Source organism: Hibiscus syriacus, unplaced genomic scaffold (assembly GCF_006381635.1).
Source record: "Hibiscus syriacus cultivar Baekdansim isolate YM2019G1 unplaced genomic scaffold, ASM638163v2 tig00010271_pilon, whole genome shotgun sequence".
In the NCBI taxonomy this organism is placed as follows: Eukaryota; Viridiplantae; Streptophyta; class Magnoliopsida; order Malvales; family Malvaceae; genus Hibiscus; species Hibiscus syriacus.
The window spans coordinates 1-144179 of NW_024062211.1; the positions used below are offsets into that span (position 1 = coordinate 1).

The following is a 144179-nucleotide window of genomic DNA, read 5'->3' on the forward strand; positions in this document are numbered from 1 at the left end:
AACAAAATTGTTGAATATTTTCCTTGAAACAATTTCTTCTCCCTTGAGACAATTTCTTTTGGAACTAAGTTTGTCCCTCTTGATATAGTTTCTCTTGAACAAATTTTGTCTTTGTCTCTCTTGATACAGTTTCTTGAAATAAATTTTGTCTCTCTTGAGACAGTTTCCCTTGAAACAAATTTTGTCTCTCTGAGACAATTTCCCTTGAAACAAAATCTTGAATATTTTTTCCTTGAAACAAATTCGTCTCCCTTGAGACAATTTCTTTTGGAACTAGGTTTTGTCTCTCTTGAGACAGTTTCTCTTGAAACAAATTTTGTCTCTCTTGAGACAGTTTCCCTTAGAACAAATTTTGTTTCTCTTGAGACAGTTTCCCTTGAAACAAATCTTTGAATATGTTTTCCTTGAAACAAATTTCGTCTCCCTGAGACAGTTTCTTTGGAACTAGTTTTGTCTCTCTTGAGACAGTTTCTCTTGAAACAATTTTGTCTCTTGAGACAGTTTCCCTCCAAACAAAATTTTGCCTCCCTCGTGACAGTTTCTCTGGAAACACAAAAAACCTTTGAAATCGTCTCTTGAAACACAAAAAAACCCTTTGAAAATGTTTCTCTTGAACAAAGACCTTCGAGTTTGACTACACTCAGCTCGAGGGCACATCATTTACAGCATAACTCAAGGCTAGAAGGGTTATCTGTCAAAGACCTTAGAGTTCGATTCCATCAGCTCAAAGGCGCATAATTTGTAGCATAACTTAAGGCAAGAAGGGCTATCTACCAAAGACCTCGAGTTCGATACACTCAGCTTCGAGGCACATCATTTACAGCATAACTCAATGCTAGAAGGGTTATTTGTCACCAAAGACCTTCGAGTTCGACTACGCCAACTCAAAGGCACATCATTCGCAGCATAGCCTAAATCGAGAAGGGCTATCTGTCATCAAAGACCTTCGAGTTCGATTCCATTCAGCTCAAGGCACATCATTCACAGCATAGCTCAAGGCAAGAAGGGCTATTTGTCAACAGTATTATCGAGTTCGTTCCATTCAGCTCAAGGCAAGAAGGACTATCTGTCAACAAAATTGTCGAGTTTGATTTCATTCAGCTCGATGACAGCGAGGAACTACTTTCTAGAAGAATTTTCAAGTCGAAATTTTTAAAACCGAGAAGAAAACAAAGGCCCAATTCTAGGAGGCCCAATCACATTTGAGAGGACCGGCAAAAATTGATTGTCTTTTTTCGTCTTTGCCCTATTCTTGTTAACACAAGAATGTGCAAAGAGGGCAGCTATAGACACTCGTTTTGTCTGAGTTTTAAAAAAAATATTTATTTATGATTATTATTTTATTTTATTAATTTTTTATTAATTTTTTTCTTTTTTCGGGTCCCATGTTCAACCCCACTATCTCATTTATTCTATCAAACTACCCACTCAACATAACTTCCCTTTCCATCATGCAGCTACTACCCCCACTAACTCAAAACAAATCCCAAAATTTCATTCTTTAAATTACATTTTCTTTCTACTTTTTGGGAGGAGTTCCAGCAAAAGCACTTGAATCTTATCTGGACCTTAGGAGATTGGAAGAGAAAAAGAGGGAGAGATGGAACCTACTGCCGCTCGCCATTAATGCCTCGAGGGTTTACATCACGATTATTGGTTCCTTTCTCCTTCAAAGCCACTCCCACCTCCTTCATATCTACACACTCAAACCTAATCCAAATCCTCAGAAAAGGAACAAAAACAATCGAAAGGCAATGGTGGTCAAAGGCGAAGAATCTGGAAAAATCATGGATCTCTTCTTGAAGATCGATTTAGATGAACGAACTGCTCGTAACACCATCGCTAATAACAAGGTCACTTCCAATCTCACTTCCGCCAATACGAGGTCAACCTTGCTCGCTCCACCGTTCCGGAAGCAAACTATGTTTGGCGTATTATTTTGATGGTTGGTGCGCTCCCAGCAGCTCTTACCTACTACTGGAGGTTGAAGATGCCCAAAACCGCTCGCTACACAGCCCTTGTCGCTAAGGTTACAAAGCAGGCCGCATATGATATGTCAAAGGAGTTGCGGATGGAGCGAGATAATGCACTCAAAGAGGCTCTTGAGTTGTTGATTGAGTTGGCTGGGACGGAGCCTCGTTTTCTTAAAGGTCAACAGTCGATATTGTGTGATTAACAGGGTCTGGGGATGGCTTGCACTCGCTTTCCAACTATGTCAGCTCCATGCTTCCATCGTTGTCTCGGCTTTTGGGTGACGACAATGAAGTTTCAGACCAGCTGCTGAAGCTCTCGTAAGTCTGTCCTAAAATGCAGGATTGGCCACCAAGATGGTTGAAATAGGGATGATTAAAATAGCCTGGATTTGTCTTATAAACCAGATTAGAGATGACAAGATGCAAGGGCTTTATGTAATGAAGCTTGTAAGATCACTCTGCAAATCTAGTTAAACCAGTGATGACCATTTTGATCATGTTGGTTCCATATTTATAAACATCTCAACGAAAGAAAAAGGGGCCGACGTGAGCGAATCCGAGAGCTCTTGTGGGTTTTCCTGTCGTCGTCTTGACCGAGTTTATCAACGCTGAGCTTGGAGATGACAAGAGAACCGGTTATGGTGGTGGTTCCAGTGGATACAGACACGGTGGTAAACGTGGACGATTCGAACACGGGAGTTTGTCATTAATACTCCTTGTGAATCAGCTCAGAAGTATTGGATTGGTGGGGCAGCCAATCATGCGACGCATACAGTTGTGTTTTCACAGCTACGTCAATGGAAGCAATCAAGGGATTCATGCATTTATAGTTCTAATAACTATGATAGCAATAGTAACTTTAAGCTTTTAGAGAATTCCAACTAATCATTATTACATTTTTTATTTTTTATTTTTATTTAATATTTATTTATTATTTCTTATCTAACAATTTTAACTTTTTAGGGGATTTTTTTAATCGATCAAGGTAATTAATTAGAATTGAATTCTAAATTTTAATTTTAATTTTCGCAATTAAGAGAACCGACAAATTAATTGGTACCGAAAAGGCGGTTCAAGGGTGTTAATCATTCTCTGACCGTAACCGACTCTCGAACTCGACACGTTTCTGGTAAAACGTAGATCAGATAAGATGGTGTCCGACCCACCTAAATTCGTTTTAAAATGGTTGGTGGTGACTCTAACCCATTAATCCAAGTCAAAGCCCAATTCCGAGCCCAACGAAAAATGATCGCGACAATAATATAAATGAATTCTTAAACATTAAAATTTTAAAAAATAAATTGAATCATATTGGGTGACCAAAACGTAACAAAAACTTAAGTTTAGTGATGATTTTGAAGGAAAAAAGTTGGGTAACTCAAACAGAACCGCATAAATAGTTGAGTGACTAAATATGTAATTTATCAACATGTTTTTTGAGGTAGTTAACGGTTTGAGGCAAATGAGGTAATAATTTAAATTTCATGAGACAAATTATCTTGAAAATAGTTTAAGGGATAACTCGATAAATACGATATAATTTAGGGGTAATGGTGCATTTAAGCCTAATATTTATAAATTCTTTTAGTTTTAAACTCTAAACGGTAGTTTCACCATTTGATTTTTAATATTTTAATGGTTTATAAATTCAATATATTGTTCTATTAAACCCTAAGGTGCGATTCGTTCTCGGAATGTAAGATTACCACTGGGAATGTAAATTACTAAGGAATAGGATTACTGGGAATGTTGCATTTTGTGTTTGGTTGGTTTAGCAGAAATATAAGATTACCGTGTTTGGTTAAAGGAATAAAAGATTATTGGAATGATATTTTACCAAATTTTCCTTATTATATATTGTTTATTAACAAGTTGGAAAATATTTATATATTTTTTTTAAAAATTTAAATTCATAAAATTTATAATTTTTTTATAAAATTGAAAATATAAAAGGTTTAATGAAAGAGTAAAATTTTATTTTAACCCCTGAACTTCATATAAAATTTTAATTATATATATTTTTTTGTAAATCTAAAATAGTTTAAGGATAAATTTGTAATTTAACCTTCGTAGAATTTTTATTATTTAATGACAGAAGAAGTATATTTTTAAGAGAAAAAAATTTAAGGGTATTTTAGTCCAAAATGCCGGTAATCTAACAATACCTAAGGAAAGGGAGGTAATGATATTCCCGGTAATATACTCAAAAAAATCACTATTGGTAATCTTACATTACTGGGAATGAGATTCGTTTAACCAACGGGAGAATGTGGATTTCATTCCCATGAGAATCCCACATTCCCCCATCCAAACGCCCTCTAAGTAGGAATCTATGTGTATATATTTATAGATATGGCTTAATACAAAAATAATTATCTAAACAATGTATTGAAAAATATTTTGGTGTTTAAAGGAATTTTTGTTAAAAATAGGTGCTTAACATTTTCTCAGTTACACTTTTAGATGCATATTGTTATAATTTTTAATTTTTTTAATAATAAAAATATTATTTTAAAAATTAAAAAAATAATTTATTTATTTAAAACTCCAAACTTTTAATAAAATTATAAAAAAACTCTAAAAACTAAAATATCTCATTTCAACCCTTGTTACCAACTGTTGCTGGCCATTTTCGACCACTATCGTCATGGAACACTTGGACTTCGATCGGAATTGCACGGTGGTTTGAATGGTGGTGACGATGTGACTTATGGATGTTGGGATCGGTTGAAATCGATGAAAAATAATAAAAATCCGACGAATCTTTGAACGTTTCTCTACGGCAAAGGGTGACACTTTACGACGAAAGATCAACGGGAGTTTGATCGAAGGTCGACGCTGGTGCCGATAAAGATAGCGATGACGGTCATAGATAGCCGACCGACGATCATAAAAAGAAAAAAGGGGAAGAGGAGAAAGAAAGGGAGGGAGAGGATTATGGACGCGAATGGCTGTTGAATTTTTTAATAAAAATATTTTTTTAATTTTAAAATTACAAGAACTAACACATGTCATTTAACAGTCAAATTTAACGGTAAACGATCCAACACCTAAAATCTTCGATGAAAACATTATATATCTATTTTTTTAAAAAACTATTTAGACACTAAAATATTTTTCGAGACAAAACACTTATTTATGTATTAAAACTATATATATATATATATACACACAAATTAATATTATTTCTTTAGGTTTAAAAATCTCCCGGAAAACCATCCTACAACCTCCTCTCAATCTCTATTATTTTGTTTTTCTTGATTTCAAAGAAACTTTCTTTTTTCTTATTCTGCCTCCAATTCTTTTTTCGATTCTCTTTTTCTATTTATTCCGCGTTTTCGATTTGCTTTTATCGGAGAAATTCTTTAGTTGGGGTTTTCCATTGTTCGTCCAACGCTAAAGTTTTCTAATTGAGTGGTTCGACTTTCCATCGGAATTTCTAGGGTTTTCCTTTTTGACGCTAAACAGGTATAGAGATGGTGAGTTCAGAGGGTTATGTGGTTCGCTGCCGCCGATTGCAGCGCCAGTTACGCAGTATGGCGTCACAAAGCCGATTTCCGTTGCGGGTCCCACCAAAGCCGACATACTAAGAAGTCGTGATTTGGGAAGGGTATATATCTTGGAATATGAATTTGTTTTTGGGGTTATTTTAATACTAATTCTCTTATGTTTGTTTCGTGTGAAAAAAAATTGTTGACAGTTCTTGGTGGAAGCTGGTCTCTATGAGAGTGAAGAGGAAGCTTCAAAGAGAGAAGAAGTTCTTGCTCGAATTCAAGAGGTAATTGCCTGTATTTTTTTTCTTGGGGAAAGTTGTGTTCTGTGAAACTTTTGAAGTTTTATCATGCATATTTTTACGAACAATTCTATGTTACCAACGGTTAGATTTTTCAAGTAGTGAAAAGCTATTTTTCTATTTTGGTTTAGTACATGCTGATTTTTGTTCAATGTAGCATATTTTCTTAACTGAGAGAAACAAAGTTTATGATGAAGATATCTTGTTTTACATTAACATCTCTCCCATTGTATTTATAGATTGCAACTAATTGGGTGAAACAACTTACTCGTGTGAGGGGGTACACAGATCAGATGGTTGAAGATGCGAATGCTCTCATTTTTACTTTTGGTTCTTATCGCCTTGGGGTGAGTGTTCTGTTTTTTGTTCTTTCTTGTTTTATGGTGCTTATTGCATTCACACTTGAATAAAATGCTTTAGTGGAATGTTGGCTATAAAATAACATCGGTGTTGTCTAAATGAGTTGATAGGGTGCTTATGTTACTATTGACATTTTTGTTGCACATTATTGGTTATGTTTTGATAGGTTCATGGACCTGGCTCTGACATAGACACTTTATGCGTGGGACCATCCTATGTAAACCGAGAGGTAAATACTGAATTTGTTTGACTGATTTGCGTACCCTGAAATATTTGATTCTCTTATCCAGATTCTTGCTGTCTTAACCAGGAAGATTTCTTCTTTGTACTACACAACATCCTGGAAGAAAGGGAAGAAGTTACAGAGTTACAACCAGTTCCGGATGCTCATGTCCCTGTAATGAAATTTAAGTTTAATGGAATTCCAATTGATCTTCTTTATGCAAGCATCTCTCATTTGGTTGTGCCTCATGTAAGTCCAAACTACCTTTTATTTCCATAATTAAAATTTCTATTTTAAATAAGCACATGTTTATCTGCAATTGTATATTTATTTCTAGCGTCTTGTTGGATATTTCTGCTCAGCGTTTAATTTAAGAATTGTATTAAAAGTGCTCTCCATGTCCCATCTTAACATGAATGTTTTCTATGTTTTTGTTATGCATTTTGTTGGGTTCATTTAGCTATAAATTGTATATGTTTCATTTGTAGAGATAAAATATTGCATTTTTGTTTTCAAGCTTGTTGGTTTTATTTGTTTTTTCTCTCTAAGAACTCTGTCGTCAAAATAAGTCCTAGGTAGTTTTGTTGCTTCCCACTTGTCTAGTTGTGTGAGCTTTGCTTTGGGATGAACAGTTGGTGAAGACCATTATTATTCTTTTGGCGGTTTGCATATATTTGATAAATGCTTTGCTCGTGGACAGGATCTGGACATCTCTGACATGTCATTATTGTACAATGTTGATGAACCTACTGTTCGAAGTCTTAATGGCTGCAGGGTTGCAGATCAAATTCTGAAACTGGTGCCAAATGTTGAGGTAAAGTTCTGCTGATCACATACCTGATCTTCAAAACTTAGTGTTCCTTTTGGTGTCTTATGTATATATAATTGTTGATTGTTTGTATCCTTTACTAAGTTGCATACTCTTTTTTATGTTGCAGCATTTTCGCACTACGCTTCGTTGTCTGAAGTTTTGGGCTAAAAGGCGCAATGTTTATTCCAATGTCAGTTCTCTTCTCTTTATACTTTTCTAATTTTGTTCTATATTATTTATTTATTATAGCACAAATCTTCATTTTCAGGTGATTGGATTTCTAGGGGTGTTAACTGGGCACTTCTTGTTGCTCAAATTTGCCAACTTTACCCGAATGCAGTTCCAAGTATGCTTGTTTCACGATTTTTTAGGGTCTTTACTCAGTGGCGTTGGCCAAACCCAGTTATGCTTTGCGCAATTGAAGAAGATGGACTTGGATTTTCTGTATGGGATCCTCGAAAAAATCCTCGTGATAGGAGTCATCTTATGCCAATTATTACACCTGCCTATCCATGCATGAATTCTAGCTATAATGTGTCTTCAAGCACACTTCGTGTCATGATGGAGCAGTTCCATTATGGTAACAGCATTTGTGAGGTAAGATAATGGAGAAACGACTTCTCAATACTTGATCCTTTTGGCCAAAAAATTATACTGATCCTTATCCTTTCTCCTCCAACTCTAGAAAATTGAGCTGAACAGATCAACGTGGAGTGCTCTGTTTGAGCCTTATTTGTTCTTCCAGAGCTACACAAACTATTTGCAGGTTGACATTCTTGCAGCTGATGCTGATGACTTGCGTGCTTGGAAAGGCTGGGTAGAATCCCGGCTGAGGCAGCTGACGTTGATGGTAATATTTGTGCCTTTATAGAATGGTTTTTTTATATATAGCATGGCTTTTAAATTTTAAGTTTTGATCAATTGTGATCCTTCATGAAATAAAGACAAGTTAGATGTTTTCCTATTTCAATCTCATTTACATTTTACGAATATTGTTTACAGATTGAACGTGACACTTATGGAACGCTGCAGTGCCATCCTTATCCTCAGGAGTATGAAGATGCATCTAAAACAAGATTTCATTTTGCATTTTTCATGGGCTTACAAAGGAAACGGGGGGGAATAATTCAAGGTGGTCGGCAGTTTGATATACGTGGGTCAATTGATGAGTTCCGACATTCATAAACATGTACATGTTTTGGAAACCTGGGATGGAAATCTATGTATCCCATGTTCGTAGAAAGCAGCTTCCAGCTTATGTACTCTCAGATGGCTTTAAAATTCTCCGAATCTGTGGCTTACTCCTCACCAGCAGTCTTATAAACTGCCTCGCAACAATTGTGTTGCATATCAAACTGAATCTGGTGAGAAATGCCTTAAAAGGAAAAAGGATGCTGATGGAGAAAATAGTGAGCAACATAGGTTATTGAAATGTAGGACTTCTGATAGGAATCGACAAGGTTCACCGAGATTGTAAGTAGTAAGCTTAACGGCACTTCTACAGGTTCTACAACCGATCTGGATGAAATGAATGGACTTGATGGAGCAAATGCATCATCAAATTCCAGTAGTATTACCTCTTGTTCACATGAGGATATTGGGAATGAATCTAGTGCAGGTAGCAGTGAAGGGAGCAATGGAGGAGTAGAACCGAGATGCTCCGAGTGATTTGTGTGATCTGAAATCCTCTGTGGAGGATGAACATGGAAAAAAGTATCTCAAGACGGGTTGGTGGAGTTAAGAGGTTTTGGTTTTGAGTTCCTTATTTTTATTTATTATGTTTGGTTATGATTTCATTTTCTTCTCAATTTCCCTTCGAGATTGTTTCATTTTTTTCTGCTCCATATTTATATATAGGTTGCCATAGTTTATACATGAAGAGATCATTGAAATATTCTGACTGGATGTCATTCTCGAAGATGAATGGCTCTCTCTCTTCAAATAACATTTTTCCTTCAATATTTTGATCTATTGAGTCCAACTCCTTTACCTGATCTGTTTGCTCTTGTTTTATGTTTCTGATGTGAAGCCAAGCCCATGAATGGAATTGTCAATGCTGAGTCTGCGCCAAATCCAGTGATAAGGCATGTCTTCCTAATTTGAAATAACTTTTTCTCTTGTGTGTTCCATGTGCAATGTTTTTATTCATATTACTTTCTTTAGGTGTTACTTTTTTGGTATAATAGGTTGAGTTTGGCATCAAGTGACGCAAGAGATGATAATTTGGACTGGTGTATCGTATTTGCAACTGTTGTTGCCAGGATGCAAAAAGGGGGAGAAAGACATAAGCCAGCAGTTTGTTAAGTATAATCTTAGTTGCTGACGCTCGTCTTCTGTTTATTATTTACAGGCACGTCCATCGGCGGAATCAAAGATATTTTGGGTGTGGGTTCTTTTTCTTCCGTAGATGCACTGCTTCATTTCAGTCTCCAGACAAAAACAGGGGTGGGGGGACATTTATATCATTAAAAGGGAGTTCTTGATTTAGTTATTTTAGCTTAGTTTGTGTCAAGTTTTAGTTACATGTTAGGTGATTTTTAGGGGCAATTGTTTTAGAGATTTGTATTTTGTATAGGTCAGGTTGAAGGTCTAGGATAGTTTGGGTAGGTAGCGTACTCTTGCAGCATTGTAATAAACATTATTATATAATATGAAAACATTCTTAGATCCAATTTTGATCGTCTCTGCTACATCAATGTGTTTAGCATAAATATATGAAATGTTTTTATATGTAATTTGAGTTTGAATAATATTATCGATAAAATAAAATAGATATTACTATGGGATAACAAAAATAATATTCAAAAATTATAGCCATGAGATTGGAGGTGGATGGTTTTTGTGGCGTTTGAGATTAGGGGTGTGAAGAAAATCTGATTCGATTGATTCGTTATGTTGATTTGATTTAAATTTTTAGATATTTTATCTATCTTTTAATTTTAGTATAGTTTAGATCGGATATTCAAAGAAAAAATTGGATAATCGAATTGGATACATATCGATTAAAATTTAATTTTAGATTATTCGAAAAGCATAGGCGAAACAACCCTCATCTCAGAGCCTCCAGTTACCGCTGCAATGGCTTCCTTACTATCCCTTTCGATGATAATCTGTCTGTCTCAGACTCATATCCCAAGCCAACTGATACCGATTCTTAATTATTTTGAAATTCTTATGTGATATTTTATATCTTAATTATTATTGTTTTATTTAGTTTGCATTTTGGTATTAGCTCTTACCGATTCTCTAATGTTTTGTGCATAGGTAAGCCAGCTCGTTTTATATATTGGGTGTACTGTTAACATGAGAAAATTACGAGGTAATATTTACTTAAAGATAATTTTTAATATTCGATATTGAACGCTCATACCTCTGGTATCTATGGTGCTTGAACTCAGAACCTTAAAGAATAACAATAATTCTTTTACCATCGAGATCATTTAGTTCGTGTTATGTACTGTTAAATGCATCTACCATAATATCACATATAGTTTATAAAACATTATTAATAGTATAACAAATAAAAACATTAATATTATTACAATTGTAATTTTATCTTTATTAAATTTATGTAATTTTTAAATAAAAGAATTAAAATATATTATTTTAATATTTTAAATATCAAACACAAAAATTAGATATTTATATGTTTTTTTGTTGGCAATCTGTGACATCCCACATTATTATTCATGAGAGTTAATGTTGCAATTTCATTTTGTAACCCTACATTCTAATTGTGGTTAATGGACGTGTGGGATATGATAGTTTTATTTAAGAGAGTTTAAAATTAATACACCATCTAATTTAATTGAGGTTTTAATTTTGAGTGTTTAGAAGATTTTTTTGGTGTTTAATTTTTTATGCAATTAAAGTTGAATTTTTCGACATGGTTTGACGTTTTTGACGATGATATAAACATATTTAATGGTGGTGTAACTATATTTAAGATGTCGACACAAAATGTAAACAATGATTAAAAGTATTTATAACTAGTTATTTCTGTTTATGTTTTCATTCAATATTATGAGTATCGTTTAAGGGTAAGTCTACTGTAAACGTTATTTACCGATGTATACCACTAACGATAGATATTGATATGTATTAATATTTTTATATGCTTTAAAAAGTTGAGGGATTTAAGTTGCAGTTAACCCTTTTCAAGACAGAATTTCAATAATAGTGGATTTTAACTTCCGTTCTGTTTTTCATCTTATTTAAATAAAAAATATTGTTATGATAAAATTTTAATTATTCATTTAATTTAATAATAATATAAATTACAGTGGCTGAAGGTTTTGTCATATTCCCAAAATATTACTGCGATTCTTTTTGTTTTTCAATTGATTTTGCCTCCGACGATCAACTGTTGACGTCGTTCGTCTTCTAGCCAACTCCGACGTCGTTTGTCTTCTCGTCAACCCTGACGCCGTTCGCCTTTTCTCAAGCCAAACATCAAACACGTGAGCCACTTGTTTCCATCTTGATCTGATTTTGATTGTGAAGCCAAACATCTATTAATTTATATTATTATTAAATTAAATTAATAATTAAAGTTTTATCCAAACAATATTTTTTATTTAAATAATATTTAAAATTCAAAATAGATGGAAAACCGTACGGTAGTTAAAATCCCACCATTATTGAAATTCTGTCTTGAAAAGGGTTAAATGCAACTTAAATCCCTTTAATTTTTAAAACATATGAAAAATTAGTAGTACACGTCGGCATCTAACGTTAGTGGTACACAGAAGTAAATGACATTTATCGTAGAAATTTCCATCTTAAATCTCTATCTTGTTTGATTTTATAAGAAAATGTATGTTTTTCAAAAAAAAATTATACCATGATGGTATAAAATTTTATAAATCAATTTCTTTTTTAAAAAAAAAAAAAAAAGTTTCCTTTCACCCCTGTGATAAAACCTAACAGATTTCAACCCAAAAAAAAAAAAAAAAATTGGTAGATGTAACTAAAGGCGCATGGTTGTGGAATGGCCAAGTCGATCTATGTTTTGACAATGTAGAACATAGGACGTGTTGTTTGCGGGGTAGGAGAAATATCAGCCGTTCAAGCTTTCATCAGTTATCTCTGGTACGCGCGTCACCTATACACTTGTTCTCTTTCCTCTCTTCTTTAATTCTGCAACCAAAACTGTCTGTCCACTGACCTCTCACTTTGTAGTTTCTACAACAATGGATACTGTTCTTAATCTTTTCTTTTCCTTTCTCTGTTAGAACTTAGAATACAAATGCTTGGGTTTCTTTGTTAATTTTGTCTTCTTTTATGTTTACAGGTTTAGGCCATAAAATCAGGAGCGGTATCCATGTTTAATGCATTCATCTTCTTTTTGGTTTCAAATTTTCAATTATTGAAAACTTGTTGATTTTGGATGCAGGATATGCTAAGCTCAGCTTTCTTTCAATGATGGCTCGTCAATCTCACCATGCCAAGGTATGATTCCATCATCGTCTTCATCGTCATCATGGTTTTACCTTTCATTATTATTATTTGAAGCTCTTGTTGTAAAGTTTGATTATCCATATGCTAGTATAGTTTTCTTTTTTTCTTTTTCTTTTTTTGGGGGGGGGGAATTTATTACGTATGATTTTGTCATTTATTAACGTTTCATTTAATCAAACGGAGAATTTAGTAGAATTGCTTCAGAACTAAAATGTTTAACTAGCTTGGAAAGCAAACTTCTCAAAGAGAATAGTGCTTTATGAAAATTGGAGAAAAGACTGGGAAAATGATATTATATTGATTGATGAGACTAAACAAGAGGTTAGCACCAAATTATATATTAGGGGATAAACAGTAAACGCTCAGGGTTTATGGAGTGTATATTTATTAAAAAAAAAAAGGAATAATGATTGAGGTGTTATCACATTTGATGTTTAAATGATGCCGAAAGCAAGAGCTTCAAGTACCAAGAGGGATAATTGAGAAAGACAGGGAGATTGATGGAGAGATTTAAGTAGAGGATCAAGGTTGCGTGGCTAGAGTGGAAGCGATGCTTTGCTAAATGATACAGAATGTTGGTTTAACAAGAAGTGATATATGCAAAATATGCAATGTTAAGACTTAAGATAGATTCATGGTAAAAATAGGAATGACAAGGTTAGATATAAGAGTATTCGTCTATGAATCGGGATTAGCTTCTATGGAGGATAAATTGAGAGAAGATTGTTTATGATGGTTTTGCGTGAGAATGATTGGAGGAGGATTATACATATGCCCTACATAAATGTTTCTATGCATTGGTTCTTGTAGGCGGCCCAAAATGTATTGGGATTATGATTTGTTGGTTTGGTTTGTTAAGATTTGTATTTATTTATTAATGCTTTGTTAAGTTTTAGAATTTCCATAGTCCATCTTGACGGTTTTCATTAAACAAGTCTGTTTTTTTGTTTAGCAATTTTGGTTTTGCAGACTTGAATATGTATGAATGAGCAAGAAGTTTTTGGAATTGATTTTAACACTTAGTATAGTCATGTGGAAAATTAGTTTATGCAAATATGAAATTTTATGAGTTTTTCATGCTTTGAGATGAAAGTTTTTATTGACTTACATGGTTGTAAAACTCTTTTTGCAGAGTCTTCCAGCAAAGGGTAGAGATAGATTAGGATCTGCATACACTAATTCTTTGAGATGCCTTGCACTCTTTGGGGCAGGGATATCAGGACTTTGGGGTTGTTCCACTGTAGCTTGTTCAGATGAGGCTGAGCATGTTTGGCGGTTCCTAACTATCCTTGGGCTCATGAAGGCATACTAAGCTTATATGACCATGCATCGTAAGTTTATTTTTCATTTCCTTGCACCATATGTTTTCAGCAAAAGATGATTGTTCTTCTAAGAAAATATTCTAGTGCTTTGGTTTTCCTTGAAGATTTTAAAAATGTTTTGCCATGTTTGAGTGCCTTTATCTAATGTTGTATGTGAATATATTACAATTATGGATGCTCCCTATATTCTGTATGGTTGGATTAATATGGATCAATTGTACATGAACAGGATTCGCAGGGGTCACCAGGTCTACCAACAAGTCTGTGCATCTTGTCATTCAATGTCTCTAATCTCATTTAGAGATCTTGTTGGTGTGGCATATACTGAAGAAGAAACCAAGGCCATTGCAGCTGAGATTGAAGTAGTTGATGGGCCAAATGATGAGGGTGAGATGTTTACCCGGCCTGGTAAGCTAAGTGATCGTTTTCCACAACCATATGCAAATGAGCAAGCAGCTAGGTTTTCCAATGGAGGTGCATATCCCCCGGACTTGAGCCTTATTACCAAGGTGTCTCTAATATGTTGATTTCATGATAATAGGCATCAGTTCCTTGTTGTTTCAATGTCTAACTCTTTGTGCTTTCAGGCCCGTCATAATGGCCAGAATTATGTATTTGGTCTTCTAACTGGCTATCGTGATCCTCCTGCTGGTGTCTCAGTAGTTCCTTCTTCCACTTGTATATAACAGGCTATGTATTTGGTGTCTCACTTTTAAACTACTCTATAACGTGTGTTGTATGATACTCTTCGATCCTAGATTCGAGAAGGGCTGCATTATAACCCTTACTTTCCTGGCGGTGCAATTGCCATGCCGAAAATGCTGATCGACGGTGCTGATGAATATGAAGATGGCACTCCAGCTACAGAGGCCCAAGTAATCTTGTTAACTGTTCTGTTTTAGATCATTGTGCAATCTTCACTTACTCAAGCAAGTGTTGTAATCTTTATATTCTGTTGGTAATATTTGTGCAGATGGGGAAAGATGTGGTGACAGTTTTAGCATGGGCTGCAGAACCAGAAATGGAAGAGAGAAAACTTGGTCTTATAAAATTGTTTTCCCTTGCATAGAGCTTTATTTTTAATGGAATTATCGTCAATAAAGACATAGTTTGGTACATTTAAATTAGATACCTGATGGATATTTGGTTTACAGATGGGGTTTAAGCGGATATTTGTGTTGTCGCTCGCACTTCTCCAAGCAGGTTATTATCGGCGTTTGAAATGGTCTATTTTCAAATCTCGAAAACTAGTGCTTGATGTTGTCAATTGAGTAATGTTTACTACTAACACATTGAGGTAAGAATAAGGTGCATTGATTGTATTAGCATCATCAACCTAAATTACTCGGATTTGGATGTAAATATCATATTAGGGTATGAGTGTGTTCAATTCTTAAAAGATTTTTTCTTATGTTTGGAGGATTCTTATCTGAAATATGATGCATGAGGCATAAGTGTTGAACGCAGAAGTAAATAAACAATTGGAGTAACATAATTAAATGCTCATTATTTTCACTTTTGTAGGCAGGGAACTGTGATATTCATGTATGCAAGTATGCACTTTGTATATTTTAGATTATAAACTGGTCTTTTTTTAAATATATATATATATATATATTATTTAATTAAAATATTATTATAAATTGGTCAATAGTCGATAAATAATAGTTGATAAATATTAGATGGGATGGTGACATTTAAATGTCCTAGAACTTATATATTTTATCAAATTGATCTTAGTTCGAAACACCTCAATAAAGTTATTCTATCGTATTTAAAAAATCTATTAATTTAATCTTTGTGCTTCTTCTAAATTTCTTACTATTTTTCCAGATATGTTATATTACTCTTGTGGTACTTTTATGATATAATAATAGTTTAACAATAATGTGGTAGAATGTAGTTATCAAATTGCTATTTCGTTCCGATGTATTTGCTTGATTTGATAGTATTGTAAAAACACTAAATTGATGTAATTTTTAAATATGAAAAATTAAAATTATTGAGTTGTTTTGAATTAAGATCAAATTGATAGAATATATAATTTTTCAATATTAAAATTACCAAGATATTTATTTTAATTTAACCGTCAATGATATTTGTAATCATATCTTAATTAAATTATAAATTTTAAAAGAAAAATGACTCTTTTATCACTTAACTCATAATTAAGTGAGAGTATCTTATATTGATGGAAACACGTTTTTCACGTCAGTCGTCGGTAGTTCAATCTTTTTACCAAGAAAGGATTTTTTTATGGCCATATGCCTATTTAAATGGGAACTTCTGTTGTGCGGCGTCTAAAAAGCGGCTAAAAAATAGCGTGATCGGTTAAACAAGTGACTGGTTAAAATTTAGACCGGTTATGTTATATCATTTAACCGAAAATATTATTAAGTACAATAACATATTAGGTAGCGCTTATATAATGTAATAGGTAGCGTTTATATAATAAAATAGGCATTTAACCGGAAATATTATCAAGTACAATAACATATTAGGTAGCGCTTATATAATGTAATAGGTAGCGCTTATATTGACCTATTTTATAAGTAAACCGATATATTTATACGGGTAACATTGCAAATTTACCTATTACATTATAATTATCGGTTTCGATGTTTTTTTGGATCGATACAATTTTAAATGTATTGACACTTTATGCGTGCACCTCGTTGGGCATTCATTCTGGAAAAAAGTATCGACACAAACTTAAAGAGTGTTGATACATTATTTAGACTTATTTTTTCATAAAACTGATATATTTCTATCGGGTACATTGTAAATTTACCTATCATATTGTAATTATCGGTTTCGATGTTTTTGAGATCAATACTTTTAATAAATGTATCGACTCTTTATGCGTGCACCCGTTTGGCATTCATTATGGACAAAATGTATCGACACAAATTTAACAAGTGTCGATACTTTATGATGACCTATTTTCTCATAAAACCGGTATATTTATACCAGTTACATTGTAAATTTACATATTACATTATAATTATCGATTTCGATTTTATTGGGATCGATATTTTTAATAATTGTATCGACACTTTATGCGTGCACCTGGTTTGGGCATTCATTATGGACAATAAGTATCGACACAAATTACACAAGTGTCGATACATTATGTTGACATGTTTTCTAATTAACCGATATATTTATACCGGTTACATTGTTAATTTACCTATTACATTATAATTATTGGTTTCGATGTTTTTTGGGTCGATACTTTTAGAAAATGTATCGACACATATTTAGGTAGTTATTGTACATACCTAAATATGTCATGCGAATTTAATGTTGTACCCACCCTTCAACTACCACTACCAATACCACATCCTATTGAAAGCACGACTGAAACATGTTGAATGAACCTTTACTTACATCTCCATCAACTCCGGAACCACTGAACTTGCATAGCAAAATTTTTGCCATGATCATACTGATGCAGACAATCTTAAGCCAACCGAGGAATGCCATTAAATACATAATGTTGATGAATCTGACAGATTGGTTGGTCAGCTCTTCTCTTCACGTGATCAAGCTTGGTACTTTTACAAGGGATTCGTACGGGAACATGGGTTTAGTGCACGTAAGGGAACAACACAACTTGACGTGGAAGGGAATGTGAAGACACAATAATTTTGTTATTCCAAAAAAGGGTTTTGAGTATCAAAAGGCAATGTTGTTAATCGTCAACGTGCTCATACGCCAGTCACAAGAACAGGATGCAAGGCTAGAGTCGTAGTTACAACAACAAAAACAAATGATCATTGGGTTATAAGTAAGTCTTATCAGAAACATAATCATGCATTGTGCACACTTGCTATGACACCATTTATGCATTCTAATAGAGTTGTAAGTAAGGTTGATATCGACGAGGCAACAATATTGAAAGAGGTCGGTGTTGGAAGGTCACAAGTAATAAACTATTTAACGCAGCAGGCAGGAGGCTATCATAATGTTGGATTTACACATAAAGACCTCTACAATGTACTTCAAAGAGGTAAAGCAAAGGAAATCGTCAATGGGGATGTGAATGCGCTTATTGCTTACTTTGTTTATAAGAATTATGATGATCCCGAGTTTTTTATGACATACTCGGTAGACGAATCAGGGGCATTGCATAATCTTATTTGGTCGGATTCTACATCGAGATCATATTACACATGCTTCGGTGATGTAATTGCGTTCGACACAACCTACAAAGATAATTTGTATGGTCAACCAATTATGTCTATTGTTGGTGTCAATTATCACCATAACACAATTGTGTTTGCCACTACCATAATCGCTGACGAGACGTCCCAATCTTTCAAATGGGTGCTACAGAATTTTTTAGAAGCCATGATGAATAAATCGCCTATTTCAGTTGTCACCGATGGGGATATGCCAATGCAGAGGGCTATCAAATATGATATCCCTTATGCTAAGCACAGATTATGTTCTTGGCATCTTTCTCGCAATGCACAAGCTAACATTGGTGACCCAAAATTTACAGCAGCATTCTCAAAATGCATGACTTCCTGGTGGACAACCGAGGAATTCGATATTCAATGACGTTCGACTGTTTCAGAATTCAACGTCAAAAAGAATCCATGGGTGATTGAGAACGGAAATACTCGGCACTTATGGGCACAAGCATATCTAACCGATCATTTCTTTGCCAATATTCGCTCAACACAAAGGTGTGAGTCTATGAATGCTTCACTAGCGATTGTACTGAAACACAATAAGACATATTTAGATGTTGTTCGTGCAATTGAAGATGGAATTAGTAGAATGCGTATGAACGAGTTGAAAGCGGATTACTTAAGTTCCCAGACGAATCCCTTCCAGATCACAAAACTGGTCGAACTTGAAAGCCATGCAGCTGAGATTTTTACCCGCGAATCTTTTCGTGCGTTCCAAGATGAACTTCAACGGGAGACATTGTACCGGATTGAGAAAGAAATTCAGTCCTTATCAGATGAATGTCAACATTATATTTTGACAAAGTATAAAGAAAAAAATAGGACATTTGAAATTAGTTTTTATTCTCGTATGAAAACCCTAATTTGCCCATACAAAAAATTCAAGACTGTTGGACTTCCATGTCGCCATCAACTTCACATTTTGAAGCACTTGGATTACACATATTTGCCCGTGACTTTGATTCAAAGTAGGTGGACTAAGGATACGAAGGCTTCTGCACCCAATTATTTTGACTTGAATATGCCTCCAGAAGTTATGCAAATGGCAAGGTTTGATGCTCTATGTTAAACGTCAAGTAGGTTATGCTGCAGTGCATCAAAGACAGACGCGTCTTTCAAAATTGTAAGAGATGAGATAAAAAGACTAATAGAAGAAGTTAAAAACTCGTTTGGTTTGAATGATTCAGTCAACCAGAGTAGTGTAGTAAACAACGTTCGCGACCCTCAACGAAAATAACGCAAGAGAAAAGAAGTACCAAAGAACAAGGTCGAGAAGAAAATTAGGCGATGTGGGTACTGCAACGGTGAGGGACATAACAAACTAACATGTCCTCAAGTCAAACTCAGTTTGAATACAAGCACATAGCCTACATCAACTGATTTTTTCGAAGACTGAATGGAATGGTCATTCAGTCTCGCACGTCATGACAACGATCTCCATATATCGTAAGTATCAACATGACTCCTATTGTGTATAAGAAATATGTACAACCTATTGCTAACTTTTCTCATCTCATACATAATTACATTCACATACAAAATTATAAATCGTATGTAACTTATACAAAATTAACCCTACATTAACAAAATTTCCTCTCTTAGTCTATTTTGATTGTGGCTTACGAGATCGTTTAATATTTCATCCGCATCATCACATAAATGCCAAACAATTTGTAGAGTATAGTCTCCCGCAATCATGGCCGGAATCAGTTCTGTAACTGGGATTATCCAGGTTAATCATGTTGACTGCATAGCCAATAAAACCTGGGGGTCCAAATGGTAAGCTAGGAATTGGTAAGGCAAGCTTCTTTTAAGGGTTTAGTGTTTAGAGCCCTCCAACGTAAGGAGTGCATGATTGAACATTACATATAATAGTTGTATTCAGTTGTTGAAGAATTGTTCTTAATTTTATATAAGGATAGTTGTTATGATATACGTTCACATTTCTGGACCAATTAGTTAGATGCGTGCAGTAGCTTAAATCCTCAAGGCAGAGCACAAGAAATCTGGCACTTAAAGATTTACCAAGAGCGATAGCTTTTTCTCTGAATGAAGACCGAATCTAGAATCAACTTTGCAATTATGCCTATCATGCTGAAGAGAACCTGCTGAAAAATAGGATTGGCACACAACTACAAGCATTTTAAACGATAAACCCAACTCCTCACATGGAAAATTATACAACAAAGATGCCAGGATTTCTCATAAAATGATTGACATCTCTGTTTCATAATTTTCCATGTGAGTAGTTAGGTTTAGGGTTTAAAATGCTTGTAGTTATGTGCAAATCCTATTATTCAGCAGGTTCTCTTCAGCATGATAGGCATAATTCCAAAGTTGATTCTAGGTTTGGTCTTCATTCAGAGCAAAAGCTACCGCTCTTGGTAAATCTTTAAGTGCCAGATTTCTTGTGCTATGCCTTGAGGATTTAGGCTACTGCATGCATCTAACTAATTGGTCCCGAAACGTGAACGTATATCATAACAACTATCCTTATATAAAATTAAGAACAATGCTTCAACAACTGAATACAACTATTATACGTAATGTTCAATCATGCACTCATTACGTTCGAGGGCTCTAAACCCTAAACCCTAAAAGGAAGCTTGCCTTACCAATTCCTAGCTTACCATTTGGACCCTGCAAGGGGTTTTATTGGCTATGTTGTAAACATGATTATGAGATTTCTTTATCCTTTCGCATTCAATCAGACTGTAGAGATTTGGATCAATTAAATTGGATTAAATACTTTAATCCAATTACCATTTCAAGAACAATTACATGAATACATTGATACTTACTGGTCGCTTTCGATTTTCTTCAATATTGATACGCTAGGGCTCCATTTGAAGGTCATCATCTTCGCGAACAAAGATTGAACTTTCAACCTATAACCATTCACAAATAGCAAACTTTAAAACGTAACCCCCTCTTTCCAAATACTTTCTAAAAAATTAAGGGTTCGACAACATACCTATCGAACACAAGAAGGGAAAAAAAGTGTCCAATCTAGAAATCAATACCATAATATCGATAAATTTACATGAATAACTGATCATAACTGTTATGAACGCTGGTATTCGTTAGAGAGGAAGAGAAGAGAACTGCCTTTAAGGTTTATCGATTTGGGGTTTTTAGCGTTACATATAAATAATGAAAGAAGAAAAAATGCGTTATTTAAAAGTATCGACACAAAATCCAAAAGTGTCGACACATTATGTACACATATTCTCTTATAAAACTGGTATATTTATACCGGTTACATTGTAAATTTACCTATTATATTATAATTATCGGTTTCGATGTTTTTGGGATCAATTCTTTTTAAAAATATATCGACACTTTATGCGTGCAACCCTTTTGGCATTCATTTTGGACAAAAAGTATCGACATAAATCTAAAACGTGTCGATATGTTATGTTCACCTATTTTCTCATAAAATCAGTATATTTATACCGGTTATATTGCAAATTTACCTATTACATTATAATTATCGGTTTCGATGTTTTTGGGATCGATACTTTTTATAAATGTATCGACACTTTATGCGTTCACCATTTTGGGCATTCATTCTGGACAAAAAATATCGACACAAATTTAAAAAGTGTCGACACATTATGTTCCCCTATTTTCTCATAAAACCGGTATATTTATACTGCTTATGTAACACCCCTAACTCATATACGACCCGAATACAAGTCCGAGATGTCACATTGACTTTTCAAATTTTGATTCTTAAAGAAAAATCCCTGGAATTTAAAACTTTCATTAAAACAAAATACTTTAATTTACATAAAAGAGACCACTTAATACAAAATCGATCATAGCATTCATAATTAACCAATTATTACATACCAACACTTTATACACAACAAAATACCTACTTTGTCAATTACTTCTGATCTGATTTCTTAGTAATGTTGTTGTATGTGCCACTGCTATTCTGAATCTTCTTATTTCTGGGTACCTACGTGTAAATCACTTACACGTTAAGTCGTAGACTTAGTGAGGCAATAAATGAATATGCAACAATATCTTCATGAATATGCATTCTTACCATTTCCTTCATGACATTTCAATATGCATGTATCTATTACACAATAACATATATAATCATATTGTGCATGTACAAGACTTACCTTCTTGTACCACTTTCACTTTACTTTGTATTTCAATTGCCCATGTATATTATTGAGAATATAGGTATGTGAGTACATAGAGGTTGTGCACTAATGATGTCACCACAACTCGTATCAATTCCCTCATGGGGCACCGAACCTTAATTCAGTATTCGTCCCGAATGACTGTCATATATGTCCCGTAGGACCCCTATGTCCCGTAGGACCACTACATCCTGAAGGACTACGTCCCGAAGGACTATTATACCCTCGACTCTTGGCATGCCAATTACACCTATAGCTCTCATATCGTATACTATGGACATTATTCTTATATTTCATATGTTCATGTACCCATGTCATTTCTCTTGTGATCATGTAGTTCATGTCATTTCTCTTGTGATCATGTAGCTCATGTCATTTCTCTTGTGATCATGTAGCTCATGTCATGTTCTCATATCACATATCATATCACATGTGTATTTGAATCTATTCATATATATACATCATTTATCCAATCACATGAACATATATATGCCTTATGCATGTATTACAATAATTATCATGTATGCATGTTCACAACTATTGTACTATGAAAATCAATATAGGAATTAGACTTATCACAAGTCTTATTCCATTATACTATACATATAGTATGCACTCACCTTAGCTTTGGTTTGATTCGATTCTAATCCTTTGATCGTTCCGGAATAAGCTTACTTTTAGTATCTAAATAATCACACATGGATCTATATAAGTATTATAGCTAATATACTCTAATGGTTCACTCTTTAGATTAAGATAAATGCCAATTTCCTCTTTTAATGAAGGTATGCATCGATGCACTACTTGTGCATCGGTGCATAAAATGCATTCGATGTTTTATTATTAATGGGATGAATCGATGCATGCCTTATGCATCAATACACCTTCAAACACTTTCTGGGTTTTAACCTTGATGCATCGATGCACTATGAATATACATCGATGCACTCTGCCCAGAATCCTCTTTTTGAACCCGAAAATTCATTCATTTTGGATTAAATCCTTCATGTTTAATCCTCTTTTTCATTCTTAACTATAGTACACATCCTTAAACCAATTTATGCTCATTTATTTCATCTTAAACCTCCAATTCTATCATTCATATGAAATTCAAGAATTACATCAATAGTTCAACATGTTTGAATTCCACTTTTAACACTTCGTATATCTTAACTAGATTGATGACAAGTCAAATTTAACTTTCAATTCTAGTTATGAACTCTATTCCAAGATTTCATTTAAGAACTTCCAATCTTAAATCTCTACTAACTCCATCATCCTTTGATGTTAAGATAACTTAAGCTTTCTTTAAGCTTAGTTATCATATAATAATCAAAACCCAATATTAAATTTAACAAGAAACTCAATAATCAGAAATCTTACCTTTGCTTTGGTTCACACGCACAAGGAAGAAAGAAGAAGAAGAGAACTCTGGAAGTCTTGGGGTGTTTTCTCCCCTTCCACCCACGTGTATCCTTATATACATACTTATCCCTTCTTTAATTATTTTTCCTTGCAATTACTCTATTGTCCTTCCATTCCTTCTTCCTTTCAATTCCATCATACACAATAATTTACATATAAATCTTTATACTATTCATTTTATTCTAACCACCAAATTCTGAGACTTTACAATTTAGTCACTAACCCGATATTGAGGATGTTACAACTCTCCCCCTTAAGAAAATTCATCCTCGAATTTTCATTATGCAAAGAGGTAGGGGTACTTAATCCTCATGTCCTCTTCACGTTCCCATGTTGCTTCCTCTATTTTGTGATTCCTCCACAAGACTTTAACCAATGGAATAGTCTTGTTCCTTAGTTGCTTGACTTCGTGAGCTAATATTTGAACAGGTTCTTCCTCATAGGTTAAATCTGATCGAACTTCAATTTCTTCAGGAGTCACAATGTGGGATGGATCAGATCGATATTTCCTAAGCATTGAGACATGAAAGACATTGTGTATCTTTTCCATTTCAGGTGGTAAAATTAGCTGATATGCTACTGGTCCTACTCTCTTAGTAATCTCGTAAGGTCCAATGAATCGAGGACTTAACTTTCCTTTCCGTCCAAACCTCAACACTTTCTTCAACGGAGACACTTTCAAGAACACTTTATCTCCGACTTAAAATTCATTCTCTTTCCTTTTTAAATCAGCATACGATTTATGTCTATCAGATGCAGCTTTCAGATTATTCTGAATTACTTGAACTTTTTCTTCCGTATTCTAAATCAACTCAGGACCAATAACTTCTCGATCTTTAAGTTCATACCAGTTCAACGGCGTACGACATCTTCTTCCGTATAGAGCTTCATAGGGAGCCATTTTGATGCTTGACTGATAACTATTGTTGTACGTAAATTCAGCAAGTGATAAATACCTTTCCCACGATCGTTTGAATTCAATGACACAAGCTCTTAGCATATCCTCCAGAATTTGAATAGTTCACTCAGATTGACCATCGGTTTGAGGATGAAACGCTGTACTAAAATTCAACCGAGTTCCCAGTGCTCCATGTAATGACTTCCAAAACCGTGATGTGAATCTAGGATCTCGATCAGAAACTATGGAAATAGGTACACCATGTAAACGTATAATCTCTCTAATATACAGTTCTGTATACTTATCCATGGAGAAATTAGTTCGTACCGAAATAAAATGGGCTGATTTAGTCAATCTATCTACGATCACCCAGATTGAATCCTTTTTGTTCGGAGTTAAAGGCAGCCCCGTGACAAAATCCATCGTTATGTTTTCCCATTTCCATTGAGGAATTGAAATTGGTTGTAACAATCCTGACGGAACCTGATGCTCAGCTTTGACTTGTTGACAAGTCAAACACTTTGATACAAATTTCGTAATGTCTTTCTTCATTCCCGACCACCAATATCGACTCTTGAGATCCATATACATTTTATTCCCTCCCGGATGCATTGTCAATGGACTACAATGAACTTCCGTTAACAAATCATTCTTTAATTCATCATCATCCGGAATTACCAATCTTTCTCGATAACACAAATTCTCATCAGACTTAATCTCATAATCTGTACCCTCTCCATTTCTTATATGTTGGATATTCTTTAAACACTTTTCATCTTTAGCTTGTAATTCTTTAATTCGATCTAGCCATGCTGGCTTGACAGTCAATTATGCACAAATTGCACCATCTTCTCTTAACGATAATCTAGCATCAAGAGTTCCAACACTGCAAACGTCTTTCTACTCAAGGCATCAGCTACTACATTTGCCTTTCTGGGATGGAAATCAATCACAACATCATAATCCTTGAGAAATTCCACCTATCTTCTTTGTCTTAAATTCAACTCTTTCTGAGTCATCAAGTATTTTAAGCTCTTGTGATCCGTATACAAGTAGCACTTTTCACCATACAAGTAGTGACGCCAAATCTTTAAAGCAAACACTATTGCCGTCATCTCTAGGTCGTGTGTTGGATAATTCTTCTCGTGCGGTTTTAGTTGTCTCGAAGCATAGGCCACCATCTTGCCTTCTTGCATTAATACGCATCCCAAACCACTATGAGACGCATCACTATACACTATAAAGTTCTTACCAGACTCAGGTTGAACTAACACTGGAGCTTCTGTAAGAATCTTCTTTAACTTTTCAAAACTCTCTTGACATTCTTGAGTCCAAACAAATTTTACTTCATTTTTTCAACAGTTTAGTTAGGGGTAATGCTATGATCGAAAAGTTTTTAACGAACCTTCGATAATAACCAGCTAACTCCAGAAAACTTTTAACTTCTAATACATTCTTTGGAATTTCCCACTCCATAATAGCTTTAATCTTTTGGGGATCCACTCAAACTCCTTCTGCAGAAATTACATGTCCAAGGAATGTCACTTCATTCAACCAAAATTCACACTTAGAAAATTTAGCATAAAGCTTCTTGTCTCCTAAAATCTGTAAAACAATATTTAAGTGTGAACTATGCTCTTCTTTTGACTTTGAATATATTAAAATATCGCCAATAAACACCACAGCAAATTAATCCAAATAAGGTTGGAATATCCTGTTCATTAGATCCATAAAAGCAGCTGGTGCATTCGTAACTCCAAACGGCATCACGATAAACTCATAGTGAGCATATCTCGTTCTAAACGCCATTTTTGAAATATCTTTCTCTTGAATATTTAATTGATGATAACCCGAACGTATATCAACTTTTGAGAACACTAGAGCTTCCTTTAATTGATCAAATAAATCGTCAATTCGGGGAAGTGGATACTTGTTCTTGATAGTCACTTTATTGAGCTGTCTGTAATCGATACAAAGACGCATTGATCCATCTTTCTTTTTAACAAATAGAACAGGAGCTCCCCAAGATGATACACTTGGTCTAATAAACCCTTTGTCTAGTAACTCCTATAATTGAATCTTTAATTCTTGCAACTCTTTTGGAGCCATCCTGTATGGTGCCATTACAATGGGCGCTGTTCCCGGTATTATCTCAATCTGGAATTCTACCTCTCTGTCCGGAGGTAAACCTGGCAACTCTGCAGGAAATACATCGAGAAGTTCTCTGACTATAGGAATTCCTTCAATCCCTTTTTCCTTGGTTCTAATATCCAGCACATTAGCAATGCCCTTGACATCTTTGTAGCAATAACTTCTTCGCCGACATTACTGAAATTACATTTGCCAATGGATTCCATCATTCACTAAATACCACCATATCTACCCCTTCTGGACTTCTCAGCGTTACTCTTTTCAATCTATAATCGACATTAGCGTAATAACGATATAACCAATCCATTCCCAGTATCACTTCAAATTCGTCGAAAGGTAATTTCATCAAATTAGCAGGAAATTCAATTCCCTGAATTTGTATGGGACACCCTCGGCTCACCAAATTTATCCGAGCACTGTGCCCTAATGGGTTTGTCATTATCACCTCATTGCTAGTAGTTTCTAACGGAATGTTCAATTCTTTCACTAACTTACTAGTAATGTATGAATATATAGACCCCGTATCAATTAATACAATTACACCTTTGTAAAACAATAGAAAGGTACATGTTATAATATATGGGTCATCACAATCCTCATTGGTCTTGAGGTTATACACTCGAGCAGTGGAGTGTATCTCCTGTTGAGCAGAGAATTCCGATTAGTTTCTTCCTCTACCTCTACATCTTCCTCTCTGGCCTACAGAAATAGATCTCTCTGGCTGTTTAGCTTCACTGGTTAACATTGGACAATCCCGAACAAAATACCCAGTGTCTCCACATCTAAAGTAAACTCCAGAAATCATCCGGCATATCCCTGAATGATGCTTTCCACAATGTGAGCATTTTCTGGCTTGACTCTGATTAGATCTCCCAGCTCCAGATCCCACTGACTGAGTTTGTCTACCTCTTATCTGATTTGATCCTCTAACGGAGGATGCCACTGACTCTGATCTAACTTGGGGTCGAAAACCAGCATCTCTGCCCCATTTTGATGGTGCGGAACTCGAAGAAGCACCCGTTCTTTTGACTATCTGAGCTCTCGAATTTTCAAACCTCTCGTTCTGAGCTCTTTCCAGAGCCTTGACACGGTTGACTACCTCTTGAAACGAGGATAAATTCAAGACAATTAACATTTTCTTCAATCGAGGACGTAACCCCTCTACAAACCACTCACAAGTATTCTTCTCTGTAGGAATTAACTCAGCAGCAAAGCAGCTCAACTTATTGAATTCACACTCGTACTCATATACAGTGTGATTCCATTGCTTCAAATTCTTGAACTCTTGCTTTATTTGACGAACAAATTGATCTCCAATGTACTTATGCTTGAATTCTTCTAAAAATAATGACCAAGTTACTTGGGCATTAGATATCCTCAATGTAACATTGGTCCACCAGATCCTTGCTTGTCCTCTCAACAAGGAAATTACTCCATCCAGCTTCTCAGCATCGGAACAATGAAGTCCCGTAAGAATGACCTTCACGTCATTAAGCCAAAGGTCCGCAATAACAGGACCTTCATTAGCTTCCCCTCTAAACTCTAGAGCTCCTAATCCCTTCAACTCTTTCACAACATTCATTTTTGGAGTTGAAGTAATAGGAGGTTGGAAACGCTTCAATACCGCGTCTAACGTTCTAAAGAATATGTCTTGATTATTTACAGGCATTCCAGAGGATGTCTATTCTTTACTCTGCCTGGCCAGGGCAGGTGAATTACTACTTTTAGCGGGTCTATCATCTCCCGCTTCATTCCTAGAACTACCTCGTCCGGACATCTATAAAAATACAACCATATAATTCTATTAGCAAAACAGCATACTTACTATTCCATCAGATCAGAAGTTTCCACTATTTTGTTGGTATGTATACATTATCAGACACTCTAGACTCCAGTTTATACCAAGAATCGACTAAATCGTAGCTCTGATACCATTAAATGTAACACTCCTAACTCATATACGACCCGAATACAAGTTCGAGATGTCACATTGACTTTTCAAACTTTGATTCTTAAAGAAAAATCCCGGGAATTTAAAACTTTCATTAAAACAAAATACTTTAATTTACATAAAAGAGACCACTTAATACAAAATCGATCAGAGCATTCGTAATTAACCAATTATTACATACCAACACTTTATACACAACAAAATACCTACTTTGTCAATTACTTCTGATCTGATTTCTTAGTAATGTTGCTGTCCGTGCCACTGCTATTCTGAATCTTCTTATTTTTGGGTACCTACGTGTAAATCACTTACACGCTAAGTCGTAGACTTAGTGAGGCAATAAATGAATATGCAACAATATCTTCATGAATATGCATTCTTACCATTTCCTTCATGACATTTCAATATGCATGTATCTATTACACAATAACATATATAATCATATCGTGCATGTACAAGACTTACCTTCTTGTACCACTTTCACTTTACTTTGTATTTCAATTGCCTATGTATATTATTGAGAATAGAGGTATGTGAGTACATAGAGGTTGTGCACTAATGGTGTCACCACAGCTCGTATCAATTCCCTCATGGGGCACCGAACCTTAGTTCAGTATTCGTCCCGAAGGACTGTCATATTTATCCCGTAGGACCCCTATGTCCCGTAGGACCACTATATCCTGAAGGATTACGTCCCGAAGTACTATTATACCCTCGACTCTTGGCATGCCAATTACACCTATAGCTCTCATATCGTATACTATGGACATTATTCTTATATTTCATATGTTCATGTACTCATGTCATTTCTCTTGTGATTATGTAGTTCATGTCATTTCTCTTGTGATCATGTAGCTCATGTCATTTCTCTTGTGATCATGCAGATCATGTCATGTTCTCGTATCACATATCATATCACATGTGTATTTGAATATATTCATATATATACATCATTTATCCAATCACATGAACATATATATGCCTTATGCATGTATTACAATAATTATCATGTATGCATGTTCACAACTATTGTACTATGAAAATCAATATAGGAATTAGACTTATCACAAGTCTTATTCCATTATACTATACATATAGTATGCACTCACCTTAGCTTTGCTTTTATTCGATTCTAATCCTTTGATCGTTCCGAAATAAGCTTACTTTTAGTATCTACATAATCACACATGGATCTATATCAGTATTATAGCTAATATACTCTAATGTTTCACCCTTTAGATTAAGATAAATGACAATTTCCTCTTTTAATGAAGGTATGCATCGATGCACTACTTGTGCATCGGTACATAAAATGCATTCGATGTTTTATTATTAATGGGATGCATCGATGCATGCCTTATGCATCGATGCACTAATTGCATTCGATCTTTTTATTTTGAAAGAGTGCATCGATGCACTACCTGTGCATCGATACACCTTCAAACACTTTCTGGGTTTTAACCTTGATGCATCGATGCACTCTGCCCAGAATCCTCTTTTTGAACCCGAAAATTCATTCATTTTGGATTAAATCCTTCATGTTTAATCCTCTTTTTCATTCTTAACTATAGTACACATCCTTAAACCAATTTATACTCATTTATTTCATCTTAAACCTCCAATTCTATCCTTCATATGAAATTCAAGAATTACATCAATAATTCAACATGTTTGAATTCCACTTTTAACACTTCGTATATCTTAACTAGATTGATGACAAGTCAAATTTAACTTTCAATTCTAGTTATGAACTCTATTCCAAGATTTCATTTAAGAACTTCCAATCTTAAATCTCTCCTAACTCCATCATCCTTTGATGTTAAGATAACTTAAGCTTTCTTTAAGCTTAATTATCATCTAATAATCAAAACCCAATATTAAATTTAACAAGAAACTCAATAATCAGAAATCTTACCTTTGCTTTGGTTCACACGCACAAGGAAGAAAGAAGAAGAAGAGAACTCTGGAAGTCTTGGGTGTTTTCTCCCCTTCCACCCACGTGTATCCTTATATGCATACTTATCCCTTCTTTAATTATTTTTCCTTGCAATTACTCTATTGTCCTTCCATTCCTTCTTCCTTTCGATTCCATCCTAAACAATAAATTACATATAAATCTTTATACTATTCATTCATTTTATTCTAACCACCAAATTCTGAGACTTTACAATTTAGTCATTAACCCGGTATTGAGGATGTTACAGGTTACATTGTAAATTTACCTATTACATTATAATTATTGGTTTTGATGTTTTTGGGATCGATACTTTTTATAAATGTATGGACACTTTATGCGTTCACCATTTTGGGCATTCATTATGGACAAAAAGTATCGACACAAATTTAAAAAATGTCGACACATTATGTTCCCCTATTTTCTCATAAAACCGATATATTTATACTGGTTACATTGTAAATTTATCTATTACATTATAATTATTGGTTTTGATGTTTTTGGGATCGATACTATTTATAAATATATCGACAATTTATGCGTTCACCATTTTGGGCATTCATTCTTGACAAAAAGTATCAATACAAAATTCAAAAGCGTCGACACATTATGTACACCTATTCTCACATAAAACCAATATATTTATACTGGTTACATTGTAAATTTACCTATTACATTATAATTATTGGTTTTGATATTTTTGGGATCGATACTTTTTATAAATGTATCGATACTTTATACATTCACCATTTTGGGCATTCATTCTGGACAAAATGTATCAACACATTATGTTCCCCTATTTTCTCATAAAACTGGTATATTTTTACTGATTACATTGTAAATTTACCTATTACATTATAATTATTGGTTTCGATGTTTTTGGGATCGATACTTTTTATAAATGTATCGACACTTTATGCGTTCACATTTTGGGCATTCATTTTGGACAAAAAGTATCGACAGAAAATTAAAAAGTGTCGACACATTATGTACACCTATTCTCACATAAAACCGGTATATTTATACTGGTTACATTGTAAAATTACCTATTACATTATAATTATTTGTTTTGATGTTTTTGGGATCAATACTTTTTAAAAATTTATCGACACTTTATGGGTGCACCCTTTTTGGGCATGCCTTGTGGACCAAAAGTATCGACACAAATTCCACAAGTTTCGATACATTATGTATATCTATTTTCTCAAAAAACCGATATATTTATACTTGTTACATTGTAAATTTACCTATTACATTATAATTTTCAGTTTCGATGTTTTTGGGATCGATACTTTTTAAAAATGTATCAACACTTTATGGGAAACTTTAAGTTTGGAAACTTTATGCGTCGATACATGTTTGTGAGTTACCGATATTTCTAAGTATGAAAACTTTGTTGTGGAAATTATAGAAAACGATTCTTTAATAATGTGTTTCGATACATTTGCACGCAGATGTAAAATACATTAATAACTAGTATTGATATTTCAACAATCCTCAAATGTATCTGTCTACAGAGAAGCAAATATGGAATAATCAATGATAACGTGCATATTAGCTATGTTAATAAGTTTTGAAAAAGGTAAATTGTTACCTTATAAATGAAATTTGAAACACTCCCGATGCTTCCATTGAGTAAATTGTTGTTTGGATGGAACAAAGGCTCAGGCTAATATTTATAGTGGAGACGAAATTTATATTGAAACTCAAACTCAAACTCAAATTGAAATTTAAATTCAAACTCCAATTACATATGAAATGAATTTGAAATGCAGTGTTAAATTGAACATGAAAATTGCATAATTGATTCATACTGTTCAAGTAACATACGTTATGAATCATCAAGCGGGTAAAAGACAATATTGATTGAGTTTAAAGCTGAGTTGTGAGTTGATGGGGTTGTCACACTTGTCACGTTGTGGGAATAAAGTATTCATATGGAAGAGATAGATAGATTGTTTTGTTATGCACATCCCATCCCATCCGAATGAAGATATACACACAATATAATCAAACCAAAACATACATACATAAGAAATTTATACATAACAATGTTCAAATAATGTACCCACAACGAAATTAATCGGATGAAAAATGGTTATTTATAACGAAGTCCGGAACATTATGCGCCTTTAACAAAGTTTCCAAATAATCTTGTATGTTACCTCCTTTTTCTGAGGACATATATAAATAATTTCAATTATCAAACAAATAAGGTGCAATTTTACTAACAATAAACTAAATTCGCATAAGCAGGAATAAATTTGTGTCATACTTAGAGCATTGTCGCCCGAATGGGAAGCAACGTCAAATGAATGTGGACATATGTAATTGTATTTCTATATAAACACATAAATTGTTAATCAATCAATGTATGAACACCTGTTTAACTGGAAAAACATATTGCATAAATGTAACTTACCAGATTATAAATCATTTTTTTCAGTGAATCATCGATAAACAGTGTATTTAGGTCGTTGAAATAAGGAAACGTGTTCCAAACATCATTGAGATCTTTACAGTAGGTAACATTATCGTATGTTTTGCAATTTGCTTGATCCTGTTCACAAACGGTCGAACATAAATATGTAGGAATCATAGACAAATAAAAGTCAGCAAACTATAATGAGATTCATCTTACCCAAGTGAATAGAAAATGGTCAGACAACAAAGGTAGTTTTTCAAGTACAGGGTCGATATTATGCCTGAGATTGTAATCAAGTTTGAATGTTAACATTTAATTGTATATTAACGATTTTGGCTACAGTAATGCAATTGGTCAACAGTTTTAACCTCATCTTGGAAGACCAAATGGCAACAACAAAATTGTCTACACAAAAATGCATAAATTCATATAATCATGTTCTGAGGACAACATCTACAACATGAAGAAAATGAGATTAAAGTTCTAAGCTTATATGTTAAAATAATGGATACAAAAGAACAGAATTAAAACCTTTTGGATGTCTTGGGAAGTAGGCAATGACACCATTGACATAAAAAATTACAAGTTTTCTTACAGGCGGCGTTGCAGACATGATATACTTGTTTGGATCATCATAATCATCATAATCATCATCATCATCATCATCTTCACCATCATCATCTTCATCGTCATCTTCATTGACCTCTTGGTTGTCCACATCTGTTAAAAGAAAATAAAATACATTTCAGAACGTGTAAATGTTTAGAAACATAAATAATTAATTACCTAACTCGTTTGATGTCGTTGACGTAATTCGTCACGCAACATGGAGACTTCATCGCGCAATGATGAAATATCGGCTCGCATTCCACTCACAAGGGAATCAATATACTCCCGAAAATTGACCATGTATTCCATCACCGTCTTAATTGTGACATCCTCTCCAACTGGAGCTTCTTCCATCATTGCGTCTCTAATTGGTTGGTCGTCTTCATGGTCAATGGGGTCCATTTCCCCCATCTTGATCTAATCCGACCTCCTTAACACGCTTCCAACCGACCTTTTCAACAAAAATCATATCCTGCTTTTTTAATAAATAACATGTCAATCTTGCGGGTTAATCGAATAGGGGCGTCATGCAAAAAATCAACTTCTTTCTTATTCAACATATGGGTGATGACACATCCATATGATAGTGGAGTTGAAATTGTTGCTCCTTTTGTGACCATATATATACAATTGTATTAAATATCAGTTTAGCAATTTTTGGAGTCGTTTTGGATTTATACTTTGCTATCCACCAATAATCGCTGTCTCGAATCGTTGAATGTTTCCCCCCCACTAGGCCGGATATACCAAGTGAGCATTTTGTGAAACACTCTCGACTCTACATCTAGGTGAATTGGATTATTTCTAAAAACACGTTGTATTGTAGTATCTATATTATTTTCATCTGAATCCCCTTTATTCTTGACACCTAGACCCTCCACAATAGTTTCCTGAGATATATATATCCTTCCCCATGATATTGGTATTAATTCTTATTATATTACTCTTATTAGGCTCGTGCTATAAGGAAGCATTGTTTTAGAAGACTCTAACTAGGTTGGGATAATATTTTGGTTCTACACCAAAGAATTTAAGCCAACCCTAAAATATAAATGTGGATTTAAAACTAAATGCATATTTATCATCAAACAAGACTCTCAGGTCAATGACACGTTCGGGACGAATCTTCCTTACTTTAAAACTCGTCTTCCATATTTCTTTCTCCGTATCGAATCTAAAGTTTAGAGTTTCGAACGACCTGATTTCATCAGAAGAAGCGATTGTTTGAGAATGAGGTTGTGGTTGAGAATACCTGGGTTGAGAAGAGCTTTGAGAAAGACCGCGCTTTTGACGCTGACGTTTTGGAGCCATTTTGGGTGTGGATGCTATTACATTGGAACACAAACACATTCAGGAAAAAAACTCTAATCTGGAAATCAATCAAACCCATAAAATATCGATAAATTTACCTGAATATCTGAACGTCACTGTTATGATAACGCTAGTATTCGTCAGAGAGGAAGATTTCTCTTCTGCCTTTAGGTTTAGGATTTTTCGATTTGGAGTTTGTATCGATTATAATCTATAAATAATGAAGGGAAAAAAGACGCGATATTTAAAATTGTATCGACACAAATCTAAAACGTGTCGATACATTATGTTCACCTATTTTCTCATAAAACCGGTAAATTTATACCGGTTACATTGTAAATTTACCTATTATATTATAATTATCGGTTTCGATGTTTTTGGGATCGAAACTTTTTATTAAATGTATCGACACTTTATGGGTGCACCCTTTTGGGCATTCCTTCTGGACAAACAATATCGACACAAATTTCATATGTGTCGATACATTATGTAGACCTATTTTCTCATAAAATTGGTATAGTTATACCGGTTACATTGTAAATTTACCTATTACATTATATTTATGGGTTTTGATGTTTCTGGGATCGATATTTTTTATAAATGTATCGACACAAATGCGTACATCATTTTGGGCATTCATTCTGGACAAAAAGTATCGACACAAAATGAGAAAGTGTCGATACATTATGTAGACCTATTCACACATAAATCCGGTATATTTATACCGCTTATTACATTATAATTATGGAAACTTTACGTTTGGGCATTCATTTTGGAAACTTTACGTTTGGGAACCATAATGGACAAAATGTTAGAAACAAATATTTGTGTTTATTAATTTTTTTTATTAAAAAAATCTATTTTTACTAACTACATTGTAAATTTACCTTTTACTTTAAAGTTATTGAATTTTGTAGTTATTGTATATACCCTCAATATGGAATGGCCTTTCAGTCCCGCACATGATGACAATTATGATGACATTTGGAATAATGAAGACAACGATCTCCATATATCGTAAGTATCAACATGAATCTTACTGTGTATACGAAACATGTACAACAACCTACTGCTAACTTTTCTCATCTCATACATAATTACATTCACATACAAAATTATAAATCGTATACAAAATTATAAATCTTATACAAAATTAACCCTATATTTATATCATCGCTTCCTTTTGTTATTCTTGTGTCTCATGGCTGCTTTTGTTATCTCTTGTCTTAGTTGATTTTGATTGTGGCTTACGAGATCGTTTAATATTCGCGATCGATCCCACTCTCCAATATCCTATATTCAAATTGTCAGTACAATAAGTATTGTAAACCACAACATTCAATCTACGACTTTTAACAATTTAACTGCAAACGAATTTTTAATTCCACTTACAAAATCACCAGTTGCCCCTGTAGAACCGATCGATTCCATCTACATCATCACATACATGCCGCAATCATATATGTTACAAAATTTGAAAACCACAAATGTCAATTATGAAACCTGCATAAATTAAGCTTTCTATTTATGATAACATCTCATACCCATTCAAATTGCTCATTCATCTTATGCTCAACAAATTTGAAGTTTTTCAAGGGGAACTTTCCTAGAGATCCACATTATTCTACCCAATTGCGTTTCTTATTATAACTATCTAATATTTTCATCTGCATTAAAAAATATGAAGTTATGATCCAAACAAATTATGCATTATAATTTACATAATGTCCTTTCATACATACCAATCTCTTAGCATCATTCACTCTCTGTTTATCTGCTTCAGATATAAACAGACTATCATATATTGTTGCAACATGATCTACCATATCCAACACCAACATATACCAATGTGAATTAAGGTAGTTTATTGTGATCATGATCTGCAACAAGTTTCCCACCTAATTTGACAAAATTCAACATTCTATATCCGAAAACATCATTTGCAATTCGTATGGTGTTTTACCTTCTCACAGTCGATAAATTTCACATAGTTACCCAATATGGGACCCCATAATGTAGCAATACTCTCAACACTCACTTTTTTGTTGGCATCCAACGCCTGTTGCTGCAATTACGCGACAATCATTATTAATTTACCGTCTATAACACTACTTTTCAATATTTTATTAATTTAACTCGCCGCTAAGTGGTATAGAAGGTAGCCAATCCTCCGGAGTGATTTTTTCGAATCGTAGCATACTATCCAGGCAAGCAAATCAATAACCTAACAAAATTAATTACACAATCAGAACATATTCAATAGGTTTTAACATTTTGTACTTTCTACTTACCACATCACCAACCTATTCCGTAGGCTTCAACGTTGCAACGTTAGATACATTAGCGAATTGATTTCCCATTGAGATTACAGAATATCTATATGAATCATTAGGATTAATATCTTGTCATGAAATATTTAAATATCACTCACAAAACAATATATTTCACTTACCCCGATTCTAACCCACTATTCCATAAATAATCACAAATTGCAACTTCGATGTCATCAATTCCGCTTGGAATATCCGCTTTTTCAACCTACAATTTTGCATAAAATTTTTTGTCACAACAACATGATAAAGATCAAATTAAGTTTTCTTTTATTCAACTTACCTTATGCTTCTTCTTCTGGGGTACAGGACATTCCGAATCCAAATCTGCATCTATAACACTCTTCGGTGTATAGATCACATCGATATTCCTCCTCCTCATTTCCTCCATCTTTTCTTCTTCCTCCCCTCTTTTCTTCTTCATATTTTTTCAGCTCATCGTAATTTTGCTCTACATAGCTCTTCATCTCTTTTATTTCACCCTTAAATTTTCCCACTTCATCCAAGTATTCATCAACCACCCCTTTCACCCCCGTAAGTTCACTCCTCAATTCCATAACCTCCTTCACCACTCTATCAATTTTTTCACCTGTCACCATCTTAAGTTCACCCCTCAACACCTCAACTTCTTTCACCACTTCACCCCTCAACACCTCAACTCATTTCACCATTTTACTCCTCAACACCTCAACTCCTTTCACCACTCTATCTATTTTTCCTTCCACTCCCCCTTATGCCTCTCAAGTGTCTCTTCGACTCTCTCAAGTTTCTCTTCGACTCTTGATTGTCTTTGCATGATATCAAATTAGATTTTTTTTATATCAGCCAATTCAGACATTAAAATGTCGAATTTACTTTGTTTTCCCTCACCGTCATCCCCCAATACAACCATATCTTCTTCCTTCTCCTCTGCCTCCTCTACCTCCTTGCCAATAACCTTCAAAATTAAATTACAATATTAAGACATTGATTATATTCTTAATATTATTTAATTACATTTATTACCCTTTCTTGCTTCCTCGGTCTATCCAACTTCAACTACGACATCACTCTAACTACCTCTTCCTTCCCCCATGAACGGATGCGTGCCACTCCGGTTCTTTCATAAGCTGGCACTGTCTCGCAGTCCGACCAAAAATCAAACAGTGCAACCTGCATTTATAATAAAATTTATTATTTTATATAATAATAATTATACTATCATTTTATATAAAAAACAAAAACGTTCATCAACTCATTTACCTCTAAGATTGCTATGCACCCTTTGAGATATCTCTGGCTGTCCTTTTTAAAGGTGATTATTGATTCAATCAATCTCGAATGGACATATTCAGCCCAATTGAATTCACCCTTCAAGCCTTCATCGCAAATGAGTTTCATATAGTTCTTGTTCGTTGACGTATCACCCGTTGGACAAAGAAAGATCCCTACAAGGTACAATAGAACTCGGGCCTTCAGTTCATCCCCCCCGTAAGATCCACTTTTGATTTCCTCTTCAAGTTCAACATATGTCACCTTCTGCTTCAAACTATATTTGGAGGCAAGTGCTTTCCTGTTCTTACTCTTAAAGACTTCTACAACACTTTTGCCTTCATTTCCTACCCCCAAGACGGCTGCAGCACATGGGATCCCAAGAGGAAATGAAAAATCACCATATTTAGCAATACATTGTTTAACATCAAATTGCGCCATCAAGGATCGACATAATTCCCTCCGAATAGGTCGATCCCTTACTTCTACCAACGATCCAAATCCCATTTCTCCTAGCACATTCAACTGACCCTTCTCCTTAAGGTGTTTAATTAATGAATTTACCCTTTTAATACTGCATCTTGTTGACACTTCCTACATTTTTTAACAATATATAATGTTATAGTGCTTATATATATTTTATATCAACGTATTTACAAGTTTAATGAATACCTTCTTTTCATATGCTTTCTTCCATTCTTTGTATTCTTCACTATCCATCTTTGACTGTACGATGTAAGGTTCCTTATCAGCATCACTCCTCAAATTCCATTTCTCCAACATATCATTTCTCACCTAATATTAAACATAAACGTTTCTTAATCAATACATTAACGCTAAATAATACTCAATGTCAATTTCAATTTATATACCGAACTGATGTGTTCGCCACCTTCCTTCATCCTTTTACATTTGGTCATACTGTCAACATTTAAAATTTGTCATCAATTTAAAGTTCTTAAATACTTTAATCCAATTACCATTTCAACAATAATAACAAAAAGATATTGATACTTACTAGAAGTACATATATCCAACCTTTGGTTGCTTTCGAGTCTCGGCCTCAATTTCAAAGTCATCCGTGCCACCAACAATTTTTCCACCCATTGACTCCATTTTTCCTTAATATATCAGTTTATGCAAATCAAATCAAATACTTGTTACATACACTTTATTCAATATACAAATATAGATAATTACTCTTGTGGTAAAACGATTTTCTTCACAAGAATTTGAATGGCCACTACAAAATGTGTCGGCACATTTATACGACCTAAAATATAATTTTCTACCTATAATATTATATACAGGTATCCATATTTATTTTTTACCTATAATATTATATAATCGGTCTCAAATCCTTCTTGGCTTCAATTCGAAATCCCCAAACCAAACAAAAAACCCTAATCCCTATTTCCTTCAAACGAATAGGAACACTCAATACTCCAAGTATCGACACATTTATACAACCTATAATATCATTTTCTACCTATAATATTTAATAAAAGTATCGATATTTATATTTTACCTAGAATATCAATTTCTACATGTAATCGGTCCCAAATGCTTCTTTACTCCAAAACCCCAAACAATACATAAAAACCCTATTTTCGATTACTGTAATAATAAAAAACTAGGGCTTTGATATGTACTTTTCGATTCGACTGCAACAACAAACAAACAAACTTCGCTTTAGAAACACCTTTTGAAATACATCAACAATTACGCTTCGATTTCAAAAACTCGTCTGTTCTATCTATTTTTCAGAGGTTATTTAACTATGCCCTTCATATTTTCACCGGATATATTATTTATATTTAATCGATACAACTACAAAAGTGTCGATACTTTTATGTCAAGTGTCGATACTTTCGATAGTATAATTACCTATTTCTTTGAAAGTATCGATAATTTATTACACGTACTTATTAAAATATCGACACTTTCAATATATCCGGTAGCTCATTACCAGTTTTTTTATTTCGAGACCGGTTTTGTCATATTTTTACCTGTTATATCGTTATGGATTGATACATTTTTATAAAATACCGACACTTTTTAGGCGCTAAAACTGCTTCTCTTTTAAATTCAATAAGTGTCGATACTTATATTAAAGTATCGACACTTTCAATATATCCGGTCACTCTATATCGATTTTGTCCTTTAGAGACCGGTTTTGTCATATTTTTACCTGTTAAATCGTTGTGGATCGATACATTATTATAAAATATCGACACTTTATAGGCGCTAAAATTACTTCTCTTTTAAATTCACAAAGTGTGATACTTATATTAAAGTATCAACACTTTCAATATATCCGATCGCTCTATATCGATTTTGTCCTCTAGAGACCGGTTTTGTCATATTTTTACCTGTTATATCGTTGTGGATCGATAAATTGTTATAAAGTATCAACACTTTATATGCGCTAAAATTGCTTCTATTTTAAATTCACAAAGTGTCGATACTTATATTAAAGTATCGAGACTTTCAATATATCCTGTAGCGCTTTACCGGTTTTGTCCTTTAGAGACTGATTTTGTCATATATTTTCATGTTATATCGTTATGGATCGATACATTTTTATAAAGTATCGACACTTTATAGGCGTTAAAACTGCTTCTCTTTTAAATTCACAAAGTGTCGATACTTATATTAAAGTATCGACACTTTCAATATATCTAGTAGCGCTTTACCGATTTTGTCTTTTCATGACCGGTTTTGTCATATTTTTTCCTGTTATAATGATGTGGATCGATATATTTTTATAACGTATTGACATAAACCGACAAGTTAAGTTTGCCGGTTGCCAAATTTTTTAATATTTCTTCATGATTTAGACCTAATACATTATTATTACTCAACATTTTCGATAACACTAAACCAAATTTATTAAATATCTTTTAATGTATTTAATAACGACATATATTAAGCTACCTTTCATATGAGACAATCCCTATTTAGATGGAATCCCAACAACCACAAAATCAGAACCAATTTAGTGATAGCATGAACTAAAAGTAAAGTCTTGAGAGTTCACACTTAGTCAAACGATCAGATCATACCCTGAAACCAGCACATAAAATATCCTTAATCCAATTTGCCTTTATTAGTATTATTTAATTTCATTTTTTAAATTTTAAGTTTAAACTCTATCCCGCTCACAGCTCACTTCACTGGCTCTCTCTTCCTTCTTCTCCATAACGAGGGGAAAAAAACATCAAACATTTCTTCTTTCTGTTTTCTAAGCTTGAAGGGATGTTTCTTTGAGCTTAGAAAAACAAAAAACAAGGTCAAATTTGCAATCTTTATACACATTCATTTGATTCTTTTCAATGCCCATTTGCAGAAGCTTCTTTTCTTGTTGTTGTTTGAATTTCAATGTATGATGCTTAAAAATATCACCAGATCGATCTTGGTTTACATAAATTTTCAATCTTTCAAGGAAAACGGTGCTTCGAAAATATATCTTTTCTGGGTTTAAGGATCTTGACTTCTATGGATGATTTTATTTTACAAGTTCTTCATATTTGGAAACATTATTTAGATATACTTTTTTTTCCTTTTTTTTTGTTTAATTCTTGTTGAAAAATCTCCATCTGCATTAATGTTGATTTATTGATTGTTTCAAATGGTTTTTGAATTTTGCACGTGTTAGTTACCCTTGATTTCTCTCCTTGTTTTAGGTTGTTATTTCCAGTCCTCGTATCAAAAGCTAGAGCCAAAATTTGGAAAGATTTCAGATCCATGTTATGTTTTTCTAGGTCTTTGCTTCTTAAATAATTCAGGTTTATAGTTGGATTTGTTACCTTTTATCAAATTTTCAAGTTCTTAAAGTTTTAATCTGTTCTGTCTTTTCTTTGGACAAATCTTTTAATGTATTCATTTTTCTTGTTTTTAAATTTCTGTTTTATAAATTATAGGTGAAATGGGGTTTCTCATAAAACAAAGCATTGCCACATTACAGATTTGTATTTAAAATAACATGAAAGGAGAACAAAGTATGTGGTTTGGTAAAGCTATGGTAATTTCAAGTTAAAACCTGACACAACAAATTAAGTATGTGCGTTCTTCTTGTTTCAAATTTGATGTGCCAAAGGTTCTTTCTCATGCCATTATCATCTCCCATAATTTGTTACAATGTCGCATTACATGCCTGTTAGATCTATGTTCAGATATTTCCATATGTTCGGGATATATGTTTCAATGGAACCTTGTTGTTTCATCATGGATGCAGGTTGGGATTTTCTAGCTTCATTTTATTGCTGTGGCTTCTGGTTCTCAGAAACTTGTAAATATGAGGAAAGAAAATGTAGTTTCTGCTAATTTTGATGAACTTAATGGTCGAATCACGCGCAGTCGAGCTGCTGCGTTGCGTGCTTCCGAACAGTTGCCTCGTCTAAATGCACCTAAGCAAGCAAATATGAAAAGAAAAGCCTCGGATGAAAACAATATCGATGCACCTGAAAATGCAGGTCTTAAGCATAAGAAGAGAGCAGTTCTTCAGGATGTCACAAATGTTCTCTGTAATAATTCATATAGGAACTGCATTAATGCAACCAAAATCCAGGTTAACTTCCCATACTTGATTATAATATCAATTCGATTGTGGTCTTAAATATGTATAGTTTTTTTTAAAAATATTACTGTATGCATCGTCGACCTGTTCATGAAAGCTGTATCAGCTAGATATTGTTTATAGTTTCACATGTTGATAGATATTTTTGTTGCCTTAGGATTTACGATTTCAATACTGCCAGGCTAGGAGCAGCAAGCAGGCTAGAAAAGGGTCAGCCAATTCGTCTAAAGTGGCTCCATATGTAGCAGCACAATTCCAGCCAACTCAAGCCAACTTACAAAACGAAGACATTAAACAGAATGCAAAAGTACAACACAAATTAGAAGTTACATGCTCAGTTAATGTGAAAGAAGATGCTACTCTTCTGTTAAATAGCGTAAATGATGGTGTACATTACCGTTGGCTTTCAAATCAAAATTCATCAATGCCTCCACGATCGCAAATCCATCGTCAAAGAAATGGTTAGCTTTCTTCTTCTCCCTTACCTCCGAAGTTGATACTTGACAGTGAAGTTCATATGAAAGAATGCATACATATTAAGTTTGGTTAGCACGGGGGAAAGTACATCTTGGAGGTAGAATTTTGTATGCTTCAATTTTTGACATTTGAATGCAATTGTTGAACCCACGTTGATAGATAACACAACTGTATTAAGTAAATTGTCATATGAAGTATGAAATTCATATTAATAGTAAAGATCTAAGACATGAAAAATTGTCATATGAGGTGCTTTTAAAACCAAATTTTTTGCTTCCATTGTACAAAACAGGACTTCTCATCAATGGAATAATGGACAATGTTTTGAAGGAAATAAACAACAAAGCCAAAATGACCTTTATTTCCAAACTCTATAAAACCCAAGCAATCCCGGAAAGCCAGATTTATAAAGTGTTTTAGGCTTTTAGCTCTTTGTATTTATCTATAACTTTATAAGATTAGGAAGGAAAAAATTAGAAATGTGGCGTATGCACTACTTAGAAGGATTGAACAAACTGATATTGCATAGGGTAAAGTAAATGTTTCTGGTCGATGTGGCATATTGCATAGGAGAGACCAAAGAAGATAAGTTTGCTGGTGATTAACAACGATAAGAAACTATTAGAACTTGAAGAGAGGTTTCTGGTCGATAGGAATGATTGGACGATTCATGTACCTGAAGTAAATATTTCTGTCTTTGTTCAGTTAGCCATCCCAATGGCTTTTCGGTTTAACACTATCTATGTTGTAGTAAAATATGAAATCTCTTGGAGACTTCTCATAGTATTACTTCCATAAGACTAATTGTTTTTGGAAACTTATTTGTTAAGCAATATGTAGTGCATAGGATTACTTGCTTTCTTTGTTTGGTTAATGGTTATAAGCTGGAGATGTAGCCATATAGGTTGATATATGCTTTTTTGTTTTTGTTTTATATTTCTTTCTACTACAAGTACTGGCTTTTTTGAAATGATTACTTCAGAGAAAATTAGATTTTCTGGGACCTCGATAACAACTAGTGACCCGGATTTTGTCGACATTGATTTGGATAAGAAGGATCCTCAACTGTGCAGCCTCTATGCCCCAGAAATCTATAACAAATTGCATGTTGCGGAGGTATGTTCTATTTATGTCATTCTTATCTGTTATACTTCGAAGTCCCCATTTCCATTAATGTTCCTCTAAAAAGAAAGAACAAAAGAATTTCATTCCCTAAAACAGAAAAATTGGTAAAATGAGTTTCTGCCTCAATCTATATCTAAAATGTGAGACTTGGGGTACTATGTTGCTCTAATTCTATTTTTCTCTTACAAATCGATGTCCAAACTTGCGTAGAGACATGGATATAGGGATATTACCTCCACATATACGGACACATACCCATATCTGACATTCACACTTGAATGCAAGAAGCTTAGTTCAGTTAAATATAATGTGTGCATCCTGTCTCATGGTGCACTTTGCAGCTCTTCGTCTCACTGTGACTTTATTAGTACCCAAACCCTTAACTAGAACTTTTGATGTTTGCATTTGGCTAAATCACTTTCTTCAGCTTGTTCGCAGTCCATATCCTAATTTTATGGAGACAATACAGCACGATATCACTCAAAGCATGCGAGGGATTTTGGTTGATTGGCTTGTGGAGGTTAGTTTAATACTGTTTAATCACATTGATTCAACTGGTTGATGTTTGTGGTTCAACATCGAGTTCACTTGTTGATAACCATTGGTGTATTTTTATCTGTTTATAATGGCTATTTAATGAAAGATGCAAATGGTAAGTGGAAGTACTGGCTTGATATTCAGGTATCTGAAGAATACAAGTTGGTGCCTGACACACTTTACCTCACGGTGCATTTAATTGATTGGTTTCTCTCTAGAAACTACATTGAAAGACAACGACTTCAACTTCTTGGGATTACTTGCATGCTAATAGCGTCGTAAGTGCTTCCGCATACATTGCAGAGTTTGTTGCAGTCAAGTATTCAAAATTTTCAACACATATTCAGATATGAAAATCTTAGAAAAATTTGCATTTGCTTTCCTATTGTAATTCTTTCTTACCTCAATTTTTCTCTTTAAACTTGAAGCAAGTATGAGGAAATATGTGCCCCTCGTGTCGAAGAATTTTGCTTCATCACAGACAACACTTACACCAAAGAGGAAGTATGTCATTGCTACTATTTGTCTTTTGTTCATCATCAAATATCTCACTCCGAGTCTTTCATTTTTCATGAAGTATTCGTGTCCGACACCCATCCACCCTATAACCAGCTTACGATAAGGTGTTTGCAGATGCTAAAAATGGAGACTCATGTATTGAAGTATTTTGGTTTTCAAATATATGCACCCTACTGCAAAAACTTTCCTCAGGTATTTTAGGCTAATCTAGAAATCTTTAAGCAAATAATTAGTCTGGAAATATTTATTATTTTTCTTGGTTCTTTCCAGGAGATTCTTAAGAGCAGCACAAGCTTCTTACAAGGTACATATTTAGTTTAAATTCGAAATCGGATTTTCAAATATTTAAGCTGGAGTTGTTTTACAACATGCAGAGTCCAAGCATGGAAATGGAGTACTTGGCAAATTATCTAGCAGAGCTGTCACTAACTGAGTATGATTTCTTGAATTTGGCTCCTTCCATGGTGGCAGCCTCAGCTGTATTTCTTGCCAGATGGACATTGGATCACTCATCTCACCCATGGGTCAATCCTCTTATTCTTCCTGATTTCTGGGTTCATTTGGTTGGATTTGCATGCTCATTTCCCCCCCCCCCCATTTTTGTTCTGCAGAATTCAACTATTGAACACTACACGGCTTATAATGCATCACATATTAGAACCACAGTTGTTGCATTGCAAGATTTACAGTGGAACACCAAAGGTTGCCCTCTAACTGCAATTCGCACCAAATACAAGCAACCAAAGGTAATAACTTCTTCATACTAACATGGAATCATTCTCAAATGCTCACTAATGAGGTTGTTGTTGTTGTAGTTTAAATCGGTGGCAACCTTAAATTCTCCTAAACTGCCTGAAACATTATTTTGAGACAAAAATGGAGACTTTCATGGTGGAAGATTTATGCAATTTTGTCTTAATCTAACATCTTCACGTTCATGTTCCCATTAGAGGTCCTCAATTTCCAAAACTCTAATAATTTTTCTTCTTATTCCACTTTTGCTATCACTCAGATTAACGTTGTTTAATTGTAATGTTTGTAAGAGGATGAGAAAATTGTAAAACGGCTACGTGAACACAACGGGTGATAGCCTCAATTGAAATAGTTTTTTTTTTCTAAAAAAGAAAATTTATAGTTTTCATCCTTTTATTTTTATATATCTTATTTTTCTGTGATATAATTCAAAATATATATATATAAATTATTAAAATAAAAATAAAAAATAAGATAATTGGCCCGTGGTTATACCCAAAAAGATAAAATAATAGATAAATGATTAAATTGATAATTTATCCTAAATTTTATTTGGTCAAATGAAATCCATTGATTTATCTTTGAAATAATTGGTTTCTGAAAGTGTATCCGTAATTATCTTTAATTTCATTTGAAATTATACCATCTCTGATGAGTGTTCGACGCGCCTCATAAAAAGTAAAAAAGGAGAAATTATTTAGTCGACTTCCTCAATCTTGGGGCCAGCACTGCTTCCAGCAGCAGGAGGAGCCTCCTCGTCCATGCCAGCTCCTGCACCTTGGTACATCTTTGCAATGATTGGGTTAGAAATGCTCTCCAACTGCTTCATCTTATCCTCAAATTCATCAGCCTCAGCCAACTGGTTGCCATCCAGCCATTGAATGGCCTCGATTGCATCTTCAATCTTTTCTTATCACCCGGACTAAGTTTTTCCCCAATTTTTTCATCCTTCACTGTGTTTCTCATGTTGTAAGCATAGTTCTCCAAGGCGTTCTTTACTTCCATTTTCTTCTATGTTTTTCATCCTCCGATTTGTATTTCTCTGCTTCTTGCACCATCTTCTCGATCTCCTCCTTCAAAAGTCTTCCCTTGTCGTTCGTAATGGTGATTTTGTTCTTTTGCCCGGTTGTTTTGTCTTCCGCAGAGACGTTTAAGATGCCATTGGCATCGATATCGAAGCAGATTGTGATCTGTGGAACACCCCTTGGAGCTGGTGGGATGCCAGAGAGCTCGAATCTTCTTAGCAAGTTATTGTCTTTGGTTCTTGTTCTTTCACCCTCGTAGACTTGGATCAATACACCAGGCTGGTTGTCGGAGTAAGTGGAGAATACCTGCTTTTTCTTGGTGGGAATGGTGGTGTTCCTTGGGATCAAAACGGTCATCACACCACCGGCAATATCCAAACCGAGGGACAATGGGGTGACATCCAAGAGTAAGAGATCTTGAACCTTTTCATTACCCTCACCGCTCAAGATAACAGCTTGGATTGTAGCACCATAGGCAACGGCCTCATCAGGGTTGATGCTCTTGCAGAGATATTTACCGTTGAAGAAATCCTGCAACAGTTGGACTTTGGGAATCCTAGTGGAACCACCAACAAGGACAACATCATGGACCCTGCTCTTATCCATCTTGGCATCCCCCGAACATTTCTCAACTGGTTCCATACACTTTCTGAATAGATCCATATTGAGTTCCTTGAATCTTGCTCGGGTTATGGTAGAGTAAAAGTCGATACCTTGATACAACGAGTCGACTTCGATGGTTGTTTGAGCAGTGGAAGAGAGTTCTTTTCGCCCTCTCGCAAGCAGTCCTCAGCCTCCTAAGGGCTATGGGGTTACCACTAATGTCCTTGTTCTTTCTCTTGAACTCTTGCACAAAATGGTTTACCATTCTGTTATAAAAATCCTCACCCCCAAAGTATCTCCTACAGTGACCTTCACTTCAAAGATACCCTCTTCAATGGTGAGAAGGGAGACATCGAAAGCACCACCACCGAGATCAAAGATCAAGACATTATTTTCAATGACACTGGTAGCCTTTTTGTTGAGACCATAAGCAATGGCTGCAGCTGTTGGTTCGTTGATAATTCGCATGACATTAAGACCAACAATGACACCAGCATCCTTTGTTGCTTGACCCTGAGAGCCATTGAAGTACGCAGGGACAGTAACCACGGCGTTCTTGATTGTAGAACCTAGGAAGGCTTCAGCAATTTCACGCATTTTTATGAGGACCATAGAAGAAATTTCCTCAGCAGCAAATTGCTTCTACTCGCCCCTGTGATTGACAACAATATTGGCTTGTCACCCGGTCCTGAGATGACCTTGAAAGACACAATTTAACATCACTCTGAACAGAGGCATCGCTGAATCTACAACCAATTAACCTCTTAGCATCTGTAGATGATACAATAACACCAGTCTAAAAGATGAGATCAATAAGCAATAAACATTCTCAACAGCTCTGTTTAACACCAAGAGCCAACGGTAAAACAAAAGTAAGACTAAACCCAAAACTTGACGATAAGAAATCTAATATACAATGAGAAAGTCTCATTCGCCACGATATAACTTTCCCTAATATACATTAGAATATACCTACAACTATAATCTACGTTATAGTTTTATACATGTTATTCAACTAATGCGATTCCTATGCGAACATTAGCAATCTTAGCTAGTAAACTTCAGAACTCTATTTGTTTAGCTAAACAGAAACTATCCTTAGCATATACGTAAACTGTACAAATCCAGATACAATCAAATACGAGATCTAAACAAAGCAAATAAAAGTGAAGCCTAAATAAAAAAATCAAAACAGAGTCGAAGCTTACAGAAGACCGTGTTAATGGGGTTCATGGCGACTTGGTTTTTTGCTGCGTCTCCGATCAATGCTCGGTATCAGTGAAGCCAACATAAGAAGGTGTTGTTCTATTACCTTGATCGTTAGCAATGATCTCGACACGATCATGTTGCCAAACACCAATGCAAGAATAAGTTGTTCCGAGATCAATACCAATTGCTGGACCTTCTCCTTTACCCGCCATTACTAACTAGTGGATGTGTCGACGAAAAGAATATTAAGTTCGAAGAAGAAATTATAAACAAAATAAACAAACGCTATAAACGGGCTAGGGTTTCAAGTGAAGAAGAAAGAAGGTAGGAGTTTATTTATAGAGAAAATAACCTCAGTGACCGAAAATGCCTTAAAATATACGATTTTAACCAAATTTTTTTGGATTTACGAAAATGACCAACAAATTCGCAACGCGAACTCCTATTTCGCAACCCAGTTTCCAAATTCGCAACGCGAATTTGTAAATCGCAACATAGAAGTCAAATTCGTAACACAAAAGTCAAATTCGCAACACAGAAGTCAAATTCGCAAAGCACCTTTATTTTCGCAACGCGAATTTTATTTTCGAATTCGAAACACAATATTAATTGAGAAACACAAATGTAAACAGTATTATCGCAAATTATAACCTAAAACCCTAAATCACAACTCAGTCTCATCTCCATCTCTCACTCTCTACGACGACAGTTGTCCCCATCTCCAGCGAAATCTGTTTATCTCCATCTCTCAGAGCAACCCTCACAACCATTCACGGTCATAAATGGAAAATCAACCACCGAGGGTTAGTTTAATCTCTTATTTTTATTTTGAAAATATTGTATTATTATTAGATTTTTATGATATTGATGATAAATTTACTGGTAATTTCAATATATAATCTATAACCATTTCACTTAGATTGCTTAGTAAATTCATTCGGTTGCTGCTAATACTACTCTGTGAAGTTAGTATTTATCTTTGTTTTATCTTTTTGTTGAAGAAATGCAATTCATTCAAGTTTCAATTTTCTGAAGAATAGTTTTTGAAACTTAAATTCGCAACACGAAAATGAAAATCGCAACGCGAACATGAAAATCGCAACGCGAAAATGAAAATCGCAACGCGATTTTAGTTTCGTGTTGCGATTTTTATTTTCTCGTTGCAATTCATGTTCGCGTTGCGATATTTGTGTTGCAATTTTTGCGATTTTCATGTTCGCGTTGCGATTTTCATTTTCACGTTGCGAATTTAAGTTTCAGAAGCTACTCTTATTCTGCAAATTGAAACTTGAATGAATTGCATTACTTTAACCAAAAAATAAAGACAAATACTAACTTCACAGTGTTGCGAATTTAAGTTTCAAGAATAAACTACTACTCTTTATGTTGTCCTTAAACCTGCACTAAACCTATATGTTGTCCTTTTAAATGTTTATATAAGTGCTTACTTCTGGAATGTTATCTGATGTTTTGTGAACTATGATGGAATAATGACTTGGGTGAATACTGTGCTAGTTTGAAACATATTTGGCTTTGTTTTCACTATTTAATATCATGTATGTTTATAGTGTATAATTTGTAGTTTTTGGTATATCTAACTTTGTATATTTTTATTGTTTTTGTAGAAATTTTTTTCGGCTGCATTAACCTTAAGGAATAAATTAAGCATAGCCACTAAAATTGCGTCGACGTTTACACCTCTACAAAGAAAATTGTTTGAGGATACTTGCTTCGGGCCATGGCTGAAAGTACAACATCCGGGTGGAGATGCTATGTTGACACATTTATTTTTTCAGACCATGACTAACGATCTACCCGAGAGGATACAACGTGGTGATGAAGAGATATGATTTCATTTTCCTCCGGCGTATACTTGTTTTGGGCGTGAAAAGTTTTGCTTAATCACTGGTCTACGCTTTGGACACGATGAAGTAACCCGGTACACTAGTCATATCTCCCACCCATCATGGTTATCTCGGGTTTTTCCTGATCTGGCAAAGTCGAAGCCGAGTTTACACGTCGATGACTTGAAGAGATTATTTGTTAAAGATGGTTTTACTTGGATGGATGACCTTGATGTTGTCCGAGTATGCCATTTATTACTTTTGCATGCCGGCTTTTTAGGCAAAGAGGGCAGACAACCTATCTCTGAAGACCTAATATTATTGGTAGAGGACCTAAATGCATGAAACCTGTTTTCGTGGGGTTCATATTTATGGAAAGCTACATGGAAGAAGTTGTCGTCTGCCTTTGAGGACCGAAAAAGTTTGCGGGGCGATGGTTCTAAATACACTTTGACAGGCTTTACTTGGGCCTTTAAGGTAAGAATTTCTATATAATGTTTCCAAAATTATAATTAATTATTTAACAATTACTAATGTTTGTGTATTATATTGTTTGTAGATTTGGATATTTGAGGCTTTCCCCAGCATGCGGACATATGCGATAAAAAAATCAAATGATATTCCTAGGGCTATTACCTGGAAGAGGATCCACATGTTGGATTGGGAAGAGTTACTCCCATATACGACGATGAATGATGTAAGTTAACACACAAATAATATCATATATAAACAAGTTATTACTAGTACACGTTTAACTTTGTTTGAGCTTTTATGTTATTAGGAGGCTAACTATCCATTACAGATGCTGACACCCACAGAGGCTGAGCTTGCCATTGATTGGTGGCAAGCTAGTAAGTGGTTTTTTTATGGGACGGATGATGAGCACCCCCACTTCGAGAGCCATCACCTGATTGGGCCAATTCTACAGCTCGACACCTGGAGCCATCACCTGATCGAGCCTCTTCTCCACCTCCACCATCACCTATTCCATCACATCATCGAGCCTCTTCTCCACTATCACCTCATGATAGGTGACCGACAAAGAGGCCACGACATTTATCTCATTGTTCTCTACCTCCACGGGATGAGTTAGGGGAGTTACGTGATGAGGTCGGTGCTTTGCGTCATGAGGTCGGTACTTTATGTGAAGACAATGGTGTATGGCGTGATGAGGTTTGGTCTTTACGTGGTGAGGTGGCTTTTTTACGCAATGGTAATGGTGCATTACGTGGTGAGGTATCTACTTTACGTGATGAGGTTGCCGCTCTACGCGAGATTGTTTCATTGTTGCAGAATGAGGTTCATACTCTACGTAATGAGATAAATTTGTTTAATACTATACTAAAAATGCAAATAACCTTTTTTCGGCATTATTTATTTATTTATTTACTGATTTATGTATTAATTTATTTTCAGCGGCCCGATAAGGTAGATGATTTACGTCGAGTTTTTCTTGCACGACGGGGTTCACGCATCAGACGTCGTGCACGTGTCATTACGTCTCCGTTCACCCCACTAGTGCCAAGACTCCATAAGAAGAAGCTCGATGCACCTATCATCGTTCAAGAGGCGTCTCCTATCGTTCAAGAGGCCCCTCTCATCATCGAAGAAGCCCCACCCACCGTTCAAGAGGCCCCTGTCATCGTTCAAGAGGTCCCGTCCACCGTTCAAGAGCCCGATTCACATGGCGACATATGTTGACATATTGATAAACTCCCTCTCGTGCCCGATATGATGGATGCGAGTTGGCTTTCGTATGTGTTACCGGCCATTACCATTCCTTAGCAGGAGAGGGAAACACTACCTGACATAATTACGGATAATACCCTTTGAGCTAAGACCGCAGTTGATTTTTATCTACATGAGTAGAGCAATGTATGTTATTCTGCCCTATACAAACTCGACGATGTTATGCATTTGTTTCTTGATCGGTCTTGGTGGGGTATTTTATTAGGGGTTGAAGATAATGGCTATCTTGAAGAGGTGGTAAGTCTTATATTCTTCTTATATTGCAATTTGATTAATTTTTTTTAAAATTATTAATAAATTCACTAATATATGTATTTTTTTATAAAATAACATATTGATGCATGAGTGTCACGTCTTCTAATAATAAGGAAATTGAGGAAAATAAGAAATACTAGATGGACTATTATGTTGACGTCTTTTCACGTAGCTCACTTGAAGGATCCGAGAGATGTTTCATATACGTTGGGTAATGGAAAAGCTAAACTTTATCCTGCGTGATGGGAGGTCGATAAGGTTAGTATTTATTTTTTGAATATTTTAAAGGTTTTCATAAATTTTATTTGATGTGCGCAATTATTTATGATTGCAGGTATTTATCCCTGTTTTGGAACATCTTCATTAGCTTCTCGTCGAGCTTCAGCTCACATCCCTGAAGACAATGGTATATGACATCATGTTGAATTACATACCATTGTCTGATTTGAGAGATATTATTTGTAAGGGATGGAGTGCTAATTTGGTGAAATACTTGATTATTGGACTAATTCTGGAAACAAGAAGCCAAAAAAGTTCAAAGTTACAATTATCATAGACGATACCACGCCACAATAAACGGAGGGAGCCTGAGGGGATTATGGTCCTCTTGTATGCATGTGCTTGGAGCGTTTGACGACAGAAAGTAAACACCTTCTACCTCCCACAGATAGAGATAGAGGTGCAGTAGGCTTATGGTTTCGGCATTTTATGGTTCGAGCGATATATGCGAGACGTTGCCTACATGTATCTCCGTGCTGAAAGTTTCCATAAACAATTTGTAAGTTTGAGCAAGTGTTATTAACATATATACTCTTTGTTGGTTTGAAAATGTTTGGTTAAGTACCTAGAATTCAATAATTTGATGTTTGTTGGTTTCAGATGTGTAGAAAGTGTTGTTTGAGCAAATGTTTAATTGATGTATTTGTGCATAAACAACTGTCTGGGTACACTTTTTTCCTTGTTTAATTGAATTTTACATTGATTTGTTCTCTTTGTAAAAGTTGATTTGTTGAGAAAATAAGAATTATTTTTTGCTTGTTGATTTCTAACAGTTGATTTGTTTAATTGATGTGTAAATAAGAATTATTTTTTACTTGTTTTATTGATTTGTAAAAGTTGATTTGTTTAAATTCAATCTGCATTATATTGAAGGTAAAAAAGACTGTTGAAGGTACACTTTCGCAACGCGAAAGTCAAATTCGCGTTGTGATTTTCTCGTTGCAATAGTCAAATTCGCATTGCGATAGTCAAATTCGCATTGCGATAGTCAAATTCGCATTGTGATTTTCGCGTTGCGATAGTCAAATTCACGTTGCGTTTTTCTGTTTGCGAATTTGACTTTCGCGTTGCGAATTTAACTTTCGCAACAATCGCAACGTGAATTTGACTTTCGCGTTGCGAATTCAAGGAAAACACATTAAAAAATATAACATACAACAATTTGATAACTGATAACAACTGAACAGATCATAGCAATGTTCAAACTCAAGTTACTAATGAATGTCTAACTGAAAATGTACGCATTCACACATAAAATACACATAATACAACGTTTGCATTTAAAAATCGCCTAAGTTAATAAGTCCCAAAAGGTGAAGCCGATTGTGATTGGGATTTTGATTTTGATTGCAGTTTTGATTTCCTTTTGCTTGACACCATATGAGCTTTGGATTTTGATGAGGATCCATATTTTCGTAGAGGAAATGATGATTGTGATGGCACTGGTGATCCACAGGTCAACCTTGTATGACCACTTTTCTTGCACCGACTACATATCGATATCCTCTTCTCTTCACCCTTAGACGGTATACGATCGTGATTTTTTGGTCGGCCAGGTAGCCTGCTGTCCATGACTGGTGGCAAAATTATTTGTAAGTCATCTGGTATGTCCCACTCAGAAGGATGTGGAATAAGGTATACAATCTCGACATAAGTCTGTCGATATACTTTTGTAGTGTAGCAATCCATAGCGTATGTGCTTGAATCATCTTGGTTTAGATGAAGAGCAACTTTTATAACATGGCCACACGGATAACCAGATGTTTGCCATTTCATACAACTACACATTTTTGCATTTAGATCGATAAGCTCATTTAAGTTATTATCCAATACTTCAAATAAAGTGTTTGAACATGGTTCAACTCTCCACGACATTGACTTCACAACACGTTTAGTGATCTTTTTTTCAGTCCATGGTGTAACACGACGTTCCAATGTTCCTGTAAATTTAAATAAATAATACTTAGTAAAATATATGATAAGTTACGAATTTAAAGAAATAATACTTGCATGGTTTCTTTTCTTGTAGTACCACTGTTGAATAGAGGCTCGAAAAAACTCCATTAACATAGTAATGGGTTATTTCAGGGAATGACGACTTAGAGCGTTGATTGATTATGCACTATTAGACGTCATGAAACTATATCTTGCTCCAAGTTGATGTACTCTTGACCATCTTTCAAACCCGACATCTTCTAGTGTTTGAGCACATTGAGGCAAAACACGTCTTAAACAATTTATATGCTTATTAAAATCCACTTCCTGATAAGCTTTTACAGCCTTCCAGTATGTCCATTTGTGATTTTTTATACCAGCAAACCTTGATTTTAGATTTCTGTACAAATGAACACCACAAAGTCCATGAAAAGATCTGTGAAACACCTTCTAACAGCGTTGTCAATTGAGTTTTCCCTATCGGATATGATTGTCAGATTGCTAATAGGACCTATGCAATCTCTAAGATGCCCCATAAACCATGTCCATGAATCAGAGGTTTCAGATTTGCCAACCCCGTAAACTATTGGCAATATCCCATTGTTAGCATCCATGGCTACTGCTAATAAGTTTACTCCAAGGTATCGACCTTTCAAATGTGCTCCGTCAACTATAATAACTGGGTGCATGCAAGTAATAAACGAACGAATCTACAAAATAATATACACAATAAATATAATCATCTAAATGTGAAATGCATGTAACTAACAAAAATGAGTCAACAAAATTATATCGATTTACTAACCGCAGCACCAATGGCGATAAACAGCAACTCAAAGCATCCATCTCTATCTGTTTTGACATGAGTTACCGACCTATGATTTTTCAACTTTAAATTGTGACAATAAGCCGGCAGATGGGCAAACAATGCTTCTGGAGACCCCCTCAACAATTCCAAGGCATAACATTTGGCTCTCCAAGCTTGAGAATATGAGATACTGATCTTGAACCGAGCATTCATGTTAGTCATAATTTCATGTCCCCGATATACTCTGCCATTGATAAACATTAACTCAGCCAGAAAACCACCCAACACATTTTTGTTTGCCTGTCTATGGTGAGGAAAACTTGGGTTCTTGAACATGTATGTTTATCAATAAAAGTCCTAACTTGAAACATTTCGCAATCTTTTATCCTCTTTGCAATCATACGCCACGTACAGTTTTTGTCAATCATACACTTTGTTTCAAAACGATCTTTGCTTGATTTGTTAACTTTTAGTTGATAGCCATCTTCCACACATTTCGTATACAAAGCTATCTTCAAGTCTTTCTTTGTATCAAAACAATCATCTTTCTTGATACGAATAAATTTTGTGTAACAATCAACTGCTATCTTTACCAACTCTTCTTCCGGTATCTGAAGTAATTCTAGCATATTCCAGTTATACTCCCGTGGCATTTTCTTCTTTTTCTTTTCTTCGGGGACTTCTTCTTCTTCTTTTTCTTCTTCAAGGTTATATGAATTACATAATGGATGTTCAACATGTTCATTCACAGTCATAACTTTCTCCTCATTATCAACAACAACATCTTCCTCGGCAACGGCTGTATACTGACTAGTACTCACAATTTTTTCTGTTGGCTCATAATCGTCTAACTGGTCAATACAAAAACCGGAATTTGGTGCTGAAAGTTGATTGGGATTTGGATTAGGAAAAGGTTGTGGGTTTTGAGATTGTGTTTGGTATTGGAAATGTGGTGAAACAAAATTTTCTTGGTGATGAAATTGCGGTGGAACCATTAAATTTTGAGGTTGATAACAATGTTGTACATTGTGAGCACCATAAACTGGGGTTGAAGAACTTAGTTGATTACTACTCGCTACTGACCCAACTTCACTACTTCTAGGTTCAATAACATACAATGTAACATCATCTTCTTGTGAAACACTAATATAAGAAAAGAATCGTTCACCATCTTCATTGTCGATTAACAAATAAACTTTACCTTTTCTCTGATAAGATAGCCTAAATCCACTTAGAGGCTCTAAATTCAATTTCTTTACAACACGTAACATTAGAGTTTCATAAGTTAACTTTTTTAATGACAGTTTTAGTTGAAGATTCATGGATAAATGCACATATTGTAAAACACCATGAACATTCTCCCATGACCTTCCAAAACACAAATCTATCCAAACATGATCAACATTAGATGATTTCATTCTACAAATTGTAAATTAATTTACTAAACAAACGAGCTATAAACTAGATATCAGCACTAACTTAGAGAAAAACATACCTTTATTAAGTTGATAGTTGATAATTTGGGAGAGAAATCATTGAAAATTGTATAGAAATAAAATTATGTAAAAAAAATAGTTTATTGAAGTACGTGTTATTCGGGGCCTGTCATTAAGCTCCCACTATGGGCTGGCTGAACAAGCTGATCAAGTTGACAGCCCGACTATAGTAATATATAATGATTTTAATGCCATAATGAGAAATTCGCATCATGATGTCGTCCCAACAACTTCAATGGGGAGATATTCATCAGCAACTCCTTACGATCTGTACCGAGATGGGTCCATGAACAAATTGTATGGCAACATCACGTCCAGTTCAATGGGAAGGCATTCATCAGCCAATTTCTTTGACCTTAATATGGAGATGCTCTTGATGCAATAATCTGTGCAGTTTCCATTTGACACAATGGCTTTAAGCTCCAAGGGGAGGCATTCGAATGCGAGCTTTTTCGATCTCAATGTCGATATGCCTTCTAGTTCAAGGGGAAGGCATACAAGTAGTAGGTTCTTCGACCTAAAATGTGGAGAGCATAGAGGAACCATCATCTCTACCAGAAGAACTGCTTCGTGAGCCAGGTGCGGATGGTGCTGAGACTGGATTATTCATTCACCCAGAATCACCGCAATTCAACTCTGATGATGATGTAGATGAAGTTCCCTCAAATGTGGCACAAATTGAACCTCCAGCATACATGTATGAAGTGACTATGGTACAATGTATGTGTCAGAATTTACGGATATACCTAATCTCGGTGGCTATGGATATTACTCATGCCATGGAGTTTTCAAGCAAAGAAGAAGCGATGATGGCTATAAAAAATTACAATATATGTAATTCTGTTCAATCTATAGTCGATCGCTCCACGATAGAAAAATATGTATGCCACTGTGCCCGACGTGAAAACAGATGTAATTGGATAGTTCGCGTATCAAAGAGGAAGAGGAAAAATAATAGATGGGAACTAACGGTATACAACGATCCTCATACATGTTGTACTGGAGGGATCAACCAAGATCATCCCAACTTGGACTCTAAAGTGATCTGCCAAGCCATCATGCCCGTGGTAAAAGCAAGCTCCCATATAACTATTGTTGTGTTGATTTCAGCTATACAATCACAGTATGGGTATTCCGTCTCATACAAAAAAGCATAGAAGGCAAAGCAGAATGCCATTAAAAAACTTCACGACGAATGGGATGCATCTTACAACGAACTTCCAAGTTGGTTTAGGGTGGTGCGGAGGTTGAATCTTGGGACAATTGTGGACTTCAAAACCTTCCACGCATACTATATTGATCGAGTTTTTCGCGATCGATGTCAATTCTACCGGGTTTTTTGGACTTACCCACAGTGCATTAATGCTGTCAAATACTGCAAGCATATGATCCAGATCGACGAAACTTTCTTCTATGGAAAATACAAGCAAGTTTTACTATTGGCAGTTGTCCAAGATGGTAATCGCAACATTCTTCCAGTTACTTTTGCTCTTGTTAAAGGAGAAAATACAGATTTTTGGGCTTTTTTCCGAAACTTACGCTCACATGTTATCACGAGGGAAAAAATATGTGTCATTTCAGATCGCGGAGCTTGGATCAAAGCAGTAATGGAGTCTTTGGGTCCAATGTGGCAACCACCATTTGTCCAACATAGGTATTGTATCAGACACATTGATGCGAACTACCATGGAAGGTTCAAGAAGAATGATGATCGCCAATTACTTGTACGTATGGGTAAGTGAAGCTGCTATAGTTTTTTTCTTCTTTCGATCATTTTCATTTTTCAAAGAAACAAAGTTAGTAAGTTCTACATTTTATGCTCAGGTTACTAACTACTACCTCAAACATTTGAATCCATGCTTCAAGATTTACGGGGCAAAGAACGAGGAAGGATACGATTACATCAGCCTCATCGATAAAGAAATGTGGACAAACGCATATGATGGTGGATATCGATATAGACACATGACGACCAACTTGGCTGAGGCAATCAATTCGACCTTAAAGGGTACACGTCACTTACTTGTAGCGGCTTTGGTAAAAACTATATATTTTCGTTTGGGGGCGCTTTTTGCAAAGCTCGGGGGACAAGCTCAAACATGGATGTAAGATGGTCATGTCTATCACCCTAGATTAGTTACAAATCTACAAAAAAAAATTATTGCATCAAATGGAATGTCTGTAACAAGCTTCTCTAGAATGCATGAATTGTTTTGTGTTACAGAGTTGTCACGACCTCTTCAAGGGATCGAAGTTGTGTTTTTAAGAGTAAATCTTCGGGACAGATTGTGCGACTGCGGTTTTTTCAAGCTCTGAAGTATCCATGCTCTTATGTGATAACAGTTTGCTTGCATACCCGTCAAGACTATAACTGTTTTGTGGATCCCGTATACCTACTATCAGAAGTGTTTAAGGTATACGAATTTGAGAATGCTCTGGTGGTGTACCTGACGACGAACCAGAAACACCTGCTCTTCGTCCACGAGTCGGGGGATGATGGGGTTGTGATGGTACACGTCTCTGTCGACATCGATGAATGCTCCGTCCTCGTGCATCATCGAAAAGCAGAAATAGTTTCCCATTATTGTTGAACCACTCATAATAATCAGTTGCAACCGTCAAGTCGTCAACATAAATGGGCTCTCTATGGGGAATGCGTTGATGTCGATCCTCCCACATCATGACCTACTCATAATGCTTCACTCACAAGGAAATATCGAAGGAGGAAACTCCAATAGGAAGCCTCCCATGAAAAACAAGGACCGCGAGATCAACAATGTCAACACCTACAACGCTAACAAATGTGTTACGATCTCAAGTTCAAAAACCAATGCAGCTGTACCATCCGGTACTTCTAACCAAACTCAGAGAGAACTAAGGAAGGAAGGGGAAAGGGAGCAGTTCGATCCCATTCCCATGACGTATAAAGAGTTATATCAACAACTCTTCGACACTCACGCGGTGTCACCCTACCCAATGGATCCGATAAAGCCCCCGTATCCGAAATGGTTTGACGAGAACGCCCACTATAAATATCATGGTGGTGTGCAGGGGCATTAAATCGAAAATTGTCTTGTATTTAAGAGGTTTGTACAATTAATGCAGAACAAAAACTGGATCCATTTAAACTCTGGAACATCGAACGTCGCCCAGAATCCCTTGCCCAATCATCAGGAGACATGAATCAACGCAATCACCATCGAGAATGGCAAAAGAATCAAAACTTGTGTTTCGGAAGTTAAAGCTCCTTTGGCTTGGGTATGGAGCCAAATGGTAAAGGCGGGGCTTCTTACACACCATTCACGTATAAAAAGGATTGAAGTTGGTAACCATTTTTGTTACCACAACAAAGAGGGGCATAATGTGCAAGAGTGCCCAGAATTCAGATCGATAGTCCAACTCATGATGGACCGGAAGAAGCTGGAATTTTACAAAGAAATTCAAGATTCTTTGGAAGCGGAGGTTTCTGCTACTGTAGAATCATCAGATAAAAGATTCGGTAGGGGTAGTCCTTTGATAATTATCCCTAAGGCAAAGATGACAATAACAACACAAGCCAAGGTGGTGATCACAACACCTCAGCCTTTTCAATATAAGGACAATCGGCAAGTGTCATGGAAGTACGAATGCCAGGTGAGTACTTCCAAAGGATGTGATAACAATGTGGGGTAGAGACCACTTGAACCATTCAAAGAAGATGTGCTAGTTGTCAATGAACCTATAAAGGAGGAAGAAGCTAAAGAGTTCCTCAAGATCTTGAAGCACAGCGAGTACAACATTTTAGAACATCTCTACAGCTTACCTACACGTACTTTAATGCTAACACTATTTTTAAACTCAGAGACACATCGAGAAGCATTGTTGAAAGTCCTTAATCAAACGTTCGTGCCACAAGACATACCAGTTAGCAAGATGGATCGACTGGTGAACAATATTCAAGCTGATAATCTCATCTCGTTTTCAGATGATGAGATTCTATCCGGAGGAAGAGGCCGAACAAAGGCACTGCATATCACTACGTATTACAAGGGGCACGCTTTACCGAGTGTATTGATTGACAATGGCTCGACCCTAAACGTGATGCCTTTGGTAACATTGAAAAGATTGCCAATAGATACCTCTCATATAAGAGCTTGTCAGAACGTGGTCTGAGCATTTGACAGGATCAAAAGAGATGTAGTCGGTATGATCGAGGTACCGTTGACCATCGGACCAACCACCTATGATGTTGAGTTCCTTGTGATGGATATCATGCCGTCCTATAGTTGTCTTTTGGGAATGCCATGGATTCATCAAGCAGGTGCAGTACCCTCCACGCTGCACCAAAAAGTTAAATTTTTTATTGTCAGGGCCTTAGTAATTATCAATGCTGAAGAGGATATCGTGGCAAGTGTGATCACGGAGACCCCATACATCAAAGTAGATGAGGAAGTGGTGGAGTGCTCATTCTACTCCGTAGAATTCGTGAATGCCATATTCGTGGTAGAAGGAAAAATGATTCCTAAACCCCGACTCTCCCAGTGCACCAAGATAGAGATCAAGCAAACCTTGGGACGAGGCGCCCAGACCGAAAAAGAGTTTAGGAAGTTGCTACAATGAATGATCAATCCAGTCCTCCCTGTTTTGAAATTAGATCAGTTTAGGCTCGGTTTTCAGCCTAGTTACCATGAAAAGAGGAAGGAAGTCCAGAAGAACCGAGAAAGAAGACTAGCTAGGTTAACTGGAGGTGAACTTCAATGGGAACCCATGGTATTCCCGCCTCTTTATAATACATTCAAGTCGGGTGGTTATGTATTCAAGACCACCTCATCCGATCTAGAAACGACTCTGGAAGATCTGAACATCAATGTCGTGACCACAGAAGATGTTGACAACGAAGATAGATCCGGAATATACCTTCTGCCACCTGGGTTTGTGTCTAGCAGTTGGTCAGTGGAAGAACTACCTGTGGTTTACAAGAATCTTTCAGAGTAATATTCGAACTATCCCATTTTGCCTATACCCGGGGCAATAGGTGATCTTTTGTAAGGGTGAATAAACATTTGGTTTAATTTCAATAAATGATGCATTTTTTTCTATGTCCATGGCAAACAAATTTTCTTTCATTTATTTTTGAATCCATTGTCTATTTTCTTCATTTCAACACTTCATTTCCATTTTTCTTTCGAATTTGATTCTTGACTTTTTCGTGTGGGATATTTCCTCTCACACATACATGTTTCTCTCTCCCTTCAGGTCCCTAGACGATGATGATGTAGGCACTGATGGTTCTGATCCGGATGTGGATTTTGAATCGGCTATTTGTCTTGGGGAATTCGACGAATGCGAAAATGAAGAGGAGTGCAACTTGCCCACTGAATTGTTGAGAATGGTAGAAAGAGAAGAAAAGAAAATACTACCACATGAGGAGGCGATCGAAATCTTGAATCTGGGCACTAAAAATGACAAAAAAGAGGTTAAGATCGGCACAACTCTATCGGCTGAAGCAAGATAAAACCTGATAGTCTTACTTCAGGAGTACAAAGATGTATTCGCTTGGTTGTATCAAGACATACCGAGACTAGACACAGATATGGTAGTTCATAAACTGCTAATTAAGCCATAATACAAACCCGTGCAACAGAAACTAAGAAGGATGCGACCAGAAATGTTCCTTAAGATCAAAGAAGAGGTCAAAAAGTAATTTAATGTCGGTTTTTTTCAAGTGGCCAAGTATCCGGAGTGGGTGGCCAACATAGTGCTTGTTCCAAAAAAAGACGGGAAGGTTCGCATGTGCGTCGATTACTAGGATCTTAACAAGGCGAGCCCTAAAGACAATTTCCCTCTACCTCACATTGATACGTTGGTAGACAATAGAGCCAGAAACGCTTTCTTTTCATTCATGGATGGATTTTCGGGATATAACCATATTAAGATGCATCCTGAAGACATGGAGAAAACCACGTTCATCACAATGTGGGGAACCTTCTGCTATAAGGGGATGCCCTTCGGACTGAAGAATGCTGGGGCAACATATCAAAGAGCTATGGTGACTCTATTCCATGACATGATGCACAAAGAGATAGAAGTTTATGTCGACGACATGATTGTCAAGGCACAAACCGAAAATGAACATGTCGAGAATCTGGGGAAGGTCTTCCCGAAATTGAGAAAGTTCCAACTGAGATTGAACCCTAGCAAGTGCACCTTTGGGGTAACATCCGGAAAACTATTAGGCTTTGTGGTTAGCAGAAAAGGCATCGAGGTCGATCCCGATAAAGTTAAAGCTATTCAAAGTCTACCTCCACCACGAACACAAAAAGAGGTCAGAGGTTTTCTAAGCAGATTAAACTACATAGCACGGTTCATATCTCAGTTAACCAACAAATGTGACTCAATCTTCCGTCTTCTCTGAAATAACAATCCAGGAGCATGGGATGAAAACTGCCAGATTGCATTCGAGAAAGTAAAGGAGTATTTGTCTCACACTCCTGTCCTGATGTCCCCTATCTCAGGCAAATCTCTGCTCTTGTATCTCTCCATATTCGAGAACTCAATGGGGTGTGTCTTGGGTCAACATGATGAATCTGGGAAAAAGGAAAGAGCCATCTATTATCTAAGCAAGAATTTCACCGATTGCGAGGTCAGATATCCTCTTATCGAGAAGGTTTGATGTGCTTTAGTCTGGGCTACAAAAAGACTCCGACAATACATGTTGTACCACACTACTTGGTTGATTTCCAAGTTAGATCCCCTAAAGTACATGATGGGGTACCTGCTCTATCTGGAAGGTTAGCCCGATGGCAGATGCTCTTATCTGAATTTGACATCGAGTATGTGAGCCAAAAAGTAATCAAAGGAAGTTCCATATCGGAGTTTTTGGCAAGTAGAACCGATGAGAATTACGAGCCTTTAGACTTTTGTTGAGTTAATCGATCGATGAAATCGGCCAAGAGGGGGGTGAATTGGCAATAAAAATTTTGGTAGAAGCTTTTGCAGAAAATTAAAAGTAATTGCACAGAGATTTACAATGGTTCGACTTTATCAACCAAAGTCTACGTCCACTACCTTAGCTATCCACACTAAGGATTTTCCAACAAAATTTACTAATTTGTTCTTTCTTTTGAGGCCAAAGAGATAACCTTACAACTCCCTCAAGATTTATACCCCAATTCTTGAGAACACTCTTTCTCAAAGAGAAGATTACAAATTTCGCAAACTTACAAGAAAAAACTCATAAGGTAAGATGTTTGCACAATTCTAGAACAAAGAAAGAACACTCAAGAATAAATATAATTGAGCACAATAAGTGTTCTTGAAAGCAAAATGAATATTGAATGAAAAATAGGCTTGAAATGCTCAAACTTGAGGTTTGATGCTTTCTCTTTGATTCTCTCTTGATTCTAGTTGCTTGATGTTTCTTGTTGTTGATCAATGGCTTCTAAGCTTGTTTAAATACACCTTGAATCACTTCTAAACGTTGGGGATCATTAATGAAGTTATTGGAGCCGTTTAAGTGTGAAAACAATTCATATTTCTGCTTGGAGCGTGGAGGGAATCGGTTCCCTAAGTGTAAAATTCAAATATTCAACCGTTGAACAGTAGGGGGAATCGATAGTCCCTGGGGGGAATCGATTCCCTTCGAGCACACTGTTATTTCTTGGAGCAAAACCATTCAGGGGGAAATCGGTACCCCCTTGGGGGGAATCGGTTCCCTCTGGACAAACTGTAATTTTTGGCTTTGAAACGGTTAGAAATACTTTGTAAAATTGTTTTGAAATTATTTTAAGATTAAAACTTAATTTTACACTTTAGTAAGGATTTAAAATGAACTTTGAAATACTTTGAGTAATATTTTGATATTTTCAAAATTAAAATTCTTTTAATTTAATTTGTTATATCGAAACATCAAAATGTTTTCAACAACTTTAACTTCCCAGATGAAGACTTGATGGCTATATCCTTAGAAGAAGCAAGCACTTCAACGGACATATCCTGGAGAATTTATTTCGATGGTGCATCAAATGCATTAGGACATGGCATCGGGGCAATCCTAATCTCTCCAGAAAGGAGTCACTACCCGTTTACCAGTAGACTAAACTTCGATTGCACTAATAACATGGCAGAATACGAAGCTTGTGTCTTAGGAATTCGGGCTGCACTGGGGCAAAATATAAAGACCTTGCGGATATACGGAGATTCAGTATTAGTAATCTATTAGCTCCGTAGAGAATGGGAAACCAAGGATACAAATATGATGGAATATCGGAGACTAATATTGGATCTGCTCGAAGAATTCGATGAAGTCACCTTCCACTACATGCCTAGAGAAGAAAATCAAATGGTTGACGCTTTAGCTACCTTGGCAGCCACATTCAAGGCTGGCGGGGAGTCTGAAATGATGTCAATTAACATGCAGTCATATGAGTACCCAGCTCATTGTTACCAAATTGAAGAAGTGAAAGACACTAAGCCTTGGTACTTTGACATTCTGCAGTATATCAAGCATCGGAGTTATCCAGAAGAAGCCACCAAAACTGATAAGAGAACCCTTAGAAGGATGGTAGTTGGATACGTCCTTGATGGAGAGGTTTTATACAAGAAAAGCCATAATCAAGTCCTGTTGAGGTGCGTCGATGCTGAAGAGGCAAAAATGATAGTGGAAGAAGAACATGATGAAGTTTGTGGAGCACATGCAAATGGGCATATGATGTTAAGACAAATAATGAGATGCAAATATTTTCGGTCCACACTAGAAAGTGATTGCATCAACTATGCTAGAAAATGTCATAAATGTCAAATTTACGGAGATAAGATAAATGTTTCATCCCATCCGCTTCATGTAATGACGTCACCATGGCCTTTTACTGTGTGAGGCATGGATGTTATCAGGAAAATCCATACGAAGGCTTCAAATGGTCACCATTTCATCCTGTAGCCATCGGTTACTTCACAAAATGGGTAGAAGCTGCATCGTATGCCAGTGTTACTCAGTCCACTATTTGCAAGTTTTTGAAGAAAGAGATTATATGTCGGTATGGTCTTCCTGAAAGGATAATTACCGATAATGCTACAAACTTGAACAACAAGATGATAAATGCTGCTTGTGAACAGTTCAACATAAAACATCACAATTTCACTACTTACAGACCAAAGATGAACGGAGCAGTAGAAGCAGCAAACAAAAACATTAAGAAGATAGTGGAGAAAACGACTGAAACTTACAAATACTGGCAAGAGAAGTTGTTTTTTGCTTTGTTCGCTTATTGAACCTCGGTACTAACCTCGACTGGGGAAACTCCATTTTCACTAGCTTATGGAATGGAAGCAATGCTACCCATTGAAGTAGAGATTTCATCACACCGGGTATTGACACAAATCAAACTGGATGACGCAGAAAGGGTGCAATCTTGATATAATCAGCTTAACCTGATAGATGAAAAGAGACTGAAAGCCATTCATCATGGTCAAATCTATTAGAAGCGAATGATCCGAGCATGTGACAAGAAAGTGCGCCCGAGAATATTCCGCGAAGGAGATCTGGTACTAAAAAGAATTTGGCCAGTCCAAAAAGATTTCCGAGGAAAATGGACACCAAATTGGGAATGACCTTATGTCGTGAAAAATGCCTTCTCCGGAGGAGCCCTTGTCCTGGCTGAAATGGACGGACCTGAACTGCCACATCCCATCAACTCGGATGCAGTTAAAAAGTACTTCTCTTAGGATGATAACCCGAGAGGGCGTCCTAAGTCGAAGCGAAAAAAAAACAAAAAAAAAAAAAAAGAAAAATGCTTAGGGTGAAAACCCGAAAGGGCGCCCTAAATTGAAAAGAGAAAAAAAAAAGAACAAAAGAAAAAAGAGAAGAAAAATAAGGTGGGTTCAAGATGAAAACCCGCAAAGGGCGTCTTGCAACCAAGGATGAGTCCAAGTTGAAAACTTGAAAGGGTAATTTGGATATTGACTCAAGAAATTCAGACAGTGGAAGCATCCCGACATATGAATCTTCTACAAACTCAACAAATCGGAGAAATGTTGCACTCTCCATAACGTTGTTGCATTTTTTGAATATCTCTTGGCAAGGGCTGCGTTTAAGACCACCTAACGGCTTTCAAGCTCAAAAGTGCCCACATTATCGAGATCTAAGACATTCATTTCATACTTCACCATGTATTCATTCTCCAAAGTGTTTGTCATGTACTATTTGTTTTTTTCCCTTATAAATAAAGACAATATTTTTCTCTAAATCAATTCATTTTAAGCATCTTGGGTTGACTTTAAATCTCATGATTTGTTTACTTCTGCAAAAGATAATCGCATGTTTATGTACAAAGATTCTTTGAAAAGTACAAGTACCTGGAAACCGATCAAGGCTCAGGCACATGCTTGAAATGGTCGAGAAGCATTTTTCAAATCAAGAAACAAATAGAATGTGCACATCATATTTGAACATTTGAAGAGTTCAAGATCAGTGATCAAAACTTCAAGATTCCAAAATCAAGAGTTAAGATTTCAGACATGCAATTGGAGATCGAGATTTCTCTCCAGAGCCCGGAATAACATATGTTGCATATGCATTTTATGCATACCTAAGAGCATTGCATCCATAACATTGCATATATGCATATCTTTGCAGGTTTTATCCAGAGCCAATTTCAACTTCGCAGCGAAGAATATTGGACTCAAAATGACACAATTTGCTCGAGAGTAGATTTCAACTTCACGAAGAAGGATATCTGACTCGAAGCCAAACTTTACAACAAATAGGTCATCCACGATTTCAACTTCACGACGAAGGGAATCGTATCCACCCACAACATACGATACTTGGATTTCAACGTCACGACGAAGAATATTCAAGTCAAGGCTCAACTTCACGACGAAGGGGCCATCCGCGATTTCAACTCCACAACGGAGGATATCGTGCCATTCGGGGCTCAACTTCACGACGAAGGGGCTTCCCAATTTCAGAGCCAATTTCAACTTCACAGCGAATGATATTGGACCCAAGACAACACAAGCTCAACTTCACGACGAATGGGCGGCTGATTGTCAACAAATAACTTTTCAATTTCATTCAGAGTCAATTTCAACTTCACAACGAAGGATATTAGACTCAAGACAGCACAACAGCACAAGCTCAACTTCACAACGAAGGGGTGGCTGACTGTCAACAAACAAATTCCTAGTTTCAGAACCAATTTCAACTTCACGGCGGAGGATATTGGAGTCGGAGTAATACAACTTACTTGGATTTTAAATTCACGACGAAGGATATCCAATTATCAGGCTCAACTTCACGACGAATGGGCCACCCGCGGTTTCAACTTCATGACGAAGGGAATCGTGCACATAAGCAGCATCCATCTCTAGATTGGATTTCAACTTCACGACGAATGATATCCAACTCAAAGAATGAGTGTCTGTCAATAAACTTTCCAGTTTCAGAGTCAATTTCAACTTCACAACGAATGATATTGGCCTCGAAAGAACGCAACTTACATTGGATTTTCAACTTCACGACGAAGGATATCTAATTCTCAGGCTCATCTTCGCGACGAATGGGTCATATACATATACAACTTCACAACGAAGGATACCGTACCCTAACAGATTGACCCAACTTCACAACAAATGAGTCATTTGTAACTCAGCGACACCAAAGTTTTCAGGTCAAGTTTCACCTTCACGACGAAGTATCTTGATCCAAAAGACGATCCAGAAGTCACTTTCTAATATTCTGAGTTCGATTTCAACTTCACGACAAATGATATCGTGCTCAAAATGGTTCAGTTTAGACTCAACCTCATGACGAGAGGGTCATTTCACAATTCAATCTAGATTGACAAACCAGTCTTAATATCGGATTTTAACTCCACAACGAAAGATATTTGATATGACCGAAATTCGTGTCTTTTAATCTTTGCTCTATTTTCATTACACGATAATGAGCAAAGAGTGACAGCTGAAGACACTCAATTTTATCTTTTTTATATTATTATATTATATAATATTACATATTATGTTGCATAATTATATATATATAATATTATTAATTTTGTTTACATTTGCAGGCCCAATATTTGACCCAAGTTACAAAACCCAGCAGAAACCCAAACCACACAGCCCAACAATAACCCATATTAGTTTAGGGTTTCCAAAAACCCTCATCCAACGCCGTTTCCAAAAACCCCCAACGCCGTTTCCTGTGAGGACTCTTTCTCACCCATGACTCCGGTCTTCATAGCCACACACTCCAACAGCCCGAGTTCTCCGGCGCAAAGATCTCGGCATCAACACCAACAACCCACGAAGACAACCAAGAAACTGAGTTAGAATAGGAATCAAATGCTTAGCAAATCCTAGGCTATAAATAGAAGTATAATCAACACAAAGCACACACAATTTTCATACGAGATTACACCCAAGAACACTAGCAAAGATATGAAAGGCAAAGGAAGCATTTTTGTAAAGTTTCTCAGAAAGAAAATAAGAAAAGGTATCGTTTTTACCTTGTTCATTTTTTTCGCCCTTGCATGTTGATTCCTCCTTGCGATTTGGCTCGAAAATACCAAATAAAACGATTTTGGCCGATGAACGAGAAAAGTTTTCGAGATCTATCTTTGTAGATCTAGCAATCCCGAGGCCGTTTTTTAAAAAACTATTCGGATATTTGAAATAAAGGGGTCGGGGGCTTTTTAAAAAATCAATTTTTTTTTAGGTTTGCTATCGACGCCGATCAACGGCGACGGCAAGGTGACACACGGTGACCGATTTTTTGGGTTTAGTCCGACCCACAGCCGTGTTCTTGATATCTCAAGAACACTTGAGAGCAAAAGGAGAGAAAAAGGGGGTTCTAATTTTTTAGAGAAGAAATGAAGGTTAAAAGAATTTTCTTTTGGCTTTATACTCGGCCCATAGCCGATCCAATGACCCGACCCGACTGCTGTTAGAACCGCGTGTGTTTTAATAAAATAGGGTAAACTACCCTTTTGACCCCGTCATTTTAAAAGGTTTCATTGTGCCCAGAAATACTTTGAAATTTGTCCCTTAATTTTTTTTCTTACACTTTTGTCCTTTTCCAAATTTTTTATTTTTTTTATATTTTTACATTTCATTATTTACGTATTTATTTCATATTATTCTTTAATATTTTCCTAATATTTTAATTCTTATATATGTTTATTATTATTATTATTATTATTATTTATTTAAATATTGTACTTTATTATATGTACGTATATTTTTCCTTAATTTGTTTATTTCATTTCATTTAGTATTTATATTGATATATATATTAGTTTTATTATTTTATTTTATTTATATCTATTTTACTTATTTATCTATTTTTATTTTCTTTTTACTTTTATTTATTTATTTAGTACGTATATATTACTTTATTATTATTATTATTATTATTATTAATATTATTTTTTACTTAATATTTTATATGTAAATATTTTTATTGTTTTTTTACTTTATTATATATTATATTATATATATACACACATTATCAACATTTGACATTATATCTCCTTAGGCCCCCTCCCTTTTTTTTTTTTTTTTTCTCCACTCAATTCCGTTCTTCATTTCCTACTTTTGGTGCATTGATAATGGTGGGACCGGTTTTTTTTTCTTTCTTTATTACTATAATTATTTTTATTTTATTTTATTTTATTTTTCATTTCATTTCTTTGGTTTTATTTTATTTATTTTCTATTTTCTTTATTATATTCATTTTCACATTTTTTTGTCTAACATTTTTAAAGGGTATTTCAGTCAATCAGATGTAAGTTTTGGGATCGTTATTTTACATTTTTAATTTAAACTTTCAATTTTCTTAATTAAAGACAACTGGAAATTACGTAGTACCAAAAGGGTAGTTTAAGGGTGCTAACCCTTTCTTGACTGTAACCGACTCCCGAATCCGACACATATTTGGTAAGACGCAGATCCGGTAAGAAATAAGGTATCCGATCAACCTGTTTGCTTAAAAATAAATGATCGGTGGTGACTCCTAACCCAATTATTCAAGTCGAAGCCCAATTATGAATCCAACCGAAAGACGGTTCCAACAGTTATAGCATTCCAGCATTGTTCTCCAAGCCCTTATTCGAAAAGAGCATAAACAAAAATCGTCTACTTGTTTGTTACATACCCTTATGCTCAAGCAATCAAGCAAAGCATTTATGCCCAAGCTGCAGAGTATGAAATGGGCTTGGAGAGTGGGCTGTCCGAGAATAAGCTTAAGTCCTATGGAATTGGATATGCTATCTGCCCATACTTTATATGATTCATCCCACTTAACCCCATCTCTTTATGCTTTCCCATATCTTATATGTGAATTCTATAATATATCAAGGTGAAGGGGATATATCTTGGCTAATTTTTTATTAGTATGAGATGAATATAAGATAGTATATGTTCGAAAGATTATCAATCATTTAGTAATAAATTCTCAAACATCCATGCAGACGTCGTGCTCGAACCTTAGATATGTAAATATAACAATCATCTTATTAATCATAGAGATCTCTTGATTCGTGCATCTTAATTAAAATTATTTGCAAGGAAAAGTTGGGAACTTATGTTTTACTTCTTTTATTAGATTCGTTGAAGATTGTATATTGGGAATATGTTGGTTAAAATTACATGGTCGAATCATGCTAAGTCTCCTTTAAACAAAGTAGCTACTTAGTTGTGAGTAGGACACTCCTCTTTCCTTTTCTTTGTAGTTAAAGTGGTTGATCTAGGCAAACTGGTTACATATTTTACATATATGTTAACAATGAAACTAAAAATGTTGGGTAAACAATCTCTAAAACATGTGGTTAAAAGTTCAACATCTCTCATTTTCATTAGGTTGTGGGTTCAATATCAAATAGGAGAAAAAATTGTTCTTCTCCCTTCCTTAGGTAGAAATTAAAATGATATCAAAAATTAAATTAATATAATAAAAAGTTCTTCTTCCTTAGAATGAGAGTTATAATTTAGGGATGAAATTAAAATGTTCAAAAATTAAGGACTAATTTAAAATAAGAGTTATAGTTTAAGGACATATTATGTAATCAACTTTAATATTAATGATATCAATTGAACTAATATAATTAAATTAAATTAATTTGAAAAACATAAAATTATTTAATATTATAAAATATTTATTATCTTATATTTATCTAGATAATATATTGTATTTACTCTAGATTTATATAATAAAAATTAATCAATTTGTGTCGGAACCTTCACAAATTGATTTTTTGTGTTCTCTTTAATCGAAAATTTATGAATAAACCAAACGACCTCAGTGGTTAATAAACTTGTTTTTATCCCTTGAGGTCACAAGTTGAGCTTCGCATATGTCAGTGGTATGAGCATTCATTGTCAAATGATTGAAAGACTTTGAACAAATATTCCCTTATACTTACATCAGATTTATAACAAACAAAAAAAATAATATAAATGAATTCATATTTTTGTCGGAATGAATGTATCTAATTGATTAATTAAAAATATAGAGAAATTTAAGCTAAAAGTAATAAGTGAGATATAGCTTAAAGGTGTTATAAACTTATTGCATTAAACTATCGATTTTACCAAGATTAAATTGAAAATCCCAAATTTATTAAAAAAATAAATATGAAAGAAAAATCTGAAAAGATTGAGGGGTATGGTCACCCTATTGTTCTCATCTTTATGAAAATGAAATCACTATCAGTTGAATCGAAAGCTAAACCATAATACATCATCCATGTATGCATCAAATTTGAGGCTTACATTCCAATTGATATATGAATGGCTACAATCTAAAGGGAACTACATATGCTTTCATTTTCATCACCAAAATCCAAAGTCGAATTCAATGTTGTAATGTATCTTCATCAACTCTCACTTATTATTCATTTCTTTTCAAACCCGGTTTCCCTTTAATTTAGGGTCTTGAATCTTGAGTTAATCTTTTCTGTGCTTGGACCACCACCCAGAAATTACAGAGATGCAAAAGTTCAGTCTAATGGCCCTTTTTAGAAATGTTAACATTCGTATACCTTTTTTAAACAGATTTTTTAATAGTCTAACGTGATTACAATGGTAGTATATGTTCATAATCTTTTTTAACCATCGATTATGCATACACATCATGTATACATAGTTACTCGAACTCAAGACTTCATGAGAGAATAATATATTTTTTAACCACTAAAACCGCTTGATAAATTCTTTTGAAACTATTTTTTAAAATCGATTAATTCAAACAATCAAATTAAATTTTAGGTTTACATAAAAAATAACATTAACCAACTATTATTCACTTGTCTATATTATATTATAATTAAACTTAAGATGGATTTAAGGAGAGATATATTATAATGTTGAAATTTGTGTTTGTTATAGTTTTCTCTCAATTTTTGTGTCAATTATCAATTTTTTTCATCTTTATTTGGTTGATGGAAACATAAGTTTTGGTGTTGATCGTCAACCATCGATATTCCTTATTTACTTTTTATTTTCTTCTATTGCATCTTTGTTTTTCCTTTGATTTTTTTAGTTTTTTTATCACTATATCTTTGTGGCACACTTTCCTTGGCCTTTATGACACGTTTTCTTCTGTCTTTTGACACATTTTTTTATTTTTTTTATCGATCATTTGATTGTTCTCCTTGTTTAATTTTTTCAAGGTTGGGTTTGACGTCGCTTCAACTGATCAAGATGTTGCTTAATTGCTATCACATTGATCTTCCCTTCTTTGGACTATTTGATTGGATTTGGATACGCGGTTTGCGTTCGGAGATAGTTTTCTCACTATGCTCAACTCTGATTTGCGATTGTCGGTGGTCTTTCAATAGTTTAATCTTCTGTTGTGGTTTGTTTGTCAATGTTATCAAATCAAATTGTATCTATATTTTGTTCAAGTTTTTTAGATTAGGTTTTAACATTTCCTTGCATGGTCTTTTTATGATCTCAAGTGGTTGATTTCTTGTGTTAATGATTATAGTAAATTTTTTAATTATGTGTTTAGTTTACATTTATAATTGTAAACCTTTATTATAATTTTGAATATGTATTTTTTTAATAAAACTAATAACCAGTTTTCACATAAAAAATAACATTAACGAACAATTAATCACTTTCGTATATTATAAACTAAAGAGGAATTTAAGATAAAAGCTATTTTATTTATTGTTTATAATATTTCTTAACCATTGATGATGCATATACACCTTGCAGATACAACTGCTTGAACCCAAGATCTCAAAGGAGAATAACACTCTTTAATTATTAAGACCACTCAATGAGTTCTAATTACACATCCAAATAGCATACATTATCGTCGTTGGTGTGAAACTGTTTACAACTTGTTCAGAGATTGTCAATGTAATTACTATGTTTAGCAGAGCCACAAATTTGATTGCCGTGGGAAGAGGAATCATAATAAAGGGTTGTTATAAATGGAGATCATAATCCCACGTTTTACTTTCCCGGTTTCCCTTACCGTAAGGAAGAGGGAGCTCTTAGCCACCACAGATGAGCTTCTTGGACTCCAGTTATTCAAAATATCAATGCAAATGCTATACATTAATACACCCTTTACCCTTTCTTCCACGTATATGATATACTTTGTCTTAATCTGTAATACTAAAATGATTCAGTGATGATTCTAGTTTTATGTTAAAATTTGATTATTTGTCTTCCTAATAATATTAGAATATACAAATTAATGACACCGTTAAAATGATGACATAAAATTATTTTCCATATATAATTTTTTACATTTGAATTTAATTTTAATTGAACACGATTAAACAAATCATTTCATAATATTAATTATGTGACAAAATAACAATAAGAAATTCATCATGTTATGACAACAGCTAATGATATTATTATTTTGAATTTACTAATAACCTATAAAAATAAATATCAAATAAAAATAAAATAACAAATCTCAAATTTTTAACACATTAAAAGAAGTGGGAGACGTGGAAGTTGGTTAATTTGATGAGGATTCAAAATGTTGCTGAAAAATTGATGTCCAATTCAATAATGTATCCTATAATTGTGATTCCAATGTGACAAATGATGATGAACCGACGGAGGTAAGTGTTTGGACGTTTCATTTCGGTAATATCACGAAAGAGTCGAAATCGTAAAATAATGAGGGTAATATTTTGGATTACGACATCTTCATTCTGGGTTTGGTCTCTTTCAAATTCCCACAACTGTACCCATTTCATCATGTATAATGGAGGGGGAAGGAACTTATTCCGATTGCAAAGTGCTTTACAATTAATGGGTATTCTTTTGATCAATTAGGGTTATATTTTAAGATTAATCTTAGTTTAAGATGATTACGAGATAAATATTTCTTAATTATTATACATATTATACAAACACAATTATTCGAAGGGAAAATAATCCTTCTTTTCAACTGTTGATGGGTTTTGAACCTTGATTCTTGAACCCTAATGATGAAGGTTTGTCCGAATGGCAGACTGTCAGCTTATACCATTCCAAAAAGGGGAGATATTTAAGTGTATACAAATAAAAAAAAGGGCGTTCTACTTCTACCAAACCTCATATGGAAAATATTGCAGAAAAACTGTTCCAAAAAGGTGGGGTTTTGGAATATAGGGCAAAAACAAGTAGAACATGGACAAATCCATATGGTAAAATGCTGAAGGACAAACAAGATGAAAGTCAATGAACTATATATAATAATCAAATTCATGCGGTAAGACAACGAAAGCAACGAATAGCAATACTATTTTAACCTCAATCCATGTAGGATCTCCATACTTTTTGCTTAAACTGACACCGACCTTCGATGGCCAAGTTAAAAAGAAAAACATAAAGTGCAACGAATCATCTTCCAGCTGCCTTTGGTATATTCACTCCAATAATTCACAACACATCAGAGTCCTTATATTAGTCTTCCAGATTTCAAATTGTATACTATTTTACGGGTTTGTCCCTTTTAGGAAAACAACGTGTGCCTTTGTTCTCCTATAAAGCTTTATCTCCTACTGATCATAGAAAGTCCGCACTAAGAACGAACAATATGTATACCTTGCAAGCTCCGTGGCAAGTATGTCTAGCTTCTTCCTTCCGAACTGTGCTAGCATGTTCCATAGTGGGTTGCACCACCCTCTATGGACCGGAATCTGTCCGGCGTATCTTAACATTTCCCGCCTTTTCCTATGTGACAACCATCTTAATTGTCCAAGATGCTACACTCGGTGATGCCCTGAGAGGTTGTTGGCATGTTTTATGTGCCAGCATTCAAGTAATCTTGCCTTCTATGCTGATTCTCCGGTTGATTGGACCGTCCGGGTTCACCCATGGACTAGCTGCTCTAGTGGTGGCACTTACTTCATTCCTGATCGCATTGCCTGGTTCCACGCACTTGACAGCTAAGAGAATTGCCTTCGGTCAAACTGTGATTGTTTATGTAGGTGCAGTTATTCAAGGTGCAGAAACTGGAGTCATCACCCACCCGATTCATGTTGCGTCAAGCACAGCTCTTGGGGCCTTGGCATCTATTCTAGCCATGCTGTTTCCATACCCTCACCTAGCCTACCGTGAGGTAAATATCAAGCTGATAACGAATGCTTTGCTCTGGTTTGCATGGGATATATCTCTGCTAATTAGATTTAGGGTCACCTTTCATAGTTCTTCATTCTCACCCAATTGCAGCACGAACACTTGCAAGATGTCGACACACCCTTTCATCTGAGCATCAATTTTTTTTCCTTCCACCTACAAGATAATGATTATGTCAATCTCTTTTCTTTGTTAAAACAGAAGGCACACAAGTTAAGTACATAAAAGTCGCATAAAAAACAGACAAATCAATTGTGGGTGTAGGGGTGGGTGGGATCATTTCGAGTTTAGTTCATTTCAGGTTTATGTTAGTTTTAGTTTCAGGTCACTTTTATTTTGAGTTTCACTCAAGGTTTTTGTTTTAAGATCATTTTGGGTTTTTTGATTTGGGTTTGATGTTTGGGTCATCTCGGGTTACTTGTTTTGGTCATTCTGGGTTTGAGTCATTACATATTTGGCAGCTTCATGTTGTAAACATTTAGAGTCAGATCGGGTTGGCTCAACTTTGTGTTGATCGGATCGGATTTTCGAGTTTAGGTACTAGTTCATTATGCATAAACAGGCAAACAGAAAAACAGAACACAATCATGGAGCATCAGATTCTTAATACTTCCATAACAGAAGAATATGTCTATATTCTTTCTGTTACACCATTGTTTGATCAAATTTGGTTTAACAATATCATTCAACTTTATGCTCAAAGTTGAAAAACTAAATACTTCTCGAACGTCTTCGACTCCATTGGAAGACACACTCTTTGGCATGTTGGTCAGTGGTTAGAATAGGAATTAGGTCCCAACTTTTAATATTCAACAGCACCTTTGGTTCAATCAGGGTGTCTAATAAACTGATATTCTCAGAAGTGACTGAACTGAAAACCTTGTCTAATATTATGGCTCTACAGGTAGGAAAGGCATGCAGACGTTATGCAGAAAATGCGTCACACAGGTTTAATCTCTTAGTTGAAGCTTTTTGTGCAAAAGAAAATATGGCAGCATTCAATTTAATAACAGATGCACGGTTATTTTCTAAAGCGGGAGCTAAGCTTCTTGGAAGTATCAAAGATAAACATGTAAGGGAAAACATGATTAAAGAGCTTACATGTTTTTATCTATGTCTGCACTTCTGGCTAGAGTTGAGCTGCTTTTGTTTGCAGAATAACATCATTGTGGTATTTTCTGTTAACAGGAAGGCATGCTTTGGGAGAAACCTTGGTTGAGCTCAGATCCCGGAGAGAAGTTGCAAGAGATGAACATGCCGATTCAAGGGATGGAATTGGCCTTGACCGCTTGCAGTTCCTTCCCAATCAAGATGATGGATGAAGAGCTCCTAGGTGTTGTACAAATTGCAAAGAAGCAGATAGCACTGAAACTTGAGCAAGCGATGTTTTCCGTGCCTTTTGATGCTGCAACAGCCCCAGAGATGAAGGGAGAACATACGTACAAATCATCCTGGACCAGAAAAGCCATTTCGACAAACCATGAAGATTTGTCACCCTTTTTCTTCTTGTACTGTATGGAACTCCATCAAGATGGTCCTGCGTGCATTGTAAATAATGATGCGGAAGCTAAAATACAAGAATCTAATCAATCAAAGAAGCAAGGAAAAAGTAGAATGAAGCAGATGTTGAGTTTCAGCTGTGAAAAATTGCTTTTTGCAATCAAGTGCTCACTTACTCTGGGTCTCGCTGTGCTATTCGGTTTGATATATAACAAAGAAAATGGATATTGGTCGGGACTAACCATTGCCATCAGTTTCGTAACAGGGCGGCAAGCAACATTCACGGTTGCCAATGCCCGAGCACAGGGGACAGCAATGGGATCTGTATATGGAATACTATGCTGCTTTATGTTTAAAAATCTTACAGATTTTAGGTTCATACTTCTACTTCCTTGGATCATTTTCACCAGTTTTCTGAGGCATAGTCGCATGTATGGCGAATCTGGTGGGATTGCAGCAGTTATAGGGGCATTGCTGATCTTGGGAAGGAAAAACTATGGCACCCCAAGCGAATTTGCAATTGCTAGAATCGCAGAGGCTGCCATCGGATTAATCTGTTTCATTGCAGTGGAGATTCTCTTGTATCCTGCAAGGTCTGTGACACTAGCAAAAACACAACTTTCAAGGACTTTAAGGGAACTTCAAGATTGCTTTCGAATAATAGGCCTCTACACCAATCAAAAGGAAAATTCGAGAGAACTGTTGAGAGTAAAGCAGAAGAACCTGAAATGTCATGCCAGGGAACTCCAGAATTTCATTACAGAAGCCGAATTGGAGCCTAATTTCTGGTTCCTGCCTTTTCATAGTGGTTGCTACAATAAGCTTCTAAGATCCATTTACGAAGTGGCAGATTTACTGCACTTTTCAATCCATCAAATTGGATTTCTCTCACAAACATGCCAGATTCTGGGAATTACATGGGAGGAGATCCAAAAACAGATATGCAATGACCTAGAACATCTCATGGACAAAACTGACTATTTATCAAAATGCCTGGATGAGGTATTTCTAGTCAAGTCTCTAGCAGAGATTGAAAAACAGTTGCAAAAGGACAATGTATCCCATGACCTCGAATTGGGAAAATCACCAAATGGGGATCTCTCTACACATTTGGGGTCTGAAGAAAACAACATTTTGGAGATTGGAAAGTCATTCCTTCAACAAACAATCAGAGTTTCCAATACGACCAAGGGTAATGAAGTTGAAGAGATGCTTAAAAGCCAAATGGTTCTATGTCTTACCGGCCTAGGTTTCTGTCTTAATAATTTGAAGAGAGGAGCCACGGATATAGAGAAAGAAATAACAGAACTACTAAAATGGGAGAATCCAACAATACCTGTCCAGTTGCAATCTATATGAGGAATGGCTTAACAGTGACCTAGCTATCAGCAACTTCAAGTACAAATTATTCTTTTTTCTGCAGCTAGATAAAAGAGACGACAGAAAAGAATATATGAACTAGGATTTTCTAAAGCCTGTGTATATACCTATCAAGAAGTATTCGATGCAATTTAATGAAATTCTTCAGGAATTATCCAATCCCTTAAGGCTATATTCAGGGTTAGTATGGATCAAATGATTGACTATCCTGAATTAAAATGCTACCCCCACTTTCTGCTCCAAGACACTAGCTGCATGTCCAACACAATGCAGCCTCAACTGCTATATGTTTAAAGCAGTTGTCTGATGGAATCATTTTCATTAATAGATGCTAAAGCACTTGTGCATGTAAAGAAAAAAAGAAAAAAGAAAAATATAATAAAATATTCTCAAGAAAAACATCAGCAATAAGAAGAATTTTATAGCAATAGTTCGTCAAAGGTTGTCAACAACAATGATTTGTCTCCATTTCTGAAACAACCTGATCTACAAAAATTATCATCTAAAGGTCCATTGCAGACACTTAAAAAGAAGTGCAAAATCTTCAATTGCCTTCATATTTTGGGTCAGCCATAACAAAATGATACGCTATAACCAGAACAAAAATGAAGATTCCAAGGAAACTCGAGAAGAAACCAAGGTCTTGATCATCAAACATCTGAAACATTACAAGCAACAAACACAGAATATATCAGTTAAAGAACATAATTTGCTTCTTATTTCTTTAGGTATACCTGGCAGCCAAATGGAGTAACAAAAGAAAAAGACTAAAAGAAGAAACAAAACAGAAGTACACCAATAACTCTATAATATATTCTTTATTACCTCTTATTTTTTTCCTTTTAATCAGAGAAACCACACATTGTTATAATATAGTGAGGCCAAGATAGAGATAACAATAGATGGTGCAATATTTATGGATATATGACTTACTTCTGCAGATTCGGATATTTAAGGATATTCGACTTAGTTTTAGCAGATTTGGTTATTGTCGATTCAAAAAATATTTGGATTTAAATATTTTAATTACTATCAGCAGCAAATTCTGAACAGATACGAAATACTCATTATCCAAATCCACATTAGTTTTTAAATTTTTTATTTAAAAAAAAATTGGACTTACAAAACAATTCGGGAATTTAGCCGATTACAATTTTTGAAAGATATATAATTAATTCGAATTCAGAAAGTAATATTCAGATTTGATGTGAATACTAAACGGATTTGAATTTTCAAGATAATTGTGAACTTGGATCTGAATTTCACATAAAATGCAGATATCCAACCCACTTTCATCCCAAGAGCAACACATCCGTTATTCAGATCAAAGCATAATATATGAAACTCAAAATACTACGAAGTAAAAATCCATTAAGAAAGATATATTAAAACTTTCTTAAAAGCGATAATGGAACAGAGAATTCAAACTTAACAGTTAATACGCCATGATTTTGAAAATATTATCAGTAAAAAGAAAAGATTAATAGAAGAATTGAGAATCCTTACGGTGAGAGCTTGTGATGAAAGGAAGAATGAAGATCTTGAAGAATTCCCAAACGCTGACGACACTGAAACTAGAAAACACAAGTGAAGAGTAGCAGCGTTGTAAACGAAATTGCTCGACAGTTGCTTCTAAACGACATCGCTCTGTATGACAGAAACAAAAATGACGTCGTATTGGTCGATTTTCTATAAAATTACGGAGAATTGTTTTTTGTAATTATGTGGCTTCTGGGATTCGAGCCCAGGTCTCCACGGCCACAACGTAGATTTCTTACCACTAAACTACAGCCACAATTTGTTATAAAAAAAAAAGAAAATGTTTAAATTAATCCAGTTACGGGTTGGGTTTTTCATGTATGTGTTAGTTTGTATCCTTAAATATTTCTAATTTATATTTAAACAAATGTTATTTTGTCATGCATGTGTTGGACTTACATTGACTTCTCTAAGGACGAAACTAGTAGGGGATGATGAGGGCATCGTTCCCCTAAAATAAGAAATATATACCTGAGTTTTGTTAAGAAATTTAGAAAAATATTATATGTTAATACATAGTAAACTTGTACTTTGATCCTCTCTAAAATAATAAAGTTAAAATCTAGTCTCTCTAAAACCATAAATTTATAACCTAACACAGTAATAAAATTTCATTTTAACTACCATAAAATATTATAAATTAATTTTAATGCCCTTAGATTTTTTTTTTACTTTGCCCATTAACTAAATATATTATTCTTTAGTTTTTCTTTTGGTAGGTTATATTGTTCTTTATTGACTAATTGATATTTGAACATGGTCACCAACTTAAATGAACAAATAGTTAAAATTATGTGTCGATAATTTGGATCAGGTACTGCAGAGGCAAATACAACCCTTCCGACTCAATTTATTTCATTCACAAACGACAGGATTCGAACTCCTGACTTTATTTTTTATATATATTTTAGCATGTCTTGAGAATTTATTTCTAGGTTGAGATTCAATCAATTTTAAAAGATAAAGAATTAAGCATTAACATCACAAATAAGAATTATTAAATCGTTTTTAAATCTAAATTACAAACAATATAATAAAGAATGAATTGAATTGGTGAGAATAATAATCATTTTGTCATTTTTTTATCAAATAAACATTCAAATTATATTATTTTTAAGAATAACACTCATTTTAACTATGTACAACAAAGAAATTGGTGAACTATATGATCTTAGGGTGCAACAATCAATATACCCACAAAATAAAGATCAAGCATTAATAGGCTTAATAATTAATATTTATCGTATGATTAAATAAATTTTATATTTAAACACGCTAAAAGGAACGTTTAAAATGTGAATCATACTTGAATCACTCTGGTGACTAATATTGCGTATGATATTTGGATTGAACTGCCTTGACTAAGTATCATATTTTGTATTTGGTAGTATCAAAGTCAAAGTTTGACAACACTCAAGTCGATGAAATTAATTATAGAATGTGAAACGGGGTAATTACAAACTTTAAACATTATTTTATTGAAATAAGAATGTTGGGTAGGGTTGGGTACATATTGTCATTATATGAACAAATTCATTTTGCATAAATTACCTTGGATCACTCGTCTCTTTTCCCATCCTCTTTTTTACTTGTGTTTATAGTTAGAGCATGTCAAGATAATCTATAAACAGATCTAATATTAATTTATCTTGAGTTTATTCTAATGCATTATCTAATATGATCAAGTATATATATGTCTTTACTAAAAAAATCAACCTACTCTAATTGTTAAGGCAAGTTCTCTCCTCTTCAAATTTTTTATTGTTAATTTAGGGTGATTACAAGGAGTAATATATGTTCTAAAGATTCTTAACCATTTGACAATGAAAGCTCATACCCTTGTATTTTCTGATGCTCGAACCTAGAACCTCTAAGGTAGCTTGGTTTATGCCTCCTCAAAATTTAGACAACATAATAATCTTAACATAAATTATTTACTTAGAATAATTTTATGGACTATAGACTTGTTTAGACTGCCAACTAATATAAGTTATGTCATGCATTAAAAAATCATATAATGCAACTTATATTTAGTTAAATTATTTTGTAATCAATAAGCCGGTATTTGTTTTAACTATAGTTTTGCATGCAATTGCATAGATGAGGACAAAATGTACACTAGAGACAAATAAATAAATATAAATTTATTGAACAAGTTGATTTAGATTAATACAGTAAATAAGTAAAATTACTATCATAAGGACACAAAATCTTGAACATTAAATCCTCATGAGGAGAGAAAAGACTGCATTCTGGACCCATTGATAAGGATTGAAGTGGACGACAACGATAGACAATTCATGATTAATAAATTGTTCATGAAGTAGATAAAAAAGGCTTCCTTGAAGCAAAATTTCCTGAGCTTTTTGGATGGCAATCAAAGTTGAAGGAGATCCATAGCAATTCAGCGCAATCGAAACCTAGAGCAACAGGGGAAAGAAAGGGCACTTGAAGCTAACCCTCAGAAAGTACCTAGAACAAGTTCACTCTAAGGTTTGTACACAATTGTAGTAACGCGTGTAGTTTGTATAATTCAAGCCAAATATCAGTTCATGCACCTTTGCCTGTTCACCATGTGCTTGATCACTGTCCCTTTAAATGATTGCAAAGACATACTGACAATTCATTTGGCAACGGCGACCGTGAAGTTAGTTTGCCCGGGAACTTGAGATACTGTGGCATGACATCGTGAAGTTGCCGTAATTCACACCATAAATCCAATGTATATCATATTAACTATAAATTATTCATTAATAAGAAACGGTGTACTGCAAAATTTACAACATAATTTGAACTCGAATCAACAAAAAAGCATAGAATCAAGGCATGTTTGTTAAGAAAATGAGCCTTTCCCTAGTTGATTCATGCAGAACCAATACACTGTTACATAATATGTATGACTTATCATGAGGTGGTATCTTTTGGTTTTGCATACTCTGCAAATATCACCCTTCCATCGAGAAACTGCAGTGTCACAGAATAGACCAAAGAGACGCCATTGAAGTTAAATTCAGAATTAATCACGAGAATCTTCGAAAACGTTGTTGAAGAATCAAAATGCATTGCAACTATCAAAGTTACTACAGCAATGAAGTTGATAGCCAAATACCGAAAACATGTCATCATTAAAGCAGGGGGAACACTTCCAATAGACAAAACAGAATCCAATATTTAATTGTCTCTACAAATGGTGATAGCACTAAGAAAAGCAGACATACCTGCCCATTCATTCTTTTTATTGCCTTTTCTGCATCCTCAATATTAGAATATCTCACAAATCCGTAGCCTTTGCAGTGATTAGTAAGAGAGGAGCGATCATTAACCACTTTAGCTAAAACATAATAAAAAAATTTGTAAGAGATAAGTCAAACTGAACCACAAACATCAAATTATTGATCTTCGAATGTATTACAGATAACGAGAATTGAATGTTAGACAAACTATTGGTTATTGGTCAAGAGTCTTAAAAACTAATCTGATAACTGGGATTAAAGTGTTTAAAAGTCTTTATTCAGAAGTCCAATTCTTCCTCATCAAACCTTTTCAAATTCATTTAGGTAATGGTTTTGGAGTTAAAAACTAGTGTATATTATATGATAAAACACTTACAAATATAACATTCATTATTATTATTTCAAATTCTATATAGATTTGTTAGATGCCTTTTTAGTAGAGAATCTGAAATTCTTCTAGTATTTGTTAATTAAACAACTTCATGTTTTTATATATTTTCAAAGATATAATCATATAGAATCTCAACTAATTTATTCTTAATGTATGCATTCCGTTCTCATGATTTATAATAATCAATGAAATCCAAATACTTAAATTCAAGTTTCCAAACATAACATGAGAGACAGAGAAAACAAATTACCATGAATAACATCACCAAAATTTGCAAAAGCTTCACGAAGTTTTTGGTTTGTAGTTCTTCCGCTAAGACCTGAAAACCCCAGCAACAGCAATGATTGCGATGCAAGGAAAGATAAATTTCAATGAATTATGATAAATAACAAAACAAAAGGATTACCAGAGACAAAGAGGGTCGTTGAAGGTGGAATTTGTTCAGCAACCCGAGCTGCTTTAGCGGCAACGGCAGCGGCAGCTAAAGGCTGATGGAATAAACTCGAATTTGTTGAAAAAAATGGACTCAAATTCCCACTTCTCACAGCCATTTTTATTCCTCCTTGAAAACCCCACATCAAAAGGATTTCTGCTTCGATGTATAAAAAGATATATGGCCTAATGGGTTTTAACCTCAGAATCGGAGCGATGATGTTTAGTACCCGTTTCCTTCCTTAAAGCGTTGTAAATATATTTTTGGTAAACTACACAGTTGGTAGCCCAAGTATAAAATATTTTGTTTTGGTCACTCAAATTCAAAACTTTCAAAATACCTCTGAATTTATTTTTCGTTTTCATTTTAGTCACCCCATGGTAAAATCTGTTTTTGTTTTCAATTACAAGAATTTGAATATGATTTTAGTGGTCATTTTGTAAGTTTTTAATCTGAGTGACCAAATAAAAATTATAATTAGATGAAAAACTATATAATTTATCCTATTTTTTGGGAATGGCTGTACAAAAATTTGGCTAACCCCACTTACTTCGCAAAGAATGAGGAAGCCTGAGACATTTTATTCGGTTTCATTATCTGAACATTTGGAAGCAACAAAATAAACGAATCTTTTATTTAAGATATTATCGAAAGAGAAACAATTTTGAAAAAAAGTAGAAGGCTAGTTGAGGAAACAATCAGAGCTGATACAACAACAGGGATGCTCGACTCAATTCAGGATACACTACAGCAAAAGTATTCTGTAGCGGCGTTTTAAGGGCAAATGCCACAAATTTTAAGCATGTAGCGGCGTTTACAATATAAACGTCACAAAATGATACTTTAGCGATGTTTTTTCAACAAACACCGCAATAGATTGGTAATTTATAGCTCAAACGTCGGAATAGAGTTGTTTATAGTGACGTTTTTTCAACAAACGACGCAATAGAATAGTAATTTAGCGACGTTTTTGTAAAAACGCCGTAATAGGGTTGTTTATAGTGGCGTTTGTTCAACAAATGACGCTATAGAGAAGTAATTTAGCGGCGTTTATCAAACAAACACCTCAATAGAGTTGTTTATAGTGGCGTTTGTGCACAAAACATCGCAATAGAGTATTAATTTAGTGGCATTTGTCCTACAAACGCCGCAATATGTTGTTTATAGTGGCGTTTTTATAAAAACGTCTCAAAAACATGTATTACAGTGGTGTTTGTTTAAAAAATGCCACAAAAGGGTCAATATATGCTCCACCCTTTTCTCCTGCCTAATCCCTAAAATCATTTCAACGCTACTTCCCTAAAAGGGATTTCTCTAGTACAACAACGGCCCTCACACGATTCCAGGCGACGTCGTCTTCTGTATGTCCCGACGACCAAATTGGCCCTCTCACTAGCAAACAGTTATCTCACGATTGCACGGTTTAATCCTTTCTCTTACTACTGAATTTTTTCATTTATTTTTTGTTGGTATTTTGAAAATGGGAAAAATCCAGAAAGCTAACGTAATGGAGAAAAATAATAGCTTTCGAATAGGAAAAAAATATCTATACATATTGTTTTACTGGTTTACTGCTTGGGAGAAGTGTTTTTTGCTTTCGAATAGAAAAATATTTGCTTTCGAATAGGAAAATAATAGCTTATGAAAACGTGAATATCTATACGAAGAGCAGGTGTTGCATTCAGTAAGAGAAAATATCGTTGAAATGTCGACGTGGCATCTTTGCTCTGACGATGGATCAAATTATCATTGGGAGGTTATCAGTCCGAACTTGCCGTTGAAACTCGATGATGACCCAAAAGGCCCTCTTATTGCAAAATTCCCTTCCATGGCTGATCTCCTAATTAAAGTTAATAATTAATCGCTGAAAGTTTATGCCACTATATTTTTATTTTGTACTCTAAAATTTCATAGATCGCACGCATGTAGGATGTTCAAAGCTTATTGAGAACGATGATAGAGGAGTAAATAAATACCCGATGTTTAGAACCAAAATTGGTAACTCTGTAGCGTTGAAAGAATCTTCAATTGCAAAAGCAATATATATATCCTCAATGAAGACGATGTTGCCTCCACTGATACTTCAAGTAAACGTTTCTATATTTTATTTAATTTTTTTAATATTTGCTTCAGTTCCAAAGCCACCTCCAATCAAGTTTCATACTGTAGGTAGAAGGTCGTTATCTGTTTCAAGTGAAGCACTGCAGCACGTAAGGAGTCTTCTAGGTGAATCGGATTTAGGGGATTTCATTGAGACGGGAAGAATTGGATGTGATGAAGAGTGAAATGGAGAAGCAACAAAGTTTTACAAGTTGCTGAATGAAATGAATGAAAAACTTTATGAGGGATCAAAGTTTTCAAAGCTTTCTTTTTGCATTCGTCTTTTCCACTTAAAAATGCCTGGGAGAGTGGACTGGTAACTCCTTTACGCAATTGTTGGAGTTACTATGAGAAGTGTTTCCTTTTACAAAAATCCCTCAATCATGCAAAGATATGAAGAAAATGATAAAAGATTTGGGTCTTGGATATGATAAAATTCATAGTTGTCCGAATGATTGCATGTTGTATTGGGGTGATCGAAAAAATCAGGAGTCTTTTCATGTATGCAGAAAATCTCGATAGATGACTAGGGAGGCAGAAAATGTTACTGAACATGAAGCTCAAGCACGATCAAGAAAGAAACCGGTCAAGATTCTGCTATATTTTCCTCTCATACCTAGGCTACAAAGATTGTTTATATCCTCCAAGACTGTTGAGTCTATGAGGTGGCATCATGATTCTTTAGCTTGGAAGTCATTTGACAACAAGTATTCAAGTTTTGCGAGAGATCCTCGAAATGTCAGGCTCGGTCTTGCAACCAATGGCTTTAATCCATTTAAAATAATGAGTACTTCGTATAGTACTTGGAATGTTTTACTTGTTCCATACAATTTGCCTCCCTGGATTTGCATGAAACAATAATCTTTCATCTTATCCATGGTAATCTCTGACGAGAAAGGCCCCAGAAATGATATTCATATTTACATACAGCCGCTAATTGTAGAGTTGAAACAGTTATAGGAAGGGGTCGAAACGTATGATGTGTTGACGAATGAGAACTTTAATTTACGCATGACTTTATTATGGACAATTAATGATTTTCCTGCTTATGCAAATTTATCTGGTTGGAGTACCAAAGGTCGTTATGCTTGTCCTTGTTGTGTTGCACAAACATGTTCGAAGTGGTTGGTTAATGGAAAGAAGTTCTCTTATATGGGACATCGGCGGTGGTTACCTGATAATTATAGATTTAGATGTCAAAAGAATATGTTTGATGGTGATGAAGAGTTTCGAAATGCTCCTGACCAAACAACCGGGTCTGAAATATTCATAATGTTGAAAAATATCAATTTTACTCATGGAAAGATGAATCAACCAAGTAGTACACGATCAAAGAAAAAGGCAAAGCAGGTCAATGAAGAGGTTGAAGTTGACCAACAAAGTGATGATAAGTCTGATGAAGAGGATGATCCAAATGAGGTAGACTTGTGGAAAAAGATGAGTATATTCTTCAAGCTGCCTTATTGGAAGAAGCAGATTTTGAGACATAATCTTGATGTAATGCATATTGAGAAGAATGTTTGTGAGAATATTATCAGGATCATTCTGAATGATGACAGAAAATCTAAAGATAATCTTAAGAGTCGACTTGACTTAGTGGACATGGGAATTCAACATGATCTTCATCCGCAATTACATCCGAAAGGAAGATATTTCTTACCGCCTTCTATTTTGTCTCTTTCGAAGAAAGAAAAAGAAGTGTTTTGCACGGTGTTGAAGGATATAAAGGTCCCAGATGGGTATGCATCAAACATTTCTCGATGTGTCAGTGTTAAAGATTGAAGACTTTATGGTTTAAAGTCACATAATTATCACATATTAATTCAAGATTTACTGCCAGTAGTTGTTCGCGGTTGCATGTCGAGTAAGGTGACGTCTTGTATCATTGAACTTTCTAATATAATGAAAGCCATCTGTGGGAAAGTTCTCATGGTTGAAGAACTTGATAAACTACAAGATCGAGTCGCTTTGACTTTATGCAACTTTGAGAAGATATTTCTTCCTTCATTCTTCACAATTATGGTGCATCTGCTAATTCATCTTCCTCATAAAGTAAGAGTTTATGGATTAGTTTTCTATCGATGGATGTACCCTATAGAGAGGTGTTAATTGAATTATACATTTCAAATTACTTGTAACACCCTAACTCGTACCCGACCCGAATACGAGTCCGAGGTGTCACATTGACCGTTCAAAACGTTTACTTTGACAAAATCCAATGAAATTCAGTTAGACATTTCCAATAAAACCCAAATAATTTCTATAGTATAAAACGTATAGTTTTACAAATTGATCAGAGCGTTTCCAGTACAAATCTTTTATCTTACATGCCAACTATATTTCATATGACAAAATACATAATTTAAACCTATTTCTGATCTGAATTGTGGAAAGGAGAATCTGGCATGTCTTGCTCCTCTAAACTTCTCTTCTTGCTTTCCAGAACCTACGTGTGAAACACTCATACACTAAGTCTATGACTTAGTGAGGCATTAAACACATGTTTTAAAACTCATTTTATCACTTCATATCTCTTAATTTAACCCTTGACAAGTCAAATTCAACTTCAAAATCTATTAACTCCTTCTATTTCACTAATTCACTTAAAAACTCTTCATATTTAATCCTTCGTAACTCATCCATTTTGAAGTTTCAACAGGTTTTAATCGCTAAATAATCTTTCTTAGCACCCCAAGAATCAAAACTAAGCTTAAAACTCAAGAATTAACCAACTGAAATTAAGCTTTCCTTTGCCATGGAGCTTACGGGAAGAGAAGAGGAATGAGACAACCCAAACTCTAGACTTTTCTTTTTCTTTCTCACTCTTTCCACGTGTTTTATAAGCTCAAAAGAAAGATAAAAATCTTTCTGGTCAAATGACCATTTTACCCTTTAATTCATTCAATAATTACCAAATAACCTTCATCATATATTTCTAATAAATCATTGAACTATTCAATTATCCTACTTTAATAACCAATTTCTGAAATTTTTCAATCTAGTCACTAACCCGATATTGAGGATGTTACAAATCCCCCCTCCTTTAAAGAAAATTCGTCCTCGAATTTTCACTACACATCTTGATAAAAAATATCTTCTAATATTCTCATGTTGTTTCTTTTACTTAACCCTTCCTTCCTTTAGTTCTTCAACTTCCTTTTTCCTTTATACCTTCATTTATTGTCACTTATCATATACACTTCCATCTAACCTTTATCGTATCTGATCCTTTAACTCATCCCTTTCATTTCTTTATTCCATTATTCCTTTATTTATTCCTTATACCCAAATCATATCTTTCCTTTCATGTTCACATACTCTTGTCTTATCACCTACACTCATCTCTATGTATCAATCTTCATTGCATCCTCATAACTTTGATAACCCATTTACTTATATAGAACTTCATTCTTTATCATTTCTTATACTTGTATTTTCCTTCCTTAAAGCTTCATACAATTACTTTTCTCCTTGTCTACATCATAGTTATCCGATCAAAATACACAATTATGTTCAGATCCACACCATAATTAATTAATTCAACTTTATCATTTCTTCCAATATTATAACTCTATCACCTTTACTCTGACAGATAGTCCATAACATCTGTCCAATCTAGGGCACATGCCCTAATCAAGCAACCATATACATCCTGTAATTTTCGTTGCTCAAACTCAACATTCTAACTTCATTTGTCTTATAATCTGATCATCGATATACTCATTCTTAAACTCTTCTTATCAATCCTCAGCTTTACTCAAATATACTAATCATTACTTCCTTTTTCTTTACTATACCACATTACTATGATCCAAATATACAACTGTATCCAGATCCATTTCATATTTGGTTATCATAACCGGAAAATATCTTATAATCATATAATTCCAGTACATTTTTATCACATACTCTGGTTAACCAACGCTAACTGTTTCCATCTTAACCGCAAACCCTTATCATAAACACACTCTTGTTTATGCTCAATACTATCACTTTGTTTCAAACTCATAACATCTGACTTTATACATCTTATACGCTTGTCACTGATGCACTTATTATTTAGCTATTCTATAAGTACTCACCACGTCATTTGATCTTTTTAACGTTCTTATGGTGACACTTGTTCACCATATTCTATCTTATCCACATACTAACAAAACTAATCCATATCGCTTTTCTGATTCAAAATAATAAAGATCTTCTATCACTATTCTAATATGATTTTAACTTTCTAAAATCAACCTTTAATCTTATAAAACATTTTCTGAGGTTTCTACTCTTCATCCTGCCTGGCCAGGGCAGGTGAATTGCTATCACCATCAGATTTGTCAGCTATCGATTTACTTTACTTTGACAATTTATATAATCAATTCCTACTATATCATATAAATCTTATTTTATTAGCAAGACAACATACTCCTTACACTATCAGATCAGAAATTTTCACTTTTAGTTGGCATGTACATATTTTTAAACCTCATTTGACTTCAGTTTAAGCCTAGAATCGGCTAAACCTTAGCTCTGATACCATTAAATGTAACATCTCAACCCGTACCCAACACGAATATGAGTCCGAGGTGTTACATTGACCGTTCAAAATGTTTACTTTGACAAAATCCAATGAAATTTAGTTAGACATTTCCAATAAAACCTAAATAATTTCTATAATATAAAACGTATAGTTTTACAAATTGATCAGAGCATTTCCAGTACAAATCTTTTATCTTACATGCCAACTACATTTCATATGACAAAATACATAATTTAAACCTATTTCTGATCTAAATTGTGGAAAGGAGAATCTGACATGTCTTGCTCCTCTAAACTTCTCTTCTTGCTTTCCAGACATTGTGACTTAGTGAGGCACTAAACACATTAAAGTAACTCTAACTACTTAATCATGTATGAACATATCATATCATATCATATCATGTTATCACACAAAACAATATAGCATTTCATGTAATCAAATGTACACATATATACATCATTCATCCTTTCCATCATTAACCTTATTCTATTATCCATACTATTATCGTTTATATCCTTTAATCATACCTTTTTATCAACATATAACTCATTCAAACCATACACACATCATCATATCAATCATATAATACAATTCATATCACAAAAGCATATACTTTACATGTAATATATATTTTTATTGTTATCTCTTTGTTAGCCCATGTACATCTGTGAGAACTATAAATATGTGAGTCTATTGAGGTTGTGCACTATGTTATCACCACAGCTCGTATGGGGTCCCACTAGGGGCTATGGATTTTTTCCCGAATGACCTATGTATTGTATTTTTCCCAAAGGACCACTCTTTAAGAACCATATACATATTTCAATAGATCACATATGTGTCTCATAAGACCCTGTAAATATTTCAAAGAATACATATATGTCCCGAATGACCACGTAAAACCCTCAACTCTTGGCATGCCAACTATACCTCTAGCTCTCTTTACACATAACATGAGCATTAGCAATCTATCATGTCACATATTCACATGTACAATTTCATATCACATGTCATATAAGCTCATAGCTTCTTTCACATATACATGTAGTCACATAGCTTCTTTTCATATTCTCATAGGATTACATAGCTTATATCTTATACTTTGTTTTCTCATGTTCATATATATCATGTCATATGGCTCATAGATATATATCACATAACACATACTTCTCATATCATTACATTCAAAAGCATGTTAACACATATAATCATGCATGCATACAATTCATGTCATGCATATACGTATAATCATATATTCATGCATTCTAACATAGGAAATAGACTTGTCACAAGTCTTGTTTCCATTTAGCACCATAAACGAATTAATATGCACTCACCTTGGCCTCACTAAGTTCCAATCCATTTTTATAATTTCATCTCTTGCGATCGAATCATAACTTGATAATCGTTCTGGGATTTGTTTGTGCTCAATATCTATATAATCATACATTGATACATATTAGTATCCAATTTATATACTCCAATCTATCATTTATTAGACCAAAAGAAAGGTTTATTTTTATTTCCCCTTGAAGTGCATCGATGCATTCCATAGTGTATCGACGCATCCCTTAACATGTGCATCGATGCACTCCTTATGCATCGATGCACTAATTGTATTCGATGTTTCCATTTTTAAGGGGTGCAACGATGCACTTCCTGTGCATCGATACACAATGAACAATTTCTGGAAATTTACCCTTGATGCATCGGTACAAATTGAATGTGCATCAATGCACATAGCCCAGAAATCCAATTTATGCCCGAAAATCCCCTCTTTTCAGCTTAATTACATTATATATCATCCCCTTTCTTATTTTTAACTTACTTACTCATATTCAAACTCATTTATATTCATTTATCTCATCTTGAATCTTGATATCCTCTCATCTTTATTAACTTCAAGAATCATACTAGATTTTCAACATGTTTTAAAACTCATTTTATCACTTCATATCTCTTAATTTAACCCTTGACAAATCAAATTCAACTTCAAAATCTATTAACTCCTTCTATTTCACTAATTCACTTAAAAACTCTTCATATTTAATCCTTCATAACTCATCCATTTTGATGTTTCAACAGGTTTTAATCTCTAAATAATCTTTCTTAGCACCCCAAGAATCAAAACTAAGCTTAAAACTCAAGAATTAATCAACTGAAATTAAGCTTACCTTTGCCATGGAGCTTACGAGAAGAGAAGAGGAAGGAGACAACCCAAGCTCTAGTCTTTTCTTTTTCTTTCTCACTCTTTCCACGTGTTTTATAAGCTCAAAAGAAAGATAAAAATCTTTCAGGTCAAATGACCATTTTACCCTTTAATTCATTCAATAATTACCAAATAACCTTCATATATATTTCTAATAAATCATTGAACTATTCAATTATCCTACTTTAATCACCAATTTCTGAAAATTTTCAATCTAGTCACTAACCCGATATTGAGGATGTTATATTACTACTGATTATACGTTTTAATAAAATGTATTTACGTAGTATGTTGTTTTGTGTATAGGTTCTTGGGCAAGTTGAAGTCTTACTGTCGTAATAAGCGTTATCCGGAGGGATCAATTGCTGAAGGGTATTTGGCAGAGGAATGTATGACATTTTGCTCTAGATATTTGGAAGATGTTGAAACAAGATGCAATATACCAAATCGAAATGATGTGTTAAGTACTAATGACTTACCTCAACATTATTTGTTTGGAAGTTATGGTCAACCATTAGGGAAAGTTGAAATTGCACACTTAGATGACACGTCTTGGGTACAAGCACACTGATATGTTCTTTTCCATCACGATTCAAAAGATCCCTTTCGCACGTAAGTCTTTCAGACCCAATCCTAATGAAATCGCTTATTCTTTTATATTTATCATTTTTAACGACATAATATACTTTATAGTGAGTTTAAAAAAGTCTTGAGATCTTGTACACGCTCCCGAAGATTACATCAGCGAGAGATACATAAGTTATTCACATAAACTTTTCACGAATGGTTAGGCCAGATGGTAAGCAACTAAATCATTCCACATACTTATAAATAATATATGTCTTGATTTTTATATCGAAATCAATGCAAATTAATCCACCATTCATATGTAAAAGGTTTGGAGTGGGAGAGAAGTTAGTGAATATGTTAAATGGCTTTCTCAAGGTCCGAATAGAATAGTTAAAAGATATAATGCCTTCCTCATTAATGGGTCCAGGTTCCACAGGAAATCTCGTGAAAGATTAAGGAGGACACAAAATTGTGGAGTCGTAGTCACTTCGTCAAGTACAAGTTATACTAGTGTCAGGGACAATAATCAGTAGGAGGGAGAGGTAGATTATTATGGAAATCTTACGGACATTATTGAGTTAGATTATTATAGAAAACGAAAGGTTGTACTGTTTCGGTGTGACTGGGTTGATGTCAACAGATGCATAAAAAGAGATAAATTCGGGTTTACAATGGTGAATTTCTCTCCATTAATTCACACTAGTCAACGATTGATGGATGAACCATATGTATTTTCTTCTCAAGTGAAACAAGTATTTTACTATCACGATCCAATTGATGACGGTTGGTATGTTGTGCTCCGTAATACTCCCAGAGACTTGATAGCATCGGGGATGGAAGTAGAGATGACATTGAAACAAGATCAGAATGTTTACCTCTACTACCACAAAACTTAGATGAAACTATCACTAATACAACACAATTTCAATGGGTTCGGGAGGATGTTGATAAAGATATTTATGACAACTGACATTACATAAGAATGTTGTACGATTTTATATCTTCATTTATTTATTTATATTGTTATAACTTTTAACATGTTGTCTATCAATATATTCATTAATTAATTCGTTTTCTTATTACAAATGTTTGTTTATTACAGATATCATGCCGAGGAGAAAAATAAGTGATTTGTGAATTGTTCGAGGTTCTGAAGACCATGAACAAAGAAATAACGAGGAATCGAATGCGGCTGAGTCATCCGAAGTTCCTGAAACTGTTGAAGAAGATGTAGAAATTCAAGGCAAGCTTCGAAAATTTATTTATTAGTTTGTTCAATTTCAAAACTTACATTTAATAATTTCTTATATAGTTGAAAATGCTGGAACGCGCAAGAGTAGAGGACGTACAACGTTGAAGGAATTATACCAACTTCTTCCTGGGTACCGTGTCAAAGTTTCAAGAAACGATGTCGGTCAACCTATTGGCCCAGAAACACGTCTTCTATCTGGTTACTTAGGCATAGTTGGACGTAATGTGAATCTGTTACCGATCAATTATGAGTCATGGCGTGAAATGCCTAATAGTAAAAGAAATCAGGCGTTAGATTTTGTTAAGGTAATAATATCATTATAATAGATACTCTATATCAATTCAATACTAATGTATACTTACGTTGCACACTTATTTGCTGTATATGAGAAATTTTCTTTAGAGGTCTCTGACGATTATGTGAAGAAAGCGTTAGAGAAGAGGTAGAGAGACCACAAGTGCTCCTTAAAGAAGAAATACTTCAAGAATGATCTCAGTCTTGAAGAGAAGCTACAAATTGTCCCACCTGGAATGCTCAGGTACCAATGAGAAGATGCAGTCAGATTTTGGAGTTCATAAAAAGGACATGTATGATGCATTTTTTTAAAAAAAAAATTAACGAATTATAAATCATCATTAAAATTGGTTGTTTGACATTGTAGGACCGAGAGCATGTTGGTGTTGCTAGCAGGCAACAACAAAAGTTTACGCACACGGCTGGATCGAAGAGCTTTGCTTGTATAGCTAATGAGGAGGTATTATAGATTATTGACATAGTTTTTTGTATTCCACGTGCATACTAACTCATAGTAATTATATTATGGTACATTGTAGGAAAATACATATGGTTCTAAAGTTGGTCGAATCCAACTCTTCGACATGACACATACGAAGAATGATGGCACTCTTATGACTGTTGAAGCTGCAGAAATTATGATACGTTTATTGGGTAGATGTTTTAAATTTACATAACTTTATTTATATCTGTACCATAACATTTTATATTTTAATTAATTATTCACTTTATTATTAGGAAAAATTGAGAGTTAAAAGGGCAGAGTATCATGCTACTGCTTCGAGTCAAGGTCTTGTTAATGATGATGACATTGAAAACCAAGCTATTAATGACGTTTTGGGTCCTGAAAGATATGGCCGGGTGCGCTGTCAAAGATCATTCGTTACTCCCACCAAATATTTTTGATCCAGTTCATCACAGTACATGTCATCACAGTCTCAATCTTACCAATTAGAAGTTAGTCGTTTAAAACAAAAGTTGGCTGAGATGGATCAACAAATGACTAACATGAAAGCGAAAAATGAAGCAAAGAGAGTAGTAGCAGAAGAAGCCAGAGCAGCAGCGGAAGCAGAGAGAGAAGCAATGGCAGCACAGAGAGAAACAATGGCAGCACAGAGAGAAACAGCGGAAGCACAGAGAGAAACATCATATCATCAGAGATGTGAAGAATTTGAAAAACGACTCAATGATATGATGCAGATGTTACAGAAAAAGCAACCTTAGAATCCACCATCATAGTCTCATTTATGTTATCAACATTCTGTTAATGTTAGTGAACCGTGTTTAACTTAACTTATATTACGTTAATGAAAACTTTTATTTATTATATTGGATTTGATGTTGCTTGTTATGGATATATAGAGTTTGATGTTATTGATGTCATGTTTGTTGGATAATGGAATAGGTTGAAAAAATAGATTTGGGGTAATCGAAGATAATTTTTTAAATTGGTTAAATTATATTTTATTTAGCGGCGTTTGTAAAAAAAACGTCGTAATATGCCATACATATAGTGGCATTTGTATCCTAAACATGTCGCTATATATCAGACCTTTAGCGGTGTTTGTATCAAAAAACGCTGCTAAATCTCAACACTTATTGCGGTATTTGTGAGAAAAACGCCACTAATTCTCAACACTTATTGCGGCGTTTGTGATAAAAACGCCGCTAAATCTCGACACATATTGCGACATTTATGGGGAAAACACCGCAAAACTTCAAACCCTATTACGGCGTTTGCTATATATCATTACTTATTGCGGCGTTTTTTGTTAACAAACGCCGCAAACTTTAGCGGCGCTATTTTCATCGGTGCTTTTTGCGGCGTTTGTCATAACGCCGCATGTGTTTTTTGCGGCGCTTAAAAACGCCACTATATATAAAAAAACGTTGCAAAAAGCCAGTTTTGCTGTATTGATACCAGAAGAGACAAGAGGCACGATGGATACCCCCCACCTTTGAGATGGACCAAAGTAAACACCAACGGTGCGACCAACAGGAATATTAGAACGACGTCTTATGGAGGAGTAATAAAAAAATGAGGAAGCCCAATGAAAGCTAGGATATTACAAGATCGGTGCATGCTTGGCACTAGAGGATGAATTATGGGGAGTATTTGAAGGACTCACGAGTGCATGGAAAATGGGAGAAAAAATATGATAGTTGAGGTTAATAATATGAATGTGTGGAGAAACCTAAAAGAAAAAGCTACTCCAATAATAGAATCAACCCTATGCTACCATATCGGCAAACTTATGAAGAGAAAATGGGAGGTTAAGATTGTTCATATACATCGAGAGAGAAACCGAATAGTAGGCGGAATGATCAAGATGGCACAAGACGGATCAACTTGACAACACAAAATACCTTTACCTCCGGTAGAACAAGAGGAATTGGTGCGTAACAGAGAGAAATTAAGATAGGCAGAATACATATTCCTTAGCTACCAAAAAAAATCTCCTAATTATTGAATTATCCAAATTGATTCAATCAATGAATTTTTCTATTTGTTTGTTGTGCACATATTTTCTTCAACTTCAAAATTGCATGCAAAGTCATGACTAAATATAAATATTGACTCATTAATCATCAAATAATTTAATTAAACATACAAGTCCATTGTAGTACAGAAAAACCTTATATTAGTCGGTAATTTAAATAAATATGTAGTTCATTGAATTATCTGGAGCAAATAATTAATGTTATGAATATTTTTTTTGAAACTATATAATGTTAGGGTTATTGTAGTCTAAATTTCAAAAAAGATATAATTTATCTTAACTATCGGAGCAGATTGACTCACAAATAAAAATATTAATGTGCTTGATCTAGTTAAATGACTATAACACCCTAAGTATGGGCCAAAAAATCATATAGATACATGATGTCACAATTCCATATACTAAACTGCAACAAAAATCATAAAACCATACATTTATAAACTATAAATGTTATATATTGATCTAAATCAATTCAAACACAAAATACAGAATATTACCCTCTAATTTTCTCAGAGCCGCTTGCTTTACTTTTTTCATTTTTCGTTAACAGACGGTGACACCAGTTTAGGGGTGTTTACCTCGCGGATCTTCTTCACTTTTTCTTTATATTTTAATTTTTAATAAACATATTTTTATGACATGTATTTCTTTATTTTAATAGTATTTTTTGTCTTTTAACATGTTTTCGGTTCTTTTTTTTTAATCGTTTGATCATTTTTTATTTTTTTTAGATTGGATTTGACATTGCATCGACTGATCAATATGACATTTATTTATTATCCTGTCGATCTTTCCTATTTTGGACCGTCGAATTAGATTTGAATAAGCGGTTTGCATTTAGAGATACTTGTCTCACGACGCTCGATTTCGATTTGTGATTGTTGGTGATCTTTCAATAGTTTCATCCCTATTGTGGTTCGTTTGTCAATGCAATTAGATCTATTTGTATTGATCTTTTGTTCAAATTTTATAGATGAATTTTTAGTCTTTTCTTTGTAGGATCTCAAGTGGTTAGTTTCTTATGTAATGATTATAGGAAAATATCCTAATTATGTGTTTAGTTTGGTGTTTTTTCCCGATATATCACCCTTTGACTTTATATTTCCCTGCCAGGCACCCTTCAGACTATTTTTCCCGATCTAACACCCTTTGCAGTAAGGCGCGCCCCCTACAGCGCGCTTTATGCTGAGTTGGCGCCACGTGGGGTATAGCGTGGCCCTTGGGGCGTGTCTTACTCCACGTAGGGCTATAGCGCTGTACAGGGGCCACGCTTTTCAATTATCACATGCTCAATTATCAGACATGCATAATGCAAGGCGCAGTGTAGGGACCGCGTCTTGCATAATTTACCCGAACTTCTCGGCTATAAATAGCCCTCTCCCCGTAAATTCTTTCACCAACAATCCTTTTAACCAGTAAATAACATCCGAAAATTCTCTTATATTTGATTCAGAAGTTCGTTCGATTTTTCGTTATAAGGTAATTTGTTATATTATTTTTTTAAAATTATATATGATTATTTGAAAAAATATTGTATTAATTGTTTTCAATTAATTTATGTGTTTGTAAAATTGGAAAACGGGAGCATACGTCGAAATATTTTTGCGGTGTAGGTAATAATATAAAATTATATTATTTAAATTATTTACGTTTATGTGTAAAAATTTTATTGTGTTATATTTTCTTTCATATGTTATTTATTTAATCAGGTTTATTTCAGTTGTTTTTTGCAGATATAATATTGTCGCACTTTTAAACTCTAAGAATGGCGCGACTTTCAACTATTGTTTATTATGATGGAGAAATTCGAGAAGATGAAACCGGCGTTGTTTTCGTATCAAATGAGCGTGTTAAAATATCATTCAAGAGAAACATAACTCTTGAGGAGCTGATAACGAAGATTTCGAGGAAGGTTCATGTTGGAAGTAATAGAAGAATGTCATCGTTGCAGTACAGATTTCCAACATCATTGTTGCAATTAACTTATACAGCATTCGAACTATCGAACAATGATGATGTTGAAATGATGGCTAATTCTCAAAGTAATTATTCAGACGCCGATATTGAGATGTATGCAAAGTTTGTTCAAGTGTGTTTTGTTTGGGGTCAGTCATTAAGCTCCCACTATGGGCTGGCTGAACAAGTTGATCAAGTTGACAGCCTGACTACAGTAATGTGTAATGATTTTAACGCCATAATGAGAAATCCACATCATGTTGTCGTCACATAAACTTCAATGGGGAGACATTCATCTGCAACTCCTTACGATATGTACCGAGGTGGGTCCGCGAACAATCCGTATGGCAACATCGCGTCCAGTTCAAGGGGAAGACATTCATCTGCAAATTTCTTTGACCTAATATGGAGATGACATCGACGCAACAATCTGTACAGTTTTAATTTGACACGATGGCTTCAAGCTCCAGGGGGAGGCATTCCACTATGAGCTTTTTCGATCTCAATGTCGATATGCCTTCTAGTTCAAGGGGAAGACGTGCAAGTAGTAGGTTCTTCAACCTAAATGTGGAGAGCATAGAGGAACCATTATCTCCACCAGAAGAACCACTTCGTGAGGCTGGTGCGGATGGTGCTAAGACTGGACTATTCATTCACCCAGAATCACCGCAATTCAACTCCGATGATGATGTAGATGAAGTTCCCTAAATGTGGCACAAGCTGACCCTCCAGCACACATATATGAAGTTGATTATGGTGCAATGTACGGGTCAGAATTTGCGGATATGCATTATCTCGGTAACTATGGATATTACTCATCAATAAATAATGGTGAGTTATCTTTAGACATGGAGTTTTCAAGCAAAGAAGAAGTGATGATGGCTATAAAAAATTATAATATATGTAATTCTGTTCAATCGAGAGTCGACCGCTCCACGACAGAAAAATATGTATGCAACTGTGCCCGATGCGAAAATGGATGCAATTGGATGATTTGCGTATCGAAGAGGAAGATAAAAAACAACAGATGAGAACTAACAGTATACAACGGTCCTCACACATGTTGTGTTGGAGGGGTCAATTAAGATCATCCCAACTTGGACTCTGAAGTGATATGCCAAGCTATCATGCCCATGGTAAAAGCAAGCTCTCATATAGTTGTTGTTGTATTAATTTCAGCTATACAATAGCAGTATGAGTACATTGTCTCCTATAAAAAAACTTGGTTGGCAAAACAAAATACCATTGTCAAACTTCATGGCGAATGGGATGCATCTTACAACAAACTTCCAGGCTGGCTTAGGTTGGTACGGAAGTTGAATCCTGGGACAATTGTAGACTTTGAAACCTCCTATGCATACCATAATGATCGAGTTCTTCGTGATCGATGCCAATTCTACCGGGTTTTTTGGACTTACCCACAGTGCGTTAATGCTGTCAAATATTGCAAGCCTATGGTCCAGATCGACGGGACTTTCTTGTATGGAAAATACAAGCAAGTATTGTTATTGGTAGTTGTCCAAGATGACAATCGCAACATTCTTCCAGTTGCTTTTGCTCTTGTTGAAGGAGAAGATACAGATTCTTGGGCTTTTTTCCTCCGAAACTTACGTGCACATGTTATCACAAGGGAAAAAATATGTGTCATTTCAGATCACGGAGCTGGGATCAAAGCAGAAATTGAGTCTTTAGGTTCAATGTGGCAACCACTCTTTGTCCAACATAGGTATTGTCTCCGACACATTGTTGTGAACTACCATGGAATGTACAAGAAGAATGATGAGCGTCAATTAATTGTGCGCATGGGTAAGTGAAACTGATGCAATTTGTTTTTTTTTGATCATTTTAATTTTGCAAAGAAAGCAAGTTAGTTAGTTATACATTTTTTGATCAGGTTACGAACTACTTCCTCAAATGTTTGAATCAATTCTTCAAGATTTGCGGGCATAAAAACGAGGAAGGATACGATTACATCAGCCTCATCGATAAAGAAATATGGATGAACGCATATGATGGTGGATATCGATATGGACACATGACGACCAACTTGGCTGATGCAATCAATTCAACCTTAAAGGGTGCACGTCACTTACTTGTAGCGGCTTTGGTAAAAACTAAATATTTTCGTTTGAAGGCGTTTTTTGCGAAGTTCAGGGGACAAGCTCAAACCTGGATGCAAGACGGTCATGTCTATCACCCTAGATTAGTTGCAGATCTACAAAAAAAATTGTTGTATCAAATGGAATGTCTGTAACAAGCTTCTCTAGAATACATGAAATGTTTCGTGTCACAGAGTTACCGCGACCTCTTCAAGGGATTGAAGCTGTGTCGTTAAGAGTAAATCTACGGGACAGAACGTGCGACTGCGGGTTTTTTCAAGCTCTTAGTATCCATGCTCTCAAGTGATAGCAACTTGCTGGCATACACGTCCAGACTATAATTGTTTTGTGGATCCCGTATACCTACTATCTGAAGTTTTTAATGTATACGAATTTGAGTTCCCCTTATAGGTAATGACAAAGACCCTGATGAGGTTCAAGATTGGCTTCTGATTGTACCAAATCCAACTTTATTGAGAGAACGTGGTCGTCCAAAATCCAATCGAATTCATTATGATGTAGATATTTGAGAAAGATGTAGACAAGACAGAAGATGTGGGCATTGTAGAGACACATGACACACTAGAAAAACATGTTCACTTCTGCTGTCATCAAGTTACAATTGATGAGGAACTGATGTAGTTGTTTATCAAATAAGAATTCTTGTACATTAATTTGCATTTACTTCAAGTTAATGTCATTCGATCTTACAATAAGTGACAAACTGAAGAAAGTTATCGAACACAATTATTAAATTTTATCATAACAATAACAATTTGGTATTTGAATATAATTTTAAATACAACAAACTTACAATATGTATTAAATGGTAAATGGTAAACAAATTACAATAACTAATATTAAATGGTAATAAACAAAATTAACCAAAATACATTAACAAAAAGTCAAACAAATTTAACAAAATAAATTAAAATAAATCCAACCAAATTAATGAAATAAAGTAAGTATTAAATGATAAATAATAAAAATATTACAATAAAAAAGTTCAATAAACAACTAAATACAAATATAATAAAAAAATAAAATCTATCGATGTCTGCGACGCGAATGTGTTCTGCAGGGTAGTGGTTGTCGGTCTTGAGGAGGATTTCTTCGTATCAGTGGTTGTGACTCCTCGCTGTCATCACCATCATCGTCATCGTCGTCGTCATGGTCATCGTGAGAAGCTACATAAGGTTGATGAGGAGCTGATGACGATGAATCACCTCCATAGAATAAGGACCCTGGAGGTGTATGACTGACTATCCCACCGGCCTGCGAAAACTGAGAAAACTCATAAATCCCAGACATCGCTGAGTATGAAAACTGTACAAGAGGTATCTGTGATGCGTCCATGGGTGATGTGGTTAAACCCGCCAAAATATGGGCATATGAACCCCAAGTCGGATCTGCAAATATAGATCCATAATATCCTCCAGGAGGGGTCATAAAACTCTGTGACGGTGGCGGTGGCGCTGACGGGGTCATAAAACTAGGTGGCAGCGGCAGCATCGGGTAAGGGAACGGCGATGATGGCATCACATATGGCTGCGGAAGGTAAGTCGCTATAGACGGTGGCTGCTGTTAAGGTCCTGCTGGTGCAGCTGAGGATGAACCAAAAGTACCTGCTCTCCGTCCATGAGTCGAGGGACGATGGTACTGTGTTGGTGAACATCTCTGTTGACGTCGCTAAAAGGTTCGCCCTCATGCATCCTCGGAAAGCAGAAATGGTTTTCCGTTACAGTTGAACCATTCGTAATAACCATCAGCAACCATCAAGAGGTCAGTAAAAAATGGGATCTCTACGGGGAAGGTGCCGATGTCGATCCTCTCACAGCACGACCCACTCGTGATGCCTCACCAGCCAATCTGTATCGGTCTTGCCGCGTCTATCTGTGCTATGCAACTCATCCATATTGCGAGGTGTTTCCGAAATTGGTTGAAAACAACCAAATTGTCGGAGCACGCGATCAGTGGAGTGCCACTCGACGATCGCATAACAGATCAAATGGACCATCGCCATCCAAACATCTAATAGGCCCCTCAACTCAGGTGAGATCATCATCCTCACATCATCATTAGAATATGTCACACATTCAAACTAAAACAAATATATATAATTTTTATCAAAATAATAATCTAATTATACAACTATAATCTAAAATCGATTTTTAAACATTAAAATGCATACTTGTGTGTCAGCCTTCTGATCGATTAACACCCTAATTTTTTCTAAATCATCAGGTAGCTCCTGATGATTTTTCCTATTAGTAGACCACATATTCAAGGAAAACAAAATTTATTATACACTGTATAAAATGATTAATATACAAAATCAGTTTTATAATTACCTCAAGAGTAGCGGAAATACGAATGGGTTCTTGACAACGGGATATAAAAAGGGTAATCAATACCATGCCCAAGACTGCAGCAGCAGGAGACATCTGCCGATAGCATTTTTCCTGTAGTCAGTGGCTCGACATATCTCCCTGTACATGAAAGCCAAAATTGTCGTGCCCCAACTAAGTGATCCGGCCAGACGAAAGTTGCCAAGATGTCGCAACCACATACAGTGAACTTAGTTACGCAATTTGTCCACATCAGCAACCCTCATATCAGCTGTAGTATGCATGCCCATGCATACATTTTAACTTCATCATCAGAGGCGTCCTCGTTCAACTCCCGAAAATTGGTATCTAACCAATTTAACGGTATCCGACCACCGTTAAAACTTTCCGGGACACGTCCTAGATAGTCTCGGCACAAAGCAGTCCATGAACCGTGCTCCATCCACGATATCACATCTCCATCCACCGAAAGCCCCAGGTGCATAGAAACATCCTCAAGTGCAATCGTGCACTCTCCGTACGAAAGATGGAATGTATGGGTCTCCGGCCTCCACCGCTCTACTAAGGCAGAAATAAGGTCTGATTCTATCTTACAGTGACCCTCATATCTACCTATTTGATAGAATCTAGCCTCTACTAAATATGACAAGACACGGCTAGGTATCACTAACTTAAGGTTCCTAATAAAAGGATTTAATACACGATCCCTATCCTAAAATTAAATAATTACAAAAATTATTTTTTAAACTAATAATCATGCATTAAATAAATAAATTATTACTAAAAATTTAAATTATATTAAAACGTTAAAATGTTACTGTATCAGCAAAATGTCGCAATATATAATTTCCATCCAAGCGAAGTAGACCTCCTTCCATTTTATATCTGCAAAAAAATTAATTAAATAAAATATTAAAAAATTTAAATACTTAAATAAATTAAAAACAAAATATTAAATATAATAAAATATACCTTAAACAGTTAAAATATAATATAAGAGTAATTGAGAGAAGTTGAGAGGATTTGGTGTGATGAAAGTGATTGTGAATGGTGGTATTTATAGGGAGGGGGTGGGGTGTGAACGGCCGGGAGTAGGTGGGTAATTAAACCTAAGGCGCGCTGCAGGGGGCGCGCCTTACTGACGTGTGGTAGATTTAAAGGTAAAGCGCGTCCTCTGCCCCGCGCTATACCCCACGTTGCACCAGATCAACGTAAAGCGCGTTGCAGGGGCGCGCCTTACTGCAAAGGGTGTTAGATCGGGAAAAATAGTCTGAAAGGTGCCTGACAGGAAAATATAAAGTCAAAAGGTGATATATCGAGAAAAACACCGTTTAGTTTACATTAATGGATAGATCAAAGGGGCAGACACTCACTGAAAATTTAAAATTACCATATATTTTATTATTTTCTATATATTTTCTATTGAAAATATGTTTCCGCCTCTACTAAAATGTTATAAGTTCGTCATTTAACGTAAAATTCTGTTTTTGTTGTTGTTTACACTTATGATTGTAAGCATTTTATTATAATTTTAGATATTTTCTTTTAATAAGATTAGGTGCTTTTAATTGCATAAAAAATCAATTCAAGCATGAATGCATGAGCTACATGCTTGACTTAAAACATAAAAAGCTTAGGGTGCAAAACTATAAATTATTATTTTTGTTAAATATAACTTTGATGATTTTGAACAAATATTTTTATAATGTTTTGTAAATAATTTTTAACATAAAATTCAATTCGATTTTTATAAAGAATTCATCACTTAAATTATTTTTTTCTCTAAACATTTTTACTAAACTCTCAGACAATAAGAATAATTTTAAAATGTTTTATCGAGTATTTCACATTTAAATTTGTTTGAATTTGAGAATATACTGAAATGGTACTGATATTCAATTTTATATTATTTCATATATTTTTTTCTGATAATATTATACTAAAGACGTTTTCTAAAACACAATATAATTATTCATACGAAACTTGATATTTTGGGTAAGTTCTTTTCACTCCTATGTATATATTAGTGAATCATGTCATGTGAATTGAAAATTTGCATTTATTCGATAGTTAAATGTTTACAAATAAAAATACACTTTCATGAACATGAGTTATGAGTATATTTTACTCCAACAGAAATTGGATTTCATAGATACATTTTTCATTAGGCCTGTAAATGAATTGAACGTTCAGCGAACCTTGCGGCGGGATGTTCGTTTATTTATTAAATGAATGAACATGAACAAGATTTTGTGTTCGTTTAATTAAATGAACGAACATGAACAAGATTTTACATTCGTTTAATTAAATGAACGAACACGAACAAAGGGCTCGTTCGTTCATTTACGTTCGTGAATGTTCGATTATATGTTCGTTCATTTTTGTTCATTTATGTTCGAACAAAGGGCAAGTTGAATATGTTACGAAGATTATTGAAGTTGTTTGGATTTCAAGAAGATTGTTTTGTTGAACGAATTAACTTTAAGACTTTATTATGTTCATATAACTTATTTATGATTTATGTATGTTTTTATCGTATTCGAACAAATTAAATATAAAGTTACAGGTTATATTAATGATTTTTAAGTTGTTATTCTTGTTGTTTACTTTTTTTTTACATTCGTTTGTTGTGTTCGAATAAGTTTTTTGGTGTGTTTGTGTTGTTCGTTTATGTTCGTTCATTGTATTCGTTTATTTTGTTCGTTCGTGTTCGTTCATTGTGTTCGTTTATTTTGTTCGTTCGTGTTCGTTTATTATTTAAATGAACGAACATGAACAAACTATATTCCTTGATGAACGAACATGAACAAAAAAAGTGTTCGTTTATATTTATTTATTTATTAAATGAACGAACATGAACATACATCCGTTCGTGTGCGTTCCGTTAATTTACCTGCCTATTTTCCATCTAAGCAATCCCACTATACCCCGCTTGGGGAATAGTATGCCATAGATGACAATTATATCAACGGTTCAAAGCCGCACGCACAAACACACTCAACACGGATCGATACACAAACCGTTGGATAATATCTTAATCGAACGGCACTAGTCTTAAATCCGCTTCAAGATCGATTTCCAGCCAACAAAATCAAAAGCCGCGGATTACACTTACACACCGTTCGATAACGTTCATATCTAACGGTTTATATTATTCTCTGGCATTGCTAACCCCCAAAAAAACACAATCGAAGAACCTCCCTATTTAAACCTTCATCAATATCACTCGGTTTCAAGTTTTCGAAGTCATTTTATTCTCTCTCAAAGCTTTATTGAATCGTGAAAATGTCGGGCCGTGGAAAGGGAGGAAAGGGGTTGGGAAAGGGAGGAGCAAAGAGACACAGGAAGGTTCTTCGAGATAACATCCAAGGCATTACGAAGCCGGCGATTCGAAGATTGGCTCGTAGAGGCGGCGTGAAGAGAATCAGCGGCTTGATCTACGAGGAAACTCGCGGTGTCCTTAAGATCTTTCTGGAAAACGTGATCCGTGACGCCGTTACCTACACGGAGCACGCTAGGCGTAAGACCGTTACCGCCATGGATGTCGTTTACGCTCTGAAGAGGCAGGGCAGGACTCTTTATGGTTTCGGTGGTTGATCCGTATTTTAGGCTTCCGAATTTGGTTCTAGTCTCTTTTGTAAATCTGTTGCAATAGTTTGTTGCTAAGCCCTTGTTTGTCATTTTTCTGTAGTGCAATGTATTTTGATTTCGAGCTTCAATGGATTTCTATGGAAATTTGTTATCAAAATATAATTGGATTTATATATTCTGGGCACTTGATTGTAGATTTCCAGTTTTATTTATATAGTGGTCGTCTGAGATTAGCTTCGTAAAAGCAGCTATGCGTTTTGCTTTCAGGCAGAGTCTGCAAAATCCCGTTATTTGCTATGTAAATCGCTAAGAAATGTTGCAAACGAAATAAGAAAAACTTGAATTACTAGCTATCGCCATTGAAAATCTTGCAAGAATTGAGCTTTACCTTAATGTTGGCATCATTACTAGAACTGGATTTATTTGTACGGGCAACGTCGTTTTGTTTTTTTATCGTATAACATTTAAATGGGCTATTTTTAAGGGTCTTTGAACCTTTGATTTAAGTAAGCCATTTTCGGCCTTTATGGGTTTAAAGAAGATGAACTAAACTATATCAACGCATAGCCCAAGTTAGCGCACAGTCCAAGTTAACGCCTTTATCATTAAATCAAATGAATCCAGTTTGGATTAAAATTAGAATCGATATGTCTAGTTATTTTTTTATTTCAAACAACTAAACCATTACAATTTATGCTGTTCCTTAACATTTGGTATGTTGTGTGTGAAACAACTTGCAGTCAAATGAATTAGCCATGATACAAAAATTCAAACCTCAAAATCCTAGTTTCAAGCAAAATCAAAGAGAAGATGCAAAACTGACATGCTAGAGTTGTAATGAGGAGATGGTGAGTTAAAAACGCAACCTCATGAAGATTATTTTCTAAAAGCTGCTTTCTTTCATCTGTTGCCTTTACTGAAGCGCTGCATATCCTCAGGCGTCATGATTTGGTAATAATCCTATATTTCTTCTTATTTATTTTAAATTCTATATTAATTCTCATTGCTATTAAAATAAACTTACTTCCCATTGTCATTTTAATTCTCTCTCTGTTTGATTTTCAATTAGCTTGGAACTATGGTATTATGCAGGTATTATACCACTGAAGCTGCTTTGCGATGTGTCATAACCATTTTTCAAAAAAACAATTTAATATTATTTTAAAAACAATTATGACTTTAATTTAGAAAATTGGTGATTTGAAATTAATTTGAATTAAATTGGAAAAGGAGTCGCCATCGACCTTTAGATTAGGCAGGTCGAATACCTAAAAACGTCTTTCAAAATAATTTTAAGAAAAATCATTTTTAAAGGCAAAAGGGGTCCACGTTTACCAGAAAATCGATTTGATGGGTTCGGGAGTCGGTTACGCGTGGGGAAGGATTAGCACCCCCACAGCGCCCAAAATTGGTACTGTATCGCTTACATATCGTCGTGATGATGGAAATTATAAATCGAATATAAAGTTAAATTACGATCCATTTATTGAAATTTAATTAATTTGCTTCGAGTTAACTATTTAAAGAAAATCCTTTAACTCGATAAGAAATCTTGAAACTTGCAATCCTCCGTCGGGAAAGCTATTTCAACTATTTCTCATTTGTAAAAGAATATTCTACCATTGATTATGTAAAAAAAATGTGAATCAAATATAACTAAAAACGATGTTTACATACGAGTAAATTGATTAACTAAAAACGTGAATTGAATACAAATTAAAAAATCTGAAATTTTCATTCACATAAAATAAAATAAATTGTCACTTAAAATAACACACATTGCATCGTTTGAACAAATTAATTAGCAAAATATACTCGACTTATTTCAAGTTTCTATGTCGTTAAAATGCCGTACCGGATCACACCACTTCGATCAATTGGTACTTTCCACGCTCATTCTACGCATACGTACTTGAAAATAAAATCAAAAATCATTTCATGGATAAAAACGTAATATAAACAAATGTAATTGCAAATACAAGATAAAATATTTACATTAAATGAAATTAAAAACATTATTTACATAATACAAATAGCCAAATAATAAGTGCAATAAAATCATACATAAATGACTAAAATAAAAAAGAAAATATTATAAACCAAGATAAGATTATCAAAAGGTAAATATTTGTAATTACAAGGATCAAAAGGAAGAAAAACAGAAACTTGATGTACTAAAATAGTAAATACAAGAATTTAAGGGAGTAAATAGCAAATACAGAAACTGAATAGGTTAAAAACAGAAGAAAAAGAAATTTAGGGACCAAAATAAAGAAATAGAAACTAATGGGACTAAACAGTAAAAAACCAAAGTCCGAATTACAAATATTAAATAATACATGTATCAAAATGAAGATAACCCAAAAATAATATAGAGGACTAAAATGAAATTTCACAGAAACATGGAGAATTAAAAAATAATTAAACAAAAAAAAAACTAAAACAATGACTAAAATAAAATATTTACAAATGTAGTGGCCAAATTCGAATAACACAAAGATTATAAAATACATTGAATCAGTGATCAACTTGAAATATTTGAAAATATTAAAACCAGAATCAAATATAGACAAAATGATATAAAACATGAATAGTGACTAGTTTATAACAGTGTAAAGATAAAGGCTCAAAGTCAAATAATTACACAAAACATGTAAATGATGACTAAAACGAACACTATACAAAATAAGCAACCAAAAATCTAAACACTTAGAAAATATAATACTAATCATATAGGATTAAAACGAAACACGAAATAAATAAAGAGATCGAACTAGAAAGATGAAATTTCATTAAGGATCATATTACAAGCATTACAAAGCTCAAGGTACTTAAACTGTAATTTACCCCGAAAATGGAAAAAACACATATGATATTACAAAATAACGAGGACCAAAGTTGACATTAACCCTTAAACCCAACACTTGGTCTCCCTCCCTAGGCCTAAAACGACGCCGTATTGAAGCTGGGATATAATCCCAATTTAAGGGTTACCAACCGAACCCTAAATCATTTTCAAATCCCTCTCTCAGCCTCTTTTTGACTTTCCTCTCTCTAATCTCCCTTCTCCCTCGCCGCAACAAGAAAACAGAGGCTCCCCGGCCACCGTATCGGTGGCCATGGGGAGCAAACCGACCCCTAAAGACCCTCAATCCTCATTCTTCCTCATTTCCTTTGAAAACCCAACCCTTCACCCCACAAAAAAAACCGAGAACCCCTTCAATTCCAAACCTAGATTCAAGAAAAAAGAATGTTTTACCTTCGATTTAGGGTTTTTCAAGCTCTGGTGAGGTTGATAAGGGATAGATCTACAAGGGTAAGACTTCCCCTTTTCCTTCTCTCTATGTTATTTTTTTTTCCGAATATCCTTCCCCTTTTTGGTTGCTTCCCTATCTTCTTTTTATGGTTGCATGTTTTTTTTGATGATATGATGATGCTAGCGTAGGGGTAAGGGTCTCTGATCTTGGTAGGGACAAATTTCCCGATTTATCGGGATTTAGGTATTTTTAATTTAGGGTTTTGATTCTAGTTGATGGATTGACAAATTGACTGATTTGTTTTACTGTGTGGCCTTTGTTGATGACACCGGCGTCTCGGGAGTGCTCGACGGTGGCTCGACGCGGCTGAGAGATGGAAGGAAAAACGGCGGCGGCGGTTGGCTATTGGATGATAGTTTTTAGGGTTTCAAACCCAAATTGCTTTGGGCCAGATCCAGGCCTGGTTCGGGTTCCAGCTGGCTGGGTATGCTGCGGGATTGGGCCAGTTCATTTGTATCTGCTGTTGGGCTTAGGGATTAGGCCTACAAAAATATATATGTAACATAATTAATAATAACAATAAACAAAATAATAATAATAAATAATAATAATAATAATAATAAATATATAAATAATAATAATAAAAAAGACCCGGACAAAAACGGGTGTCTACAGCTGCCCCTCTTTGCACATTCTTGTGTTAACAAGAATAGGGCAAAGACGGTAAGACAACACGTTTTTGTCTGGTTCTCTTCCATTTATGTATAGAAATTGGATAATATTGGTTGTTGGGGACGACACTGCTCCTACGTGATGAAGAGTTCGGGTCGTTTTAAGGTTAACGCGATTCCTACGTGATGAGGAAATCTGGTCGGGGAATGACACGGCTCATACGTGATGAAGAGTTCTGGCCATCTAAAGGTGATAACACGGTTCCTACGTGATGAGGACGGCTGGTTATCTATGGTTGACACGGCTCCTACGTGATGAGGAGATCTGGTCTGGGAATGACATGGCTCATACGTGATGAAAAGTTCTGGCCATCTAAAGGTGATAACACGGTTCCTACGTGATGAGGACGGCTGGTTATCTATGGTTGACACGGCTCCTACGTGATGAGGAAATCTGGTCTGGGGATGACACGGTTCCTACATGATGAGGACGGCTGGCAATCTTTAGGAGTTATGGTTTCAAGAGAAACCAATTCAAAGATTTGTTTCAAAAGAAACAGACTCAAAGATTTGTTTCAAGAAAAACAAGCTCAAAGATAATGTGTTTCAAAAGCAACTGTCTCGAAAGAGACAAAATTCATTTCAAATGAAACAACTCAAAAGATGACGTTTAAAGGGAATTGTCTCAAGCGAGACAAAATTTGTTTTTAAGGGAAACGTTCTCAAATATCTGTGTTTCATGGGAAACTGTCTCAAATGAGACAAAATTCATTTCAAGGGAAATGATCTCAAAGATGTTTGTTTTGTTTCAAGGGAAACAAATTCAATGATGGTAAATTTTGTTTTCCAAAGAAACAAACGCAAAGATTTTTCTCAAAGAAACTGTCTCAAGAGAAACAAAATTTTGTTTCCAAAGAAAGAGATTCAATGATTTTTTTTTTAAAAAAGACATTTTCATAAGAGACAAAACTTTGTTTTTCAGAAAATTGTATCTTAGTGAGACAAAATTTTGTTTCCAAAGAAACAGACTCAGATTTTTCTTCAAAAGAAACTGTTTTAAGGGATAAAACCTTGTTTCCAGAGAAACAAACTCAAAGATGATCTTGTTTTAAGAGAAAATGTTTTAAGAGACAAAATTCGTTTCAAGGGAAACGACTCAAAGATGACATTGAAAGGAAACTGTCTCATGCGAGATAAAATTTGTTTTAATAGAAACGATCTCAAAGGTGGGTATTTTCAAAAGAAGTTGTCTCGAGAGACAAAATTTTGTTTCAAAGGAAACAAACTCAATGATTTTTTTCAAAAGGAATTGCCTTTAAGAGATAAAATTTTGTTTCAAAAGAAACAGACTCAAAGATGGATTACATCTTAAGTAAGACCAAATTTGTTTCAAATGAAACAATCTCGAAAGTTAGTTTTTCATTAGGAACTGTCTTGAGAGAGATAACATATGTTTTTAAAGAAATAGACTCAAAGATGATTTTGTTAAGAGAAACAAACTCAAAGATTTTCAAAATGAACATATTCAAAGATTTACTTCAAGAGAAATTGTCTCAAGAGATACAAAATTCATTTTAAGAGAAACAGATTCAAAGATTTTTTTTCAAAAGAAAATATCTTAAGAGAGACAAAATTTTGTTTCCAAAGAAACAGACCCAAAGATTTTTGTTTCAAAAGAAATTATCTTAAGAGAGACAAAATTTTGTTTCCAAAGAAACAGACTCAAAGATTTTTGTTTCAAAAGAAACAATCTCAAAGATTTTTTCACAAAATTGTCTCAAGAGAGACAAAACTTTGTTTCAGACTCAAAGATTTTTCACGAAATTGTCTTAAGAGAGACAAAACTTTGTTTCAAAAGAAATAGACTCAAAGATTTTTTCAAAAGAAACAATCTCAAAGATTTTTTCACAAAATTGTCTCAAGAGAGACAAAACTTTGTTTTAAAAGATTCAAAGATTGTCGATTTTGTTTATATGGAAATAATCTCAAAGGTGTTTTCAAAAGTGTTTATTTTGTTTCAAATGAAACAATTTCAGGATTTGTTTAAAGGGGAAACTGTCTCGTGTGAGACAAAATCAGCTTTGAAAATCTCAAGTGATATTAATTTTGCTTTAAGTACAACAACCTTGAAATTTGTATTATGAGAAAAAATGATGTCTCAAGCGAGACAAAATTTGCTTTAAGATATAGTCTCAAATGAGACAAAATTTGTTTTTAGAGAAATTGTCTCAAGCGAGACAAAGTTTGTTTTTGAGAAAACGATCTCAAGTGAGATCAACTTTGTTTAATGTGAAACAAATTCGAAATTTGGATCTCAAAGGGAAAAGGTCTCAAGCGAGACGAAATTTGTTTTGAAAGAAACAACAATCTAAGGTGAGATTAATTTTGTTTTAAGTGAATCAAATTCAAAATTTGTATCTCAAAGGAAAAATGTCTCAAGCGAGACGCAATTTGTTTTAAAATTCTCAAAATTTGTGGAAAAATGTCTCAAGCGAGACATAATTTGTTTTAAAGAGAAAATTGTCTCAAGCGAGACAAAATAAAATTTGTTTTTAAGAAAACTATCTCAAGTGAGACGACACTTTATTATTTTTTTTAAAAGAAAATAATCTCAATAGCTCAAAGTTTGTCTATTGATTCCTGCATGTTGAGGAAACGTCTTCAGAAGATCTGATTGTTGACTTCAGGAAGCCAAATATGTGGACTGCATTGTTCTTTCAAGTTGAAAACATCTGGTTATTTCCGAGCTCTTATTTCTTTTCTCGATTTGGGAGGAGAATGATCGCGAGAGCAGTCTTCACTCTATATTTGATTCAATTTGTTTGTATTTCCACTAGGGTGTACTCTTGCAAGCCTTGACCTGAGACCATTTGTTTGCCTTGCCCTATCAAATTTTGCCCCAAAATAGCTTCTCTTGCCCAACTTCGATTCTGAGCTTCGGAGATATATTTGTTGAATTCCAAGATATTTCCGCCGGAGAGATTATCTTGTTTGAAAATGTTTTTCTTCTTCTTGAATTTTCAAAATTTTGAAAAATATTGCCTCCTTCTAAGTTTCACAATTGAAGCCAATCATAAAACATGAATTCATTGGATATCAAAAGAATCAAATGCTCTTTTAATCATTGATAGTTACAAATCTTTGACAAATATCAAGATCGACAGGTGGGTTTAGAGGTTGGCTACCTAAATTCTAAGGTGTGTTTCATCCATTGGTCCTCGTGAAAGTAATGACATACCCCTCTTTCTTGATTTGGCATTTTAATCGAAGGCTAACAAAATGACACCACTAGCATACTCACTTGCTAAACTCTTTAGAACACTTTTGTTTCAGTTCTCTGAAATCTTCAATTTGTTCAAGCTTCGTAGACCTACCTAGTCAAGGTAGTGCAGAAATATCGGTCTAAAAACGAGAATTCTGAGTGCTCGTGTGAAGTCGACTATAACAGGCGTTCCTCAACTCCCTTAGTCCATATTCACCGAAACTCCTTATTTAGTAAATTTGATTTAATTTGCCATTGTTTGGCTAGCTGAATTCAGCTTTATTGTACATATATTTTATAATTGCCTTTATCAGGCTAGCTGAAGGATTCATGTCGTCACAAAGTCTTCGACTTGACAACCACAGTGGAGCATACACCGGATTGCCAAATACCCGATCAATGTCATGGTTTGAATGTACTCTATTCATAAAGCCAGGGCTTTCGAGTTTCCTCTATTACCAATTGCTTTAGCGGAATAGCTCATCTTTATTGTATACATATATATGTTTTTGTTTGTTTGTTTACGGATTCCATTTCTTAAGCTCGCTGAGGACAACCTGTTATAGTCTCGGTGTTTGTTGAAGGTCAGAAAATCTCATCGTTAGAGTTTAATTCCCAAGCAACTGACCTAAACTAGATTCATCTACTTGACCATTCCATCTGAGAAGATTATGATCATCATTGAACGTCATAAACAGAAATAATAACCAATTAGTTTTGCAATCTCATGTGCTAGTTGCCCCATTTTATCCGCTCCTAACACATACCTGAATGCCAAACCCTTTGATTGACTCTTTATGTGAACAGAAAACTAGCTCGGTCCCTGCAAGAAAATGGTATGTATTCTGGTGTACCTCTGGATTAGGATCAAGGGGTCATTGTTTTGTAGGGTTCAATCTTGTCATTTGTCAAAGATTTACAACCTCAATTATTAAAATGCTTTTAATTAAAATGATATTCAAAGAATTCAAGATTAAAATTTGCTCATTGTCATTTTTTCAAAAGGAAGTATTTTATTTACAATGTTCGAACGTCAAGTGACTTACAAAAATTTAAACATAAGAAGAACAAAAGAAAAACAAATTCAAACAAGATGTCATGCATGAGAATGCAACAAAATCTCCTGATGGATGCCCCGACCGACTTCCGATCAGAATGCCCCATTACACATTGAACGTTAATGTCCCTGAATCGATCAGATCTTGGACCTTGCACTTTAATGCCCTACAATTCTCAGTGGTATGCCCTGAGATCCCAATGTGATAGCTGCATATGGCATTAATATCATGGCCTTCAGGATATGGGTCAGTTCTTGGTTTGGATTGAACTAGAATCACCAGGTTGTTCTCAATTAGAGCTGGGAGCAATTCCTCATATGTCATCGGAATTGGATTGATGCATGTCTTTTTACGAAAAACATTATGAGACACGATCCCCAGATTAGTTAAATCCACTAGACTGACCTCAGCTCTTTCCTCAATGTCAGTATGGCTAGTACCACATATCTGGCCATTATTAATAGCTCTTTCAATCATTTCTCCACACATGACAATGTCAGAGAAACTCTTAGTGGCAACCCCTATCATGTAGTCGATATAAGGAGACTGTAATGTATCTATGAATAGAGTGATGAACTCTCTTTCAGTCATTGGTGGATGCACTTGAGATGCAATATCCCTCCATCGTTGTGCGTACTGTCGAAAACTCTCATAATTCTTCATCCCCATATTCTGAAGCATTGTTCGATCGGGGGCCATATCAATCATGTGCTTGTATTGGCCCAGAAAAACACTAGCCAAATCCCTCCAGGAGCGGACTTGAGAACGACTCAGTTGGTGGTACCACCTTGAAGCGGGTCCAATCAAACTGTCTTGAAAGCAGTGGATCAACATCTGATCATTGTTAGTGTATCCAGTCATTCTTCGAATAAACATCGTGAGGTGGGCATTGGGGCAACTGGTTCCCCTGTACTTTTCAAACTCGGGCATCTTGAATTTGGGCGGGAGCACCAAGTCGGGAACTAGTACTAGTTCTGTTGCATCCATCCCGTTGTGAGAGGTTTGTCCTCTCATTCCCTGAAATGTCTCTCTGCACCACTGTTTCAAATTCTCTGGGATCTCGTTCTTGGCTCTTCTCGTCGCTTGGTGACTAGGAATCCTGTTGGATGAGATAAGTGGTTGTGAATTAGCCTGTGCCTTCACACATTCAACTGTTTCACGGGTCAAGGAAATTTTCTCTCTGCCTTTTCCTTGGTTAAGCTCAGCCATTTTTGCTACCATTTGGCCAACTATGTCCTTTTGGTTTTGCAAGATACGATCCACGGTGGTCTTTTGCATCTGCTCCATTTTAACCTCCCACTCAGCTTGCATCTTTTGTAAACTCTCTTCTAGCTCTTTCTTCAGTTGCTCGAATTTTGCATCCATTCTCAATACTGTGTGAATGCAGTTGCACAGTTAGAAGTGTTTCCTTAAAGTTTCCCGCAAGGTATGATTAATGCATGTAACAATGCTTAAATGAATGTTGTGCAAAATGTAATGATGAAAATGCAGATGCAAAAATATTGATCCTAACGACGAATATTTTAGAACAATTTTCACCAGAGATAAAAGTTTTCACATTACAAGACAGTCCAATTTACAAACATGTCTTCGCTTAGATGGTGATCCTGGAATGGATCACTGCTTCATCTCGGATCTTCGTCCTCAATAATGATGCCCCTCAAGCGCTCTGCAATCTGACTCCGTTAATGCTTCGGTGATGTTGAAGTTAGTGTGTCACTCCTTGACAAATAGTGATGAAATGATTGTAGATGAGAATATACTGCTGGATTACTCTTTGTATCAATGGATCATCTTTTTAGTCTCGAATGTTGGACAATCTTCGAGCTCACTGCTTCGTCTCGGATATATTTGGAACAGATGCCCCTCAATGCTCAGTAAAACTAACTTTGTTAATGCCTAGCCGGTGCTGAAGCCATTGCGTCGCTCTTTGATGTGTAGCGATGACATGATTTTAAATAAGAATCTACTGCTGGATTACTTCTAGGATCAATGGATCACCATTCCAGTCTCGAATTATGGACGATCTTCGAGCAAATCTCATTTTTGTGTTCTGAGCTTCTTTTAACCCTCAGTGCATGTCTGTATACGAGACTGCTTGATTGAAAACTTTTACCTCTTCTTGTGAAAATTTCTCTCTCGAATACCCCCTTGCGGAACAACACTTTTCATATTATGTCATGACAATGCAATGCCATGCAAAGAAGGATAAAAAAAATGACATAAACAAAATAAATAAGTTAGTGTATAAAAACAAAAGAGAGAAACGAGTTAGTATGTGTAAAATAATTTATACGGATAAAAATGTTATTCAAAGATGAATATAATACCTACCCGACATGATATCTACCCTAACATGCTTTAATAGATAATGATCCTACTCGGACATGCTTTCTACCCAAAATTATCTATTTTCAAGAAATTGGTCCTGATATGGTATCTAGTTCGCATGCTTTTATTCGAAAAGAAAATAAATTCTACGAACTTAAAGCAAAAGATAAGGGTTTAGAAACACTCCTCCTTTGTGTACACTTAGTTTGGGTGCCAACTGACGGACATAGGTTCGATATAGCTATACCTAGGGTGACCGTTCTACGGTTCACTATATGCATGGTTTTGGCTCTAACTGGAAAAAGGGACTCGAATTGTCCTTGATGTCGGTGCCCCATTGGGCGGCCAAACCCTCTATCCTCACCCATTACAGGTTTCAAACGGAACGAGTTCAATTCGAGGGGATTCATTGCCTTATACATGTACGAGGAATAAATCCCTACGAAGGTATAAGGTATGTATCCCATGGGTTATTTGCTAAAACTCATACGAAGAATAAATTCTTACGAGAGTAAAGCATTCACCCCGACTAATTTGGATCGAAGCTCGTGTCTAGAGCTTATGTTATGCTAATGCGAGTGATGTGTGTGAGGAGGAACATACCTACCTTCGGCCCAAAAGGAAAACAAGACAAGGAAAAAATGATAAAATCTTGACAAAGCTGAAAGCCAAAAATAAATGTTAGTATGACAAAAAACGAAGCAATTAAAAATTTCAATAAACGGATCATAAGTTAACTATGTACTCAAACTTATAATTTCCACTAAGACGACAATGTGTAAGCGACCTACAGCTTGACTCTCTAAAAAAGGTGTCCCCAGCGGAGTCGCCAAGCTGTCATAACCATTTTTCAAAAAAACAATTTAATATTATTTTAAAAACAATTATGACTTTAATTTAGAAAATTGGTGATTTGAAATTAATTTGAATTAAATTGGAAAAGGAGTCGCCATCGACCTTTAGATTAGGCAGGTCGAATACCTAAAAACGTCTTTCAAAATAATTTTAAGAAAAATCATTTTTAAAGGCAAAAGGGGTCCACGTTTACCAGAAAATCGATTTGATGGGTTCGGGAGTCGGTTACGCGTGGGGAAGGATTAGCACCCCCACAGCGCCCAAAATTGGTACTGTATCGCTTACATATCGTCGTGATGATGGAAATTATAAATCGAATATAAAGTTAAATTACGATCCATTTATTGAAATTTAATTAATTTGCTTCGAGTTAACTATTTAAAGAAAATCCTTTAACTCGATAAGAAATCTTGAAATTTGCAATCCTCCGTCGGGAAAGCTATTTCAACTATTTCTCATTTGTAAAAGAATATTCTACCATTGATTATGTAAAAAAAATGCGAATCAAATATAACTAAAAACGATGTTTACATACGAGTAAATTGATTAACTAAAAACGTGAATTGAATACAAATTAAAAAATTTGAAATTTTCATTCACATAAAATAAAATAAATTGTCACTTAAAATAACACACATTGCATCGTTTGAACAAATTAATTAGCAAAATATACTCGACTTATTTCAAGTTTCTATGTCTTTAAAATGCCGTACCGGATCACACCACTTCGATCAAGTGGTACTTTCCACGCTCATTCTACGCATACGTACTTGAAAATAAAATCAAAAATCATTTCATGGATAAAAACGTAATATAAACAAATGTAATTGCAAATACAAGATAAAATATTTACATTAAATGAAATTAAAAACATTATTTACATAATACAAATAGCCAAATAATAAGTGCAATAAAATCATACATAAATGACTAAAATAAAAAAGAAAATATTATAAACCAAGATAAGATTATCAAAAGGTAAATATTTGTAATTACAAGGATCAAAAGGAAGAAAAACAGAAACTTGATGTACTAAAATAGTAAATACAAGAATTTAAGGGAGTAAATAGCAAATACAGAAACTGAATAGGTTAAAAACAGAAGAAAAAGAAATTTAGGGACCAAAATAAAGAAATAGAAACTAATGGGACTAAACAGTAAAAAACCAAAGTCCGAATTACAAATATTAAATAATACATGTATCAAAATGAAGATAACCCAAAAATAATATAGAGGACTAAAATGAAATTTCACAGAAACATGGAGAATTAAAAAATAATTAAACAAAAAAAAACTAAAACAATGACTAAAATAAAATATTTACAAATGTAGTGGCCAAATTCGAATAACACAAAGATTATAAAATACATTGAATCAGTGATCAACTTGAAATATTTGAAAATATTAAAACCAGAATCAAATATAGACAAAATGATATAAAACATGAATAGTGACTAGTTTATAACAGTGTAAAGATAAAGGCTCAAAGTCAAATAATTACACAAAACATGTAAATGATGACTAAAAACGAACACTATACAAAATAAGCAACCAAAAATCTAAACACTTAGAAAATATAATACTAATCATATAGGATTAAAACGAAACACGAAATAAATAAAGAGATCGAACTAGAAAGATGAAATTTCATTAAGGATCATATTACAAGCATTACAAAGCTCAAGGTACTTAAACTGTAATTTACCCCGAAAATGGAAAAAACGCATATGAGATTACAAAATAACGAGGACCAAAGTTGACATTAACCCTTAAACCCAACACTTGGTCTCCCTCCCTAGGCCTAAAACGACGCCGTATTGAAGCTGGGATATAATCCCAATTTAAGGGTTACCAATCGAACCCTAAATCATTTTCAAACCCCTCTCTCAGCCTCTTTTTGACTTTCCCTCTCTCTAATCTCCCTTCTCCCTCGCCGCAACAAGAAAACAGAGGCTCCCCGGCCACCGTATCGATGGCCATGGGGAGCAAACCGACCCCTAAAGACCCTCAATCCTCCTTCTTCCTCATTTCCTTTGAAAACCCAACCCTTCACCCCACAAAAAAAACCGAGAACCCCTTCAATTCCAAACCTAGATTCAAGAAAAAAGAACGTTTTACCTTTGATTTAGGGTTTTTCAAGCTCTGGTGAGGTTGATAAGGGATAGATCTACAAGGGTAAGACTTCCCCTTTTCCTTCTCTCTATGTTATTTTTTTTTCCGAATATCCTTCCCCTTTTTTGGTTGCTTCCCTATCTTCTTTTTATGGTTGCATGTTTTTTTTTGATGATATGATGATGCTAGCGTAGGGGTAAGGGTCTCTGATCTTGGTAGGGACAAATTTCCCGATTTATCGGGATTTAGGTATTTTTAATTTAGGGTTTTGATTATAGTTGATGGATTGACAAATTGACTGATTTGTTTTACTGTGTGGCCTTTGTTGATGACACCGGCGTCTCGGGAGTGCTCGACGGTGGCTCGACGCGGCTGAGAGATGGAAGGAAAAACGGCGGTGGCGGTTGGCTATTGGATGATAGTTTTTAGGGTTTCAAACCCAAATTGCTTTGGGCCAGATCCAGGCCTGGTTCGGGTTCCAGCTGGCTGGGTATGCTGCGGGATTGGGCCAGTTCATTTGTATCTGCTGTTGGGCTTAGGGATTAGGCCTACAAAAATATATATGTAACATAATTAATAATAACAATAAACAAAATAATAATAATAAATAATAATAATAATAAATATATAAATAATAATAATAAAAAAGACCCGGACAAAAACGGGTGTCTACACGATGCACATTAGCATATGTGAACTTGGGATGTTATTATGCAATCAGAATACTTACATTAATTTTTCTTGGATATGTTTTCCATCTTCAAGTTAAGCTATTGACTTGAAAATTTTGTGGTCCAACATTCGGCGTTGATATGGTCATCTACTACGACGGTGGTAAGTGGTAGTTGAGGACAGAAGAGGTTGATTGAATTCAAAGTCAAATTGATATTCTAACTAAAGTTTAGGGGTCAAAATGATATTTTATCTAAAATCTAGGGTTAAATTAGTATTCTATATAAAGTTCATGGGCCATATTAAGAATTAACCGCTTTTGACTAACGTGTCACACCATCAAATTAGTGAGAATTAACGACACGGTGGATATAATGTAATAATCAATAACATAAATGACTTAAATTTAACAAATCGATAACGTGAGTGACCGAAATTAAAAAGATTCATCATCCGCTTACATTTTTATAAGGATCTGAATATGAAGTCCTCTTGTCACAGTTCATTCCCTAGATGTAAAGGACATATATCTCCGATTAATCGTCCTTCATTTTCTTCTCAAATGTTACATTCTCTAATAATCCTAAATTAATAGTAATAATCTTTCACGAGTACTTGAATCTTAAAATTTTTCTGTGTCAATACATACCAAGTATATATTTGGTTTAATTTTTAAATAAAAGATGGATCGCATCGTATTATGGAATTTTAAAAAAAAAAAGAATTAAAATCGAATAATATAAATATAAAAACTTTTGGTTTAGTTCAGTTTTGCAGTTTTAAATGTTTACCATTTTTCAAATTCAACATAAAAAAATCAAATTTTAAACTTAAACGAAATGCAAACATACAAATTTATATTTAACGAAAAAAAGATAATATTATTACTTTTAAGAATTTATTTATTGAAGTTTATCTTATAATAAATTTAAAATGAATTTTTCGGTTTGGTTGCCTAATAAATACATAATCGCTCCTTTTTCACTTGGTTGACCCCTTCGGCCCTTAGGGTGAAGTTCCTTCATTATTTGGTCTAGGGTTAACCCATGTGATATCCCCCACATCATATCTCAACTTTTGGATTCATTTTAAATTTTAAAACATTTCCATTGAAAATTCAAAAATATATTAATTATATCTCAATCAAACATTCTTCATGCACCACTTAAAATGAACAAAAATGGATATACGAATTGATTGATATAAACCCGTACTCATGAAGTCAAGATCTTTCGTAACCAGAAAGTAGATGAAAACTTTAACTCATCATATGGTTTCAATAATAAAAATAAATGATATTTTTTTAGGAGTTTTGAATTCAAGCAACTATATTTATAGGGTGTGCATGTTACCAATTAATTAAATTTCTTTTTTGTGATAAATCTAGAGTAAATACAAGGTAACATATGTTCAAAGACTCTCAATATAATGAACGCTTATATTCTTGCATATGTAGTACTCGAACCTGAGACTTTAAAAGATATTAATAAAATTTCAAATAAATATTATCTTATAGTCAATTTAAAAAAATATGAAGATGAAAATCCAATAAAGAAAGTGTGGTGTAAATGGCGCCATGAAAAAAATCAGGTAAGTGCACATAATATGGTGAAGAATAAGACAGGTATAACTGTTATCATGGGCGGGTTGAAAAATGCTACCCATTTTATAAGGTTCTCGTTTGTGTCGACGAACTTTGTTTGTCTCGGGTTGTCTCGAGTACGCGTGCTTTTGCTCAGATTCTTTGTTTCGCCTTGTTAAGTAGTTTTTCATGATTTATTCTCATAATTGTTACTGCGGATACTCTTTTCCTATAAATGTATCTCTCCTTTTATCAAGAAAAATAATAATATACTAATACATATATTATAGAAATTAATATGATTCGTTGATAAAAAGATAAGTCATACGGAAATCTACTAATCTAAAAATATAATATTAATAAGAACAAGGTTATCACACATGTAATAAAAATTTACAGTTGAACTGAGATTTACTTGAAACACGCACATGACACTGATCTTTTAAACTACTTTATCACAAGAGTTTGTATTTAAACCAAAGCTAATGGGCTTTTACAAAGGATGTGGGATTTTTTATATTCTTTTGAAATTATATTTTTTAACAACAATCTCTCACATATTTTAAAATAATAATAATAAAAAAGAAGGGAAAAGAATTTAGTTGAGCATTGTGATGTAATGTATTCATTTGATATCATTTTAAACTATAGATTTGAATTTAGAAAAATGGCGAAACAAGTTTCTATGAACTCATAACTCATTATTGTAAACTAGTATTGTCATTGATCACATTACATTTATTCTTACTCTTTGATTGTTGTCGAGCGCGAATAGACTATGTGTGTGTTTAGATTTTCATAAGTGCTTTAAAGAAATTGCTACATGTATTAAAGAAATGATTTCATTTCGTGTTAGATAAATTTATATTTGATGATCCGTGTGATATTAGTCTTTTGTATTTATATTTTATATATAAATATAATAGTAATTATGTTTAATGGTGTTAAATGTTTAAATATTTTTGGTTAATTAAGAAGATACATTTTAATTCACATTGATAGAATATGAACACGAAGAAATGTGGGATTACGTGAGGAGCAAATCCCTAGCCCATAGTCTCGCAAATCACTTATTTGGGCGAACTATACACATGCAAGGCGAACGCCGCGAGCAACTAACAGCGGCCATGTGTCGGGTACCCTTAATGCTTACGAACATAATATACGCACGAGCTCTATCAACCATGTATCGATACACGTGGTCGATATCGAAGACTAGCTAGTCTATAGCAACACTCCTAGGATGTCCAATCAAGATTAATGCCACGACAACTCCCAAACTACACCTGTCCAAAACCTTATAAAGAGCTATCCAAACAGAAAATAAGTGACCTCAGACGAGATACTAGACTCACTCGACTAGAACTTTTCTAATCACAATAAGGGTTACCCTACGACCGCCCTACACGGTTGTTGGCTATCTTGCCGGTCAACAATTATCAATTGTGTGAAATTAAAATTAAGCATCAGTTATATTTTATTATTATATATGACTGAATCACTCAAATTAGAACTTTAATGTACATTTATTGTTTAGGTTAATACTAATATCTGAACCTGTGTTATGTGTTTAAATTTATGATTTAAAGTATTCATGTATGAACATTCAATCTATTTGAAGTATTGAATCATGTTTCTCTTCATTCGCGAGCTTCGTCTATTATTAAGTATAATGAATTTAATTTCTCTAAGTGGTGTGACCAAGTGCAATTTCATCTAGATATTTTGAAGCTTGATCTAACATTCTCAACTGATAAGCTTGCTGCTCTTATTGATGCTGGCAACACTAAACAAAGGTCTTTCCATAATGCTCACAAAAGCTCTAATAGATTGAGCCTTATATTTTCAGTAGAAAACAACATCAAATCCATAATTTTCAAAATGAAAAAAATACAAAAGGATATATGAAATTTATGGAAGAACGATTTTAATCTGATGTTTCCGATAAGTCATTTGTTGGATCAATAATAATTACATTGATCGTCATGAAGTTTGATGGTTCATGTACAGTTTATGAGCATGTAACTGAGGTGACAAATATAACGACCAAATCGGAATTCATGAGAATGAAAGTTTAAAAAAACTAAAATTAATAAAAACATTAAGAATATCAAAATTTTATTATGAAAAATATGGTTTTTTTATTAAGTTTTGGGTTTTGAAAGGATATTTTTAGAATTTTCATTTTTATGATTTTATCTAAATTTTTTTTAATTTTCAAAAAGATTTATTTTCTAATACCATCGTGATAAAATTTGAGTGTGCCACTTCATAATATTTTAATAGAAACGATCAAAGATTAACGTGATAACAAAATGAAAGTTGAATGGTCAACGGTTAACCTAAAGAGTTAAATTGAAAATTTTACTATAATACAGGGATCGTTTTAGGTATTAACCCAATACGAACAGAGTAAATATGATTTGCGAAAAGAATGAAGAAAAAGAACAATGTCCTATCCTTAAATCACATTACTAATCGATCACCAATTCACATGGATTATCCAATAAAGGTTGTTAACAAGCCAAGAGATTTACGTGAACAAAGTCCAAGTCTAAAGAGTCACGGATCAATGTTATTTGAACACTTCATATATATATATATATGTATGTATATACGTTTATAATTTTCTTTTATACCCTCTATATATTTAAATCGGAAAATAATATATGCTCAAATGTATTTAAATTCACATTCTCTTAAATATTATGATAATAATCATGCCAATTAAATTAATATTCAATCAATTGATCTAATTATACTTTAATAGAAAATATAAAGGATTTGTTTTAGTTATTAAGCAAAATTAAAAGATCTAATAATACCTTAATTATAACATTTGTTCCCTATAATATCTCCTTGGCCGGTGCATGTAGATTAACTTCCCCCCCCCCTCTTTAAAAATATGGTTCGCCATTATAAAGCAAATTGATTGTCAACCAGTCATGAGTTGCAATTGCCTAAGCATAATTTCCACTCACGGACGCCTTGCCTTAAGATTCAGTAATACAAGTTGGTACCCATTCACTGATTGAGTACAAGTTGTTAAGTAACAAATGGAATTACATCTATTTATGAGCTTTAGTTTACAAATTGAATCCCAATAATTTGGGTTTTAAAAGTTTTTTTAGTTCGAATATTAGATTTAATTCAAATTAATTAATACGACTTGATTTATTTATCCAATAATGAACTATGAAAAAATTTAGATGGCTTTGGGGGATTCACTATCTTGTTGTTATGGAACAAGAACATTATATTCAACTTGTTATTGGCTATATTCAAGGGCTGATTGATGTGTAGTTTATTGGGATCGATTGATTTCATTTGGGTCTTTAAAACCCTTGTAAAAAGCAGGAAAGTTTAGGAGAGAAAAAAATAAATAAATGATATAATGCTAAAAATAGCACCCGATGTTGATCAAGATGATCATTTTGACCCCTATTCTTCTTTTCTTTCTTTTTTTAGGAGTATTTTGGTCATGATTCTTTTTTTTTAGTATTTTGGCCTCCAATGTTTCACTTTGGGGCAAAAAACTCACTCTATAGATGAAAACTATTAATTAATACACGATTAATGTCCAAAATATGAGCTTTTTTAACCTAAAATGAAATGTTACGGGCTAAAATTTCCCAAATAAAAGAATAAGGGACAAAGTGATTATCCTGTCAAATGTTATGAGTCTTTTTTCCATAAAATGATACGTTAGAGACCAAAATACTAAAAAAAAAAGAAAACAAAATGATAATTTTGATAAATATCGGAGTTAATTTTAGCATTATGTCAAATTAAATGTACTTGAACATGCTTAATTCACCACATGAACTCACTTGATACGAAGTCTAAATCTGCCGCTAATTATGTTCCTCTAATATATGTCTACATTTATTAATTTCCTTTTTCTTGCCATTGACTATAGATACGGTCCACCCTGCAAAAGTATAGCTTTGCTTGCAAATATGGGTAAACGACTTTAAAAGCAAGTAATTACATAATTTTCAAATGAAAGATGCTTTCTTATTAGTTTATCAATGAACTACTTTTGCCTGAAAAAGTTGGAACAAACCAGCCTGCTTTACTCTTAAAATAGCATCAAATCTTTTATTATTTAGTATAATATAGCCAAGTTTAATTCAATACTCAAACAAAACAAGCAAAGCAAAGAGTGGAAACAAATTGTGTTGAATATCATATTAATCTTCACGTGTTCTAAAAGAAGTAATATGTATATTAGGTCGAAGATAATACGATTTTATATTTAATTTTAATCAACATTCACATCTTAAAATAGGAGAAACACAAGATTTGGTGCATGCATGCAGTGTTATAAAATTTCAGGGGCTGTGAAATTAGATAATCAATTGAAAATATAAAAAATATTTTTAAACTATATACAAATGTAAAACTCTCATACTATATCTCAACTCCTCCTCGATCCATCCCTACTTACAACTACATATATAAATAAGTTCATAATTTTATCCCTTATATATTTATCCATTTGAATGAAAATTAAAATTAACAAAGATTATAATAAAACTGATTTAATATTTAATTAGATTTCAAAACAATTATTTAAGATGTTCGTTGAGGTGAATACTTATTTTTAGTACTTAAGTTGAATTAACTAATTTAAGTATTAAAGTTCTTTAGTCTTAGTGGTTAAAATAATTGTTATTTTTTTTTGAAATCATGAGTTCGAATAGTTGTATTTGCGCAATGTATGTGTTGTCAATAACTAAAAAAGATTATGGACATATACTATCTCATAATCACCCCATATTATCAAAGAAATATTAAAAAATGATATGGTACACCATAATTGTATCACATGTCAAGACAATAATAATTATTTATTTTAACAAAAAAATGTGACATAGCACCACACATGATGTCACATATATTTTTATTTAAAAATAAATTCAATACATAACATCACACAACAATATCATGTATTATTTTTAATTGTAAAAATAATATAAGTATATCTTATTTATCATATGATAGCATAAGATGTTGCTGCATGTTAATTTTTATTGTAATTTTTTTTAAAAATAATTATTTGTATGATATCCTAAGATGTTGCTGCATGTTGATTTTTATTTTAATTTTTTTAAAAAGTAGTTATTTGTTAAAATAACTGTTATCATTGTATAATTTACGTGCTAAGTTAAAATTGGAGAGACGTGCTGTATTAATTTATATTTTAACTTTATATAATATCGGATTCAGATATTTAAAAATAAGGGTTCAAAATAATATTATTATTTTTAAACAAAATGAGTAAGCAAAATTCTTTATATTTTTCTCATAATTTTAACCTACTTAACTAAATTTAATAATTTATCCAAAATTATAGGTATGTACTTGACCTCCTAAGGGTTTAGTGCATCTGCCTCTGGGTTTATAGGTACCGCTTGGTAGACGAAATGAGCTAGAAACGAACCTTTTAAAAGTATAAGTATCTTATCAGACGATTTATTAAAGTTGAAGGACCATTCATTGAATTATTCTTTGTTGATACTATCATTTGGATTTTGTTTCCAAATTAAACAAGAGGTGGCAATAGGAAATAATATAAATCGAACGTGTAAAGAAAGCACAAGCCAAAAAAAATTAACTGTAAAGAGCAACAAAAAATCGACATTTAGTGCATTATTTTGTCTTTGGAAAAGATTATAATATTTACAAATGTTTCTTACATTTTCTTTTATGCAAAAATTTTGGTAAGCAAGGATTAGTGATTGCAACAACTTTTGTTTTTACTAATTGGAAATTTTCGAGGAGACGTCTCGGAATAAAATTCTGGATTCCAATTTGACATATTTTTATTTTTTACAATATTATCAGTAGGTCTAAATTGATAATGTTATTAATTTTTATCGTTAAAATTATATAAATTAAAAACTGAATCTAAATGTTTGATTTAATATAAAATTTAGAAAATAAAACGATGATGATGATATAAAAGAGATTACAGAATTTTGAATAAAAACATTTTTATGATTATAAAGTAATACATGTTTAAATAATTATCTGATAATGAACGTTCATATATTTCCTTAAATATCATAATTGAATCTGAAATCTTTATAGAGAAGGACCATCTCCTTAACACCGACATCACTTGTTCATAAAGCGTCAATTTCTCCGTTTCTAAAAAATGTGCATCAATTACACGCTTGAAAGTAATTAATAAATCCTTTAAACAGTAATGAATAGAAAACAACTTCAAACAGTCAAACCATCTTATATTATATTTTTTTCTATTGATTCAAGTGGATTTGTTGTCTAGCAATTAATTATTTATATGTTAATCTATGGACACGAATTTTGTAAGTTTTTTTTATCATTATTTTTTACATTTTGGTTCTTACCAGCCAATGATTGCAACACTCTTAATACTTAAATGGGTGGAGATAAAGAGGAACAAGGGGCCAGATAAATTTAAGGTTAATTTCGTGATAGGCCCCTATAGTATAACCTAAAAAGAAAATTAATTCCACCAACTATAAAAACTACTTTTTTTTATAATCATCTATATCTGATCTATTGATCGACTAATTCAGATCAGGTACTGCAGTGGCAGGGGTAACCCACATAATGTAAACAGAGACATGATTCATAATATGATTATTTCTTATTGAGGCGTTAACATGTTAATTGAGATATGATAAAATCATATTTTAATAATGTAAATTGACAATATCATTGTTTTCAAGCACTAACTCGATAACATAATGTTAAAGGAGAGTCGATCCACAAAATATAGCTCAAACGCTTTTGAGGTCATATTTTATCATATCTAGTCAAAAAGTTAACGTTCAACTTAGACGGCCGTTAATTTTTTAATAGAAAATGATATATTTGGAACATATGAATAGTCGGATGGTTATTTTGTAACTTTTAATAATTATGAGACTCAACAAAATAATATCTTATAATTGAGAGACTATTTTATAACTTTTAATAGTCGGGACTTAACAAAATAATACTCTATAATCCGGATAATATTTAGGAATTGTTATATTTTTTTAGTGTAGGCTAATTTTGGGGATATTCAAAAGATAATTATGAGTTTTGAATACTTTTAAACTTTACCTTAACAAATGTAATGTAACAGTGAATGGTTATGCTTTTGACTTAAAGGTGAAGAGGTTTCTAGCGGAGGAAGGTGGCAGGAACAATTAGAACATAATATTGGGTTCCATGTATGTGTTTAATATTTTTTAATAGAAGAGAGTAGCTAATTTTTATACTAACAAAAAGAGGAGTCAATTAAATATAATTTTTCTCTAATTTTCCTAAGATACCTTTTGAGCATTAAGCAATAATAAAAAAGGCTCCTTATCTGCCACGTCCCTCTCCCACCCCCATTGCCTATAAATTCTCCATAATAATCAGATGAAGAAAATTAGCCCCGAATTAGAGGAATCACCAAACCCATCATCGTCTCCAAGAAAATGGCTTTTAACATAAGCACCATAAAGACCTCATCCAATGGAGCATGGCAAGGTGACAATCCACTCAATTTCGCCTTCCCTTTGCTAATAGTTCAGACCACTTTAATACTTCTTCTTAGCCGATTCCTCGCTTTTCTTCTCAAACCCCTCCGCCAGCCCAAAGTCGTTGCTGAAATTGTTGTACGTATAATCATCTTTCTTCCACATGCATATATGTATGTATGTATGTATGTATGTATTGATTCTTTGTTAAAATCTTATTGTATTTTCAGGGGGGGATTCTTCTTGGACCGTCTGCATTTGGTCGGAACAAAGATTACCTGCACCGAATATTTCCAGCTTGGAGTATGCCGGGGCTTGAAACTGTGGCCAGCATTGGTCTCATTTTCTTCCTTTTCCTCGTCGGACTCGAGCTCGATTTAAGCTCTATTCGTCGAAGCGGCCGTAAGGCGTTTGGAATAGCGTTTTGCGGTATCTCCCTGCCGTTCATCTGCGGCATCGGCGTCGCGTTTGTCCTCAGGAAAACCGTCGACGGCGCTAACAAAGTCGGGTACGGTCAGTTCCTGGTCTTCATGGGAGTGGCACTCTCCATCACCGCTTTCCCCGTCCTCGCACGAATCTTAGCCGAGCTCAAACTGTTAACCACCCAAGTGGGGGAAGTCGCCATGGCCTCAGCCGCATTCAACGACGTCGCCGCCTGGATTTTACTAGCAATCGCCGTCGCACTCGCCGGCAATGACTCCGGTCAACCAAAAAGCCCCTTGATATCAATCTGGATCCTTCTCTCCGGCGTCGCTTTCGTCATTTTTATGCTGGTATTAATCCGACCCGCCATGAAATGGGTAGCTCACCGTTGCTCCCCGGAGCGAGAAGTCATCGACGAGGCTTATATTTGCTTAACTCTAGCTGGTGTAATGGTCTCGGGTTTCATGACCGACCTTATCGGAATCCATGCAATCTTCGGTGCTTTCATCTTTGGATTAACGATACCCAAAGAAGGGGATTTTGCTGAGAAGTTAATAGAGAGGATCGAAGATTTCGTGTCGGGATTGCTTCTTCCGCTTTACTTTGCGTCCAGTGGGTTGAAAACCGATGTGGCCAAAATCAAAGGCGGGAAAGCTTGGGGACTACTGGCGCTGGTAATATCGACGGCGTGCGCCGGGAAGATTATAGGGACGTTTGCGGTGGCGTTGATGTTTAGAATGGGTTTCAAAGAGTCGTTGGCGCTTGGTGTTCTAATGAACACTAAAGGATTGGTTGAACTTATTGTTCTCAACATTGGCAAGGAGAAAAAGGTATGTTTATAGTTTGGGTAAATTCATATTTAACTACCCATCTATTATTTAGTTTTTGTTTTAGTCACCAACTATTATTTTTTGAAAATTCATACATAACGATATATTTTGATTCTGTTTTGACCATCTACCGTTAAAAAATTAACAATAATATTGATGTGTCATCATAAGGTAATGTCATATCAGTATTCAAAAATAATTTAAAAAATATCACTTCAACATCGATGTTAATTTTTTAACGATGAATAACTAAAATATAATGTTAGATATGATTTTGAAAAAAAATAATTGAGTGACCAAATAGATAGTTTGCCCTAGATGTTTATTAATATTTTTTTTGATTGCCTGATTTGATGATATATACATTAATGATATCTATACAAATGGGTTAATTCAAGGATGAAAAAGACTATTCCATCCCTTCCTCACATAGATATATTTTAGTTTTGCATGAGTTGGTATTTGTTTGCGCAAAAGCTGAAATTTCAACCCAAATGGTATTCGGATGTTTTAGTCTTTCACAAGTGAAAAAAAAATCGTTAAATCGTTTACTTTAAGTTCACGTGTAAATTTGTTGGCAATTTAATTTTTATATTTATGGACTATTTGTTTACTTCAGAATGATTAAGCACTGAATGATTCAAATGCTGAATGATTCAGAGGTTCTGAATGGTTTGACTCTGAATGTGACATGTTGTTTGATAATCGGCTCTGAATGGTTCAAAATGTACTTTTGTGCTGAATCATTCAACATTGTTTTACTGAATCAGTCAGCACTGAATCATTCAGATGTGCGAAACAAACGCGCTGAATGTTGAACGGTTCAACATTCAGCGTTAAATAATTCCATTAAGAGGCAAACAAACAGTCCCTTAGTTTTAAATCAAATAAGTATAAATAATGAAATAAATAAATTGACTGAATAATCAAGGATATTCATAGTATCTCACTTTGCATGAGTTTGAATTTTAATATTTATTTTGGGAATATAATATATTTCCACTTAAATATATATATAAATAAGTTTAATTCTTATTGTGTGGTTGCAGGTGCTCAATGATGAGATCTTTGCTATATTAGTTCTCATGGCACTCTTCACTACCTTCATCACAACCCCCACCGTTATGGCCATCTACAAGCCGGCTCGAAGTTCCTCCGCCCTTGCTTGTCGAAAACTACGCGACTTGACCAACACGGATGAGTCGAAAGACCAGCTTAGGGTCCTTGCCTGCCTCCATGGTATTGGTAATGTACCTTCAATCATCAACTTAATCGAGTCAACAAGAAGCACAAAGAAATCCCAACTCAAGCTTTTCATCATGCACCTTGTGGAACTCACTGAACGCTCTTCTTCAATCATAATGGTCCATCGGGCTCGAAGAAATGGGCTTCCATTCATTAACAGGCTTCGTAAGGGAGGCTGGCAAGACCGAGTCACCGGAGCTTTCCAAGCCTATAGTCAATTGGGCCAAGTCTTGGTTAGGCCCAGCACAGCTATCTCCACATTATCTACCATCCATGAGGATATTTGCCATATGGCAGAGACCAAAAGGGTGACAATGATCATTTTACCATTCCACAAACAATGGAGGGGAGAGGGTGACCGTCAAGTAATAGACAATGTAGGGCATGGCTGGAGATTGGTTAACCAAAGGGTGCTAAAAGGTGCACCATGTTCAGTGGCGGTGCTTGTGGACCGAGGGTTCGATAAGGGAGCCCAAAGGGTTTGCATATTGTTCTTCGGTGGCCCCGATGATCGGGAGGCGTTGGAGTTGGGCGGTAGAATGGCTGAACACCCTGCAGTCAAAGTGGATGTTGTGACGTTCGTTGAAAAGGAAGAAATACAAAGAGATGACCTGATTTTGAGGCCTTCAGCCAGCAAGTGCACTAAGAATTACAGCTTCTCCACTTCCTCTATCAACACTCAAAGAGAAAAGGAAGTGGATGATGCCGTAGTGGCAGAATTTAGAAGCAAGTGGGATGGAACGGTGGAGTACATAGAAAAGACAGGTAGCAACGTTGTTGAACAAGTGTTGGGATTGGGACAAAGTGGGGAATATGATCTTATAGTAGTCGGAAAAGGAAGGTTCCCGTCACCTACGGTGGCAAAATTGGCGGACCGGCAAGCTGAGCATGCTGAATTAGGCCCTGTAGGGGACTTGTTAGCCTCGTCTAATCGCCGAGTGTTGTCTTCGGTGTTGGTAATACAACAACACAATACGAGTCAAGTAGAGGAAATGCCGGTGACAAAAGTGGATCAAAATGATAATGATGGAGTTACAGGGACGGGAGAGATATCAAAGGAGGTGTAATTATACAATTACTAGGCAATTAGAAATCAAAACTCAGTTGTCAATATGCCTTGAGAATATTATTAAATAAAAACCTTGTTACCAAATGCCGGTAGATAAGGGACGGCCTGATTATGGCATGGAACAAGTAGAGCTTATCTTGCGGGGTAAAAGTATGAACTCACATGCAATGGAAGCTACAACAGCAAAGCCATATTTTTAAAGCATTAAACACTCCTTGACAGAATCTATAATATTAATGAATTCAAGGAAATAAACTTAATCGTCAAATAATCTTTAATTAGTAAAATTATGATAAAATTTAAATTAATTTATTAATTAAAATTTTAATTAATATCTAACAATCCGACACAAATTACATTAAAAAAATTAATTTTTGAATCTTCAACAAATTTAATTCTTACGTAAAATCACTATTTAACACCTTATTTCTTACATTATATTTGTTGAAATATTACTGAATCAATTAAAAATTATTTTCTGGCCACTAAAAATTCATTGCAGTAGGATCTTATTAGGAAATCAACTGTGAAAAAGTGCTTGTACCTTTCCACAGTAGGTGGAGCAACTATCATAAATCAATGTAAAGCCTCAACAAGTCAACTTTCATTCATAAGCCATAGTATATGAACACCACATCTTCACTGCGTACTTGATAGAAAATAGTTGAACAAGGACTGACAACCTCCCACTTACATCTACATTACTAGCATTTAGTGGATATTCAGATCCACCATCCAAATTTCTTAAAAAATAAGGTAAAAAAATACATGAGATCCTTGTATTTTCTAAAACAAATAAATGCAGCCCTCAAATTATTTTTGTACTCAATGCGACTCTTAAACTTAGAAGAAAAATCCAATATAACCCTTTGACTAACGGTTTATATCGTTGACCGTTACAGTGTTTATATGGCAGTTTACGATGTTAACGTGACAGTTTACGGTGCTGGCGTGATAGTCCACTGTAACTAGTGACATGACGATAGTGTAACAGATGATTAAATTAATTTTTTTTATTGAGGTCAATAACCAAATTGATTTTTTATTAGAGTATTTCTAGTTCACCTTACCCAAATAATTTTTCATCATAATAATCAAGTAATTTTACCTTATATCAGATTAAAATATCGTTCTAACTTTAATATTTGTAGAAACGCTGCTAATAAATACTTTAATCAACAAACTTCAATAAATACCTACTCAACGGAAGTAATATTTTATTAATATAACAGTCGACAAAAATGTTGGCTTGATGCCACCTTATCACATGATTTACAAAAAAAAAAAGTGAAATCTTGCATAAGAAATAGGGAGACTGATGGCTGCTAAACATTGTTCTTTAGAAATTGGAACCCAGTTTAGTCCAGAGCCCAAACCTGTAATCAAAAACCCCAAACCAAATGAGCGAGCAGCACAATCTACAAGGATGAACTGAGGAGTTGGTGAGGGATTGTCTCCCTTAAAAATTTTAAATTCTCATAAAATTTAAATTTTTTTTTGTATTTTCTATCGATAATATATTTATCCACTAAAATTTTATGAATCTTAGTTACTGACCTGGATTTTGCCATCAGAGGAAGCAGCATAAAGCATTCCAGCATCAATGTCTGGAACCAAGGATGTAATCTTTGCATGTCCCTTGCCCTTCATTTTAATGGAACCGACTCTGCTCACTCTTTCTTTCAACCAAACCTCTATGATCCCAAGTTTCGTGGCTGTAAATATGAAGTCATTGTTCACAGCGATTCTTTGGATGTCGAATCCCGTCGGAAATGTTCCCATTACTGCCTTGCTTGATCGACAAAATACCTTCCATTCATACATCCTGATTTAGCTCACTAACATTTAAGATACTTCACTTGCATATGATTTATATGTATGTATGTATGTATGTAATTATGTATGTATGTATGTATGTTACCTTTCCTGAAATTCCGTCAACTGCAGAACCACCAGCAAAGAGAAGATCATCATGTATGTTGAGAGAATTTACAGTTTGTTTTCCCAGCAATTTTCTTGTTCCTAGGTGGAATGTGTTCACTGTACCACTGCACAAATCCAGCTCCTGCCACAATATTTTTTTCTTACTTCAGCCTCTTCATCATGATTATTAAACTTTTTTTCTGTGTTTCCCATGTATTTGGGTTGTTTTTAAAGTGTTATTTGAAAATAGAGTAAATTACGTGTTTAGTCACTCAATTATTCGAGCGGGTCTGTTTTGGTCACTCATCTATAATATAGATGTTCATATACGTAATTGAGTGATTATAATATTCGGACGGATGAGCAAAATGAAACCAAAACGTATCATTGGGTATGATTTTGAGAAAAAAATAGTTGAGTGACCAAAATGAAACCAGTGAAATAATTGGGTGACCTAAATACGTAGTTTACCCTTGAAAATATATGGAACAAGAATATTATAGATGAGTACTTCAATTGAGAAAGTGTTGGAAAAGGGTTCTAACCTGTATGTTGTATCCAGAGCAACCACAATATAGCTTATTTCCTGTCATGGCTAAGCACTTCACACTTTTATTGAAATTTATGTGCTTCGGAGTCCCTGACCAATTATAAACCTGCAAACAAGTCCATTTTTTTATGAACTAAACTACTTGTTTTGCATTAATTTTGATCACAAAGGCCAAAGTTCCATACCTTAACTCCATTTCCTTGAGAAATAAAGCATGCAAATTTAGCATTTGCTGCCAATTCATGCACTGCCTCTTTCACATCATGAACTTGAATACACTGTATTTCTTCTGGTTTCAATTCCCAAACCTGCAAATGAAAAGCTTGTTATGTTTCAATCAAGAGGCTCAAAGAAACGGATGTCGGATCAGACATGAGATTGTTTACCCGAATCGTTTTGTCCAAGGAACCACTATATAATCTGTCACCTGAAGATGGAACATACAAACATGTAACAGCTTTGATGTGCTCATGAGCTTCTTGAACCAGCCTCAACCGTCTTCTCCCAGCATCCCAAACCTATCGGGAACAAAAATTAACTGCGGTTATCGGAAGAATCGAGTTGATTAGTAAGCATGTTCGTTTGAGTGAAAAGAGTAAATTAAGCTCAAACCTTTATGGTTCCATCTGAATGACTGCTTATCAAACAACCCTTAAGATAAACCATACATAGTACCTCGCCGTTGGCTCTCAAATCTAACTCAACGACATCAGTACAGCTCCACATTTCTGTCTATAAACCAAACATATTACACACAATCAGTTATCTGATGTTATAGTAGTATTTGTGATGAAGGAAGTGAATAGTTATGAACTTACTGCATTGACAGATGATAAATTCATTAAAGCTTTTAGTATATCGGTTGCCACAAATGAATTCCTCTTGAGCTTTCTCAAAGTTTTATATATGCATTTAGCATACTTTCCCAGTTCTTCAATGGCAGCTAAGATCCGAAGTTAATGATCATTTGATATGGAGATTAAAATGATATTGTAATTGTAAAGTCACTTACTTGGATCGTTAATGAAGGTTTTCAAAGCAAGGACCGCCAATATCTTCTCTTCCAAGTTCTTAGATGATTGTAGGACATTTATGAATTCGTCGAGCAATGATTCGCGAGCAGCCTCTCTTACTCCGGTATCCGGCAGTATCGAAAGCATGTAAGTGAGCCATGTAGCAATCACAAGGCATGATTTCGTCATTTTTAAGGAATTGTTTTTGAAGATTTCCTCCAATGCTTTGAAAATACAACCCTTTTCATGGTTGCAGAGGACAAATGCCACTCTTTTCTCCCATGAACATACAGCTTTCTCCTCCTCTTCCTGCAATAAACAGTATGATTCGAGATCGAAATGAATCCGTGAGAAAAAAATTTAAAAAGAATACGTTTTCGACATTAATGCTTACCTTTGTTTCGGTCCAGTCTGCCTTCACTAAAGCATTGTAAGGGTGATCGAACCCTGCAACTTTGAGCAGCCAGGATTCAATATAGGACTCTCCTGAGGAAGTAATGCGGCCAGGAAGCGATAGCAGTGCATCAAGAACCATCATTTGTTGATTCGGAAACTCCTTTTTTCGGAGTGCTTCGATCAATGCCTCGATAGCTTCTTCCCTATAAATGCTCATCTTCCGCGGCTCGACCTGGAAAAATTCATGCATGTGTTACTACTACTAGAAGTGTATATGAACAACTTTTTTCGAGAAACGAACCAGGAGGTCAAGCTGCAAAAGAAGAGTGGCAGTGGCTGGTTGATGTTCCATGGGAGCCATTTGAAGATACACAAGAAAAGTATGCATGGTGCTAAAAGCTCCTTCGGTTTTAATTATTTGCAACATCTGATTGCTGAGCGTTCTCCTATAAGAAATGAAGAAATATGATTTCGACATCGAAATTTGATCCAGTATCGAGCGAAAGCATTGTGTAAAAGTTCATACCTATTCAGCTGAACCAATTCAGAGAGAAAATCTACGCATATGCCTCGTATACTATCGTTGCCGGTGTGAAATAGCTCGAGAACATACAAAAGTTCGATTCCGTTTGCTATCACATTCTTGCAGCTTTTATCAACCCTCGTACAACATAATAGTATGGAAATAATAGACCTCCTTCCTTCCATCCTATGCAGGCACTTCACCAGGGAAGCAATTCCATTCAATGAAACAATGGTCAAGGCGTTTAAGGACCGGCTGTTTTCATCTCCACTCATCAATATTTGTTCGAGCATTGCTATAGCGGCGTCCTTGGGTTTGATCATGAACAAAAGGTCATCTGATTCTTCGCTTTTGCATAGTATTATCTGCATAAGGGAATGGACGAGGTCGTGCGATGAAAGCTGAGTGAATGCCGGTCTCAATTGGTACATAAGAACTGCAGCCTCAGCTAGTCCATTCTTGAGTAAAGCAGCGAGACAATCGAAATCTGAATCTACACTTGTTAATGTCTCCCCAATGCTCTCATCCCCAAAAATTAGCTCACAAAGAATGTAAATCGAGGCCCTGAGAACTTCTCTATCAAGAGAAGCTGATAGTATTTCCATAAATCCGTTAACGATTGTCGGTTTTGATAAATAAGAATGAACTGCAGCATCACCCTTTGAGTCCTTCCATAATCTAGCAATTTCAAGCACTGCTGATTCACATTCTTGTAGATTGTTTGAAGTACATAGACATGACACAAAAGATCTTAATTCGTTGATGATCGTCTCAACTGCAGCCTGAGATATCACGCTGGTTGGCGATGTGGCTACCACCGGTCGTGTGAACCTTTTGCCTCTTTGCGTTACATGATCATCTATGGCCTTGAAGTTCGAGAACTCGGATGTTTGGTTCGATGGGGACACCAATACAATTTCTTTCCCTAAGGGGGAGCTGAATCTAGCCTTTGGTGTTTCAGAATATAAAAGCTCCTGAGCAAGATCAGGATGCTGCTCTTTCCAAGCTGTTATCAGCCTCTTCAAAACATAGTTTGTCTTAGGCAGTACATTCGAAGAGAGACGTTGCCGAGTAATCGGACAGGTGGTGTTCCCGCGGTTAAGCCATTCTTCGATAGCTTTTCGTTCATATGTCTGACCTGTTTCAAGTGTAACAGGGTCATTGAAAATCTGGCCCGTGATGGGGCAGACGAAATCTTTAAGCGCTTTCGAATGCGGAGTCAGCTTCTCGGATAAAGGGAGCGAAACGCAGCTAAGGCTACCTTCATCACTTTCATTCTGAAAACTGAGAAACAATAGGAAGTACAAAATTATCACAAAATGACTGTTGAAATCCTTTAGTATAGCAAGTTTCTTACCTGTTTTCAGATGTTTTGATGTTCACATAATCGTAACTCGTACTCGAAGGCCGACCGCCGTTCTTCCTACAACTTTTTGGCGTTTCCTACATTTCCAAGTGTTAAACATTTCAGCTTCAAATGCATTAAGAAACAAATGAAATGAAAATTCTTTTTTGGTATTTTCTGAATTGTGACATACTATCACTTCACCATCCGAATCTGCTGAGCTTATGCTATGACTACTCTTGCTAGGTGAGATAGGCAAGGAGATAGCATCACTTGGAGCAGCGATACGACACGATAAAAGACGCAACAACGATCCTGATTCCTTCCTAGTGTTCACATCGGACTTCGGGGATGAAGTTTTCGAGGAAGATGTTCTAGGTGAATCTACAGGTGAAAAGATCAATGGGGATCGAGTTCGATTAATTTTCGTCTGTTGTTGAACCGATGATCCAATGGAACCATCATTGGCTTCATAATCCGAATCATCTTCGTTTCCCTCAGGTACACCACCCTGGGGTCATAAAAGGAAAAGGCATGACTAAAAAAAATCATCCATATTATCGATAACGAAATAATTGTATCGATTCAAATTTCGGCCTTACACGAGGATCCCATGCAGCAGATTCATCCATGTCATGCAGAAAAGCTGAAGAATTTAAACTCACTCTGCTACAACCAAATGTGCACATGAACATGGTAAGAAGTAAATTGAAAAACAAAGTCACTTAGTATTTCACTAGTAATTGAAGCTAACCTGTTGTTTCCTTCTCTTCCACCATGTTTAGATTTGAGAACTGGGGAAAATCCGGCGCTTTTAGGTAGTATAGGACCAAATTTTACATAATTGGGGATCGACCGGCTCACCTCATGTAGAGGAGTCATTGGTGGCTCAGCGATCGGTAACATAGGAGCCATAACTTTCTTGCCTGCACCCGAACTTGAATCGGAATTCATACAATCTTTGTAGTATTTGGCAAACAATCGTGTATTTTCGTCTAATGATTCGCTATAAAGTTGCTCGAGTTTCTTCAATTTCTCCATTTGATCCGGCCTCATCGAGAAAACCAAAGACTCATTGAAGAATTGATCCAAATCAGCAGTAAAAGACATATCAGAAGAATCAGGGACTACTTCCATCATAAGCCTATGCCTAGCCTCTGCATACCACCCTGCAATTGAGCTCATGTGTGGGAGGAACAGTTTTTTCCAAAGTTCGGGAGCAAAATCGATCCTCGAAAAAAAGGGTTCAACTATAAACATCTCGAGAACATGAAGAACCGAGTTATGGACATTGTTACGCAGTTCCCATAGGTACGAAAGGTTCAAATAAGCCCACGCAGATAGGTAAGGATTAGGGACACCAGCAGTTTTCTGATCCGAAGTCAACATAGCACACACATGAAGCATCTTCTCAGCATAATCTAACCTGGCATGCTTGGTTTCGATATTGGATGTATTGATAGCTTCTTCAAGGGCATCGATTCCCCAGTCGAGATTCGCGAGCACAGCTTGATCGGAATATCGAACCTCGGTATCATTCCCCGAGCTTCCATCTTCAGCAGCTAATCTCTCAGCACACTGTTCTTTGTGTTGGACCCTTTGTTCTTTGTCGATCAGCCGATCTTGAGTGAAACTTCCCACAGTTGTGATCAGTGTCCTTACAATACCCTTTTGATCCATGGCAAATCTATAGTTCCCAGCCATCTTTTCTTAAAACACAATCAAAACCCAAGTTTTAATGAACAGCTTACCTTGTTGAAGAAGTAACCATCAAAAAATTAAAATTTATATTAGAATTTGTTCAATGGAATTACGAGAAGAAAAATAAAACTAGACATGAAGGCCGGCCTTTGAAAGAGCTGGTGGCGTTAGCTGTGCCGGCTGTGGCTGTTGCTTTTTGGTGATGATCAAAGCATTTATGATTAATATATTAGAAATCAATGTTTCGTTTAAGAATATACTGATTAATATATTAAAAAGCAAAATTCGTTAAAGCGTGGAATAATTAGTATGTTACCCGTCAACAATTTTAAACTCTTCAAGGGGCATATTTCATGTCATTTTCAATATTCTTTTTCTCTTGACCTCACTTTTGGAATTACTCTGATTTTGTACAACGTAATTAACATGAGTTCGTTTTTAATACATCGGTTGTAAATCAAACATGTCTCGTATTTTTTTCTCCCTATCCCAGGATAAATATGTCACTTTTATCACTAATGTTTCCGATCGTTTGTTCTTCAGTTGTTTCGATCG

General features: G+C 34.8%; 6 protein-coding genes and 4 pseudogenes across 8 annotated transcripts; 6 read left to right on the plus strand and 4 right to left on the minus strand.

The window, feature by feature from the left end:
- The first annotated feature begins 1754 nt into the window (after positions 1-1754).
- LOC120203840 lies at positions 1755-8644 on the plus strand (annotated as a pseudogene).
- Positions 8645-12429: 3785 nt separating this feature from the next.
- Positions 12430-15396, plus strand: LOC120203841 (annotated as a pseudogene).
- Positions 15397-41781: 26385 nt separating this feature from the next.
- LOC120203842 lies at positions 41782-46743 on the plus strand (annotated as a pseudogene).
- A 553-nt stretch (positions 46744-47296) lies between these two features.
- LOC120203843 lies at positions 47297-49679 on the minus strand (annotated as a pseudogene).
- A 26857-nt stretch (positions 49680-76536) lies between these two features.
- LOC120203847 lies at positions 76537-80352 on the plus strand. 2 transcript variants are annotated; one of them, XM_039204004.1, is made up of 3 exons: positions 76537-77357; positions 78279-78446; positions 78563-80352. In XM_039204004.1, exons 1-3 carry the CDS (start codon positions 76833-76835, stop codon positions 80231-80233), a joined length of 2364 nt encoding a protein of 787 aa, XP_039059935.1. In that variant the 5' UTR covers positions 76537-76832; the 3' UTR covers positions 80234-80352. The 2 variants fall into 2 exon arrangements, with proteins under 2 accessions (XP_039059935.1, XP_039059936.1); XM_039204005.1 differs by lacking the exon at positions 78279-78446.
- On the minus strand, positions 80282-81842 carry LOC120203849 (dolichyl-diphosphooligosaccharide--protein glycosyltransferase subunit 4A). The gene is made up of 2 exons (XM_039204006.1): positions 81761-81842; positions 80282-80912 (listed from the first exon to the last, which is right to left on the minus strand). Exon 2 carries the CDS (start codon positions 80910-80912, stop codon positions 80799-80801), a length of 114 nt encoding a protein of 37 aa, XP_039059937.1. The 5' UTR covers positions 81761-81842; the 3' UTR covers positions 80282-80798.
- A 2742-nt stretch (positions 81843-84584) lies between these two features.
- LOC120203850 (organelle RRM domain-containing protein 2, mitochondrial-like) lies at positions 84585-86028 on the minus strand. Of its 2 annotated transcripts, none has more exons than XM_039204007.1 (4): positions 85824-86028; positions 85668-85736; positions 85012-85124; positions 84585-84823 (listed from the first exon to the last, which is right to left on the minus strand). In XM_039204007.1, exons 1-4 carry the CDS (start codon positions 85993-85995, stop codon positions 84698-84700), a joined length of 480 nt encoding a protein of 159 aa, XP_039059938.1. In that variant the 5' UTR covers positions 85996-86028; the 3' UTR covers positions 84585-84697. The 2 variants fall into 2 exon arrangements, with proteins under 2 accessions (XP_039059938.1, XP_039059939.1); XM_039204008.1 differs by having other exon boundaries at positions 84586-84757.
- Positions 86029-108939: 22911 nt separating this feature from the next.
- Positions 108940-109476, plus strand: LOC120203844 (histone H4). Its single transcript, XM_039204002.1, has one exon. It carries the CDS (start codon positions 108996-108998, stop codon positions 109305-109307), a length of 312 nt encoding a protein of 103 aa, XP_039059933.1. The 5' UTR covers positions 108940-108995; the 3' UTR covers positions 109308-109476.
- A 23088-nt stretch (positions 109477-132564) lies between these two features.
- LOC120203851 (cation/H(+) antiporter 20-like) lies at positions 132565-136181 on the plus strand. The gene is made up of 3 exons (XM_039204010.1): positions 132565-132744; positions 132837-133859; positions 134909-136181. The coding sequence occupies exons 1-3, from the start codon at positions 132565-132567 to the stop codon at positions 136169-136171; spliced, it is 2466 nt and encodes an 821-aa protein (XP_039059941.1). The 3' UTR covers positions 136172-136181.
- Positions 136182-137531: 1350 nt separating this feature from the next.
- LOC120203845 (putative E3 ubiquitin-protein ligase LIN-1) lies at positions 137532-143738 on the minus strand. The gene is made up of 16 exons (XM_039204003.1): positions 142678-143738; positions 142526-142589; positions 142117-142434; positions 141936-142021; positions 140582-141862; positions 140357-140501; positions 140054-140287; positions 139659-139968; positions 139465-139589; positions 139259-139378; positions 139033-139164; positions 138832-138954; positions 138642-138752; positions 138095-138238; positions 137731-137982; positions 137532-137549 (listed from the first exon to the last, which is right to left on the minus strand). The coding sequence occupies exons 1-16, from the start codon at positions 143625-143627 to the stop codon at positions 137532-137534; spliced, it is 4413 nt and encodes a 1470-aa protein (XP_039059934.1). The 5' UTR covers positions 143628-143738.
- Positions 143739-144179: the final 441 nt, after the last annotated feature.

Coding starts and splice junctions, on each gene's coding strand:
- LOC120203847 (XM_039204004.1), top strand. CDS start 76,833: ATGTATACCTTGCAAGCTCCGTGGCAAGTATGTCTAGCTTCTTCCTTC. Junction 77,358..78,278: donor CTCACCTAGCCTACCGTGAG/GTAAATATCAAG, acceptor ATGGCTCTACAG/GTAGGAAAGGCATGCAGACG. Junction 78,447..78,562: donor GAAGTATCAAAGATAAACAT/GTAAGGGAAAAC, acceptor TTCTGTTAACAG/GAAGGCATGCTTTGGGAGAA.
- LOC120203849 (XM_039204006.1), bottom strand. CDS start 80,912: ATGTTTGATGATCAAGACCTTGGTTTCTTCTCGAGTTTCCTTGGAATC.
- LOC120203850 (XM_039204007.1), bottom strand. CDS start 85,995: ATGTGGGGTTTTCAAGGAGGAATAAAAATGGCTGTGAGAAGTGGGAAT. Junction 85,737..85,823: donor AACGACCCTCTTTGTCTCTG/GTAATCCTTTTG, acceptor TGGGGTTTTCAG/GTCTTAGCGGAAGAACTACA. Junction 84,824..85,011: donor TAAAAAGAATGAATGGGCAG/GTATGTCTGCTT, acceptor ACGTTTTCGAAG/ATTCTCGTGATTAATTCTGA.
- LOC120203844 (XM_039204002.1), top strand. CDS start 108,996: ATGTCGGGCCGTGGAAAGGGAGGAAAGGGGTTGGGAAAGGGAGGAGCA.
- LOC120203851 (XM_039204010.1), top strand. CDS start 132,565: ATGGCTTTTAACATAAGCACCATAAAGACCTCATCCAATGGAGCATGG. Junction 132,745..132,836: donor AAGTCGTTGCTGAAATTGTT/GTACGTATAATC, acceptor TTGTATTTTCAG/GGGGGGATTCTTCTTGGACC. Junction 133,860..134,908: donor ACATTGGCAAGGAGAAAAAG/GTATGTTTATAG, acceptor GTGTGGTTGCAG/GTGCTCAATGATGAGATCTT.
- LOC120203845 (XM_039204003.1), bottom strand. CDS start 143,627: ATGGCTGGGAACTATAGATTTGCCATGGATCAAAAGGGTATTGTAAGG. Junction 142,590..142,677: donor GGAAGAGAAGGAAACAACAG/GTTAGCTTCAAT, acceptor TGGTTGTAGCAG/AGTGAGTTTAAATTCTTCAG. Junction 142,022..142,116: donor ATTCGGATGGTGAAGTGATA/GTATGTCACAAT, acceptor TTGGAAATGTAG/GAAACGCCAAAAAGTTGTAG.